This window comes from Amia ocellicauda, chromosome 8 (genome assembly GCF_036373705.1).
Source record: "Amia ocellicauda isolate fAmiCal2 chromosome 8, fAmiCal2.hap1, whole genome shotgun sequence".
Classification (NCBI taxonomy): Eukaryota; Metazoa; Chordata; class Actinopteri; order Amiiformes; family Amiidae; genus Amia; species Amia ocellicauda.
Window position 1 is genome coordinate 39135552 of NC_089857.1, and position 100955 is coordinate 39236506.

The following is a 100955-nucleotide window of genomic DNA, read 5'->3' on the forward strand; positions in this document are numbered from 1 at the left end:
AAGTCGAAGCAATAAACATATAAATTACCAAACAAGGACAACAATATCTGTTAAGTTTAGCCGATCCTTTAATTATTGATTTAAAATACACAATAGAAGGCAAATAGTACATTTGGAAATATAATGCAGAATTTTGGATTGTAAGGAGGACAACATGTCTTAAAGTATTGTAAATAGCTTTCAGTCACAAACAGTTAGTACACAAACAAAGCAAATAAATAAATAAATAATAAAAAACAAATCCAGTAATCGGAAAAGCCCATCAGAAATTAAGAATTTTTATCCCAGATCTTTGGACATTTTTGGAAGTGTCCTCACGGCCTGATTGGTTGAGGCGCCGATGACGTCACAGAGGAGCTGGACGCCTGCTTCGGGCGAGTTGCTTTTCGCCCTCCTGGACGCGGGGGTCTACAGCATCCCACTGCCGCAGCGGCTTCATTCAGGACCTGCTCCTATCTGCTCATTTTGGTAGTGTCTCCTTTGCTCCCGGTGAATATCCAAGGTTTGTGAGGATTTGTGGGCTTGAATGGGTCTCGCATCGAGCCGCTGGAGACGTTGCATCCTGTACCTGCGCACTTTGATACTTTGATTTTGTTCAAGTACTGGAGACGGGATTCATGAACCTGCAGCGGACAGCAGCATCTGCATAAACAAGGTAGGACTCCGTCATCCTCAGGATCATAGTCACCTGTTACCTCCAGATGTCATGCTTTTTATTACACGTGTTTTGTGCTACTGTTTTATTACTACTGTTGTTATTGTTGTTTATACCAAATAGACTTTAATAAATATATGTAAAGTACCAAGTGCTGCTGTTCACTTCTGACGAACACATTTCTAATGATTAGATTAGAGTATAAAGTGCAAAGTATTACATCTCGTCATCAACTGGTACGAATTCAGCATTTTATGTTCTTATGTTATTTTTTGGTTCTTCGGTTTCACGCAAAATATAACACGCTTTTACAAGATGAATATCTTCAGTTCCACAATTAAAATTAAAATAAAATTTGGATATGGATATACCATGCAGATAGACTGGCAGGAAATTTTCTAACTAAAACAAATATAATCGTCTTCTTCTTCACACAAATAACAACAGCAACACCAATTATATGACATTTAATTAAATAATAATTAAATAATTAAATAATCATTTGAATGTAGTACTCCCTTTGCCATTGCACTAAATTCATTCAATGCTTTTTATCTTTGACATCTCTGATGCTTATGTCTTAAGCTTTTTGTTTGTTTATATGTTATATACATTTGAACAGTTTAATATAAATTATTCAATCTGAGCTGTGGTATGCCTGAGAGATAAAAATAAAAATACTGAAGGCTAATAAGTTTAAAGAAAAACAACATTGTTACAAATATGTCTTCTTTCTTTCTGTTGCGCTTTCTTCCTTTTATTTCTCCCAATTTGTATGGTTAGTGTCATATCAAGGTTTTGTTTTGAACAAAGCAGGTTATTGTTTTAGTTAAAAAAAAAGTTATATATATATACAGTTTGTATCCCTACATTATAATCTGAAACGGATATGTGTGAAAACAAAGTTCTTATTGAATAAACCCAAAAAAATAGAAGAAAGTACAACATTAATTAAAATGAGCCAAAACTATAAATGCCACAGGCATCAACTATTTTAGTAAAATACATGTAGCCAGACTGACCACGGGCAGGCCTGTTTGTGTATAAGCATGCATCTCAGCCTGAAGTGACGGTCATTGAAACAGTGCAATGTTCATGTGACAGACTCACAAAGGGTCTATTACTCATGGCTGGCTTGTATCAGTGCCAAATAACTTAAAAAAAGAAGAAAAGAAAGAAAGAAAGAAAGAAAGAAAGAAAGAAAGAAAGAAAGAAAGAAAGAATGAGCTGTGTTTAATGTGGAGACTCAAAACAGGTTTAACATTTCAGAAACGTACAGATTAAGGTCACTTTTAGACAACAGGGCAAACAAGGGAAATGCAAATGCAGGAAAAAATCTTTTCTTCTCCTTCTGGAAAATGATAGCAGATAGCTTTTGATGCTGGTCTGATTTAGGATAATCTTAATGGAAACCATCAGGGATGCTTGCTCACCAGTTGTGGTTCTAACCTCTCTTGTTGAACAATTAGAGAAATAAAATCAATCATTTTTTTGTTCTTAGTTTTGTAAACCTTCCTGGACATATATTTAAAAGTATGTTTATCAGTCTTTTAGTATAGTATGCATGTCTATCTGTGTATGACATTTGTGAATTGTTTCCATAAATGGAGAAATCCTTCACTAAAATGAAATAAACAAATATATTTGTTTATATCAGGGGATCCCAAAGTGCGGCCAGGGGGCCAGATGTGGCCCTCAAGGATGTTTGGTATGGCCCCCAAAAGCCAACCTTCAACCACCCCTTTTCTGAACCTTTACTATATTTTCACAGTTTCTGAACATTTTCTATTACAAATTACACATGTAATTTGGGGAAAATAATAAAACAACAATTACAGTTCATAAATGTTCCCTAACAGAAATGTATATGAAATAAAAAAAGTATGATTTAGGACATATGTTGTTTGTTGGTGAATTTTCTATTCCTATGCAACTTCTGGAAATTGGCCCTCCATCACCAGACATTGGGAACCCCTGGTTTACATCATAGCCTACAAGCCAAACTGCACAATAGACTTGGCACTCAAATTAATTCAATCATGCAAAACGCATTTTTATATATATTGTTTGTATTTAAAAATTAAAACATAAGTTTTAAACAAAGTTTTAGTTTTAGATTAGTCTTTAGATTTTTAAGCAATAAACAAACCATCTTTAGCTGCTTGCAGTGAAACATTGGTGAAATTATGGAAAAACTAGTGAAACTGTGGAATTCATACATTTTCTGGATGTCTCTATGCATAGTTGCTAATGTCAGCAAAACAATGGGAGAGACACAACACAGGTTAAAAATAATGACAGGCCGACACAAGGTTGGCTGCTGAGGGTGAAATATTTGGGTGTTTTATGGTAGCTGAGATCCCTTCCCTTCACCCTGCTTCTGTACATGATTGCCCTGATTTATTCCTGTTTGTTTTTGGGAGTGGCAGCCATACAGCTGTGGTCAATAGATGTAGCATTATTCCTTTTGATAATTAAAGGGTTAGCAAAGGACAAGGTTTAGAAATGAGTCTGTGTGATAAAAATAAAAAAGAGGCTTGCTACAGATGGCTTTATTTAAATGCATATAAACATTTCTGAACATACACATTTATATATAATAATTTCTTTTTGTAGTTAACGCTGCCAACTTCAGCTTACTGGCAACAGAATATTGACAGGAATAGACATGTTGCTGTACAAGAATCCTTCTGTCACAATCCCGTGTTTAAAAAGGGCTACTGTATTGTGTTTATGCAATGCTACTGAGAAGGAATGGCACATTTTAATGTGCCTTGCTGTCCATATCAGTCCTTTCACATGTATACAGTGCAATAGTGCTGATTTAATGACTCATCCAATGACTACCATTGCAAAAGTAATCAGTACATAGTGGAATGCCTGAAGAAACATTCAAAAACAGGTGCTTTTCTTTTCATGCATGTTTTTTTACTAAATAAACATGACAAGATGAACTGTTCATAGGTGAATAAATTATGAACCAAAGGAGTAAAGACACAATGTTAAACAACATATATCGTTAAAAGTAAGCAGGCAGTAAGTAAATATAGAGTGCTGGGTCATTACGTTTACTGTGGCTGCAGAGACAGTGTTGTTTGATGATCACTGCTTGGCCTCTGTTGCATTTCCCCTAAATGTTGAACTCCTTTAGAGCATTCATTGTTTCAGTAAGCATTTGCAGTCTGTCCATATTTCCCTTTAGATGGTTTTCAAGGACTTTGAGCAGGCTGGTTTTATTCAAGTTAAATATGGACTGTCTGGGATGACCACTTCAACATTTTCAACATTATGATCCAAGAACCACACTGCGTTGGCAGTTGGACAGGGTGTCCCATAACAGTAAGACTGGGGCATTCGCTGAAGGATTAGTGTATGGAGAATGGACAGAAGTTTCTCCACATGTTGATTTGCATGTCTTCATGTGAGTGATCTAGATCTCTTTCAAAAAAATTGCCCAGACACCCCAAAGTGTGGTTAAAAGCAGAAGTAAAAGCATGATGGTTTAGATTGTAACAGTGAGATGGTTGGGGTCTCTGATAGTAACTAGCAGACAGTTCTAGAGAGAGAAGTAAGATAGCTGAAGGGGTGTCCTTCAAGAGTAGCTCTCTTAGGCATGGGTTATGAGTTCATGATGCTAATATAGGCTGACCAGGGAACTTTTCAACCTCTGGAGAGTTGCTTTAGGCTGCACGTGTATCGGGACTGCCATGTGTGGACTTGTTTTGCACAGAGGTTCAGAGAACGAACCTCAGCACTAATTGGGAACCCTCACAGTGGGTCTTGAAAAGAGAAGCCAGAGATCACTGGAGAGTGAAATACTGACTCATCCCCATGTGGGTGGTCCCTCCGGGGCGAGAGCGAAGCCTGCTGTGGGTGATGAAGGAAGGCCTGTCAATGCTGCAGGACCAGGTCACCGGACAGATGGAAGAGGACAGCAGCCTGATCCCCTGGAAAATCAAACAGTGAATTTACTGGCTCACACTTTCTCACGAGCCCGTTTGGTGGTCCTGTCGCATTCTGTGTTTGGAAGTTTAACAACCTGAGCAAAATCCAATTTTCTGCTGCAAGGAAGCCTTTTGTTTTGTAGTCTTAATTTCTACTACACTACTCCATACCCAGGATCCAAGGATCTCAGTGGTTGACTATCCTTAGTTTTCACTGGGATCCATGCCTACAACCTGCTCTTTGTTTTTCTCAATTTTCTCTTTGATTTCTTTTTGTAAAAGCCCTTTTCTCAATTGAAGTGCTATCAAGCTATTATCTCTCTATCCGTGCTCCCAAAGCATTATAATTGTGTATAATCCTTAGCCAACTCAGATGGCAGACACTCAACCTTTTGTTAGCTTTCCAAAAAACACAAAATCTGGCAAATGCCACTCTGTAATATTATCTCTATTGTTATATAGTTTTTTGGAGGTTCTGTTATCACTGTAGTCCTACATTTTGTTTTTGTTTTTACTTTTATAAAAGACCTTTAAATGAAGATGAATTTGCAATAATACCCCCGTGAGGATGACACTTTGAAATATCTCTTACGCTAATGATACATCGCTTCATGAATGTCCAATCTCACATGTTAAATTAAACACTGGGGTGAAGGTTTACAAAGCTAAAATCCCTAATTAAAGCCATTAAGATGTCATCTGTCATGGCTAAACAGGCAATTATATTTTGTAACCCAATTCCTGCCCTTCCTCAGCTTGGATAATCCTACTCAATAGCCAAAATGTTCACTATGGCATAAAAGCATTTGTTTTTGAATTCCAAAATGGAGAGGAATTTGACAGACTACATAATTCAGATTTGGGGGAATTTTTGCATATATCTGGGGTAAATTAAAGATTTTGGCAAGGTGTTTAAAAAGTCCTTTTAGCCCAGGTTAGCTTAAGTCTATGACCCATCCACACAATGCAATTTACAAACTTGTAACCTATCATAAGTAGTAAAAAGTTGCTTCTGACAATAAATTAAAATGTGATGGGATACAGGTTTATACATGCGATTTGTTAATATTAAGGTTGATATTTTCATTTGGTATATCCCTTAGAATTACTGAGAATTGAAATCCCATTTCTCATTATTTGCTTATTACTATGTTGATAATCAACACATGCCTACAAAGATACATAATTTGTATCTTGAAAAGCAGTGAGATGAACAGATATGAATAGGAAATGGTGCTTTTACTCGAACCTTGGGAATTTGATATGTCATTTCTCACATTTAAGATCTATATAAATATACATTGTGCTTCTTAAAACATATGTAAAGCCTTAGGAGGTACCTTTTAACATGGTTATAAAGCAGTTTCTAGACAAAGACACAATATTTATTAAATACAATTATCGTTGGTATATGTGCCAATTAAATGAAAAGGATGTAAAGATGGATGATTTGCACCATTATTATTATTATTATTATTATTATTATTATTATTTATTTTGTAGCAGACACCCATGTCCAGGGCGACTTACAAAATATTAGAGCAATGAGTAAACCATAAACACATCTGTAGTAAGTTACAAAAATATACTGTATGTATGGAACAGATCTCACTGTACAGAAATCAGTCATCATTATATAGACACCCAAGTATGGAAAGAACAGCTGTTGGTACTGAAATCATGCGTAACAAGGATGAAATAAGAATGGGCTTCAAATTTCCTTAGGCAAGCCAGGGACATACCCATTATTTAGACAAGATCAGTGAGATTACAACTCATTCCTGTCATTGAACCTGAATCAAGGTGTTTGTAGGATATCTTTGTACATTTGAGGGGTTGCTTCATTTTGTAGTGCTGTTTTATTTATATCAGTCAAAAACAATAAAATAACAGTCTCACCATCCACGTTGCTTGTGTTGTAAATGTCCTACAACACTGAAATGCTCTCCTTTTGTTACATGTGAGGGGGAAATGGCATCACGTTACATAGTTATGTATATATATCCATAGTTTATGGTCTTTACACAAGGTTGCTTGACTCTGGCTTCATGTTTACATAATTATTGTGGGCCCCCAAAGGTTTTAGTACTTCATGTTGAGCGCAGGCCTCCCGTCTCGACACATGCTGGTTAGGGAAGGTGTGAAGAAGCCGCCTGGCAGTCACAGTGTTACAGGCGCTGCTGCGGGCCCTCTGATTTCAAAGTCAATGTTTTCCTGGGCAGAGAACAGCAGAGCGATCCTGGTGAAGAACAGCTTTTCCAAGCATAGGTAACCCAAATAAGGAGTGTTGGACATGAAACTGCACATAGTAAACTGCAGTTAAACATCTATTCCTAACTTTGCTGTAAATAAAAGCAGAAAACAAAAGTAAATTGATTCTTAACTGTAAGAGCTTGCTAACAATTGTGGAACACACACCTTCCCCCAAACTGCTGAAGCCATAATTATTATACCAATGTAATGCTTGAGCAGGCTAAATCTTAAGACACAAACACATAGTGAGTATGATAAAGGGTCTTCAGTTATCCTTATGTTTGCTTAGACAGTTTTTGATTGTAAGTGACACTGTTAATATAGAAATCAGTTATGCTATGCTTAAAAACAAAGTCTATACTGGCATGCTGACCATTGGGTAAAGTAATATGCATGCATACAACAAAGCAAGCAAACACACAAACCAATGTGCTTATACCAGCATAAATACTTTAGATTAATTTAATGATCTGACAAGTAGACAGCATGTGGTACGAAATTGAAGCCCTTGGAGTCCGTTACTGTAACTTCTTCAAGTGTTTGGAGACACATCAGAGGCAGTGTCATCCAGTCTCTTGCGATGCCTGTAAACACACCCAGAGCACATTGCCTGTGGTATCAAAGGACTTTTAGCAGCGGCCTAATCCGCCCTACAGGCAGGCTCCTTGTATTTGTCTTGCAGGGGGACAGCGGCCCTCTTGTCTACACACGGAACAGTTGTTGCAAATTTGTTGTGCAGCTGTGACCCGTTAGTCCAAGGAAATGTGAGCCTTAAATCTGTCTCTCCACCCCCACCAACTCCACACAGATATTGTAAATAACAGCCCCTCTGGGTCAAGTCTACCTGGCAGTGCTCTGGCAGCAGGAGCAATGATTGTTTCATATTTAGGCACAGGATATGGAAAATTGTGCAAAATGTGTGTGTGATCCATAACGGTGTGCTCACATCCCAGCACATAAAGAGAAGAAGGTTTACCTTGGGATGCACTTTGGAGTTTCTTAAAATTAAGTATCATTTTTGCAAAAATTATTTATTTTGTGCCTTTTTGGTTTTTTGGTGAACCAACTGTTCAGATGTTTGGCAATGATATGGAGGTAAAAAATAGAATGCCTTATTGTTTTATGAATGTTAAATAGAAAAGTAAAATAAATAAATACTTGTGTGAGTGAATGAATTAATCTCCCCAGGAGTTAACTATGATCAGCTCAAGGTAAATGTGAAATATGCATTGCTGATACCAGGATTGCACGGTAAAGGTTTTTGTGACAAAAGGGCAAAAATATACATTTGTTGACGACTGAGATTGATTAAAGTGGTGGGAACAGCATGGTTCCAGGATAATGAGGCATCGGGTGGGAAAAGGTGCTTTTCAGCCGGGCCGTTGAATGGTTGCATCACAGTTCAGGATGTGATGGGACTACCAATTTCAGGGGGAGTATTGTTTAGTGTTATCAGTGAGAGAATAGGGATTTATTTAACTGCAGCACATGAGGTCTCAAAATTGAAATTAGGAAGTGAGCTTTTCATTTCCAAGACAAAACATGGTGAGGGCCGTGATGACATCAGGACCCGGCCCGGCCTCGTACAATATGGCCATTGTTGGCGAAGGTTTTGATTCCTACACTCTGCACAGTCAATCATGGCAGGGTGGGGGTGGGTAGGGACTGCTACAGATGTTAACTTTGGAAAGTAATCTTGTGTCCCGGCCTCTACATTTCATATTTTAAAACACTCACAGACACAATGTTTTATTATTTTATTATTCTTTGTTTTTCCCTTTCCTCTATACTTTCTGATTGATTTTCAAAGTGTATATGTTATTTGGCATATTGGTGTATCATGCTGGATTAATTTAAGTACATGAATTACTGTCTTCCTGCAGGGCTGTTTAAAATCTTTCAGGAGCTTGTAAATTGTAATGGCCATGAAACATACCTAGTGAGAAATATATATTTTAAATGTTTTAACAAAGTAACATAACTTTTCTTTGTTTAGGGTTTTCAGCTATTTGGAAATGTGTTTGTTTTCCTTTTTGTCTTATTATCCTCTTCAAAATAGCAATGAATACCCAGGCCAGAGGTGGTGGTTTGCAAATGCTGTTTAATAAAACTGAACACATCAAGGCAGACCTTTAAATAAGTTTAAAACAACAATCTTAGATGTGTTTTACATTTTTTGTGTTGGAGACATTATTGCAGGAGGTTTGTTTAATTATATTATTATAATGAACAGAAGACAATACCCTCTTTTACTCTCTGTGGGGGTAAAATATAGTGAAACACATTCCTAGAGATTGCTCCAGTTGGCAATGCAGTTTTTGATGCAAGCTGGAGTGTCTGTTCTTGATTCATATAACTGTTTCCATCACCCGTTATCAGTGCAATCTTATCAGATTCCTGTTTAGACAGAATGATTGTTCTTTGAATGGTTGAGGTGTCTTGTTATGAATTGCATTGAATTGCACAAGACACGTGCATTTGTTAATCATTAATGGCAGCGGGATATAAAGACCTACTGCCACTCACTGACAATATGCCTCATACCTTGCCTCTTAAATCTGCCTGTGGATTGGCACAGGTACATTTCTCACTGTCAGTTTTCAAATAATAAGAGTACTAGAGCATTCATTTACAACACTCATTGTTTTTCTGAGATTTTGTGGGCCTATTTAATGTTTTGGATAAACGATGCCCTTGATTCATAAAGACCATATTGTGCTCAGTCAGTGCCCACATTAGATGAATTTGCCCACCTCCTTCAAATTATATTTTTTCATATTTAATTTCCTGTAATAAATAACCATACTTCAATAACAGCTGAAGGTACATGTTCTCTGTATAAGCTGTGTTAATACAGTTTTTATGCCTCAATACCTACTTTGAGGTAATCTATTATAAATAGTTTTAGAGGAAGCATAATAACTTCTTACATTTACAATGTACTACAGTTCATGGTTGGCAATTCAATATTGCCTTCTTGTAGGTGCAAGTGTGCAGCCAGGCTGGGGATTTTATAATAGCACTTTGTTCTTGTGTTGAAATTTATCAGGATTAAAACTTATATAAGCAAACATTGTATGTCATGTTCCTACTTTCTCAAGAAGCTAGTAACAGCAGCATAGTTTATTGGTGTTCAAAACAACCCGTTTTCATAATTCCTGTTTCTCCCTTTAGCTACTGTGTGCTGAGGAATTCAAAAAAAGGATCCACAAAATTATTTAAATATTTTGTTAAGGAAAAACACATACTGTGGTTGCATGGAGTTCCTGTTCTGGTTAAGCAGTCATCTGGTCCTTTGCACTTTATCTTAAATATGATGCCTGTGGATAATTATGCAGCTGCTTTTTATGGTTGAAACAGCAAATATTAGCTGAATCACAAGGGACTGTGGTAAAAAACAAGTGAATCCTACTGTACCACAGCTGTGAAATATATTGATGACACTTCATAAAGATTGACCAAAATGTACTCCACAAAAATCATTGTTGGGCATTCAACAACAGCAACAAAAAGAACACACACACTAATGTAAAAATAGCAGGCTCTTGATTTTGATGCCGGATACAAAAAAGATTCTTATGAAATTGTGGCTGGAGGGTTCTGGGGAAAAATGTTTATTGTTCTGCAAAGAAAAACTCAATTGAACATAGTCTGATACTTTAATCTTCTAAGATAGCTAATTTGTTAGTGGTCATAGTTAAAGAGTCTCGGAAAAGTGGCTACAAGACCTTCAACTTCAACTAAATGAATTGCTTTAAAACATTTTTTAGCTAGTGATTTCACTAAATGTACACTTTGCTGTGTTCCTGCCATGTGTTTGGTGGAGCCTGACCAAAATGGCAAATGCTTCTTAAGGAAGGAACAAAAATAAACATCAACAGTTATGATGTAAATGTATATATATATAAAAAAACATGTTTAGAAATAGTTATACTTCTGAAAATCCAGACATGATCGGCATGCTTGGTTGTGGTAAAATGTGTGTTAATGAGAAGATGGAAATATATCCTTTAATTATATTTATAACAGAAGTTAATTTTAATCCAATACACATTGTGTATTTTATTTTAAAAAGTAGAAGGAAAATAATGGATACTCAAATGTTTTTTGTCTAGAGACTTGTGTTAATTGGCAATAACTCTGTGCCTTCAGAAAACTGCATTGTATTGTATTATTTTATTAGAAAATAGGGGACCAAACAGATATTTTCTCAAATGTATTTTTCTAATTGTATAGAAATATAAAGACATGCTTGTGCATTAGATAAGATTCATGGATTTACTTGCACTTTTTGATGTCTCAGATGGTTTAATTTATCCATGTGGTAAATCCATCTTAAGCAGTAATCGAAAACAGAATTTCACATAGACTCCTGCTGATCAGTTCAAACAAAGCTTTGAAGAATTCCAGCTTTGTATTGAAGTAGTCTTATTATTAGATTTTCCTATAGATCAATGTATGGAACTAATGAGTTGTGCAGCAATTTCCTCCCCACTAAAACACATTGAATTGTGCTGTTGCTGTAGTTGAAAAATGCAAAAAACTATTTTGTTCAATGAGATCAGCTGTATACATTTCTCTATCAGTTTTCTGTTTGATATCATATTTTTACAACAAGTTGTCACAGAGCACCTTCACAAACTCAAGACAAAACAAAGACAGTTGCAATACAGTCACAATGACCATAAAGGTCAATATAGCTATCAGTCTCTGGAGAGAAAAACTAATAACTTCCCATGACAAAAATACATCTCTGGGGGTCCAAGGCCCAATGGTTTGCCTCCCCTCCAGGTAGCTAGTTAATGTTGAGAAGAGTCATGAGAGCGGAGTGAGTGTGTCAGGTTAAAGCTGTCTTTAAAGGACAGGTTGGGTCAGTTAGCCATCAGGGAGGAGTTAATCATCTTTTGGGTCAATGTCATAATCCAGCTAATGTAGGCAAATGTTGTCCAGGATCCAGCATCTCATGTCTGTTGGGGTATGTGCTCTGGACAGTTAGGAGGACTCCAGTGTCTAGGTCTTATATGTGGTCTTCTTCTAGGTCCATTTTCATCTCTTGGGATCCATTCGATATCTTCCTTTGCCAACCATTAATCTGGTCTTCTTGCAATGTGTCCAGCAAATTGCCATTTTAACATTGTCAGTCTTTTAGTGATGTCAAATATTTTGGTTTGTTCTTGCATCCATTCATTTATTTTCCAAACATATTTTGTTATTCCAAGCATATGTCTTTTCATGCTTCTTTGTGTTGTCTGCAGTTTCTGTAACATTTTTGTATTTAGTAACCAGGTTTCAGAGCCACTTATGTACAGTACAGTACACACATTTGTTTTTTTCCTTCTCACATGGCAACCTAAAGCAGTAAAAATTTAAAAGGTTAGACAAATTTAAGAGGTGTGTTTTCAGGCTGGATTTAAAGTATGAGACAGTCCTGTCCATGGGATGGGCAGTGTGTTCCATAGTGTAGGGTACCCTGTAGCTAAATCCTTTCCTGTTACCTTTTTGTTTCGATTTCAGGGATTATAAGGTAGCAGTACAGATCTAAATTGTCCTCTGTGGAAAAATGAAAACACGCACATTGTCTGGCTTGATCACTGGTGGTTGTTTGACATCAGGAAGACGTCTTGCACGCTGGCATGATGTTGAAACACACAAGACTCCCTGATTCTGTTGATATCCTGCCTTTGTGGGAGTTGAAAAAAGAGGCAGCCTAGTGCGGAGAAGCTGAACTGAGGCGAGACACCTCCCCTCTGCCTGGGTTCGATAGCTCTTCTGGAGGGCCATCTGTAAGTGCTTGAGCACACATAATCAGCACCGATGTTTACACAGACCTCCAAGTGACTGACACTGGCAGTCTGGGGGCTCTGAGAGTATTCTGTTGGGACCATATCCTTCATCTCTTTGTCAGAGGGTCTGGCCTTGCCTCCATATTTAGGAATAATTTCATAGATTATGTAGCCTACCAGCATCTGGTTTACTATTTGCACTGCAGAGACCGTGTTGACTCGGTTTGAAGCTTCACCGTGGCGTGATTGGGGCTGCCAGGTAGCTGCATAATACAGTACCAAGGGTCTGTTTACTACTTGGTGACAGCGCCATTTTTGATGAGAAAAAACAACCTCAACGTGAGCATTTTTATATCAGATCTTCACATGTAATGTTTTTAATACATTTTCAATGCTTCTTGTTGCAGGTTTAACACCTGAAAAGATGGTCCCTTTTATACACCATCGTGGGTCGCTCTTAATTGCATTAACATGCTACTTAATGGAGGCAACATCATCACTGAACCTTGAAGATCCAAATGTTTGCAGCCACTGGGAAAGGTAAGCACTCATAAGACATAACATACTCTGGCATGTTTGATTAGGGACCCTGCTGCTTAAATAAAAGCGTTTTATTTTCAGGCTGTGGTTCGATATAAGTTAGTGGTTAAACATTTGGATGCAACCAATGAACCACACAGAGATGGGTGGTGGGGATTTGTACCTATGCACATATCTTACACTATATTTACAGTTTGAAAATTTCCTGTAAGATCATTTGTTTTATCAGTCAAGCAGTTCCTGAAACAAACATAATATAAAATAGAACGGAATAGGACAAGGCAGGGTTTGCTGAAGGCACAATATTCTGCTTGAGGCTGACACATTAAAGAAGCACACAATTCGTTTTTTTTTTTTTGGAACAGTAAATGAAAAGGAAGGGACACATGTTTAAATTCAAATTTAACAGCTGAATTTGAAGAATGACTGTGCCACATGTTGAGTTCTGCATCTGCTGAAAAATCCTCGCCCTGTTATTTTGTTCCTCGACACGGTCAGATGGAGCAGAATTGCCAAAGGGGAACAAGTGTGCTTTTTTCCCTGCAAGGTCTGTGGCACTCTTGAGGAAATCTGTTGCCTAACTGAGTGTGGATTAGTGGGCTAACGTGTATCATTGCTGTGCCTGGTGTGCGGAGAAAACAACAGCTATGTTATTAAATCCTAAAGGGCCTGACATTTTTACAACAGAGAATTGCAGTCAACTGTATGTAATCTTTAGTTTTCTCTAGGTTAGTGGTAATCAAATTCACTGAATGGCCACTTTATTAGGTACACGTTTGCTTTCCATGAAAGAGGCTAACAGGCTGACATGACTTGTGCAGAGTAACAGAGAGGCTCTACAGTCACCCAAATAACAGCTGACATGGTGCCAAGAGGCGTATCGGAACCCACAACTTGTTGTACCTTGTCACAGTAAGTAGAGTCCACTCATGTCAGCGAAAGACAAGAAACTACGTTTACAGTGAGCTAAGCAACACAAACACTGGACAATGGAGGATTTGAAAAACATCCTGCCGTGTCATGCTGATGAGAGGACCCGGATATGGTGAAACCTGCAGGAGTCCATGGATCCATCCTGCTGGCTGTCAAAAATGCAGGCTAGCGGTGGTGGCGTGATGGTGTGGGGTGTGTTTTTATGGCACACAGTGGGTCCCTTGATAGGAGTGGAGCAACGTTTGAATGCCACAGGATATCTGAACATCATTGCCCAGCAGGTACATCCCTCCATGGCAACAGTGTATCCATCTGTGAATGGGTTTTTTCAGCAGGATGATCCATGCACCAAGGCTAGGATTGTCCAGGAGTGGTTCCGGGCACCTGAAAGTGAAATCAGCTCACTGCTGTGGCCTCCCCATTCAGCAATCTCAATCCAATCCAGCATCTGTGGGATGAGATGGAACGAGTTATTCGGAGTAGAGGTGCACTACTGGACAATTTGCAACAACTATGGGAAGCAATGGAGTCAACATGGGCCAGCATCCCTCTCAACACCTTGTTGAGTCCATGCTCCGACAAATACAGGCTGTTCTGAGGGCAAAAGGGGGAGAAAATTGGTATTAGATTGGTGTACCTAATAAAGTGGCCAATCAGTGTATATCAGTGATAAATAAATATAGTTTAATGAGTAATATTTACTAAACTTAATTAATCACATAATAACGTGTGAATACTTTCAGCTACAACTTGTATATTAATACTATTCATTAATTTGTCAGACATAAATTGTGGCATTTTGAATGTTAACTTAATGAAAGGTGTTTCTGTATATTGTGAATACAACACTACAAATAACAAGGCAACTGATATGTTAAACATTGCCTGGTGCTAACAGTGCTTGGGGTTTGGTCAAAATCAAACAACATTTGACAATCTGTGCAGTACATGTGACAAAAGTAATCGCAAATAGTGTCATTAAGGCATAATTGTCATTTTCTGATACATAAATATTCCCATAGGTATTCACTCAAGTATTTTCAGTGACATTAAAGTTGTGGTGTCTTTTTTCATAAAACTCCCAATGTAACTAGTCTAAAATGTTAAAATGCCCCCTGGGACTCTTAATGACTAGTCTGGACATGGGTGAATGTCTGCAATTTCAAAAGGTGTTTGTCTCCACTGAATAAAAGCAGCTTTACAGACTGTGGTGGTAAATATTTTATTTTATTGATTTGATCCCATAAAGATTAGATTGTAGAATGTGATGCAAGTGGAAACTTATCATATCATATCATATCATATCATATCATATCATATCATAAAGCATATCAGGAATGATTAAGTTGTTATCAGATAATCTAAATCGAACCCTTGGAAAAAAAAAACTGTTTGAAAAAAGGACAACAGATTCCCATTAACAAAATAAGGAACGGCTGTGAAATCCATTAAAACAGCAGATTTAAAAGAACAAAGATAAAAGTAGGTTTTCCCAGATAGATTGTTTTCACACTGTCTGAGTTATGTGAGCAGCTGTTGCATTTTAACTCTCCATGAAAAAATAATACGAAACATTTTATTTTTACAGTTTGTTATTAAGGCTTTGCTCAGCTTAGTAAAATGTATAAAAGTCTTTCACATACCACACTCAATACAACCCTTCACCAGCAACTCAAGGATGCATCTATAAATCTTTAGTGTATATACGATATGTATGTCATCATTGTAACTGGTATGGATATATAGGGCATGTATATGATGGCAAACATACTTATTTAATAAATAATAAGTTCCTACTCCATGTTTGTATTACTTGTTTATCTTGAAAAGCTTAACAGATTCACAGTCCTGAATTGGGAAACCCACTCCACTGAATTATTCTGTCATTAAAAAGCAGTTGATCCTGTCAGGAACTGAAGAGTTGAAGAGCATTGGCTTAGATTCAGCATCCTGATAGTATTTGAAGAACCTGGGGAGCATCTCGTGTCTAAACATGAACAGCTGTTTTCACAGACTTTTGATGAGCACTAGTCTTCCAGTATCCCACCTGGAATAACATGGGGCAGTGCAAGTACTAATCTGGGTCTGTGAAACCAGGCTAACACTGAGAGAAATGGATTGTCATTAAGTATTATTAATAAGTCACTATGAAAGAAACTAATAAAAAAACAAATGCATTCAAACAGTATACAAAGCCTTGTCTATGATTCACTTGAAAAATATTTACAAAATACAAAATTCTTCACAAATTAAAATAAATCATCATACAAGAATGAATCCATGATATCAGAAAATATTTTAAAGTCAAACTCTGCATGTTTAGATTCACATGCATATGTTTTACTGTTCAGTTAAATTTTACAATTTCTATAAACTAAGGATGGTGTGGACTGATCTTGCCCAACACTCAACAGTTCAACATTGAAGAACATTCCACCAGAGCAATCAAAGCATTTGATATTCAATACCTTCTGGTGATCCTTAATGGCTTGGTGATTAAACCTCTAAATGGTCTTATCATTATATATTTATATGTATCATGATGAGTTATGAGACCACACACACTTAAATATAAATATGTTGAAGTAACTCAATATGCAATTTTCTCTACCCAGCTATTCTATTATTGTTCAAGAGTCCTACGCACACCCCTTTGATCAGATATACTATACGAGCTGCACGGACATCCTTAACTGGTTCAAATGTACAAGACACAGGTAAGAATTGGGAGAAAGTATCCGTCTGCACTGCTTTTAGTTGTAAAACATTCATATATATTTGTAGTTGGCTAGATCCAATTTGCAGAAGCATTTTTAATAACATTTTACTGAATCACTAACATACACAAATTCAGTTCAGATACATACAGTACATGATTGAGTTGAACAGTAATGTTTGCCACATCGAAATATAATAAAAATAATATCTAAACATTTCTGGAAGCAGTACAATAAATAATGTGTATAATAATTTTGACTTAGAGAAAAACAATTGGATGATGTAATTGTGATATTAAGCCAAATCACATACTTATTTTTTACATTTTGTTTAAAATGTTTGTCTTGCTTTTCTTTGAAAGAAAGCTTATTACCAAGCCAGATATATTCAGTCAGAACTAATTACTGGTTTTGCTAATTTCTCCTTTTCTCTTCTTCCAGGGTAAGCTACAGGACGGCCTACAGACGAGGGGAAAAGACAATGTACCGACGGAAATCACAGTGCTGTGCTGGTTTCTATGAAAGCAGAGAGATGTGCATCCGTAAGTACATCATACAGCACACAAGTAAAACCACACGTGCACACAGTCAGTTTTTTTAAGATAATCATGCCTAGAATATTGAAGAGTTGAAGAGATATCAGGCAAATTATTTAAAAACAGGCCTTTAAATGCCTTTAAAATACTCTACAAACTAACTGTAATACGATCAACACAGAAGGTGTGATCAGAAAGATTGTGCTCTCAGTGGTTCTGGGCTGTAATCATTTTCAAAATCAAGAAACAAACATGAATGCTCTTGCAGATTGCACATTAAATAAAAGCAGATGGATGCCCTTGTAGGTGATTATTTTCAAAGTATAAATTTAGAAGAGGAAATCAAAGTTTGAATAACATCACAAAGATAAAAATCCTCACGTTTGTAGCTCTTGTTTAAGGATGAAGGAAATTGTCTTGGGAGGCAGATGTTTACCACTACAGTTTGGTTTATTTTGGGTGCTGAGACATTTCTTTGTCGAACTGAACCTTTATAGAGGAAGCCCCTTCACAGCAGTCACCTGTGGCCCTGGGTTAAATGACCTGCTCAGCCTTTTGCTGTCACATAAGCCCTGCTGGACTTGGGAAGATCTTGCTGTAGAAAGATATTTAGATCAGCAGGATTTTGTTTCAGGCTTCTCTGACAGATATATAATGCTTAAACATACTTAGGTATTGCAGGCCAATCAATCAACTGCTTATATGCTAGTCAGTTGCTTTTATAAAGGCACATATCTAAAATCCTCCTTCTGTAGCTCATACAAGAGCTTCTTCCCTGCTTTTCATGTTTATTTGTTTCATATTTATACCCCAAAAGCTACACATTGCCTTTCTTTCTATATTAAATGTTTGCTTTGAAAGTAGACCCTCAGTGTTTAACTATCTGTATCTTGATGCCCAAGTTGAAGGAATTTACATCCGATTCAAATTAAATTGGCACATTAAAGTTATTAAACCATGCCAGGGTAAATGACCTAGCTGCAAGCCCATCAAGTCCAGCAAAATGATGAACAGTATTACTTGTGGAATTTGTAAAAAGTTAACTTCTTTCTCTTCTATTATTAACTGCACAAAAGGCAAGACCAAATGTTTTTTCGTGTTCTTTGGATGTAAGGAAACATTATTTGACCCTTAATGTCTTTAGATCTAAACATGTAAACACTGTTACATGAACTGTGGCTGGAGTTGATGTGCTATAAACCTCTCCTAACATCTTGCACATTAATCTTGGCCTCTCAGAACCTCCTTGAATTTGAAGCCTCCAGTTTTGAACAAGCTTTAGTTTTCAATCCAGCCTCCACACTATCAACCACAAAAGAAACACAGAGGATGCATGAGAACCCTGTGAAAACCACATCAGTTTTCTGAGAGCCTTTTTTGATAAATATGTGGAGTTTAGTGAGTAATGTGGGGTTTCATGCCAGTTACAAACAGATTTCCTTATGGAAAATTGAATTTCATGCTCAGTTTTAAAGACACAACTATGTATGAGGCTAAATTAGTGAGCATGATTGATCCAAATTAATTTAGAAGGATATACGCAATTGTGAACTTTTACTGCTAAATCCAGCTACCCTGAAGGTTAAGCATTAGCTTAGATACATTTTTTGATGCTACTTTTACATATGAAGAGTGAGGGAGAGGGAACCAGGACTTCACTGCCAATGACATTAGAATCACATGTTGACAGTCCCTCAGCTGGTTAAAGCCTCTACCAGGATCGCAGGTTGAATTCTGTTGTCTAGACAGGGGTGGTTTGAATCTGAATTGTGTCAGATACCCCGAGGTGCAAGATACTGCTGGAAAAGACACCAGTGAGATGCATTAGTCCTCCTCGTGATGCTATAGCTCTGTGGTTGGTGCTGTGGACTTGCAGAGTGAGTATACATGTTTCAGAGGATGCTTGTTATGTTCGCTGCTTGCTGAAAACACTCAACAAAATTCTGCTCAATTCAGCTCTAATAAAGATACACTGCTGCTCCCCTTGCATAGCGCAAGTTACCACATCCTAGCCAGCTTCTGAAGAATGTATTTTGTTGGAGAATGTGTGAAGCTGTAAATGTCACACAGAATGTATATCTATATAAATGAACACAGATGTTCAGACTAATAAGGCTGTCAGTCAGTGGGACAAAAGTGAAATCCCCCCCCCCCCCATGCAATGTGCAGTATTCTCTTGGAACAACAAAAAATGAATTGTTCAGTTCTGTAGAAGTATCTAAGATGGCAATGATCATTGGTTCAGATATCTAGATTTTTTAGATGCACTACTTGCTGTAAAAGGTCAGCTGGGATACCTCTGAGCTCTGTTCCCAATCAATCTCATTCAATTTAGACTGTAGCTCTTTTCTGCCTCCAGCCTGGTATTAATCACGAGTCAAAACCTCTGGTTGGATGAGCTACATTGATTATACTGTGCTCTCTTACTACGGAGTACAGCCAAACTATTCACAGGCACCATGTAAATCTCAGGCTAAACAATGTGACCATTAAAGTGTTAAATTGCATTGCAACATTTCTAGTTGGATAGCAATAATACACAGTAAAACAGATTTCCAGTCAATGAAAAATAAATATACAACTGAATATAAATATAGGTGAGGTAATAAGTGTTAAGATATTAAGTGAGATAATAAGATCATTATGTCTGCCTTCTTTTTTTAAGGAATAATTTTTAGCAAGTATACACTTTAAAAATGTGTAATGCATGAAAAAGAGGACACAAACAGATATTTAACTGAAAACTGTGTCCTACTAAGCGTATATGTTGGTTAATATAAAGTTGTGAGGAATATATGTTGACAAATTTATTGGAGCCAAAACAATTCAGATTCTGCATTTCACAACCCTGCTGCTCAATTGCCCATACTCAAGTAGTGATTAAAGAAAGAAGCCAGTTTATCTGGTGCAAGGAAGTTAATTCATAGTTTCTTCTAACCTGCGTAAAGTTTTTGACTTCATCCACCACTGGACCACGTGGTTTGCCTGTGTTAGTCAGGGTATCTGTGGCATGTTGGTATACCGGGCCCCTGGTGTAAATCCTGTTTTCTTTTTCAATCCTGACTCTAGAAGCTGCTATACTTGTGTGTGAAAGCATGTAATTTGACCTCACTTTCCCCTTGTTCTCTCTCTCCTCACCCCCCACCCCCACTTTTCCATGTTCCAGCTCACTGTACTGATAAATGTGTCCATGGCCGTTGTATTGCTCCCAACACCTGTCAGTGTGAGCCCGGCTGGGGTGGACCCAACTGCTCCAGTGGTAAGTCTTCACCTGCTGTTGTCTGTCTCACAGTGTGCCTACATTTCCATCCGTGCCACAGGGGCAGACTGTGGGATTAGCTAAAAGAGAGGGAAGCCACCACCGCAGTAAACACGTCTTGCTCCCCTCCCCCCGTGCTTCCAACGATGAAGTCTCCGTTGGCTTTATGAGAATTATGGGGACTTGGCAATGCGTTTGCAAGGTCTTTTCTCAAGTCTGGGGAATGTCTGTAGGCACTCATTTTTTTTAAGTGGCTCACACTTAAAAGCTGCCCTTCTTTTTTTTCACCAGCCACTCCAGATTGATCCAGCTCCTTAGCCTCTGTGCGTCGAACTACAGAGCAACATCAATATGGGCACGTTTGAGTCTTTACAATTAAATCAGCATTGCCCATCAAGGAGTGAATTGCCTATTTGGAATAATTGTCAAAGTACAGCAGTAAGAAAATTGCAAGTCACAATTAAGCACCTTGTCCGCTAGAATTTTTAACTGTGGGTTATTGGTATAAAGAAAACGTGAAAGCCCTTTGAAGAGACTAAAAAAATCAGGCCAGCTGGAAGCAGTCAAGTCTGGGCACTGTTGTCCCCTGCCGAGAATCTGACAAAATTGAGTTGTATAAGCATTGTTCTTGGATCATCAAATGGTTAAATGTGTTTTTATGGGTCATTTTACAAACACAGAAAAGTTTGTTTTACCTTTGAGATGTAGTTTTCCTAGTAGATAGTGGTGCACAGTTTCTGCATAAGCCCTCACTGGGAGTCTCATGTTACAAAGACGAATGAAAGCGTTATTGTTATGTCTGAAACTGTAAGATCTCTTGGGATTAACTAAGAGCCTGTGTTGTCTTAACAGGACAGAGTTGCCAGTTTGACCTGGTAAGATTTGTTCTGTGCTGGTCTTGTTGCTTTGCTTGGAATTAGAGAGGAATGCGATTTGTGTTCACATGCTTCTAAAGCTGAATATCAGACACTGCCTTTTGGAAGCAATCCAGCAACCTGGCATGCATAAATTAGGGAAGAAGGCACTTTGATTTAATTTCGAATTCATACCCCTCTTCTGGCTGTCTCGACGAAGGTACAGTATTGAAAGAAGTTAGGCAATTGCTAATGGCACAGTTTCTTTTTTGTTCTGTCTTTCAGCTGCGGTGAACTGTGTAACAGTATGTCATTCGCTTGATGTGTTTATCCATTTTTCATTACATGACAGTCACAGGTTGTTTTCAAAATGGTTGAGTATTTCAGTTCAACTGAAACATAAAAGCCAACATGGCATCTCTCCATCTGAAAGCTTTTGGAAGCTGTGGCTCTGAATAGAGCAGGAGGATTTATTTTCTTGACAAACAGGGAGCCCTACAAGTTTGTTGCAATAAAAACATCTATTTCAGCAATGTTTTTTCCTCAGTATAAAGAAGAAAATTATATTAATTTGTTCTGCTCTTAAGTTACTTTGAATTTTACTATTGAATCATCTTTTTCTTTCTTTACTTTGTGAGTGCTGTTGTAAACAGACATTGGTTCACCTGATAAATAGTTGAAGAAAAATGTAAATTAAATAATTTTATATCAAGTTCTACAGGCATGAGTCCCTATATTGGCTATAATAATCTGTAGTTTTGAGCTGGTAACTAGTTTAGCGAATGAGTGTATATATACAGGCCATGAAGAGTTTTGGGAAAGAAGGTTTCTGCTTTTTAAAGAGTTACAGAAAATAAAAAGTAAACGTTGACTCACTAGATTGTGGTAGTTTCTTTTGTTTCATGGTTTCTTTCTCCTCTCCATGAGGATATTTATATTACATTATAAGAGGTACAAAGTCTCATTCAACACAAGCCAGTAGAAGAAGAAAAAAACACTTTGAGCCTAAATGTCTGAGGTTGACATCCTAGTCCATTTTCTTGTGGCCTGTGCCCGAGAACTGTTCAAATCGTTCTTTATGGTAATAAATTAGTCTGTGAAACCAAAGCTTGGGTCCCTAAAGTAGCTCTCCAGGCTACACTGGTAACATGTTAATAGGTGTGGAGAAAATATTTAGACCAGAAGAAGCCTTCCTAAATGTGAAAACCCCAGCATCAGGCGTGTAATCGGCTTAAGCTCATTCAGCTGTCTCACGTCGTTCTTCCAGGTCTCAGTGTCATTAGTGTATTCTCACTTTTGGCGTCATCTCTTTTGAAATCAATTAAATAAACCAAAACTAACCTTAAAGGCAAAATGACGCTGTATCCTCCAAACAGATCGTCTTTGTAACTCGCAATTTCCCAGACACCACTGAACATTTCCTATGTTAGTGATTTGACAGGAACCTAGTTAGAGTGCGATGGACATGTAAGAATTTGATTGCTGAAATAAAGATGTATTGACAACACACCACACATAAGTCAATATGAGTTATTCACATGTAGCAGCCTAAGGCCGTTTCCTGTAGTGACTGACCTGGGGATCCTATCAGACACTGTCATTGCTACTGTGCTTGATTGCCTGGAAAGCTATAATACACCATGTAGCCAAACGAAAGACTCGGTGCAACAAAAATGGTGCAAGCTTTAGGAGGAGTGTAATGGGTTATGTTGGTTGTGCTGAAAAAGCAATGCCACACAATTTCTTTCCTCCTCCAACTAGTTGAAAAGGAGTCAGTTTTTAAGCAGAGTTGCTCGATAAACGTGTATATGTAATACCAAAATAAATTGTCTTTATGAAGTATTTATTTAATTGTTACAGATGTATAGTATATCCAGAACAAAGAACTTGTAGGTTTGCTATTTCATATCTTGTATCTTTGAAAAGATAAAATGCATCATGTAGTACTGTAACAGAAGCTACTTACTGTGCAGCTGGACACAGTGAGACCCAAAGCCTTGCAGTTCGTTTTGAGATTGGGACGTGTGCCCATTGGTTTCGGCTCAGGCCAGAGAAAAAGGCCTACTTTAGAGTGCTTGGTGCACAATTTGAATGTGAAATGCAATATGACTTTCTTTCCATCAAAAGCCTGAAAAGCCAGACCTATTGTTCCTCCCAGCACACGGGTCAAAGAACTCTGACAAAAAGATAGCTTATTGTGTGGTGTTAAAAAAAAGAAGATGAAAAATCTCTGGCCCACAGAAAAAGAGTGAACAAAAAAAAAAGAAATGTAAGAAAGCACCCCAGGGTATAGACCTCATGATTTAGAAAGCAAGCTAGTTTGTGGAAAGAGAACAAGATACTCAAATGGCAATTCACTGTCCTCAAAGAGGGGCCAAGATGGATGAATGGCTGAAATGGGTGAACCAGCACAGTACTATTTCTTCTTATGGGGCCGGGGTCTTGGATCATCATTCTAGCTTGTATATTTATTTGTTAATGACATGATGATTGTAACTCTTCAGGGTGCTAATATCACGCCCATCTAGAATTGCATCTTAAAGCAAGACTATACATTCAGGTCCATCCTTTTAAATCAACACCATGGCCAGCTGCTGAGGCTATCAATCTCTATATGAAATTGTGTCCCTTGGTCAGTAAGCAACCAAGGGTTACGTTCATGAAGTGAAAGTGTACGTGAACAAATTCGCAATTGACTGCAATATTTCTGACAAAGGTTCATATAAACTGTAAAATAAACAGAAAAAGGACTCATTCGTTGGCAGCATATTTATGTTAACCTGTATGTCCCCATAATGATGCAAGTCATACTTCATTCTTATCTTTAAAGAAGGTGGGATATTGGGAATTGCCGTTAACCCTATATGAATACAGCCCCAAGTCTGTAAATACTGACCTGAAAAACAATACTGCCCTGCAGTAGACCTCTTTAGTGTTGTGCCACTTCTTGTTTTGGGGATTTGAATTCACTTGGTTTAAAATTGCAATGGGTTGTGAACTAGTTAATGTCAGCCAAAATCGTATCTCAATATTCATCCAGGAGTCCGGAAGCATCCTGCTTTGAACTTCTGGTGCTGCGTTAGGCCGATCATGGGCAATGCATAGTGAATAAGAATTGGGAAGTACAATAGCATACAAACTCCTGGGGAAACTGCCTGGGCTTTAAATCTCTTTAATAATGTAGTCTTCTGTGCATCCCCCCGCTGTGCTGAGAGTATCAGAAACCACGGAGAAAGTCTTTCATCGGAAAGAAAGGGGAAATGAAGGAGGGAGGAGGGCAGGGGGAGAAATGTATTTGCATACAACATGCTCACTTTGTCTTACTGCTTCAGTAGTATTATGTCTATTACTTAACTCTTTCAGATCAAATTCAATCCATCTGCTGTTTCCTTTATTTATTTATTTTTGGACTTTTAAAGTGTTGCTTACACATTCTCTTTCCCTGCTCTTTTCTGTGATAGGACAATTCTGTCACTGGCACTGGGTAGCAAGCAAGAAATAAGGAACCCATCACAAGAGTCAGCAACCTGCATGAAAATGAGGCAATGCATTTTAGTAATTCTGTATATTGTCACCCAACCTTTAAATCTGTGATGCAACAAAGGTGCAATGATAATTAAGATAAGATGTTTCTTAATTCACTGGCAGTTAGATGAAATTGCAGATGCCTGGTGAGAATAATGCATGTGCTATTATTATACAAATTGTGGAGTTACTGTGGTGTAGTTTTAAATGGTCCCCAACACACTAAATATCCCTCTAAAATACTCTAACAGTGTCATATTTTAATGTGTTGTTGCTTAGTACAGCTCCAGTGAGGAAGGATGATATTAAATACATGGAGAAATATTACCTCCCTGGGTCTGGAGTAAGGGTCTGGCCAACTCTGTCAGAACAGCTGGCAGATAGAATTACTAGGGAACATGTTTTTGTGAAATAACTGACACTTTCATGTCAAGCCTTTTATGATCTTAAAACTAATAATATCAAGGATTTTTATTGGTTCACTGACTCAGCTGCCAACGTCTTTCTTTTTTTTGCTGTTGTCTATCAATTCCAGTGGAACAAGTTAACTTGGATACCTTACACTCACAAAAAATAAATTACGAAAATATCTGTCTGCCTGTCTATCTAGCTAACTATCTATCCATCGGTATAGAAACATATAAGAAGAAAAAATGTAGCCATTATATAGAAAAGAGGAGAGTATATGTTTTCTTTTTTATCAGCATACTTTGCTTCCTTTTTTCGGTTTGCCTACCATTTCTGGCTACCTTATGTTTACCATTGCTTTTTTAATTGCCTGTCCTGCACAAACCTCACAGAATTGCAATTGTAACATTTTTTAACACACAAATATATGCCGGATGCCAAATGGCAATCACAAAACCCACAGCATTGTTGTGTGTGGAATTATAAATTATAAACCAGAAAAACAGCATACATGGTGCATCTACTATAGCTTTTTTTGTGTGTTTGAATGCAATTCTAGACATTCACTTAAAAATGTCCATGATAGTTTTATTTTCTTGAATTTTATACTGCATTCTCTAGTTCCGTAGTTAAACCAAGCTGCCAGTCTGTAACCAGAGGACAGCAGTTACTTTAAAGGGTGTCCATTTTAGCAGATTAGCAGCTGCTATTCTCTGCTGGGCTTTGTCAGTCACTGTGCCAGCCAATAACGGACCCTCCATACTCTATGTTCTCCACCAGATGCATTAAGATCATCTACAGCCAAGTAAATCTGCATGACTGTGCTTCCTCAACTATGTACAGGCAGAAGTACCTGATAAATGAACTTAATTGCTTATTATATGTGGAATTTCAGGGAACATATGAAAAAAATTCTTCCCCATCTGACTTGTTCTCTTACTCATATAATTCCCCAGTGCTTTCAGGTGCATTATTTTTTAAAACACTGTCCCATCACATAGTGTGACTGTTTCTACTATAGGTTGATTGTCTAATAAAAAGGGGTAACTAAAGCAAGCACGTCCAGGCTATATCTCAAGCATAAGACATGCTCCAGGCCATATCATGACTTCATGTTATCTGGGTCATGTCAAACAAAAGGTAAAAGAAGGTCTCCACATGAATGTGAGGGTGTTTTGTTTGTGCAGACCTAGTGATTTTAACTTCCTGCCCAGATACTGACGTATAGCCTGAGGACACCTTGTAGACTTTCAGCCAAAAGAAAGTAGGCCTGTGTTCGCTGGTATTTACTCAGAAAATTAATAGTCAGAGTCTTAAGGAGAATAAAAACCTGACTCGCCATTACAAAACAGAGAAGCAATATTCTACAGTGCTGTTCTGTGGAGACAGATGTCCTCATGATCAACTCAACTGAACAGAGATTATGAACTGCCATTAGGTCTTGATGTGGTAACGGCAACAATTACTTTGTTTGGTGTGGACCAACTGGATGAGAATAGTTTAATGCAATCAGAGACAAGCTTGATTTATTCATTGAAGAAGGTTCAATGCACTTCCCACAGAGACAGGACTATTGCTGACATTTAAAAGCTACAGCATTCCCAAGCACAAGTCTCACTGTGCTGAGTAAGGTCGAATCATCGAGGAGGGCATGTTTCTGTGATCAGAGGGTTGGGGAATTGCTGACACTCAAGTGAAGTGGGACTGGGATCAAGCTGGCCAATTATCAGAACAAATATTTTGTGTGGGGCGTTCTCCATATAATATCAATGTAATGTACTGAATGTGAAATATAACATTTTTTCTTAAACAGTATGTTCACATGTGTCAGCAAAACCTATTTTGAGGAACATTCAGTGAGCTGAAATAGACTTTTTTAGTAGACAGTAACTCTGTCCTCCAGTTTCTACACCAGCATCAACAATATCTTCAGAGCCACAGCCTGTTTCTATTGCTCCACTATTCTGGGACACGCCCAGTGTGTGAGGAGAAAAACGATGAGAAATGACAGCTAAAATATTCCATTATCCCAATAAGTTTCTTGTTTTTTTCCTTTTCTCTTGTCTTTTTTATTTCCATTCATCAAAGCATGTGATAGTGACCACTGGGGCCCTCACTGCAGTAACCGCTGCCAATGCAAGAACAGGGCCTTGTGTAACCCCATCACCGGCGCGTGTATCTGCACTCCTGGATTCAGAGGCTGGCGATGCGAAGAGTTCTGTGAAGCTGGGACGTATGGGAACGGATGCCAGCAGAAATGCCAGTGCCAAAATGGAGCTGCTTGTGACTATATAACTGGAGAATGCAAATGTTCTCCAGGCTACACGGGAGCTTTGTGAGTAAACTCAGAATATGTAAAGGATTATTGGTATTTAAGGCATTGAAGACATAAACATGTCAATATCTGTGTATTCCTGTAAATTACATTTGATTATACATATCATATATTGCACAGTTTATTATTGCTTTGTAGTGTTCCTGTGTGTAAGCATCCAGAGGCAGACAAATAAACTAGATAGACTGTTAACCAACACACAATTCATTTGTACCAGGAAATGTGTGAATTTTGCATCTTTCCTCAGATGCTGCAGGCATGCTTTAATCAAAACAGTGAAATGAACACCAGTATCTAATTTGCTGACATTGGAATTCATTGGAAGATGAACATATTTGGTTCTAAACAATATTGCAGGCTTCTGTGGACATGCCATGGGTTTATTGACAATTCTCATAAATGTCACAACAAATTAAATAAATCAATAAATAAAGCAGTAGATGACAAATAGAAGTTCAGTGGTTAACTGAAGAAAGAGAACAGTCATTTGCTGGTGTTGATGGCTCTCTCTCTTTTTCTGGTGTTGAAGCTGTGAGGACCTGTGTCCTCCTGGGAAACATGGCCAGCAGTGTGAAGAGAGATGCCCCTGTCAGAACGGAGGCGTGTGCCACCATGTCACCGGAGAGTGTGCATGTCCAACAGGCTGGATGGTAAGTCTGAGCTGTGCTTTTTTGATCTTTTTACACCCTTCGAAATTCGGAATAGTTAATCAGCTCGGATCACAAGCTGGAAGAGATTAATATACATACACTTGTCCTCTGAAGCCACCTGCTTCTTCACATACTGTGAGTCCGTGGGGCAAGCATCACAGCTATAGCAGGGTGGGCAGGACAGACGCAGCTGGCACGGATAACACCCTGTTTTCACATGAGCCCAGTAAGCCACCAGGCTCATCGTTGTGCTGCAAGCTGAGGAAACCCTGGCTAATTCAACTCAACCTGGTCCTGGCAGCACTCGGACAATTGTGCAGCCCCCCATGGCGAATAATGCCGGTCACAATCATCTATGACACAGCCCAGAGATGAACCGGCAATTGGTCAGACTACAGATCTGAATTGGTTCTCAGAAAGGAGGAGGCTTTTGCCGGTCGAGACACTCAGAAGCCCCCGAAATGCAACTTTTAAGATATAGGAAATTGCTCTTAATTAAAGTTGTTTGCCTATTCTGTTTCTAATAATGTCTCAATATAATGGTCTTAAAAAAGTCTTAATACAGCAGTGATACAATTAAGAAGTCAGTTAATTAGGGATGAAGTTACAGCATGTGTTTATTTTGCAGAGAACTGGTTCATGGAGAGTACCATCTCAAACTCTTTTTACTGCATGCGGTTTGATGAAGCCATGTAGGAAGAGCTTATTTTATTCCACAAGATACTCTTTAATTAATGTCTGCAAACACAGAATGCATGCCATCACCTTGTTGTTTTTAAATGACACTTATTTATTCAGTTGAATATCTCAGACAAAAATGTATCTTCTGCACTGTTTCTCTGAGAAGGGCAGGTAAAGATTCCCACTATACTATTGTCAGTGGGCGCTATACACGATTGTTTATCATATATACAGAAGGTTTATTGGTAAAACTATAGCAAGCTGAAATGCTGACGCTGTGTGTGTGTGTGTGTGTGTGTGTGTGTGTTCTTGTCTCCCTGTACAGGGCACAGTGTGTGGCCAGCCCTGTCCAGAAGGGAGGTTTGGGAGGAACTGTTCTCAGGAGTGCCAGTGTCACAATGGAGGAACGTGTGTCTCATCTTCGGGTCACTGTCACTGCAGCCCTGGATACACCGGGGAGAGGTAGGTCTGCCCAGGTTAAGCATGGCTTCCCTCACAGATCTCTTAAAATACCTTCTCTCTTTGAAATACCTTATGTACCCTGCAGTCAGATACAGTGTAGTCTAGAAGGCTTAAAGGGTTTATTTTCTTTTTCTTGTTTTGCTAATTCCTCTTTGAGTAATGAATGATGTGTTTGTATTAGTTGACTTGTTATTTTTGTTGTTAAAAACACAAATACGTAATATATATGAAAACAGATACCTTTGTATTTTGGTGTGCATAGCGATCTAGTTTTTTGATTAGCCATTGCTGAATAATTCCCAGTTAAGTCCATTTAATCTTTTCTTTTTATACAGATGCCAACAATATACCTCATGCTGATACTCCTAGATCTTTATCGGGTTCATTGTATTATTACACTCATGCTAATTGCTCGGATTAACCAGCATTGTTGCACGCTGTACTCCACTGCGAAAAGTCAAAGTGTTTTTTTCTTGCCTATTAATTATTCTTCATTGAAACAATTAAGCTGATATATGTGCAGATAGTGCATATACAGCGAGCAAAGCGGTCTTGACCTTTGACCTACTTTCTCCCTTTGAAAATGGAGCAAAAACAAACTGTATGAAGCCGAACTGGCACACAAGTCCACCAGCTATTGATCCTCTAGAAACCAGTAACAAGGTCAGACTGAAGAGGAAAGAAAACACAACATCAATGAGGCATGCTTTTGTATTGTGAAGGGGGGATTATAAATAAGGAATAGGACACCTTTTAAAAGCTTTCCCCTTATTTGCAGTTTCTTACATTCCTCAGTTATTTTGAAAGGTTCCCTTTAGAGGAAAGTGAAATGGAGCAATAGGAAGATGTGGGGGGAAAGCACATTTTCTCAAGCAATGCCATCCTGTTTGTAAGTTTTCAACTCCATTTTGATGTTAATGGTCTTATAGACCTTTTGTAAGTAAACTTTAAATGTGAGGGATAACATTTATCCTCTCTAAGAAGATTTGAGATACTGTGTTCTTGCTTGTGGTTTTCACATTCTACAGCTTAGTTTATTTAATAATTTATGAATATGCAAATGCACGTGTGTGTCAAACAGTGAACTTCAGAATTTCTTGGATTAGGAGCTACATTACAATCATTTATTTTCTCATACCTAAGCAGTTTCTTGGAAAAGTGGCCAGAACACTTTTCTTAAGAATTTTGTGAAGGTAATAACTTCTCTGCAGATAACTCCTGAAACCTCAAGCCGAGGGGTTATTTGAGGTTTTAATTGTAAGGCTTCAAAAGCAGGAAATACAAGTGGCAGTCTGTGGAGTTGGGAGTGTCAATAGGAGAATCTCCTGAGAGTTTACCTTTTTATCTGGTCCTTTTATACATGCATCTGAACTCTAGTGGCTGTTGTGTGTAGTGTTGCGACAGTGCTCATCCTTTGATTGGCAAATAGTTTTTTTTTTTAAAGGTATTCATACAGACTTTGACCCTCATATCCCTTCATCGATCTGATTGATCACATTGATAGGGTATATAAGTTATCGATTTACTGCCATAAAATGTTGTCACAAAGAAAGTGCCTCAAAGCAGCTAAATCAGAGCTAATGTCAGCTCAATTATTGTCTTTGCTTTTAAAATATAGAAACTTAATTTGAGCTGTCCAAGTTGTATCTTGTCTCACTGACAGCATGTACATAATAGATGTAAAACTTTCAAAAGATTCTTCAGACTCTTTTAAATTATGATTGTTCAATGTGGGGAATAACTTACAAGTATTTTGCAGTTTCTTTATTGATGTTTTTTTCATAATTTAGTACTTTGCTGTAGTGCTCCTCCTTTTAAACCTAGTATACAGTCCTTTAATTTTATTTAATGTGATGCAGTCAAACCAGCATCGGTATACAGTAAACACATTTTGGGGAGGTGGCATAGTCTAAAATTAAGCTGTTCTTATATTTCTCCACATCTGTAAGCCAATTTGAGACCAAAGGCGGCCGTGTGAGTCTTTTTAAAATAAAGAATGGCCTCCAGTCAAAAAACAAAGAAAGATGTTTTGTCATATAGCTTGTCACTGAATGAGAAAATCACTAAACAATAATTAGCACACTTCAAAAACTGGATATAATTTTAATCAGAATGTGGAATAAACATTTAACCATACGCACACAATGTGTTTCAATAGAAACAAATCCCTGGACCAACCTTACATGAAATTTGATTGGGCATTTGGGAACAGACATGTTATGTTGCAAAGTACCCCAAATTGTGAAGTTGCCTTTAACAGTGTTTATTAGATGCTTATGCATTTCTGGAACATTTCGGTTGTCCTTGTGGGTAAGGTAAACGTTTGAGATTAATTGAATCTGTACCACTGCCATGTTTACTGTGATCTGCAACTGAAATAATTAGAGAGCAGGGCTGTGTTTCCCTCTGAGAGAAGAACAAACCACAACTCTGTAAATGCATGTCATACAACATGTTTAAACTCAGCAGGTTCTTTGCCAAGGACCAAATACTAATAAAACAGTGGCACTACCGTAAAAGCATATTTCTTCTCTGTATGTATGTAACTGACTAATTATTAATAAATACTCTGGGGTAGATTATGAGTTACTATAGGAAAATATGAGTTCCATATTTAGCCCATTAAGTACAACGGAATGTGAATATTGGATCTACAGCACTTTGTTTTCTGTAGCAAAATCACCTCCTCTAATTACCTACTTTTTTGCAGGTGTTTTTAATGGACACCTTGTATTTGAATGCTGTTTAACATAAAATTGATTTTTGCCTTTGGAGCAAAACATGGTCAGGGTAAGTCTTCCAAGTTGGTCCAAAAAATCCAGATGGTTTAAAGGTCTCCACTGGCAGTGACTGGAAGGATGTAACTTTGATTGTTAACCATGGTTAATGGTTGTGTGGGTGGAGAGCTGTTCAGCTTGGATCACTGCATAGCGGGTATACTGTCCTAATGGGAGACATCTAAATAGGAACTGAAGAGGTTATGAATCAAAGAAATATTCATCATTCAGCAGGCAACATAAATTGAATTATGAATCAGCGAGGGACAAAAAGTATTTTTTTAATGTTTGTATTTTTAGAAGTATTGTAAATCAAATTGTATTCTCGTTCAATTATTTGGTAAAGTGGAACAATTACAAGTCAGGTGAGGGGAACTGTTGGGGAACTAATGCAAAACTTCATATCAAAATGTAGGTAAAAGTTTGGGAAAATGTATTTGACATTAAAGTTGATTAAAAAAATAACCACATCTAAAACCTGACCTGAGTTCTATGGTTTCACACAATTTCGGCCAATAAGACGTTATGCTATGGCCATGATTAAAATAAATTAGTTCTTCTTATTAATGTATAGGCTTTAAATGATGCATTCTAGTTCAACATATACATTCTGAGAATGTTTTTATGCGAGTTTAAATTAAACATGGAATAAATGTCAACTATACATGGTTGTTTTCAGTAATGTTGAGTGTTTGGGTGAGGCCTGTGTAATTGTATATCTCACAAATGTACAACACTACAGTTAAACTTCACAGACAGAAATCTTTCTCACAGTAAGTGGAGCTGTATCTGCCATTGCATGTTGCCTATGTTATTAATGCAACATGCTTTATTATTAGTAAGTAGTAGTAGTAGTAGTACATTGATTGTATTACATTTCTTAAAGAGGTGAGGGTTTATTAAAAGAAAATCCTCATTCATATATTTGTGAATACTTGCACTACATATTTCAGCATTTTTATGACAGGAAGAGAGGTGGAGCGAGAAGCCCCCTCTTTTTTAGAAATCCTGTCTCGCACAGTTGTGTTTCTTTGTCCTTAGTGTCTGGTGTAACGAAATGAGGGTGCGATACAGCGCTGTGTGATAGATTAAGTATTAAATTGTTACCAGCTGCAAGTCTGTGTCCATTGAAGATATGGCACTCAAGTTACATCAAAGACTCCCAAGACCAGGCATCTTTTCATTCTCACCAGCATTAGACATTAAAAAGTGCCCCAGAGCACCAGGACACCCCATATTGGCGAACATGGTGCTTAAGAAGGATTCATACAAGCGATGGCTGAAACGGGACTGTTTTCCCAGTCGTCTCAAGCAACCCGGTCTCACTGGAGAACATCAAAATCCCTGACATTATAGCTGACCAAAATATGACATGTATTTCTGTTTATAGCTCTATCCTAAAAGTAAAAGGAAAAGTATGTAAATTATTTCTGTCTAACTGTGAACTCAAGGATATTGCCTATTTAGTTTTTAACTTTTCAGGAAGGATTTGGGCTCTCTCACTGGGCAGAAATGTTTTAAGCCAAACTCTACGAATACATTCTTATCTATTCCATCGACAGTGTCCAAAGCAGGCTTAAAACAAATGTAAAGAAAAAAAAAAGTGAATGGAAATTTGTTAGGGTGGTGACACTTACCACCAGACTGTGGATGACTTCCAGGCCAAACAAGTGAATACATTCTGTGTGGCTAGTGGGTTTAAAAATGTGCATCAGCCAACATGAAATGAAAACTCATCATGTGAATCTGTAGGTTTTTGGTTAAAACTGGTTTCTGAGTATCCTGGAGTTATAGCTTCCTGTTTGTAAACGTAAGCACATGAGCTCTGTATAGGATTTCTTAAGTATTATACCAGTATACCGAAAAAGCTGTGTAGATCACTTGGTACGTGAAACGAAATAGCAGATTTTTAAAATATTTTTTTTAAAAGAGAGATACTTTATATATGTTCCGGGAAAAAAGTAATACATCTTGTAAATTTGAAACCCTTGATGTTCTTACAATTGATTCCTTTAGATAGAAGCTTCACATGTTTTCCAGGCTATTCCAAACCCTTGATATTCCTCCCCAGATACCTGTGCGTGGCTCTCACGTGTGGATGGTGTCCAACTCACTTTAGCACCCGAGTCTGAGTGGAATCATTGGTTTGAACATCAAAAAGATGGGTTTAATTTTAGTAAACCTAGATGATCACAGTGTGTTTGATGTCATTCACATTGTAGAGAATCTAGATACAATATTGCTTATTAAACCTTGGAGGTGCAAAATTTCAATATTTGGGAACATTCTGTTAAACACATTATCAAACAGACCTTGGTTGTCTGCCACTGCAGGCCCACTTAGGAAGAATTATAGACAATTTAATCTGGCCTTTCCAAGCTAATAAGACACATTTTTAACAGGATGGAACATTAATATTGAATTTGTATTTTCCATTAATGTTTTGAGAATTCATACTTGGGCTGCTTATTTTAGCTTTTGAAGTATTTTAGTGCCACAAAATACACGAAAACCAAAATAATAAAACACACACAGTCCAGCTCATTATAGTTCAGCTGATTAACTGTGACAATAATGTTATTGTGACTTGTGCTTTAATTAAACAGGCTTGGGAATCTTGTGTGGCTTATCTGGTAAAAACCTTGGCTTAAAGTGCAGAATATGGCTTTTAGACTGGAGAGAGTTGGTTCACATTCAAGCTTTGCCACTGGCCAACTGTGGTCAGAAACGCACAATTATATCCGAGCTGCCAGGATTGCGTTGATTCGGGCTGGTGGGGGAATGCTTGGTTTAGCACACAACACCAGCAGCCCCGGTCACCATGGTTAGACTGCTGTTTTCCATGCACCAGGATAACTCTGCTGCTTGTGTCTGCAGATTTGTGACAATGCTTGTTTTGTCTATCTTGTCATCATCTCTTCTCATTTAGTAACATAATTATTGATGCACAAAATACAGGTACGATGTCAGATTACTTGACTTATTGGCTCATAGGAGGAGTACGCTCTTTAACACAGGGAAATGTAACTGATTTGCTCTATGCTGATGGCCTCCTTTGATTTTGGAAGGGCCTGACTTAGGCCTGACAGCAACAAACATGGTTAAAAGCAGGATGTGCATCATCAGGCTGTGGAGAAGGCATTGAGCCAGTAATTAAGAGTATCAGAAAGCAAAACCATATACTTAGTCCGCCAATAGTCCTACAGGAATAGCAACACAAGTTCATTTTTATGAGTTAATAAGGGCTTTTTTAAACCCGCACGTCAAGACAGCCTGCCGCAAACCATACATTTTTTCTTTACCACATTTTTCTTTTTCTTTGGGCTGGAAAATAGTCAAAAAAGTAAAATAAAATAAAAATCCTTTTAGAGATTAAATATTTAATATGTGACAGTAGATCTCTGGAAAGGTCAGTAGGATCAAGCTATCAGCTTGTATCTGTGCTCTGGAAGAGGCTCAGAAAACTAGTTAAGCCGAAGTGAACGTTTGGCTTTAGTGTGAGAGAAGATCAGTCTGGAGATCTTGACAGAATGCAGATCTAGGATGATCTTTTTTAACCTTTATCACCTAAAATGACAAAATATTATTATTCATAACATTACATGTTAAATATGTTTTAGTGATTAGCTGGTTCTTCTTATTAACTGTGTTACCTGTAGCTACTGAAAACCTAAACTTTTGCTACAGTTTATAGCACAACAGAGAACATTCATGCAATCACTTATTATTACTATTAATATATATTACTGTCAGTTCAGAAAATACTTCATTCTTCCTATAGCTTCAGTACATTTTTTTGGTAGCTTCCATGGTGATACATTTCTTGTGATGTCTGACACCTAAACCTGGATATAATTTAGGTCACAAACCCAGTGCTTTGAATGTGTAGTCATTATCAATAGCACATTTTAAAATAATGGTGCTTGAGCTGTAGCTTCTTCAATGACAAAATCATTGCATCATCTTGCTTGGTATTGGCAAGCAGTCTTCAAATTGTTCCAGATATATTATAATTAGTTAAGCCAGAGAGTTCATTTTTTACTATAAATAAGTAGTTTCTGGATGATCTTACATTCATATTTAATTTAAATAGGTTAAGGTAGTTTTGCAGGACTGCAGGGCAGTTTTAGTAGACTTTGTGTGACCTCACCAATACAGTTTCAATTATTCTGCATTCACATGCTAGTTTAATTTCCTTGCAGTAGTATTTAGGTCACATTTAATTAGCCAAGCAACCCCAGATACTTTTGTAGGATGATTGTGGTGCCAGTGGTGAAGTCAGAACACCACTTACAAAATAACATCTTACACACATGCAGGCAATTAAGAGATGGACAGTAATGCTGGCAATGATCCATAAACATGATTGAGCAAGTGCAAGGCCCAGTTGAAATCAGAGCTGGAAATAATGAACAGATATTGAATATAATTACTTCAGTATCTCCACAGAAATAAGTGCTGCTTAAGAGCGTGCTGTGTTCAGGGTCAACAGATACAGCTTCAGGATTTGTTTTTTGCAGACATAAAGTATAAGGAGTGCTTTTTGTCTTTCAGTTATTATTTTTATTATAGTATTAAATTGTATAATGTTACCACAATTAATGATAAATTAATACATTAATAAAAGCTACTAATGGAGAGTAACATTGAATCAGATCTCTGCTTATTTAAATTCTTTCATATCTAACATCTGAGTATTGCGAAGTATGTAGCTGCTAAACATCCTGAGCAGACAGATCAATCATACCTCTATTTTCTTGCCTACAAATGTCTTGTGTGTACAAACTTGTGGGTATATTGCAATACAAACTCAGAAATCGGGAAACATAAACTGGATCAGCTCCTTCAGGTATGATTGCTGTCAGAATTGTGAGACATGACATTTGAATCTCCAGGAAAAACGTTTCCTTCTTTTAATCTGCTCCAGCTGTGTTGCTTGGAGGAGTTCCCCTTTCTAATCATCCCTGCCTTTGTAGGAACAGATACAATATTTTTAGACCAGGAGTGTATTCCTATAAGAATGATGAGTTTTCAGTATCCTTCAATGTCCTATCAGAGACACACAATTTAGATTTTAAGGAATGTGGAAAAGTTGAGTCAAATGAGAGGGGGATGTGGGCAGGCCAGGTTCATTGCTTTTTGTTAGAGTTGGCACAGTACTGTGTATGTAACAGCTGGCCAAAAGTGTCCCTGAGTGGATTTATTTCCTTCACCATAAAATTAGATTTATTTTATAGACCTCTGGCTAATATATTTTTAAATACACTTAGTGCCTAGTATTGAACTTTCCTGTCATTTTGTATGCAATTTTCATGTTTCAGACAACAACATAATTGTTATATTTTGAACACGGAATTATTATATATTGATTAAACACAATCATAGTAGCAATGTTCACACATAGACATGTTTTTGTTTTATTTTTATGTAGTCGATTTATCCATTAAATAGAGTCAGTATTATAATGCGTTGTATGCATGAGTTACAGTCAGTTCTGAATGAAGTTAGTAAAAGCAAAATACATTTATTATGTCTTTATACTTAAGAATCTGTAGTCTGCAGTCTATTCAAGTTTTTATTTCAATGTTTTGCAAAGGTCACATTTTCAATCAAAGGGGGGTCAAATCATATTTATTCTTTAAGCTTACTTTGTGTGTCCTCTTATGCAAATAATGCATTATTATTGGTTAAGTTCTGAAAGGTAGTATGAAGTCCACCATTCAACTGGGCATTTTACACCAGGCCAATCATGCAGATAAATTTCTGTGTTAAAAGTTGACATGGTATTTATTTTGGTTCTATCTTTGAACTTCTTAATACCTCAGTTCAGCACTTTCTCAGTTTACCCTCTAGGGTACAACTCACGTATCTGACCCTGTCATTAAGCTTTTAACATGTGCCACTCGGACAACTGCAGCGGCTCCAGACTAGACCTTCAACAAGGCAATGGGCAACCCAGCACTCCTCCCAAATGGCTGTCTGGCTTCTCTCTGATCATCCATTTACTGCACACTGTGGTAGACGTTTAGCTCTGCAACGGATTTTATTACATATTTGTAATTTCGGCTCACTTTCCCTCTTTTCACATGATCACGTGATTAAATAACTTTCTGTGTGTATCCATGCATGGTATCCATGTTATATGAGAACACTGGCATCACATTTCATACGGTCTGTTTAGTCTACATTGAGGGCTCAAGCATATTTAAAACCTATCCAATGATCACTTTAAGAATGAGGTGTGAACATTTTCCAGGTGATTCATTTGGATAGGATTTCAGCATGATTACATTTGCCATTTTTGTCTGACTATCTGTCTATCTGTCTCTCAGTCATTCATATCTATGTCTTTAATGTTCGTGTCAGGTGCCAAGACGAATGCCCAGTTGGGACATTTGGCGTGAACTGTGCCCAGACGTGCCGCTGTGTGAATGGAGCAAAATGCTACCACATCAGCGGGGCCTGTCTGTGTGAGCCGGGCTACACCGGAGAACACTGTGAGATCCGATTGTGTCCGGAAGGTGTGTACGGCATCAAGTGTGACAAGAAGTGCCCATGTCACACCCACAACACACACAGGTGAGCCCGTCGCCCTTTTTATTGCGGTGTTGGCTTTTGATTAAGTATAATGTTACGATGCCCAGTCTGGAAAACTCATTTCCAGGAACAAATAAAGAGTCCTGAGTAGAATCGGTCCTGCTGTTAATCAATACGAGTCTTACATTGAAGCACCGAACACCGGTCTGTCAACCCTCTCTTTCAGGTATCTGGGGCATCTATATAACCAAGGAAGTGTGATTAAACTGTGATCAAAATGGCAAACTGTGATCACAATATGGTTAGCTTTGAGGCATTCTTTCAAAAAACAAGGACCAAGTCTAAAACAATGGGCTACAATTTTAGAAAAGCAAACCTTGAAGGTATGAGGCAGCACTTAGAAGAGTTAGACTGGAGCACACTGGATACAGATTCAGTTGAAAATGGATGGTTATATTTTAAGAATATACTACTTGAGGCTCAGGAGAAATTTGTACCAAAACTTAGCAAATTGAGGACCAAAAAACATTGGCCAAAATGGTTTAATAGAAGAATGTAAAAAAATATCAAGAGAAAGAAAATGTTGTATAGCGCATACAAAAGGGATGGAGACGAAACAAAATACAAAGAATATGTTGAGCTGCAAAGAAATCTTAAGAAAGGGATCAGGAAAGCAAAGAGGGAAATAGAAAGAAACATAGCTCTTAGAGCTAAAACTTTTTTCAATACAACAGCAAGAGGTCAATAAAGGAGGAAGTGAAACAGATAAAGGGCAAAAATTGAAGAATCTTGGAAAACATACAAGATGTGGCAAATGTTCTAAATGTTCCAGATGGGATATTTCCAACAGTACTTAAAGAAATGAGGGGAATTATTTACAGGCCGCTAACTCAATTATTCCAAATGACACTTAGAACAGGGGATGTGACAACTGACTGGAAGACAGCAAATGTCAAACCAATCCACAAGAAAGGGGACAAAACTGAGCCAGGAAATTACAGACCAATCAGTCTCACCTGCATCACTTGTAAAATTTTGGAAAAAATGATTAGACAGAAAATAGAGGAGCATCTTAATGAAAACTATATTCTTGGAGATAGTCAACATGGGTTTAGACAAGGCAGATCATGTCTTACTAATTTATTAGAATTATTTGAACATGCAACTGCAGCTGTAGATCATGTGAAAGCATATGATATGATATACTAAGATTTTCAAAAAGCTTTTGATAAGGTTCCACACCAAAGACTGATCCTCAAATTGGAAGCTGTAGGCATTCAGGGTAATGTAAGTCGATGGATTATGAACTGGTTGATGTATAGGAAACAGAGAGTGTTGATTAGAGGAGTCGCTTCTAACTGGAGTGAGTTGTTAGTGGAGTTCCACAGGGATCAGTACTAGGGCCTTTGCTTTTTCTAATCTATATTAATGATCTGGACTCTGGGATAATTAGCCGATTTATCAAATTTGCAGTTGATTCTAAAATAGGTGTCTCAGCAGATACAATCTCGGCAGCACAGGTTACTCAAAGGGACTTAGATAATATTCAGTTGTGGGCCGACACCTGGAGGATGAAATTCAATGTGGACAAGTGCAAGGTAATACATGCAGGTAACAAAAATGTCCACTATAATTACTATAATTGGGAGGAATAGAACTAGATGAAGTAACGCATGAGAAAGACCTAGGAGTTTGTGGACTCCTCACTTTCTCCATCCAAACAATTTGGGGAAGCAATAAAAAAGGCAAACACAATGCTAGGGTATATAGTCAAAAGTGTAGAATTGAGAACAAGGGCAGTGATGTTCAGACTGTACAATGCACTAGTTAGAGTTCATCTGGATACTGTGGACAGTTCTGGGCTCCACACTTCAAGAAAGATATCGCTGCTCTAGAGGCAGTTCAGAGGAGAGCAACCAGACTTTTTCCAGGTCTGAAGGGAATGTCCTACTGAGAGACTGAGGAACTGAACCTTTTCACCCTGGAACAGAATAGACTACGTGGGGACTTGATTCAAGTCTTCAAAATCATGAGAGGCATCGACCACATCAAACCAGAGGAGCTTTTCCAGATCAGCTGGGACACACGGACCCGGGGACACAAATGGAAATTGGGCTTCAAGGCATTCAAGATGGAAAACAGGAGACACTTCTTCACACAGAGAGTCATCACAAACTCCCCAGCGATGTGGTTGAAGCTGAAAATTTGGGAACATTTAAAAATACACTGGATAGGATCCTTGGATCAGTTAGTTATTAATTGACACCAAACAAGCATGATGGGTCGAATGGCCTCCCCTCGTTTGTAAACTTTCTTAAGTTCTTCTTATGTTCTTTCACTGTAATCACAATGGCAGCCACAGCAATCCTGCCAGCCATTCAACTACCTCTGTGGCAGATAAATCCTATTGCAACACCAGCTACTCTTCGTGTTGTGTCCATGATCCTGCACCAGCACACCTCAAAACCACTACCGTATTATATCAAGAAGCAAATACACAGATGTTAATATAGAGAGCTGCTTAATTACATATTGCCCGGCTGCACATTTTATCATCACATGCCAGAAGGGTCAGCCCTCTTTAAGTGCCGAATCTGACAGAGAATCATGTTTTACTCTTTCTGAGCACATGTGGTCAAACTGCTGGGCGGGACAGGGTGCACTGTGGCATTGTGGGTTAGAGGGCTCCCCTTTGAACCTGCAATGGCACCCTTAAGCAGCGCAGCGAGAAATTGATTTTTATAGCACCATAACTTGCATGGTCTCTTTTATTAATACCCTATAAACCTCCACAGCACCATTTTGATGTTGGTATAGCCCTTGCATCTAATTTTCTCTATAAATCTCTCAAAACGTCTTCATATTTCCCAGGTTTGTATACAAGATAAGCAGAAACATATTATGAATATTGCAGTTCATGGCTGCTAGCAGATGTTATTTAACATGTGCATGAAAAGGGTTTTAACCAGCTTTTGGTATACAATTGCATTAATTTTGCTATGTGGTAGGCAGAATGCTTTTGAAAGAGTCAAAGAGGAAAGACATTTGGGTGTGTGCTTTGAATCCATATGTTTATGACAAAATATAAATGCACCCTCTACCACAATAAGCAGGAAAAACTGCAGAATTCAAATGATATATTACCAGCATTAAGTAGCAAATAGAATTATACTATTTTCATTTAAAACTACCAGGAATCCCAACTAAGCACCAAAAACATTCCCTTTGGATGTAAGCAGTTGATGGGCGATTTGTGGTTTCTCTGACATTGATGTCATTCTAGCCCCGAGCAATCATGCAGTTATAAATGTACTAAAATCTGGGATAAACTAAAATATCAAATAATCCTTTAAGAACACAACCATCACACACCCACTAAATGCCATTTTTGCGGCCTTATCTGTTTTTTCATGTCCTTTATATGACAAAATTAGAGAGACAAATATACATAGTGATACTAAACATCAGGAATACTTGTATTTGTACTGTAACATGGTTATATGCTTCCATAAGGTGATCTGTCAAACATATATTGTTTTAATATTATAAGACACGCTTATATGTATGTGTGTTATCAAGTGCCTTCATGATGAACCACAGTTAATGAACCAATTTTATTATTATTATTCTATAGAGTTTAATTCTCCCTACTTCTCTCCATAAACCAGACCATCTGTTTAATTAGAGCAAGTACATCGGAAACACTTGTTGGCTGCTGTAAAATGAATGGCATGGCCGTAAACAACTGTCTAATGATACTCAGGTAACCGTGTGATGTTGTTCTGCCCTCATTGGCAACTGTGGTTATTCTTTGTTCTTCTTCTTCATGGCCTCAAGGAACTATATGGTGTTCTGCAGGGTTTTCCTGCACTTTAATAGCAGCTGACATGTGCACAGCAAGGTGCTGTAATGATCTGGCAGACCATCCCTTTCAGGTCAGAGTCTCCCTGACCCAGGGTCTGGTTCAGTCAGGGAGAAAACAACAACTGGTACAATTGCACAGTCACAACCCTGCTTTCTAAACAACAGCTTTAGACCACTGGATAGACGACAACCTTTTCAAATCGCAACGGTCTATTTCTGTTTTTAGCTGATGAGATACAAAAAGTGAGTGGGACCCCTGGCTGAGAGGTCAAAGCCTCAGCAAACATGGTGTGGGTTTCCTCTTGAGCTTGCTGTCTGTGATCATAACACACTGCGGGAGACCCTTGACCAAAGACAGTCTCCTGCAGTAAAAGATGGAGGTGGAGTGAGCCAGAGAACCACAAGCACGGCATTGTGCCTTCCCCCTGAGTGCAGATCTGCAGGCACAGCTGACGATGGCCAGTTGTTGCGCGTCTTAGCAGCTGCCTGGGCCCTCTTTCAATGGCACTGCTGTTTCAGGTAGAGACAGCTGGTATCCTTCCAGGTACTGGAGCTCACGATTGTTACACGGTCAATCAAATTCAGCCAGACTGACTCTCCCATTCCGTTTTCTAAGTGGAGATTAGAGTGCTCTAATGTTTGCCTTTAGAAACCCAGGAAAACAATTAGATTTGAAAGATGTGATTAAACATTTGTCTCTACAGATCTGATGCCAAAAGGCTTGCTGTATTTAATGTATGTCAGTGTGTTAAAGGTTTTATTATGAATTGTGTGAAGTAAACTCTTGTATCCTGTAAATCTCCCAGGATATGGGCGTCTGCCAATAAATAAATAATAATAATACATTCATAATAAACAAAATAACGATTTAAACCTGCCATAGTTTAAACTGCACATGGTGTTCCCTGTTTTCCAAAATGTAAAGTTAAACGTTTTTTTTTTTTTTAGGAAGATGCTAACACTTAAACTCCCATTTATAATGTCCCTGTGGAATTTCCAGGAATGCTTAATAATAGTAAATATATTAAATTGTTAGGTTTCAGTAATGCTCCTTTTCTAGTTATTATCTGTGTTGTAAAAAGCAGATATTGGTCTTTATCGAGTTTCTGCTTATTATTCTCGTTTCTGAACACTTTTTGTAAATGCCTCTCATAAAGCCTTACAGAGAGTAGGTATCAAGTTGCAGTAAAGCTACAGTCATTTTAATTGTGTCTATATGCTAAAGCACCCAACTACTTCCCTGGTTCGACCACCTTTTAAACTGTCATAAGGATCGTTCTACAGCGCAAACAAGGTTTCTAGAAACTTCCATTCCAGTTTCACGTTGAAATCCCTTTAACTGATACACACTACAGTGGATACATCTAAAATAATATTTTTACCAAAATATTTACCATTAATCAACTGTATGGGGGCATTGTGATTATACAGCATATATCTGTATCTAAGTATTTAATGCTACATCATATATATTTGCAAAGCTCATAACACTCTCTTAATTGATTTTATTCACTTTTCCATGTATATTTTTTTACTCAATTAATTTATTGTATATTCAGTTGATTTGAGAAGTTGCCAAAATACCCCCAAAAATGTCCAATAGCAAAACATCAACAGAAAAACAATGGGGGGGGGGAACAAAACCGCACATGCTGGATTTTGTGAAGGCAGCTTTGGCTATGGCCCTTAAGAGTAGGGCAGCAACACACTAAGCGTGTGTCCTTGCATGCTAGAACTTCATAAACCCTGATTTTTAACATCTTTCCTTGAAAAACTACTTGATATCCAACTAGCTAGCTGGATAGACTAAACAAAATATTTTACCGTTTCAAATATTCAAACACCATGACATTTCTTATAGTAATTATAGTTCAAATTCGTATTTGTTTTTAATGTTTACATTCATGCACTTTAAAGGACACACTGTTTCTGTAAACAAGATCATCTGTAAATGTTCTTTGCCTAAATTGAATGCTGGTCATCCAGGGATCCATTTTTAATTAGTTTCCACTGTGATTACTATATTTTTTCATATACATTGTGCAGCTCTTGTATTCTTGTAAACTTCAGTTTAAGTAGACAGTGTGCAGCTTCCTGCTTTCACGATTTCAGTCATCATTTTTTTTTTTTAATTATTTAGCATTTGGGGATTTTCAAAGTTTTCACCTCTTATTCTAACTGATGGATCAGAAGTGCATTCGAAATCAGAGTTTTGGAGCTTATCGTTTCAACAGGAACTTAAGTGATGCATTTGAACACATTTGAAATCAATTCGTCACACAATTCGTGTGTATGTGTGCTGCTGCGTTTTATGCGTGCTTGATTTCCAAACCTTTTCTGTGAAGGCCAAGCACTTTAAACCTATATAGTCCTCCCTGCACAAGAATCTGTACCTTCAATTATCTGCCATAGCTATCACATTTCTCTGTGACAGTAATGTTGCCTCTTATGATGATTTGTGATTATTAGACCACAAGTGTCTTTTTTAGTCCCAAACATTCAGAGCCTTTATCCTCAATCCCCAGCTGTCATCCCATGTCTGGCGAGTGTTCCTGCAAGCCTGGTTGGTCGGGGCTCTACTGCAATGAGACATGTGCTCCTGGATTTTATGGGGAATCCTGTCAACAAATCTGCAAGTGCCAGAACGGTGCTGACTGCCACAGTGTGACCGGCCAGTGCATTTGCGCCCCGGGATTTAAGGTAGGTCACTGCAGTCTGATTCACTGTGACCTCAGGGACAAAACACAGTAGGCCAGCATATGAACCGTATTGTATCATTCGCAGACACTCGTTTATTTTCTTGTTATTAAGAATCCCACAGATTTGTACAACTTTAAAATTCCCCCTACTTCCCTGCCCCCTATCCTATTTCCTTCAGTGTACAATTTTGTTGCATTTTCTCTCTCACATACAGCAGCTTTAACGCCCCTTAAGAATATCTTAACAGTAATATACTGATTGCAGAGATGAATGTGACAATGCTAGAATAAGCTGCAAAAAGCAACACACAGTACAAATCCATTGTTTATACCTTGTGGTAATAATGGTCACCACCAGTGATTATATTGCATTACAGAATTAAAAACTGTTTACTCTTAAAGCACAATGGGGTTCCTATAGTCATGCCTTTGGCTGACAAACTGGCAAACGCAGAAAAGACTGAATTAGGAAAAATGGCCGTCATACTGTGTCAATGAGTTGTACACATTTTCCAGGGCCGAGACTGCTCCACGCCCTGTCCTGAAGGAACTCACGGGGCCAACTGCTCGTCCACGTGTAACTGTAAGAACGGAGCCACGTGCTCTCCAGTGGACGGCTCGTGCTCTTGTAAAGCAGGTATGACAGGGTCTTTGCACTACGCAGGGAATCATAAAGGGGGATGAAAGGATGAAAAAGTGTTGATTACGTTTTATTGTCTCAGTATAACAGCTTAAGGTTCATTATGCCCCATGTGTTGACATGATTCATTTTAAATGAAATTAAGTGTGTATTGCATATCAAGTTTGTCAGTGTAATTCCTTGATTAATGACTTTGGGGAAGCTGAGATACATTTTATTTACATTTCAAAAAACACATTTGTGGCATGCTGGGAACTGCCACAATGGTTAAATGTCTCTGTTCTGAATGTCACACAGTCCACAGTGTCATGGACAGTGGGAGCACTGAGGAGAGGATATTATTGGTACTTTTTGTTGTAGTTTTTATGTATGTTTCTATGAAGATCAGAATCAAGCCATCAGTATCTCTTCCTTTGAATTTGAGTGCACTGCATTTAAAAAGACGTGTGATTTGTACCTCCAGGTTGGCATGGTGTTGACTGCTCTATAAATTGCCCCAGTGGCACCTGGGGTCTGGGCTGCAATGTCACCTGTATGTGTGCTAACGGGGGGGCCTGCAACGCTCTCAATGGCATGTGTACCTGTTCCCCGGGCTGGAGAGGGCAGAAATGTGAATTGCAGTGCCAGGTAATGTGCTCTTACTGAAGATCTCAATTGAAACTGAAACGCTAAGCATGGCGTCACATGATTTAAACACTTTTCTTCATCTAAATAAATAGCACTTATGGGGTGCGATTTTATATCTTATAGATATAAGACATTGGGGAGTCCCTTACTTGGGGTTGCTGATCACCACACTAAATGATTAACTAGTAAATGTCCCATACTGAGTATACACACCCTTGTTTAACAGTGATAATTTCCTATTATCCAATTCAGTAAATACTTATATCTTGTTGGCTGCTTTTTCTGCATGAAAACTGTTTCAGGAAATTGTAGATTGTGTGTGCATTTTACGAGTTTGCTTTGTTTAACCTTTTAAGTATTTTACAGTATGTTTAATCCCTATTGATTATGGCCTGATCACAGGCACATGCTAGGATTAGTGACAGCTAATATGTCTTTGATCCTCAGCTTTAGTATAATACCATTCAATTACACGTCTTCCTTGCGTTGTAGATTGAACTTCCTATAGCCAGTCTAACCTAAAGTTTACAAAAGACCCTTTGTGTTGAACTCCTATATTCTTATCACATTTCCTGTAAATGTTGTTACAAAAAAAATAAAAAGTATATTAGGAATTCTGAGGAGATTTTGAGATACTGATGAATGAACAATTTGGAATAAACAGTGAGACGGCGGCTGGCACTGGCTAACAAAAGGAGCAGTATGACATCTAATTTATCTTGCTATTTCGATTCTTGTAGAATCTGCTCTCAGGGTTATTCATTGTGGTTGTTGCCAGCTGATTGTATTCTGCAAGAAAAGCTTCTGAAAATTCAGAATCTGATGTGAGAAAGTATATACATTTCATATCACAAATCACTTCTCATCTGAGTTCGGTATTTTGCTCTAAGTTAATTGCACACTTTATAAAAGAGTCTTAAATCCCAGTTATTTAATACAAATCCACAATTTAAAAACACATTAATCTTGCTGACCATTTTGCCCCTGGGGAGTCTGCACAAACTGCACAAACTGCACAATACAACTGGAATACAAGGGAGCGGTTTGTTTTACAGTTCGTAATAGAGCACACCATGGCAGAAACTATAGCTTGACCTATCATCGTAAATATCCCCAAGAAGGTCCAACAGTCACGTACTGTGTGATTTATTGTTTGTATGATTTATGATTAATTGCCAACCTTTCACATTAGGAAATGTAACCATTTATTACCAATGCAGAGGACAGAATTGAACTTTTACCCACAATGCTGCTGCTTTAATAAGAGGTGTATCTCTGTTTCCTGTCTGTGCTCCAGGATGGGACCTATGGCATGGACTGCACTGAGCGCTGTGACTGTAGCCACGCGGATGGCTGTCACTCGGCCACAGGTTACTGCCGCTGCCTGGCAGGCTGGACTGGTGAGTGATGGGACTGGCTACATGGCTACATCATTGGTTCTGTGAAATCTCAATCTGTTCCATTTCAGATGTGATCCTTTCAGTTTGTAGTTATAGTGTCTGTTTTTCTATGGATGTCATCAGCTGTTTCTTTCTCAGTTGGAGTACTTTCTCAATAGCTAGGTCCACATACTTCAGCAGTTATTCCAGTCATACCTTAATGCAGAACACATCTGATCAAACCAAACTGAAGATTATCATGTTATATGCAAGAAAATGTCTTTTCATAAAGGATTTCAAGGGAGTAGGAAAGAACAATATTCTTTATTCTAATATTATTAAAATTCATGTCTTCTAAACTGTCTTCCAAAAAGTCAATAAAAATATATAAATCTCACCTACATCTTACCCAGGTCATATCAAACTGAATACTATGCATCTGTATTTCTGATTGAAATTAGTTAGAGTTAAGGGTTTATTAGATAAATAAATAAACTATCAAAAAGATAAATACATATTAAAGGCATATTAAATGATTTGTTTATTGTGAACCATAGTGTAAAATTACATTTATTTAGTCATATTGTATAGCCCTTGGATGTGTGGAAGATCCCTTTCACCACTGGCATTGTTAATTTATTGCAGGAATGGGTCTTTAGTTTTTTGCTTCAATACATTTTGCAAAACAGGAAATTTGTGCTGAATAAAGGCAGAGATAGGATAGATGTGAAGGCAACAATCTCTTTCTGCACTGAAAACCCTAAGGCAAGATTTTTAGTTATGAAACGAAGTTTTTATTTATTTATTTGTTATGTAAAACTCTTGATGAATTATTTGTAGATTGGAAGATGCTTCTTATGCTATGTTTCATGATTGTAAAGCTCAGTTGTTTTGGAGGTTTGTCATGTGGATATAAAGCGCAGGAGCGTTGCTGGGATGTTTACTGGCAAACAGAACAGTCTGAAACATTACGTAGGCATTCTTGTTTTTGTTAATCTTTTATTTTAACTGTGAAATAAAAAGTAGATGTCAAGATGTTCCGCAGACATTTGTTCACGGTCATTTCAGTTGTACTGTGCTTATGCTACTGTCATTCATATGTAGTCAGTTTTCAAATGATGATCCCATGAATACAGAATAAGATCCAACATTTAATGCCAAAGGGGAGAAGTGCTTTTAATGTATATTTTTTAATATCTGCCTGTCTACTGCATAAAAATAGTGAAAACTAATATTAAGATTTTTTTTAAAGAAACAATAAATACATGCTCTACCGATTTGTAATGAAAAATAGTGAAGTTGTGCTTCCCACAAAGTGGTTTGTTTGTTCATTTGTTTTTTCAAGGACAGACATTTAATTGAATGATGGCAATTTGCCCAAACATTACTCTAAATGGCCCAAATTAAACTGGTTTCACAGACCTTTGACTGCCCTACCCTAACTAACATTGAATAATCTAAAACAAGTGCTAATCTGGGTCCATGAAAACAGCTCAGATGATTCGTATTATATCAATCATGTGAACAATGAATTGCGAACAGATGTAATCATTATAAATGCTCTTTTTTCCTACATGCAGAAAAATAGGCCAGGAGAACTATGGATTTTATTGTAACTACATGTTTCTTCCAATTTCTAATTTCAATGGTGTGTAATGTGATTGCAAGTGTCTTAAATAAATAGACCTACTACCCATTGGACCCTTAAGTTCAGCAGATTCGCTTTGTTTGCTATTTCTAGAGCCCTTGTACTCCTTTATTGATAATTGGCTCTGTTGCAATCATTTATTAGATTTAAATTACCATTTTCATTTTAACCTATATCAAATCTGTGTTTGCCATGCAACACAAACATTTTATAATTGTTATTCTCAGTGCAATAATTTATGAACGCTATCACCAAATACAATTTCAACTTGAGTTTTCTGTGGGCAGGATTAAATCAAAACTTTGACCCACCCGCTAATAGCAAACCACAAACCTGTACATCATAGAGGTTACATTTATGATTAGAAGAAAGTGGCATCTTACTAAAATGCAGCTGTAACTGAGTATAGTTCTGTAGTTATCTGTTAGCGGGTAGGTCAAAGTCTTGATTTACAGTAATCCGGCACTGTTTCTTTTTCTCTGGAACAAAGGTTTTCACTTCAGAAATCTGGCTGCATTTAAACCACACATCATCTGGTTTTAAATCATGTATTAACATAATTTCTAAATGGGTCTTCTTTAACTCTGAATAGAAGGAATATAGAAGTAGGAACAAGAGAAAAAAGGAAATGTATATTTTCAATACACACGCGGAAACTGAGTGAGATTTCACAAAAAAAGTACAGTTTATGTAACCGGTAGTACGTTCTGTACATTTAGTTTGGTGTTGATCACAGTGCCAGATAAATAGCAGAATGCAGATTGTAAATTCCCAGCAAATCAGCGGGCTATGATGTCTGGACATTTTTTCCTTGCACTTCCATTTCCAGTTCAAATGCTGAATGAATTCTGATGGAGGGTGCGAGGCCCTTTGCATAATGTGCTGGGCTTTAAATACATGCATTTCTTCAGTCCTGCTTAACTGGAGTTTATCTGGACCATTGAGCCATTGCCTAGCAACTTGCAGAAGCCATCAAAGAGCTCTTTGTCCAAAGTCTTGGCACAGCTTTCCGGCATAGTCCTCCTTATCAGAATCAAAACAGCAAATACCCCAGAAAAAGAAACTAGTTAATTTTAAAGGAACGAGAAATTATAAGGTTTTATTTAATTACAGTTGATAAGCCTGAGACAGTTGCCACTTAAGTGATTGACATGCTATCTTTAAAGCTCCTCCTGTTTCTTTAGAGGAACTTAAATACTTAGAAAAAGGCTGTCTTTTTTTAAGCAGTTCCATTATGCACCGCACTTAGCCTGATGTTCGGTCCTTTTCACGGCCAAAATTAATGATTTAGCAGTGTAATGCAGACACAATACAGTCTAAGCTCCACAATGGATGTTTACTGGCATTTCTTTATAAAAAAAACCCTGAGACATTCAGTAGGTGGAGTTGGAAGAAGCCATGCTTGCTTTACACAGACAGTCTTCTTTTTCAGAGGAATAGGCAGCTATGCTTTTTAACATCTTGTGTTAGTGAGGATTAAACTGGGTTCTTCAGTAGTTTTTCCTAATTCACTCCTTAAAGGGTCAGCTTTTTACAGTTGACAACTATTTTGCATGGCTGCTTTATCCTCCTCATAGTATATTGCAAAACGGTTAGTATAGTGTCTTTTATTTCTCAGCTTTGCAATGTCCAGAAATATTATAAATGATGCAATAAGCAAATTCAATTTGTTATGGAGCACTCTTCCCAAAATGGCATTTCATATTCTATGTTCCCTCTATTCAGTTTCTCTTTTCTTTGTCAAGAGTACATTGTTTTGCTCCAAAAGCAATGATGTTACTTGCCAAAAATATGTATTTTTTAAATGTTTTAAACTTGGCATTAAACTGATATCATAACTCTATTTAAGACAAAATTATTGGGGTAATAATAATTTCCACCAAACTAAAGATTTTAAAAAACATTTAACTGAGATAAGAAAATTAATCAGAGTTACTCCTTCCTGTACATGGAGAAGTATTTTCTTGAGTATTTAAGTTGTAAATTCCAGGTATATAACCCAAGTATAGTGATACACATTTAATGTAACAACTAAACAATGACCATAATAATAATAACCATGTTTAAACAGTTGCGACAGTTACTCTGTGTTGTTGTTCCCATAACCTGTTAAGTGGGTGATGGAGACTGGGCTAGTGGACTGAACTATGGAAATGTGATTGAACTGTTTTGAATTGCCAGATTATAGCCTGATGGTTAGAGCTTAGATAACAGCAGAAGGAGATCCTGGATCCTGGAAAATGTAGCGTGCATTAGTGGACATGATTGATGAAACCTGAATGGTCAGTCAGCATGGGTTCCTTGGTGCACCTTTGTGTCCTAGTGGTGATCGCAAAGAAAGGGCAAACCGATCAAAAGCTATGCTGCCATTTGAAGACCATATCATTAAAATGGCTATTTATATTAATGTCAGGCTGTGGGCTGTGTAAATGTCTTCAGAAGTATAGATAGATTTACTGGGGTGGGGTGGGGTGTTTACTCTTACTTAACCATGCACAGATACATAGCTTCTCGCCAACTAGACAGATCCTTGAGTGGTTGTGCTCAAAGTGAAAAAGTCCTGGCAATCCCAAGCTTGAACTGAGTGCGTTATTAGTCAGCAAAGACTCATTTTAGGCATTGCTTTTTTCCCTTCACAGTTATTCTCTGTATTTAAAAAGATTTATTTATATGTTTGACAGGAATCCACTGTGACAGTGTGTGTGCCGAGGGTCGCTGGGGTCCGAACTGCTCGCTCTCCTGCACCTGTAAGAACGGGGCGTCCTGCTCCCCCGACGAGGGCACCTGCGAGTGCGCCCCGGGATTCAGAGGGACCACCTGCCAGAGGAGTGAGTATTTCCTGTCTCCCTGTCTGTAAGGAGCTGTCGTGTGTGTGAGGGGAACACAGCATGTGACATGAAATGAAACTGACTACAGTATTCTATCTATTGACATGTGACCTTTTACATTTATACTCCTACCTCATTGTTCTTGCCCTCTCTGTCTGTCGGGTCATCTTCTTACACGTATGAGTCAGTGTGATGCCAGGCTGTCAAGGCTAATACTGCCCCGTGTTGCAGAGATGCGCGTGAAGGAAATCTTACCAAGAACCTTCTGCAAACGGCACCGCAGTCCGTGTCTTTGAGATCGGGCCTTTTCTCACAGAACTGTTTTCTTAAGGTCACTGCATTGTGTTGCATAAACTGCTTCTCATGTCCGACTGTGCTTTCCAGTAATCTATACTTTGGGGGAGGGGCTGGCTAGATTTTCCCGTTCCTAAGTATTGATGAGCAAGTCAGAGGTGTTATGCAATTTGGGTAAAGGAAGTAAATCATGCCCTTGTCCTTTCAGTTTGTTCCCCTGGTTACTTTGGCCATCGCTGCAGCCAGGCCTGCCCACAGTGCGTGCACAGCAATGGGCCGTGCCACCACATGACAGGGCAGTGTGACTGCTTGCCAGGGTTCAAGGGAGCCCTCTGCAATGAAGGTGAGAATACCAGCTGCTCACTTCGGAAGTACGCTTCAACATCCAGCTGTATTGAATAATGACTTATGTCTCACAGTTTACATGATGGATTCACAGCTAACATTTTACCTTTATTACTGATGCACCGTGTTGTTGTAAGCAGTAGATAAATCTGACACAAAGCTGTCAAGATTCTTCTTCTTTTACAGTTTGCCCCAGTGGCCGGTTTGGAAAGAACTGTGCCGGTGTTTGTACCTGCACCAACAATGGGACCTGCAACCCTATCGATGGCTCATGTCAGTGTTACCCAGGGTGGATTGGCAGTGACTGCTCTCAGCGTGAGTTACAATTCCTCCAGGCACAGCTGAATTTAAACTGTTGCACATTTCAAAACTGTCCAGTGAAACATTGTTGATGTATACATTGTGTATAGATTGCATTTACAAAATTACTTGATGTTTTAGCTATTTGTCAGTGCATGTTTTTTGTTTATACATTTGTTTACATGCAATAAATCATCGGACAGCTTGCTAGCTTTGAACCTTTACAAATCATCTCAAATAGGAGTATGTCATTTGACTGCCATCTGCTGGTGATGTAGGGAATCTGTTTATCAGATTGTAAGAGGCTTTTTTTTGGTTGCCATGCAAACTGGGCATAGTGCCACTATTTTCTGTAACAAGATTTGAGATTTCCCTCTATTTAACATGCTGCATTTCAGGACAACATTTTGTCAATAATTCATCCAACATGTAGTCACATCTTTGAAAAACAATTGAAAAACAAACAAACAGCATTGTTTGTATAGTATGCTGATAACATTACATTTACGATTGCATGTATGATATGAGTGTCTAAAGTAGATGATTATTTTTTAGCCTGTCCACCTGGGCAATGGGGACCCAACTGTATTCACACCTGCAACTGCCACAACGGTGCTTTCTGCAGCGCGTACGACGGAGAGTGCAAGTGTACTCCTGGCTGGACGGGCTTGTACTGCACACAGCGTGAGTTCAACACTCCCCTGCCCCCCCATTACCGCACTGTTGTATATTGAACTAAATATGATCTTATCTGGTATCTGTATCATATCTGGTTTGGATCTTGAGTCACACAAACACATATTTTATAAATTACAGTATAGGAGCAGAGTTTATAATTCTCAAACAGCATTACATTGCTGAGTATGTTCTAAGTGCATTCTCTAAAAAGACAAATGAAATGAATTCAAACTGATCACACCAAATCTGGAATGAGTCCCGCTTTTGTTTTTTTATATAGCGCCTTGAGATCAGTTCTGATTAAATTGTACTGTATTGTCTTGCAGGCTGCCCACTGGGTTACTATGGGAAGGACTGTTCGCTGACATGTCAGTGCCAAAACGGCGCAGACTGCGACCACATATCAGGACAGTGCACCTGCCGCACAGGGTTCATGGGCAAGCATTGCGAGCAAAGTAAGTTCAGAGGAGACAGCAGCTTTCAGGGTCTACTGAGATCATGTGCTTTTGCCCACTTTTTGTATAGAAGAAGTCCAATCGATGCAATCCAACTGTTTCCTGCAGTTAGGAATACTAAAGATGAAAGGCAAAATCATTTAAAAAACTGTACAATATAGAAAAAATATCCATAAAAGGAGTGAAAAAGCTTGCAAATGCACAAGTGTCAGAGGAGGTGTGTCACCATCTCTGCCAGTGCTGTAAACGGAACCGTAAAACAATTATGTCCAAATTGAGGTATATTTAAAAGGGATTCTGATGCCCCTGTATTAAATAGAGCAATGTAGATCATGTCAATCCGCTCAGTATAATAACTGCTTCAATCTCCATCAAGTACACTCATGCACTGAAGGAAAAGTGTGGCTGTTCTATAGTTGAGGTATGGTGAACACAAGCGGTTGACATTCTTATAGATCGCAACCATATATTGCTATAAAGTCAAGCAGAGGACTGTGTAAATGTCTTTTGTAAGCGGAAGAAACAGATTTCAACTCGTGTTTCTTCCCCTACTGCCAATAGAGTGTCCTCCAGGCACCTATGGCTATGGTTGCAGGCAGGTGTGTGACTGTCTGAACAACTCCACCTGCGACCACATCACAGGAACCTGCTATTGTAGCCCGGGCTGGAAGGGAGCAAGATGTGACCAAGGTAGAGCCCTGAGAATGCCTCGCATACATTTTCCATACAGAAACGCAACCACTGGAATAAACAATCAAATATTCATTTAACAAAAGCACACATATCAAGTTTTTTTTATTTTTTATTCTTGCATAGGTTGTCTCTAGCTACAGTTATATTCTAGTTGTCCTCAGCATTGTGGGTAATAGTGCCCTCTAGTGGCTTTTGCCACTACCCAGTACCCAGGATGCAGGTTTCAAATGACCTGCATCAGAATGTTAGTTTAGAAATATATATAAATACAGATTTAGAAAGTCTATTGCGATAACGATGTAGTTATGTGAGTAATCAGACCCTAATACAAATAACACCTATTGTGAAAGTGTGACTGTGCCAGTGGTTCCTTCATTGTGTCTGCCCTCCACTCCTGCAGCTGGCATGATCATCTTGGGCGATCTGAACAGCCTGAGCCACACCAGCACCGTGGTCCCGGCCGAATCCTACCAGATAGGGGCCATCGCCGGCATCATCGTGCTGGTCCTCATTGTCCTCTTCCTCCTGGCCCTCTTCATCATCTACAGGAAGAAGCAGAAGGGCAAGGAGACCCCCATGCCTGCTGTCACGTACACACCAGCAATGAGGGCCATGAACATGGACTACACCATCACAGGTACGGCAGCTCTTCCCACTAAAGGCATTCCTCTACCACTCTCGTATCGTGTCTCCTCATCTCTGGACATGCACTTCAGTCTCTAATCATCCTCAGAATTCTGTAACCAAAGAATCGTGTACAACTTGACCTTGTCTCTCTTAAGTCATGTGAACGTGATGGCATTACTAGACGCATGACTTCAGTCTGTGGTGAAGGTCGCTTTTGAAGTTCTCGTGCTCTTGCAGAGACCCTTCCGCAGACCAACAGTGGCCATCCCAACAGCAACTACTTCTCCAACCCCAGTTACCACACCCTGACCCAGTGCTCCAGTCCGCCACATGTCAACAACATGGAGAGAGTGCCGCATGGGAAGGCAAGTCGATTAACACTGCTGTTGAATGGCATCTACGCGGTCAACTGGTGTTTTTTATTTTAGTCTAAATGATGGATTTCCTTGATGTCCACAGCAACCGAAAAACAACCAGCTCTTTGTAAATCTGAAGAACGGGGATCCCAGGAAGAGACCCCCAATGATGGACTACACTGGAACCCTACCGGCTGACTGGAAACAAGGAGGCTGCTTTAATGAACTCGGTGAGGTTAAACTTCGCTTCAGCGTAGCCAAGTTGTAGCTCCTACTGGGAATGAAAAAATAAAATATTTTGCCTTTGTCTTATTACTGTAGGTCTGTCTCACACTCCTCTTCCCATAAGCATAAAATCTCATGCAAATCAGGATTCCTTTACAGAAAAAAATTGATAGGTTTATCCACTAAGTAAATACATTCAGCTCACCCTACATTATCCAGCACTAAATGTCCTCAGTGGAACTATTGAGATAAATCTGCTTAGAATTAATAATACACCTTTAACTTCTAGAGAATGTTTTATATATATATATATATTTTTTTTTTTTCTTTTTTCTTTTTTTTTTTCTGTAGATTCATTATTACTTATCCATATATCATTTTACCATTTACTGTATTTTGGACTTAGATTAGTTTAACATAAAGTGTCACATTTTTCTGTTCCTGATATTCTGTTTATTTTTAAACTTTATAGGAGCTTTTGGAATTGACAGGGGTTACATGGGGAAATCTCTTAAAGGTAAAACTGTTTTGACAAAATATATAACAAATATATTGCATTACAAGATTTTTCATCAGTCGAGAGTAATAAAACACCTCAAAGCTCAAATAAGGACTTTGGGGGGTCTGAGTCAGGTAGATTTACAGGAGACAAGAAATAGCCTTTGAGTTTTACATTGCTTTAAGGCGATTGACAAACCTAGAAAACCCCTAGAAATAATAATTTTAAACATGTCTATATGTAGCAGACTTGTTTAATTACCACATAGCTGCTTGATTACCACAAAGAGTTGGCAAGCTAGCTTTGAACATCACTGGAGGTGATGATTGATGCACATTGAGCATTTTATCCACCAGTGTTAACCTTCCATTAAATAACTATTTTTTATCTTTTCCTATCTTTAATTTCAATAAAATGAAAAGTACTGCGCACTGCAAAGTGCTGCTGTTTCACATAGACGCTTCAAACACATGAAGAACTAGGTCCCTTATACTTCTGTAATAACAAAAAGGCTTACTCAGTCAGGATTCAAAACCTTGACTGCTATTAAACACTACATTAAATGCTTGTTAATATAGGAAGCCCTTGTCATTCCCACCTTTTCACCCATTGCCGTGCCTCGGCTTTCCCTCAGATCTTGTGAAGGGGTCGGCCTATCACTCCAGCTCCTGCTCGCTGAACAGCACAGAGAATCCCTATGCCACCATAAAGGACCCTCCCTTGCTGATGCCAAAGAACACAGAGTGCGGCTATGTGGAGATGAAGTCTCCAGCCCGCAGGGACTCCCCTTACGCAGAGATCGCCAACTCCGCCCCCACCAACAAGAACGTCTACGAAGTTGGTGAGTCATGATTTCATACCGTGAAACTGGAAAGAAAAACACACAATCATCTAACTTTCTGGGCTTCTGCTATTTTACAGATTATATAAATCATCAGTGTCAGTTTTATCAAAAGCAATCAGTACTGTTTGAGAATATCCTTTGTGGTGAATTTACGATGCTAAACTCTGGACTAAAACATTTTCCTCCTTTATCATCAACATATGGAGCCGATGGCATAAAAGCTATTCAATGTGTTTTTAATTGCGTAAACAATTTCAACTTTCTCTTATTTTCAGAACCGACCGTTAGTGTAGTCCATGGGCCTGGCAACAGTACCAGTGGGCCTTTTGGCCAAGACCCATATGACCTTCCAAAGAACAGCCACATTCCTTGTCACTACGATCTGCTGCCTGCCCGGGACAGTCCCCCCTCCCCACACAAGGAGCTCAGCAGTGAATGATGCTAGCGGGGGCCGCACTCTCAGACCGCTGTAGGAGCACAGAGACCCACCGTTCTGCCTGGCAAGGAAGCCCTGAGACACGCCCGATGTCCTGCATTGCTGCCTGCTCACCGGCAGCATCTCTCTTCTATAGGGTTTCACCATTTTGATTATTATTATTATTATTGCTATTGTTATTATTTTAATTTTGTAATCTTGCTTTTCTGAGAAGAACTCTGCAATAGTTTCCGTATCCATTACACAAGTCACAGGGACTCCACACCTCGGGGATCTTAGTTTTAACTCCATTCTCCTTCTGTTCTTTCATGAATTATAAAAAAGAAATGAATAATAGCAATCAACAGAGTAACGTGTAAGATATGGAGGAAGATGGTGATAATTCTGTTTTTTGGGGGGTTAACATTCAATAGCTTCCTTGTACATCCTGTTTTAGATGCTGCAGATGTTGTTGTACCTTGAAGTCATTCCACTCCTTAATAAAACATATCAGTCAACTGTTTCTATAGAAAACAAATGTAAAACAGAATTGAATTTATTTTTGTAACGATGAACATATACAAGGTTGTTAGCAAATAGGCTATGATAGACTGTACAAGGTTGATTGCCAGTAGAGAGGCCTTGGTTTTATTAATCTAAGGGTGGATATACTAGTACTGTAATACAGGGTTTTTATTTGTATTTTGTTTTATATTACTGCCACTTTTTGGTGTTTGTGTTGTTTACTGCTTAAATCAATGGTTTCTTCTTCTTCACACTGTCAAGTAATAATAGTGAGTCCAAAGGAATAGGTGGCCTTCTGAGGCCAGCTAGTACTTTCTATCCTACCAATAGATCTCATGCAATATTGCTAATATCACCATGTTTTAGTAGTAGGCATCCTGCTAGCAGGATTAAAGGGCTTCCGGCAGTACACAGACTGTATTCCCTGGCATTAGGAGGAATCTCTTTTATGAATTCCAGTGTAGATAAATTATGCTTAAGCTGGTCTTTTGCATTGCAATGAGCAACATATATATATATATATATATATATATATATATATATATATATATATATATATATATATATATATATATATAAAAGTATATTCACACTGATAGTCTTTTCTGTAACCTCACTTTGAAAACTATATATGCTTTTTATTAGTTTTTGTAAGCTTTGCTCAATGTGGCATTTTCATTTAGTTCTTATATGTTGGCAGCCGCTCGTCTTAAACTATTCTGAGCCAGACTTGAATCATTTGTTGTATAATAAAAAATGTATATAGCTGTAAATCACTTTACAACTTTTTAAGAAGTGATAATTGGTGACAATTGTAAACTGTACATAAACCCCTCTTTCCTTTTTGTATATTAATACAATTGTGCAGATGGTGTGGATTTAAGACTTCCACTGCACTGTACAGACTGCCTAGCTCTGTCAGCATATGTTAATTTTTGCTCTGATAATGGTGAAAAGGCTCCTTCAGATCCAGTCACCATTTTAAATAATTTAATTTCGAAAGGTATATTTTGTTACTTCTATTGTGGTAATGGAGAATTGAGTATTAATATGAACAATTATTTTGTTCATTCTTTCAGTCAGAATGTTTGTTTAAACAAACAAGACTCAATTTTGCGAGCTGTTTTTTTTTTTAATGTGATTATTAACCCTTTGTCATTCACTGCAATTGTAAAACCAGAGTTGATAATGTATTTTTGATAAAATGTTCTTGGAAAAATGCATTGTGTTCTGCTTGGGTGTGTAGTTAGAAATTAATAGCTAAAATCCTTGAAATGTAGAAGAGAAATGTATCGCCCCTTTTTAGAAAGACATTTGACTGCTTTGAAGTTTACATCAGTTGGACAGTGTATATAGACATGCAAAATTGCAGCTTTGTTTTCCCTGGTTCTTTTTTCTTCAAAAAGCTAAAAACTGAGATTGCACTTAATTCATGGTTATTTCCCAAAGATTAAATAAAAACAATGTTTTCCCTTGTACTACCACTTTTACACATGGAATTACTTTTTAATTATTTTTTTCTGTAGCTTATGTGCAAATGCTTTCCAATAAAAGAACAAAAATATGATCTGGTGTTTGTCTGGTGTGTTTGAAATATAGTACTTGTGGTTATGGTCATTTTTCTTAAATGCAGGAGAGCTTTGTGACACATGACTGTCATTATCCAGAGGTTCACAATTCTTCATTGCATCATTTGGTTTACATTAGCACTGTTCCTGAAGGGGTCTCTAATGTAAAGCATTTCCATTATTACCCTTTGTGATTCTGCCAGATATATATATGTTTTAAACCATCTGTTCTTATGCTTAAGGATATCACTTTCACAACTGTCACACTTTTTGAAGCTGCAACAGATTCAAATACAAAGTAATGTGTTTTCACAAATAACGTGCTGTAAACATTTACTGTTTAAACATATTTATTAAGAAATGTGATATACAATTGTTATTTTGTCGAAAGAATAAAGCATCGCAACCATCTGAATATGAAAACGTTCGCAACCATGCAAAATATGGTAACAATATGAAAGGTTGTAAGGTCATCTATTGTAACTATGAAAAATACTGTTTTATTAGGTAGAGTATTTTACATTTCAATAATAAAAACATTCAAAATTTTAATACTTATGATTAAAAAAAATTAAAACAATCCCTAAAATCACTTAAAAAGACAACAAATGCAACATCCAGGTACCACTGCAGTAAGTGTTACGTCACGGCCAGAGCGGCGGGTCCCGCTTTATTTACAGACGCGAAGGCCCGCCCCCTCCACGCCGCTAAGACGTGGCATTCCGTGACGTCACTAAAACGCGGCCATTTTCGACAGGATACGAACTGCCTTGTGTTTGGGTGTCGTGAAGGGATTCCCTTCGTCTTTTAAACCTAAAACTATCCTGGCGAGAAACTCTTGGTGCTATTCCTGCGTGAGATTTTCTCCAGGAGGCCGGCAGCAGTCAGGTATGGCATTGGTGCATGCAGTCCTCAGACAGAAACATGACAATACTGGGACAGTGTGGAGCGACAAACTGGTCTCTTTCTATGGTCTTGACTTTCGTAACATTGCATTTACAAACGTGTAATAACGGCACTGCATCTGGAGTGAGTGATTGGCCGGTCGGCTGATTCATTTATATCACTGCAGTGTGGGATCAGTGCGCTGCTCGGACACGACCACTGTTTCCTGGTTATCCCGAAGTTGTAATACGATTAAATCGGTGTATTTGAACGCTTACACGGTTACATTTTCACAACGGTACGATGAGTTCGATCTGTCTTTCGGAACCACTGAGTTTCCCACCGAGGGCTTCATGTTTGGGTTGGTCCATTCAGGGGATCTGACGGCTTGGAGACGTGGCAGCAGCGCCGCAGCCCGGCCCGCTGCTCCGTCTTCATTACCGGCGAGCACCAGTGCGCATGCTCCACAGTGAAAGTGATTGGAGTGTGACATGGTTTTAAACGCATATAAACACCCCAACAAATTAAACCTGTACGACACACTTTACACTCTATCCCTGCAAAAGTAATATGATTATTTAGCTGGCAGGCTGCTTTACAGCTTCTCTACAATAGATTGTATTGTTGCACCATGACTTACAAGTAGTTTTAATCGAACGAACCTGCACTTTTTCAGTGATTTGAAAATAATAGTTTATACATCTGAATCCTCATATATCGAAATGTTCTGGATACATGTGAATGTAATTGTATATTGTTTTGACTTATATGCTTTTCTGTTTATTTCCTTAATTTTAAATTCTGTGTTTTCTGTTTGTCAGTAAACCTTCCCTCTCAAAACAGCAGTTCTATATGCACGATACAAATACTAAATATATGGGGGATAGTCTTCATTACTATGTATTTCAGGGAATATTTTGTATATACATATAATGTATGTATGTATGTGTGTGGTGTTGTATTGAATTGCAGTGGTGTGAACAGAGAAGATGATGGAAGAAAGTGGAATAGAGACCACCCCCCCAACTACCCCCCCACCTCCCCCCAGTGCTGCTGTGGCAGCCAGCACTCCTGCTCTCTCCCTAGGTATAAACCTCTTTTATATTAAACACTTGCACTTTATCTATAAGAAAAAAAATGATTTTGGTACTGTAAAGAATGACATTTATATGTGTTTTCTGGGACATCAAACCTACATAGGCACTGTTTTCTGTAAACATGGTCTTGTGCACTCAGTGTGATGGTGCAGATTTATGTTACATTGTGGTTTGAGCTACAGTTTTACTGCAACCAAAGTATTTCACTCAATGACATGCCAGCAGGATTTAACATAACAAAGGCTTCAGTATGAATATCAGGAGAGTGGCTTTTTATTCTCCCATATAATTGAATGTGATTAAAAGTTGTGCTTCTGAGGGAAATGTAATGCTCAAATTGCCACAGAACCTGTCCATGAAAAATAATACAGTGACTGTGTTTTTCCCATGTGTCCTATGTTTTTAACGACAAATTATATTAAAATGTTTTTCACAAAAGAAACATGCATTTCCATTAGTGCAGAAACTACTAATAACATAATTATTCTCTCTCCTTCAGGCATGTCCAGTCCTATGACTCTTCCCAGCACACCCGCAATGTCTTCCTTTCCACTTCAAGGATTTTCAACACCTGTGCCTCCTGTCTCTACCTCTGTCCCTCCCATCCGATCCTCTGCCCCTCCGTTTGGCCACCCTGTTGGCATGATGACGTCCGCCTCTCCACTCCCACCCCCTGGTGCCGTCTCCTTCAGCAGTCCCATGCCCCCCTACTCCTCTCCCTCCATCCCTCCCCTCAGTACTGCTCCCCCACCAGGACCTGTTGTCTCGGCGCCTCCTCTTGGCCCTCCCACCACAGGATTCAGCATGAGCGCCAACTACGACATCACACGCGGGCATGCTGGCCGCACGCCGCAGACACCGTTGATGCCAAGTTTTTCCAGCCCTCAAGCGGTCACAGGTGGGAAATGTTTCTTCACTTTAGTGTATGTGAGTTAAGCTGGGCTTCAGTCTCGCTTCTGTATTGCAGGTTTGTCTTGTGTCTCTTGTCTGTAGACAAGGCCTTTACAGTTAATGTGTAGAAAAGTTCAGATTTAGAGCTCATGTAATCATAAATTATAATTATTCTTCTTAGTGAGTCATTATTATGGTCTAAGATAATTGGAAATAATGCTGGGCTTAAATGGGAGGGAAGCTCACTTGTTCACAAGCAGCAAGCAAACATCTCAGAGTTTATGTTTTGGGCATCCAGGCAACATGAGTGTCATCTGTCCTTATTTAGTTTTAAGCTTTCTTGTGGACAGCATTTACTTTTTTGTCCCCTCTACTTTCATTCAATTCAGAAACTTAATAGTGAGCCATGAGTTAAAACTAGTTGTCTTGCAGTGCTTGTGAATCAGTCATTGTTTGCGTTAACTAGTTTACATCATCCTTTGGTTTGCTATGAACCATTTCTGAACTCAAACTGAATTGATAACAAAACCTGTACGTTTACATGGAGTAATAGCACCCTGAACTGTTTTTTCTAGACAGCCTACAGATGATGTCAGACCCTGTACTTATTACCCTGGTATTTTACAGGCATTTAATTAGTGATGTCCCAACACCAAGTGCAATGATTTGGAAATAACAGTTGCATGCAAGATAATGACATTTTAAACTATATACAAAATAAAATAATCATGTAATTTCACTGCTTTCTACCAGTGTAGAGCATTCTTTAAAAGGAAAAGGCAGTATATGAGAGTTGTTGTATTCAGAGGTGTTATGCAATGAAAATTGGATTTTAAGCCCCTGAGTGAGCTGTTCCTCTCGGTGCACAAAAATAGTTCTTAAAAAAAAAACCTGCAATGAGCCGTTGTATTTTACCTTCGCCCACAGCAGGAATCAGCCACGTCTCAAAGCAACCTCATGGTTTAGCTGTGTGGAGTGGGGAGGCTGGGAGTGACTAATGGCTAAGGCCTTCCATTATGGGACTGAGGTTCCCAGTGTGAAAATCGCGCTGTTTCACTTAATCTTGGTGTGCCCAGTGTCCCCTGCCTTTCACACTGTGGGCATTCTTAAAGTTACTGTGGGAGGAAAATTGGATCTGGGCTCACTTCTAATCTCCCCTGGCTCTCTGTTTTTCTGTACCCCCAGGAGTGGTGGCGAACCCCATGGTTCAGCAGCCTGCCATGTCCATGGGCGTGGGAGCCGGGTCTTCGATCACCTTCCCTGAAGATCCCGAGGACCCCAGGCTGGTAGGGGCAAACCAGGACAACGCTGGAGGCATATGGGGCTTCATTAAGGTAGGCTATCAAATCCGAGTCTGCAAGAAAAGATTCATCATATAGTTGGCTTTAGTCAATCCTGAGATCACAGTAGCGCACTATGAAGGTGACCCTTGTATTTGTGCTTTAGGGTAACAAGTTTTATTATGAATTTATTTAGCCCTTGTATTTTGCATTATGTCTCAAAACTACTGGGAATGAACTCGACAATGACAGCCACAAAGGTATGCCAGTGTCTGAAGTGTGGCTCGGGGGTGAGGTATATCCAGCAGCAATTGTTTGCTCAGAAATGAATCTCTAGAAGCAGTTGTTACTTGCCTTGTTATGCAGCTCCTATCGTGAGGACATTCCTTTGGGTCTAGTGGAAATGACTTTATGAAGTTTTGTCTGTGGTGCATTATAATTTGTTTTAAAACAAGACTGTTCAGAAGCACTTTTACAAAGCCAGCACTTTGAGTACAGCACCGCTGAGGACTGGATGTCCTCTAAGAGCTGTTGACGGGGGGGTGATGGACAACATCATTGTTTCACATTTGGCCTAGTAGGGACTCTGGGTCATTATCAGCTCCAGCTTCAGGGCACTCAAAATGTCAGTTATGCTGACCTGCCTTAAAAGTGCTGTCTGAAACTGACAACTTTAGAGCCGAACTTGTCAGTTGCAGTAGGCCTCATATCTGACTAAAATGTAGGACTAGATATATATATATATATATATATATATATATATATATATATATATATAGTATATATTTTTTCCATTTTGTAATTGTATTTATTTATTCCTTTTATTGTTTTAATGTGCTTTGTAAGTAATGTAAATGTATAAATAGTTTTCATTGTTATTAAAATTCAGTTGATGTCCATCCTGGGAGTTTGTATTCCAGAACAGAAAATTAAAGGTTGAGACTTTTAAAACTGAAAACCCCCAGAATCGGATTCCTAGAAGAACTCGTGTTTGCCAATTTAATCATGTCTTTTGAGATTTCTGCAACTATTTATTTTTCTAGATTGCTTTACTTTGCAGATTGAGGTCATGGCCCATGGAACCATGCGTTGAACAAACTGCTTTAATGATGATATTGGTTTTCTTTCTGTAAGACCTAAGGTGCCTTTCTGATGTGTAAATAATATTTTTGAAAAACTTTGCACAGTTATTTATTTATTTATTTTTAATCTTACAAGAAATTCTAGATTTCACCACAAGAGGGTGTAGTCAGAGAAGAAATGCTGCTAGATTTAAAGAAATAAAACATTTTATTAAATAGAGTTTTTTGTTTAAGGCAATTATTTTATATGTGAACAGCTTATGTCATCTTTAAGAAGGTAATCTATGAATTGAGATGAACTGTTGAATTTTAGGAGATAGGATCAACACTCTGGATTTGTTTGATAGATCCTTTATTATTTTTTATTCTTATATATGAATAACGATCTGTATAATGTTTTTAATTAAAAAAAAGATAAACAATCATTTTTAATGAGATCATTTGATTATCAACAAAGAAACTTGCATCAGAAATACTTGTCTACATTTCTTCAGATATTTTCTTTATCTTCCCTTTATTCCCAAAAGTGTGTTTCAAATACTTAAAACGTAATAGTATTTCCAATCTTGCAGCAGAGGATGGGGTGTAATCTGCTTCTTTCATATTAAAAACAAACAAACACCGAACGACTGAAATGTAAGAATGAATAACAAAAGGTGCATTGAAGGGAATTAACGGAGCACAAAATATTATCATATTTAAACTGCACTGTAAGGAAGTATACATCTAAAGCTCTCTAACACAATATCCAGTGATATTCACATTCGCAGTGGTTTTGTGTTTGTTTCTGAGCAGATCTGTGTTGTGGCCAGCTCTTACCCGAGTGCTGTCAAGTCAAAGAGACGACAGGCCATATGTTAAATGTGCATAGGCCTACATGGTGGGCATATAAACCGATCAGCCTTAACATTATGACCACTGACAGGTGAAGTGAATAATACTGATAATCTCGTTATCATGGCACCTGTGAGTGGGTGGGATATATTAGGCAGCAAGTGAACATTTTGTCCTCAAAGTTGATGTGTTAGAAGCAGGAAAAATGGGCAAGCGTGAGAATCTGAGCGACTTTGACAAGGGCCAAATTGTGATGGCTAGACGACTGGATCAGAGCATCTCCAAAACTGCAGCGGGGTAGTGGGGGCTCATTGATGCACGTGGGGAGCAAAGGCTGGCCCGTGTAGTCTGATCCAACTGACGAGCTACTGTAGCTCAAATTGCTGAAAAAGTGAATGCTGGTTCTGATAGAAAGGTGTCAGAACACACAGTGCATCGCAGTTTGTTGCGTATGGGGCTGCGTAGCCGCAGACCAGTCAGGGTGCCCATGCTGACCCCTGTCCACTGCCAAAAGTGCCTACAATGGGCACGTGAGCATCAGAACTGGACCACGGAGCAATGGAAGAAGGTGGCCTGGTCTGATGAATCACGAGTTCAAGGTGTTGACTTGGCCTCCAAATTCCCCAGATCTCAATCCAATCGAGTATCTGTGGGATGTGCTGGACAAACAAGTCCGATCCATGGAGGCCCCACCTCACAACTTACAGGACTTAAAGGCTGCTAACGTCTTGGTGCCAGATACCACAGCACACCTTCAGAGGTCTAGTGGAGTCCATGCCTCGACGGGTCAGGGCTGTTTTGGCGGCAGAAGGGGGACCTACGCAATATTAGGCAGGTGGTCATAATGTTATAGCTGATCGGTGTATTTCTGTAGCTCACTTGCTCCAGCTTTAATTACTTCCAGGAGCTGCTAACCCATGAAGAATGTAATTAAGAATCAAATATCAGATTGCAGTGTTTTTCTTTCCATTCCTTACCAACAGGGATTTAATTAGACGGGCATTATGGCTGGTTAGCCTTCACATTTTCAGTGACAATTATCCTTAACAGCCAATTATGACTTGCCATAAATGTCTGCACTTTTTAATGAAGATGCAGCCGAAACATTTATCGGCTTCTGCGTAACGTTGTTTTTTTTGTTCACTTGTAGTTTATTATTCAGTGTGTCGAGTATACTTTCTTAGTTGTGTGACCTTCTGTTTGCAGGGTGTAGCTGGGAACCCAATGGTGAAATCGGTTCTGGATAAGACAAAACACTCTGTAGAGTCAATGATCACTACCCTGGATCCTGGAATGGCTCCATATATAAGTAAGTGTTATTTATCCATTGTGAGTTAGTGTTTCAGACCACTTCATGTTCTTAAAGTTAATCCATTAATCCCCTCAAAGTGACGGGTCCACACAACTCTTCCCATGCAAGTTTTGTAGTTTATTTTTTCCATTTCTTTTTTGGTAGCTTTATTTTTGTCTGCTCACCTCCTGAGGCGGCTTTATTGTATACCCTCGAAGTGCTATTTTATTAGTCTTGCTCTGGGAAGCTGGAAAACATGTTTCAAACCATGTTGCCGCATAGCCTGGTTCCAAAAGCATCAGTAATAGTTTCTGTGGCATTTCGGCGGTTTGTTTGGGAACTCTGTACCGTTGTTTATTGGCCACAGGGGATGCAGTAGTGGCATGTTTTGAATGCGGAGAGTTGGTAACTGAAGTTTTTATTTTACTTTATTATTTATTTATGGAAACCATACTGGTGAAAGGAAAGTTTCCCAAAGATCACAATTTGCTTGGAAATAAAAAAATGAGTGTTTTTTTTCTTTCTATTATGGTTAGTGTAATTGAAACCATGCAAGAAATGTATTCATTTCAACAGAGTTTTGATGCATAAAGTGACTAAAATAGATCTTAATACAACGATCACGCTTCTAAAACCTGCTCAGCTTTGCCTTTTATGTTAAGACATTGGTCACACTTAAACATCAATGGAATGTTCTCCCTGACAGCATTGAATGATTACCTTCTTATCTGGATGAAGCCCATTGACAATAAACGTGACGATAAAACTGGAGGAACATTTTCATGTAAACATTTGTTTTTCACATGACAATAACATAGTGTTATAGGTATGTTTTCTGTAGAAAGTGTACAAGTTAGGTTTGGAACTGCTGCACAATCTGTACTATAGACAGATCCTCCTTAAATGTCTCTCTATCTATATATAACCCTGTATTTGCTATTCCAGAGTCTGGTGGGGATCTTGACATTGTTGTGACTTCCAATAAAGAAGTGAAAGTTGCGGCAGTTCGAGATGCTTTCCAGGAGGTGTTTGGGCTGGCCATGGTGACTGGGGAGGCAGGGCAGTCGAACATTGCCCCCCAGCCAGTTGGATACGCTGCAGGGCTGAAAGTGAGTACAGGAGTGATGTATTCTTACACCACATATCTTCTCTTTTTAAGTAGTCGAGTATTACAATACTAAAATATGAATTGTATCTATGAAATAATCCATTACTGATAGTTCACCACTTCACCATAATGTTAGACTGGTCAAATCTGCATATTATTCAGTGAACATTTATCAGAGCATGCCGGTTGGGATAAAAAACTGTAGTATTTCCCTATAGGGTTTCTACGTGCATACAGTTTTAGTGAAATAACATAAATACTAAAGCAGTAGATGGACCTGAGACTGAAGATAATCATATCTTAGTAAGCATTTTAGTAAGATTATACTGCATCTTAAAGGGCATAAGAGCTAAAGATTTCATATTTCTTGAGCTTCATCAATACAGGCAAGGACAAGTGTTGACCTTTCTGTAGATGGTGTTAGTTATATCAGGAGAAAGAAGAAAGACCAAAGTGGGTCAGAGACCAGAGGAGTGACTCTAAAAGACACATTGAACCAATGTTTCCGCAGGGTGCACAGGAGCGCATCGCCAGCCTGCGCAGAGCGGGGATTATCCACGAGAAGCAGCCTGTCATCTCTGTGGAGAACTTCATTGCAGAGCTCTTTCCTGACAAGTAAGGAGGGGGAGCTTCCTTTAATCTTCCTGATTAACTTCAGCCGCCAGAACCGCATTCAATCAATATTGTCCTAGATATTACAGAGCACAGACCCCTGTGTTCAAAGAGTTTTGATTCTTTTGTTCCACTTATTAATGTGGTTCATTTACAGCAGGATGTTCCAAGGTGAGGCCAGTTGAGTTTGTTTATCTGGCGGTACTATAAACTTTCCTACCGCCTTGTGGCAGAACAGGCCGTTTATCGAGCTCGGCTCAAAATACGATTGATAGGCCCGTGTTTACCTATACATCTTGTGTTCTTTTGAATGTAATGTGAATGTGATTTTGACCTTAATGGCACAGCATGTGTCTCTTATTTTTTGCTGTGAAGAGTAATACAAGACATCTGAGTTGGAGAGGTATAGAAAAATATGGAAATTGTTATTTGCATGAAAAACTGTTGTGGAAATCCTGTAGTGCCCAATATGGACAGACACAGAATGTCCTGTTCTATATTCTGTTGTTTTTACCAGTTGAAACGTGCAGCTGAGGTCTTATTAGCCTTGTTATACTCTGTGTTTATGAGTTTGTATCCTGTCTTATTTCAGATGGTTTGACATCGGCTGCCTAATTCTTGAAGACCCCGGCCACGGGATTCACATTGAGAGCTTCACACAGGCCACCCCCGTGCCTTTGGAATACGTGCAGCAGGTCGGTGTTCTGAAACTCGCGTGTTTATCGTTCGGTATTTTTCAAATGGCACAAGTGAGTGATTAATCACTTCTGTTTAGGCAGGTATAAGTAGCCAAAAGTTACTGCGTATATTCGGAGAGAGATTTCACAGCAGTGTTTAAAAATTGCATATACACTTCTCCAACAAGTCCACTCACATGCTGTGGAGATCGATGACTGGACAGAATTTTAATGACAATGAGAAGTTTAAGAATTATAGCTGACGTTTTCCATTAAAACATTGACGTCAGGGTCCGCTTGTGTTTCTGAAAAAAAAGGAAAATCGCTCTTGTTTTTTTGAAAGGATATTCCATTCTGGAATGGAGAGATTCAGTGCAATTTTTATCACCCCCACCCCAACCCCCACCTCCATCCTTTGCTTACAGGCTGGCGTGTTTAACAAATCATTGTCACGGGAAGAAAGGGATGTGACAAACTTGTCCCCTGTTGTTCATCTCGGGGGATGAAATTCATCACGATTTGATGCATTGTTGCTAATACATTTTCTGATCATACATGCAGTTCTAACCAATTTGGTCTGCTAGATATGCGTGGGTTTAACAGACGTGGGGTGCTGTATTTTGAATTAATCGTTCGTCATGTTGTCATGCTATAGTGGAAATAACACATCCAGTTGTTAGCTGGTGCTGTTGTAGTGGGAAGCAGATAACCAAGGGTGTGAGTGTTAGTGGATTCACACTGAACAACAGATCAGATGTCCACATGGATGTTATTTCAAAACCATTCAATTGATTGGTACTGAACCTAGTCTGGTGTATCCCATGTTTAACATGATACATATTTTAAGATTTTCCTAGATGTTTCAATTGTTATTCTTCTCTCGGATGTAGGCCCAGTCCCTTACTCCCCCCGACTATAACTTGGCTTGGTCTGGCCTGCTGGTGACCGTGGGAGAGGTATTGGAGAGGAACTTGCCTCACGTCAGCAGGACTGACTGGCACGTCATGTTCACCGGCATGTCCCGAAGACAGATGATCTACAGCGCGGCCAAAGCCGTAGCAGGAATGTACAAACAACGGCTTCCTCCCCGGACCATTTAACAATCAAAACGAGAAACAAACAAACATTGTGCTCAATGGTCTCTGAAGGACTGGCTGTATTCACACATTGGGGTGTGATCAGCTTACTTTCTACATCATGAAATCGAAGTTGTGAACTTCAGTGTGCAAGCCAAGTGCGATTTGTACATTTTTTTTATTGATTTTAGAATCTCACTGAATGATTATGAGACTAAACATTCCAATTGCCTGCTTGTTCTTTTTTGTTGTTGTTAAAAAATCTTTTGTAAACTGATCAACCCTCTTGCTCTTTTAAGACATGGTGAATAGATTCGCTTATGTAAGAGAAAGGAAATGTAAACCTGTCTTCAGAATTTCGCTCGCCCCCCTTTTTGATCAGAAGGAAGTAGTGGAATTTAAATGGAGAATCTGATTTGATCTAAGATGGCATGTTTTACCAACATGTCCTTAAGCTCTTTGGCATGTGCTTTACAGGGCTTGAAGTCTTGATTTGTGAAGTCGGGAATATGATGCATAATGAAGCATATACTGGGGAAATTGAAGGCTGGGACAGTTGGAAGGGTTTTAATTAGCTCCAGGACATCCTGCAGTGGATTTTGATGGGTGAAAATAAAGACCAAAGCAATCAGGGTTCTTGTTACATGGTCAGATGAAATGCTAACAATATTAAAAGGATTCATAGGCTGAGGTTTAAAATTCTTTCAGAAATTTAAGAGTGGTGAATTCTGACTTCACTGAAATTGATTGAATGCCCATATATGTTTTACATTTGGCTAATGCATAAAAAAACTATTTCAGTTTGTCTTTTAGGCCTAGTGGTGTTTATATAATTATATATACACATTTCAGTGGAATTTATTTAATATTTTCTTGAAATACCTTCAAACTTAGTTGGTTTGTCGATGACGCTATTATCCAAGTAAAAAAAAAAAAAAAGTACTCATAAGAATATTGTTAACATCCGTTTCCAGAGTTATCCTTTTAAAACCTATTTGCAGGATGTGCGTGTTGAGTATTTTAAAGTGCCGTTTGAATCTGTCAGTACGATTTACTTCCTGGAGGCAGCCATGCCTGTTGGCCCATGAAGGTGCGTCAAGCACTGAGCTCAGCTGTGCCCTGGGCTTCCCTGTGGGGGCCGAGTTGGAGACCAGTGACTGAAACCTTTCCCTGAGGTTTCGAGCAGCACAGTTTATTGCTCACATCTTGCCCAGAACAAGAATTTAGTGGTTTATCATTTCATACTGCCCCCACCCCCTAAATGTGTTTAATTTACTTTTCTTATGTGTTTCTGATATTTACAAATGTGTTCTTGAACCTTCAATCAGCTAGCTCAGAGTGACAACAAGAAAAGGAAAGTGTCCAATTGTGAATGACCTCTGGGTTTTTGGATTGTTAGTTTGTATGAGGGCGGGATTCAAAGCGCCTTTATATTGTTTTAAAACAAACTACCTGCAATATTAATGTTCTATATAGAAGCCTTCTTCTCCAGTCTCCAAATAATATCTTATGGTGATATTATAGTTAAAAATCTCAAATGGTAAAGGAAGAGACTTTGGGATGGTGGAGGGTGTTTCGACGTAACCGGTTAAGTGTCCAGCTGAAATGACAATTATAAAAATCTAAAGATCATTAACTGCTTTGAAGCAGAACTTTTTTCTATTTTTAAGTAATATTATCAATCCTAAACTGTAATTTAAAGGAAGATTGTTCTTGTAGACTTTGCTTTTAGATTTCATTTTAGTGATTTTGAGGGGAAATAACTAATCAAATATTGTTAGAGAATGTCAGTGAAAAGATACTGTCCTGTATCCATAGCCTACATGTATTCTGTTTCAGTCAGTTTAACATTCTAGTTAACTATATTATCCCTTTAAAATGTTCTTGAATATGTGCCACTCTTTTTTCTTCTAAGAGTAAACACTTTTTATTTGCTACCCTTTTTGAGCCAAGTTGTCATTTATTTGATGGCATTGTGCTGCAGAAGTGTGAAACCCTTGAATGCAGAACTGCAAGTGTCTCCGTGTATCTTGTCTAGAGCAATGAGTTCCTCCATGGAAACCACTGCGAGACAATTTTGCGAGACAACTTTTGTGCCTATGATGGTGGCTCCTCTTGAACTGTAATTTTACTTATCTGTACATTTTGCAGGATTGGCTCACGGACGTGACTAGATGTCTAACTTGTGATTCCCTCAGTTAAACATTGTTTTTATAAAACCACTGCAAAGTGATTGTTTTATATAAAATGTTGAGTTTGATTTTTTTTTTTTTTTCCTGGGAATGTCAATTCGCTGCTGTCACTGACAATTTCATAAGCTTGTGGTATTTCTTTCATTTCTGCTTGTGTCAATATATAGTTTAACCTGTAGAAAATGATGCAACAACATCTGTCTCGGGTAGTGGTGTCCTGTATCTCCAGTGGAGTCCTGTACTGGAACAGCTGCTGTTGTCTTTGTAGGATACGTTAAGCATGTGCAACTGGTTTCAGATCAGATTTCACTGACCCATCCATCATCTTGGTTGCTTCCTGTTTAAGAAAAAACATGAAGATGCTTGGAAGAATTCATCCTAACAGGCATTATACGATCATGCGTTTGATTTCCAAGTGTCCTCTGGCCGTGGTGGGAGTGGGATGTCATTGTGCGGATTGACTTTGACACTCCCTTTCAGGTTTAAAATAACTGGATCGAATCCTCCATCTATGTCCTCTCTGTTCAAGGCCAAAGAGATTGTTCTTTTTAACTTGCCTTTCAGTCCTTGAGCACCGCTGAATGTCAGCCACGGAAAACCTGAAAGAAAATGCATATGAAACTCCTTGTAGCAGATGAACATTTGACAGAAATCAGGTAGACCATGAAGAACGAGTTCTGCTTTCCACATTGATAATGATCATCATTTCGCTCACTTTACTCTGGGAAAACTGTTATAAAAAGTATATGTCATATTAAAGATTGTTCTCTGCACTACAATTACTGGGGAGATTTGCTGAAGCTTAGCAGGAAAGGTTTGTGAACTAAAAAGCAGGTCATTATTAATCTTCAACTCGGCACTAATTGTATTCCTTGGAGGGAAAAGGCGTTCCAAGTTCTATATAGTTAAACTAATTGATTAGTACTAATTTATAAACCAAACACAGAGGACAGCAGCCATTTCTTATTTTTAATTAATAGCATAAGTAAACTTTTTGCCGAGTTAAATATGTACAGTATACATCTACTGTATTTGTATAATGCCATTTTCTCTCAATTGGGACTAGCTCTGCTATCGGTTTGTGTACAGGAATAAGTTTTAGAAGTCCTGTGCAACTCTGGAGGAGGTAAGAGATTACTGATTTTCTCAGCAGAAAGGTGAATTGGTATTTGGTGGATTTGGGTTTTGCGTCATGGAGTTGTTTGGAATAAGAAGAATGGAATAATGGAATACTTGGGACATAACTTCATAATCTGCATTGATTAAGCACGTAATATTGGAGGAATGGCTAGTTATCAAAGTCTTTCATTTACAATGTATAAAGTAACACCCTCCAACAATGGCTGCATTGACTCTTTCAGTTTCAACATCATTGGCTAATCTATAATCATGTAAATGTAGATATTTTAAAATCCATGTATTAAACCTGAGATCGTGCTTTGTATTCTGTATTATTTGTCTGTTAAATATCTAATTTATACATAGGTGCTTTGTAACATTTATATTTTTTCAGATGTGATCCTTTTCAGTGCAGTGATGTCTACAGCTAGATTGCCATGATCTACAATGACCCTGAAACCTGAACATCAGGGGTTGGGCAAGCTTGCATTTATTTATATTTTATGAAAAGTGACTTTTCAGGGTTTCAGGACATTTCGCTGGATCTGAACTTTGTGATTTCACTAGGAGACTTGTCAAATGTAGACATTGCAAAATTGCAAAAACAGCGAATAAAAAAACGTATAACATTTGTGTTTCCTGTTAAATTTAATTTACATATATAATGGGATGGAATTAGATAATGATCTTTGCTTTATATATTGCTTTGAACAGGATAAATATGTATGTATGTATGTATGTATATGTGTGTGTGTGTGTGTGTGTATATATATATATGTTTTAACGTTCTTGTTATGCATACCAAATATACAATATACAAACATGGTGTATTTTCAAAGTATAAGACTATACCCAAACTAAATCAGTTACTGAACTACAGTGGGACAAATACAGCAGCATGGAGAAGACATGAACAGTTTCTACAGGTCAAACGTATTGGACGCGTGTTTATGATATGTAAGACCTCCACTTGACATTGCCATGGAAACAAGACTAGACGGGTAGCTCAATTCGTAGAAATAGCGAGATGGATACATTAAACAGAAAAGATGCAGCAAATCAGAAATACAAACTGAGTGATGTGGAAGAGGAGGAAGCAATTTGTAGTATTAGATGTGTCCCTGTTATCTGACACAAAGTTTTTTTTTTCTTCTCTCTACATTACCAATTTATAGAAGCTTATGCTGAGTAAAGGAGCAAAAGAAACGGGAAGCAATTCATAGGATTTGCATTCAGAGGAAATATCACTGCAGGAAAATACAATTACATTTTTAAGAGTGCTCTTTAATGTATTGCTTATTTGATTATCATTGAACTGTGGGGATGAACCAGCATTCAAATGAACATTTTGTTTAAGATTTTGTTTCCACTTATAGAAGAAAGGGGAGCAACACTTTACGTTATTTTATGTGTCATTATCAGGACACACACAAATCCAGGTGTATAGCCTTTGTGGAAAGGGAATGAATGCTGTGAAAGCCTTAATACACCAAAATACTGTATTAAAGAATGTTATCTAGATAGCGAATATCTATCAATACACTTTAGAGTAAAATTTAGAATAAAATTTATGCTCAAGGATTTGTATGAGATTATTCTTCCTCCACTACTGTTACTACTAAAACTAGTGCAACATGTACTAATATTACTACTGGTTCTACAGCTTCTGCTGCTAATTATTATTGGAAGTATTTCACCCTCTCGGTATGTTTTGACTAAATGTAATGTATTCTGTGTTTATGGTATAAACCACCTAATCATTTGCAGATACCTTCTTTTAACAGCCCACTCCTGAAGCCAAGGCTGATATTAACTTTCCAAACACGAAGCACTGTGAGAATTAGTATGAATCAGACAGCTGTTTGAGTGCAGGAGACTGTGTTGCCGCGCTGATGCTGACGGGAGGATCAGTAACACAGTGGGGATCTCACATTAGACCGGCACGACCTTTTTGTGCCGCCTCCAAATTCTCAACATTAAAAGTATATATATTCTGCATACTAAACGTGTTCCAGCTCGTCATAAAAGAAAATAAATAAAGTAAAAGATAGATTCTGGGACTGCCAGCATACGTTTTTTTTTGTTTTGTTTGTTTTTTTGACATTTATAGTACGTTTGACTGCAAGGAGTAAACCCAGCAGGCATTCAGGTAGTACTGACTCATGCAGCTCACATTTGATATAAGCTGGATATATTTATAGTTTTTTCTCTCCTAGTTATGTGACAAACAATAGAGGCTTGGGGCTGGCATATTAACAATTTATACTAATTGAATGTGTAACACATTACATTTGACCAGGTAAGACAATAAGAATCATTCTAAAAAAATCCATCAAATCCAACCAAATAGGAGATCCGCACAATTAGGACTTTTTCTCAAGAAAATGCATGCAAGACGAGTATGTTCCCCGTGAGATTTCTTCTCAACGTTTCCCTGCTCCTCAAAGTTTGTTGAGGTTTATGCTGACAGAATCCAAGTTTGCCACCGGCTGTAGCCCAGATTGTGAGTCATAAAAATAAATGAAATGACATAGAAATGGATAGGAATGACATCAGAATTGTATCGATTTACTGAGTTATATTAGATATGCTGATCTTTTCTGCTTACCCACACAGACAGTTAGTTTTAAAAGCTGTGTTTTGACCTGGGGACATGTATACACAATCAAACTGGACAGACCTTAATAGTTTGTTACTTTCGAAACACCAGTCTGTCAGAGACATCTTGACTTTCGGCTGTGTAGCTTTAAATGCTTTTAATCTGCTCTCCTCTCCTCCTCCTCTATGCTTCCTCCTAGCTGCTGAGTCACTGCCAGAGGCAAACCCTGTGGTTCCTCAGTTTTCTGCCTGTGTATCGGCCGGTCGATGTTTTGAGCCATGACATCACTCTGGCCTGGGTTGTGCTTTCCATATTTAAAAGCAAAGCACAGCACGAAAATATTCTTATTCTTAATTTATGAATTATGAAGTTGTAATGTTTTATTTGGCTGTCAGATGATTACTATTGGTTATCCTTCAACATGTGTTGTCTGTATTAGACTCACAGCCATAACTTGTAGTATCCATGTTTTTAACCTTCCTGGTATGTACTGGGTCAAATAAAGCAGTCTAAGAATATCAGCAAAGGCCTCCCTGTCAGTAGGTCTTGAAAATTGCTAAATTCTTTCCAATAGTAAGGACAATGTATGCAATATTACCAGTACTACTACTACTACTTCAGACTACAACTATTACTGCTGCTACTGATTCTACTTCTAATATATGATATACCAGGATAGGCTGGATAAATGACAAAGAGACTGTGAGTTCATATATTTGTGCACAATAAACAGAATTGTGTACTTCAGTGAACCAAACAGAATTGAACTGTGATACAGAATTCTCCCTCTTCTGTGCTACAGCTGAAAGGATAACTGCAATATGTCAGACATAAAAATAAAAAAATAACTTTTGTATATTATGTATGCTTTTTGTTACATGTGTGCAGTGTATATGGATTTGATTGAGTTTTCAATGCCTCCCACTTGTCTGTCTGCCAAGAGGAGCACTTGCCTTTTCAAAATCTCTTCAGAAAGCATAAAACTGCTGACCGTTACAGGGAATTCCACCCACCCGCCTTTCATGTTCTCTAGCCATCATCTCTCATAAAGGTGAGCTTTGAAGCTCTCGTCTGAAAGAGCAGCTTATGCAACTTTAAAGTCACAGCCCTTCGGGTCTCAGTAGAGTTTTTTTCTGCATTCTTCATTTGACACTTTTTTTTGTGTGGTTTTCTTTCAGGCTGCCTCTCAAAGATTTGTTGTTAATATGTCCTGAATGTCCTTCAATAAATATTGCTTTATTTTACAAGACTTTGGCAAGGGTACCCTTATAGGGCAAAGCATCCTAATTGTAGGATATACAGCTGAGGTACTGTACATTTAGAACCGAGTATCGAGTATCCTTATCAAGAAAGATATCGCTGCTCTAGAGGCAGTTCAGAGGAGAGCAACCAGACTGATTCCACATCTGAAGGGAATGTCCTACTGAGAGACTGAGGAACTGAACCTTTTCACCCTGGAACAGAGGAGACTACGTGGGGACTTAATTCAAGTCTTAAAAATCATGAGAGGCATCGACCACATCAAACCAGAGGAGCTTTTCCAGATCAGCAGGGACACACGCACCCGGGACACAAATGGAAATTGGGCTTCAAGGCATTCAAGACAGAAAACAGGAGACACTTCTTCACACAGAGAGGCGTCACAATCTGGAACAAACTCCCCAGCGATGTGGTTGAAGCTGAAAATTTGGGAACATTTAAAAATAGACTGGATAGGATCCTTGGATCACTCAGTTATTAATGCACCCCAAACAAGCACGATGGGTTGAATGGCCTCCTCGCGTTTGTAAACTTTCTTATGTTCTTATGTTCTTACCAAGTCAGTTTCCTCCAATTTTATTTTTAGTCATTTTTGTATCTTCAAGAGAGCTTCAAGTACATTTACATTTTTGATTCCCTGTTTGACATTTTGTGGCTGTGATGTACAACACTTGTCTTTTCCTTATTCAGCTCATATTTACATATTAAAAAGATATGTAAAAAACCTGTAGCTGTAGTTCAGCTCAGTTCAGCCGTAGAAGGAATATACTCAACAATACATAATATCACAGACACTAGCGCTACTAACCTACTTACTGTTACATACTATCACTTATGAATACTACTAACCTAAATTGTACTACAACTGTTTTAACTAAGCTACAAACTTTCACAGATACTTGTATATTAACATATAAATGAAACACAAAGTGCTGACATCCACTTTATTTCCTTCATCCTGTGTTACTACCTTGTCACTGGAGAACACAGTTTGACTTATAAGTGCTCAAACCAATCACAAATTTTATAGCTATACACCCGCTAAGGCAAGACAGTTCGAACATGCGATGTTTGTGATAATAGATAATTTACTTAAGGTAAAGCAATTTTCTCTTCTACCAAACTAAACGCCACTGGAATAGCAAAAAAAAAATGATGTGCTATTAGACCTTTATTTTGTTATATGTCCATGTAATTTACACCAGATGAATAATGATTTACCTAATAATAATAAGAAAGATGCACCTATTCATTAATGTGATGTCTTGCAAATAATTAGTTGTTTGTCGTAACTTTCTATGTACAAAGCCATGTTTATTCATTATACTTTCAGATGACCTAAGTACGCATTCATCTAAACAAAGACCTACCAAGGAAGGTGTATGGAAAAAAGTGTTGTAGTGAACAAAAGTTTTGTTCAGGACAAAAATGTTGTGATCTGCAGCCTCATCTTTGACCCATATGGCATAGCTCGAAACTGGGATGTTCCTTACAGTATTTTATGGATCCTGTAATGATGTTTAATTACTGAAGATAAAAATCTACCTCAGTCTCATATAGACCTGACCAAAGGATGTTATCTTCTATTATAATTTCCAGTAGGATGTAAGTGTTACTGAAGTTTTTTATATTCTGCACAACTGATATTATGAGAATTCTTTGGATTTTGTCTTGGCCCACTCTGAATTCTTAAAATATTAGAGTGTATAAAATAAATTACAATATTGAATAAAGCCATCTCTCTAGGGAAACCCATACATTAATACAGACACATGTTGGCACATCACTTTCAAAAGTGGACAGTCAATTCCGGAGACTGACATCCCGTTTTGAAGTGCTCAGAGATATGAAGCCTGCAGAGCTTGATTAAACTGTTTCTTTTAATGTTTCATCTTTTGTAGCTTTTACACTTTGGTCTTGATCTGCTTTATGGCCCTGACATTCAGTACTATTTCCAAATTGTCAATCATTGAACCGTGTCTGACACAGCATGAAAGCAACGTGGAAAAATGTTATTAATCCTGATTCCGACTTGCACTTGCAACGTGAAGTGGAATACAATACAATGTACCAAAAAAGTATAAGAGACAGGACATTGTACTGCAGTCTAAAGGTTAAATCCAAGCTGAATAAAAATAAAAATGCAAAATGCATTCCATTATAATATGCTCCAAAACCTCTTCATAACGGGACACCCAAACCAGACGTCTTGGCTCACTGTCCCCAGACACCTCTTGTTCCACCTGTTGCCTTCTGGCACAAGACCAGGGCAACATTATAGAAACCCCTTTAACTCTGAGTAAACTCTCACTGGTCTGTACGAGAAATGTGGTTTGTCAATGCAGTGGTTACGGGGACAGATCTCAATCTGTTTGTTTGAAAGATGTGTAAGATGTGAATAGGAGAACATGGCAATAGCTTTAGCTATCTCACTGCAGTGAGAGATTAAACTAGAAGATTCTCCACAGAACCTCTTATTAAATATTAGATAGCAGAGAATGTATATAATAAAACCCTTTTATTTACAAGCATTTCCATTCCCCCACTGTATTTCAAAAATATATATTTTCACCCATTTACAGATCATTATTTGTGTCGTTACTATTGGTACTGAAAAAGATTGATACATTTATTAGAAAGTTGTCAATCACAACTTCATGTCATTTGAAACTGTACAGTGCCTTTTAACAGTGGCAACTGTTGCTTTAACTGAAAAACCATAAAGGTTTAATCCCAACATGTCTGTCCTTCTCCGTTTTCACATATAGTTTACGACTTCCTAAGAGAAATACTATATATATAAATAAAAAAGATGTATCTGGCAGAATGATGTGTTCCCTGCGTGTCATAAAGAGATCCGAAGAGCTCCAATTTATACCTGGTGTGTCTTATGATAAAGGGTTGTGCTTCCTAATCTACGTCAAGAGGACAACGGTGCTGTGTGTACTGCCTGATTCATCGCAGGGTAATGACAGTCAGAGCCCAGTGATTAGGATCCTACAGATACCTCAGCAAGTTTTGTTTGGAAATGACTACTATTAATAATATGACCTTGAGATGTCCACAAAGAAAAATGCTGTTTCCCATTGTCCCAGCTGTGCAGACAAACACATCACTTTATTATCCCTAATGCTCATGGGCTGAGAGGCTACCTGGCAATAATGTGGATGACTCAGTTATAGGAGTCTCTAATGTGTCAAAGAAGCCCTCTGAAGATGTTTTCTGTGCAGTGAAGTATTTCAATAATTCATTTTAATTTTATTGATGTATTTATTTATTTATTTTAAGCACTATTAGACTCAGAGTCTTGGCAGTCCGTTTGATAAAAGATAATTTTATCTCTGAGCCACTGGCCTGATTCTTGGCCAGCCCACATGGTAGGGAAGAGACATTACAACATGAGGGAGTCTTTGTGGTTTACTTTGCTGCAAGCACTTTACTTCTGTTGTTTGGCCTTCAACTCGCTTTTCTGCTCTTGCACTTTCCTGATTGACAGCTTCCTCCATGAGCCTGGGACAAATCAGACTGCAATCAAGACCTCCTCGCCCATGTTGTTCTTTGTCCCACAATAGGCAGGACAGCCTTTGTATCTTCACAGCCTCCACTGCTGCCCACTTGCATTGGTCCTGTGATTGTGTTTATGTAACTTCCGGTTATATTCCATTTTTACCTACAGCACGGCAATACAGATGACCTACCAGCTAAACAGAGGGTGTTGGGTGAATATTTATATTTTTGAAAAATAAAATTCATGCTACTGTGTGAAAGTAGGAATAAAAGCAAGAAAATCATCAACTTTAACATATACTTCATGTATTTGTTCTTCTTCTAGAGCTTCACATTAAAACAGTCTACCCTATTAACAAGACTCATCAAAAATTTATGTAATTCCCTAAAGAATTACAGGGAACAGGACTTTTTGCCTTTTAGTAGGCAATTAATATTACTAATAGGCTGTTGAATAATGGTGTTTTAAATGCTTTCTAATAAGATTGTAAGCACTGGCATAAAACACAATCATTTAGCATTCAGGGCTGTTTTCATCATGGAAATGCAATGCCTTTTGTTTTCTGTCTGGGAAGTGCTTAAAAAGAAAATAATAAAGTGAAAGAGCTGCTGTTGATCTTTTCGCTGTCTGAGAAACCTGAGCTTTGCAGAACCTAGGCAATGAAATAAAAAATCGAATAATTAAGCACTGCAGCAGAAAATGGCTCGGTCAACGATCAGTGAATTTTTTTTTAAAACACATCTGTTTGTAAATTGTTGACTGGGAGTAACACCTCCCAATACAATTATCAATGTTTGGCCTTCAGCTCCTGAACGATCTTCTATTCAGATCACACAGAGCTCCTTGTAATGATTATTATTATTTTTTTCATGCACTCGTTCTTGTCAGGTCAATAACAGACAAATGGAAGTTCCATCGCACTACCTTTCATTTGTGGTTTTAATAATAAATTATGGCTATGAATGAAAAGCATAAATAAAGAATTAGATGATAGAGATATTTTTTTATTTTTTATGTAGGTATTAAATGCATTTAATATCTCCTTATGAACAGAGAGAGAGAGGGAGAGCGAGAGGGAGAGGAAGAGAGTGTAAAGCACAGGGGATGTCCCTACCTGAGGGGAAAAAAAGGCACTACAGCTGTGAACCTTAGCTGAGAGACGACAGACTGACACAGGTACTCTAGATGCGGTTCTGTAGAAAATAAGTCTTCCAAATACTCTTATTTAAATTGCCCATAGATTTTCATATGGATTTAAGTCACTAAACTCATAAGCCTTAATGGGAAGAGTAAACTTGGTTCTTTACTAGCATGTGATTAAGGGCACTGAACATTATCTTCTTAGAAGGAAACTCCAGAGGGTCTGGCATTAGCACACGTTTCAGTGGAGGGCATTTTTCATAATACGTCAGTGCAGGCTTTAAAGGACACTCGACCCTCAAACAAGGATAATCTGCCAAACCCTACTGAAGACCTATAATACTTATAATACTGTTCTGCTGCCAAATCTGAGAGCAGCAAAAACAACATTATTCGAAATGCCTCCTTATAAAGACAGCGTTATATCTCCAAAAGTAAAGGACCTGTAAAATATCTATTTAATAATTGAATTACATAAATTAAACACAAGGGCCTACTGCCCTAACATGCACAGTTTTTAAATCTGGAGTTTGTATATATGGTATATATAGGGAAAAATCACATTGTTTATTGATGGACAAGAAATCTTTAAATCTAGTTTATCTGCAGGGCTGAGTGAAATAAAGGGCTTTTCCTCTGTGTGTTGTATAATATGTTAAGGATGGGATAGGATAGGGGAGCCCCAGATATGTCCTTCACCAACCACTTTCAACAAAGGGAATATTAAATGTTTGCAGATAAATATTCCTTTAAATGTACTGTAGCTGATGTTGGAAGCTTGTGCATATTCCCTCATCTTCCTTGTTTTACACCCACACGAGTGTTAAAAATGTAAAATGCATTAAAAATAAATTACAGAAGATACAGTTTCCTTCAGAAGGGATATATATTCTGTGTACTTCCTGGGTTTAGAACATACCAAACAACATACTTGGCAAAACAGCACTAACATCAAGTGAATTCAGTTTGAGTTTTTCAGTTGATATGCTCTCCTTAGAGTTTGGTGTAGGACTGCATTCATTCAAATCTTCCTGAAGTAACTTTAACAGATCAACAGGAATATAAATGCAAATCAGTCTTGTCCCATGTATGTGTTCCCTTAATAGCAGTCAGCCAACTACTTTTGTCTGTCATTATTTTGTCAATATTATGAAGTATTATTTTTAGTTTTTCATAATATTACATTTTATTTATAGATTTATTTATTTGTTATATTCCTTCCTGGTTATGGTTGTGCTTTTGAAAAGAAGTAGAAGCCAGTACTTGGTAAAATATGGCGTATTTTTTATTTATTTTCTTTGGTATTGCCTGAAACTTTGCAACAGTTAGACTGCTAATGTTAATGTTAGACTCATTATAAAAACAAAATAACATTTAAATTATGTACACATTCATTATTATAGTTGTTGTATTAGTTTTGTATCATTTTCAGGCAGTACAGAAACACCAGAACAATGCAGTAATTTCCATTCGTTTTCAGTAAAAAAACATTTTAATTTTTTTTAGAACCATGAGATGCTTGTCGCTGATGTTTTTCATTTCTTCCCTTCAGAAACGGTGCCCAAATCCAAGCATGGCTTTTGTTGTGATATAGGGAATAATTCAGCAGCAGGGTCTGAGAGCTCGGTGCTCAGGGAAATGTATATGTTACTTGTGAACAGCTTTAGTAAACATATGCCCTGAAGTAAGAATATAATTGGCGATTCCACCAGAACAAGAAGAGAATTCTCTGCCTTGATCAGAATGATACAGAATAAAATTATGAGTAAGCACTGTATAGTTTTAAAGATTACCCAAAATACGGCTATAGTTTGACCTAACAGCTCTCAAAGATGGATTGAATCTTATTTAAGAGTAGAAATTCAATAAAATATGCAGCATTTTTAATAGGTTTTAAGAATACGAATCCCTGTGGCCTCCACCTCAAACCCTGCTCTAGAAAGTGAATTTTAAATCTTAAGCTGCAGTTCTTTAGTGATGGGTGGGTTGTACATGCATTGCATACCGACCCGTTTTCCATAAGCAATTTACATTTTAAATATAACTAGGCTTACTTGAGTTCCTGCCAACCACTGTGGTATTACCATAGAATTGCCCACTGCAGATAGATGTGTATAGACCCAAGGTAACTGCCACAGGAATCACAGAGTCAGCAAGGCTTCATTTGGTGTGGTTCTCCATTTAATGATGCCTTCCACAATTTGCCTCTCTGACTTTACAAATTGGCGTTTCAAAGTCAGCTGATCCACATGCAGGGAATGTGTTGTTCAGAGGGCAATTACTGAAAGATACTTGGCTTGATATGATTCTCTAGATATTGCATTTTTATTTTCTGACCTATCAAATCAAAACAAATTAATTGAATAAACTTGGTGACGAATCGGAGGGATTATTTTTACCCTTGCATGTGAATTTAAGCAGTCCCCAAATAGTTCCCATGATTTGGGGAAACATCGATGCTGTGCTCACGTTGATGCCACAACGTGCTTCAGATCACATATCTAGTACACCCTGACTCAAACCACCAAGCCCAGTCTGCATTCACACTGCCTGTTAACATTGCACAGCATATCCAGGTCAGCAGACAGTTTTAAAGTGCACAGGCTGTTTCCAGTCACCGATTCCCTCAAGAAAGGTAAGTATTCTGCTTTTGAAAATGTTTGCAGGCAGATGCACTAAACATTCTCAGTGAATAAACTAGCCGTCTCTGCCTCACACTGTTATGAAAAACAGAGCATTTGATTGCATCCCCATCTCCTTAGCAAACACCTGAGCAGAAGCAGTTCTATTTTTGTTATTTCTTTATTTTGACATACAGTTCCCACTCCAGCTCTAAACAAACACTTACATTTGTTGGTTGCAACAATACCTTCTTCTTCAGACACATCCTGATTTTAACCTCTGAGATCAAAGGTAGAGGGCCAGTTAACATCAAAGAACCCATGCTGATAAATCATCTCCTTTAATTCAGTTACGTGTCTTAAATACACATGCCCTTTACAGTCAGCAATAAATAACTTTGGTGGGTAAAAATATTATTAAATTAAACATTACCCAGATGGGTATAATAATGATTCTATATGGGCATGTAAGATTTGTACCCTTTTTTATGAATTGTCAAAAAAACAGCAAAAGGAGATCTTGACGGCCTCTACCATCATGAAAAAGAAACGATATGTTTTATGCATGACCCTCAGGGTGCTCTTTTTATTTCTCAGACAAAATGATCAAGAGGAACTGCTTCACACAGATTGTCACAATAGCTCAACTGCTGGAGCCTGAGACTTTTTTTTATTAAATTCTTTAAGTCTAAAGACACTAATTGGATGGCTATGTCCTAGAAGCCCTTACAAGCTTCAGGAAAGTCCTAGTTTAGGAATTACTTTGAGCACTCAATGGTCTAGTTAAGTAAGGATCTGACACAAAAATGTCCAGTTGTGTCATCTATGTTCCTTACTTTAAATTTGAACATTTACAGACATAAAGAAGGTTTAGTCTTCACTATTTTCTTCACACAATTACAGAGCCGTGTGTGCTAGTCAGTGTTTTGTAGTGGGTTTCTGTTAAGCCAATATCTTTTGATGCTAAAATAGATGCCCTGCGATTCATTCTTCATTTCCATTGAATGTATTCACCTCATTTGTTTACATGGACAAAGTAATACTGTACGGAGATTTATAGAAATTGTGTGGGTACAGAATAGGAATGCTAAGAGCTGCTTTCAAACACATCTAGATATTGTAATGATTTTCTAAAACATTTAAAATATAGAACCCTTTAGCACTTCCGTGTACCCACTTGTATTATTCAAAGGATGGAACCTTTTTCTTTCTCACAGTACATCAATTAGTGATCAGACATATGGTATCTAATTCTGTGCATTTTTACATTCCCACTTGGGAAAAATGCTGCATATGGATATTATGATATATAAAGCTATGAAGGATCGATCACAGTGTGCCTACTTTTAACCCATGTAAGATTATATTGGACATTGCAACAAATGATCTATTTTAAGTATAAAAAAAATATAAAGCTTAGGAAACATTTATAATCTGCCTCGGCTATAGCTCCATTAATGCGATACGTGTAGTATTGAGGAGAAGAACCTAATTATTTTGCCTGAGAATTTCATAGATCACGTTTAATAATTTATTTGTGGTATTTAATCATTTATTACCAAGAGTTTCTGCCGCCTGGAATATATGGATTTTGCCTTTGAAGACTGTGCCATCTTTTATCTTTTTGAGTTAAAATATATTGCCAGTGAATGCAGCTATTCTCAAAAGCTTGTGCATATTAAAAGATCTCTCTGACCTTAAGATAGAGTGTCTTGCATATGTCACTAGTTCTCATTGTCTGTCTGCCTTCAAGCTTTCCATGTGTTGAAAAGCCTTATACCCAGCACATACTTCCAGGGCTGGTGATATGAGCGGGTCTTAGGGGCCTTGCCCCCCCAGGTTAGATCCAGTGCCCCCCCAGTTTGAATATCGTGTCCCTTTTTTTTGTCCATGTAGAAATGTCTTACAGCAATTTGCATTCTTGTCACAAAACTCACATGTGTTGCTGCCGTCGATACATGCTGTTATTGTTCTACCCCCCCGGACCACACTTCGCCAGAACCCCCCCACCCCCGACTGACTTGTGCCCCCCTAGTCATTTATGATGCCCCCCCACTGAGTTCATCCTGCTGCCAGGACTGCATACTTCCAACATGAACCGCTGGGAACATTAAAAGCAATGTTCACAATTAATCTTGACTGCTCTGTGGATCTGATCACGATGACTCCAGGGAGTTGCTCAAACAATTTTCTCGTTAAACATACAATATTGGATTGACTCATGGGTATCTACTATCAATGTAGAATAGAAAACAGGAGAGCCTAGCAACAACAAACTTTTACATTTTTTATTATTAGTTGAACAGTGTCCCTTAGCATTAACTAAGATATTAAGAAAAATATGAAGATATTCCTACAAAACCAGAAAGGTATTATTGTGCTGCATGTTTGTAACTCTGAGTTGACTCTTGGAGTGCTTCTATATTGTATGACATCACATGATATCACATTGAGTCAGCAGCTGCAGCTTCAATCATAAAAGGGATTATTTATTGATCACTTATTACATGATGACCATGGTTTCCACATCCTTAGCGTCATATCAGGCCATGATCATTGAATCTTTGTTAAACTTGTTCTTGTCATCTGTGTGTTATCATTGTGCAAAAACAAAACCAGAGACAGGTGGATTTTACAAGGCCTTCATGAAATAATAACAAACATGTTTTATATTTATTTTGTAGTACATTAGCTGCAATCAAAGACATTAAATACAAACGTGTATCAGTTCTAGACTGCGAATCTCCCCGTCGACTTCTTTTTTTCATGTGAAGGACAGCACTCTGTGTGCCACAGACGACCCTGTTAGGAGAGAGCACCTGATTTTCCATGTCGGCTTCTGCCACAGCTCATAAATGTGTCCCAAACTGGCATGTAGACACACATTCAGTCTGACACAGATGTGTCTCTTCAGATTAATTGTTGGTGAAAAGTAAAGCTTTTTTTGGGGGGGGGAAGGGGGGGTGGATTCCCTGATGGTTAAGAAAACTAAAGTTTATTCCCCATGATCTCAGAAGTTTCAGAATATTTTCTATTCCATCGTGGTTCCATCATTTGCTTTATATATATATATATATATATATATATATATATACACTCACCTAAAGGATTATTAGGAACACCATACTAATACTGTGTTTGACCCCCTTTCGCCTTCAGAACTGCCTTAATTCTACGTGGCATTGATTCAAAAAGGTGCTGAAAGCATTCTTTAGAAATGTTGGCCCATATTGATAGGATAGCATCTTGCAGTTGATGGAGATTTGTGGGATGCACATCCAGGGTTGGGTTGAGATCTGGTGACTGTGGGGGGGGCCAGTTTAGTACAGTGAACTCATTGTCATGTTCAAGAAACCAATTTGAAATGATTCGACCTTTGTGACATGGTGCATTATCCTGCTGGAAGTAGCCATCAGAGGATGGGTACATGGTGGTCATAAAGGGATGGACATGGTCAGAAACAATGCTCAGGTAGGCCGTGGCATTTAAACGATGCCCAATTGGCACTAAGGGGCCTAAAGTGTGCCAAGAAAACATCCCCCACACCATTACACCACCACCACCAGCCTGCACACTGGTAACAAGGCATGATGGATCCATGTTCTCATTCTGTTTACGCCAAATTCTGACTCTACCATCTGAGTGTCTCAACAGAAATCGAGACTCATCAGACCAGGCAACATTTTTCCAGTCTTCAACTGTCCAATTTTGGTGAGCTTGTGCAAATTGTAGCCTCTTTTTCCTATTTGTAGTGGAGATGAGTGGTACCCGGTGGGGTCTTCTGCTGTTGTAGCCCATCCGCCTCAAGGTTGTACGTGTTGTGGCTTCACAAATGCTTTGCTGCATACCTCGGTTGTAACGAGTGGTTATTTCAGTCAAAGTTGCTCTTCTATCAGCTTGAATCAGTCGGCCCATTCTCCTCTGACCTCTAGCACCAACAAGGCATTTTCGCCCACAGGACTGCCGCATACTGGATGTTTTTCCCTTTTCACACCATTCTTTGTAAACCCTAGAAATGGTTGTGCGTGAAAATCCCAGTAACTGAGCAGATTGTGAAATACTCAGACCGGCCCGTCTGGCACCAACAACCATGCCACGCTCAAAATTGCTTAAATCACCTTTCTTTCCCATTCAGACATTCAGTTTGGAGTTCAGGAGATTGTCTCACCTAAAGGATTATTAGGAACACCTGTTCAATTTCTCATTAATGCAATTATCTAACCAACCAATCACATGGCAGTTGCTTCAATGCATTTAGGGGTGTGGTCCTGGTCAAGACAATCTCCTGAACTCCAAACTGAATGTCTGAATGGGAAAGAAAGGTGATTTAAGCAATTTTGAGCCTGGCATGGTTGTTGGTGCCAGACGGGCCGGTCTGAGTATTTCACAATCTGCTCAGTTACTGGGATTTTCACGCACAACCATTTCTAGGGTTTACAAAGAACGGTGTGAAAAGGGAAAAACATCCAGTATGCGGCAGTCCTGTGGGCGAAAATGCCTTGTTGATGCTAGAGGTCAGAGGAGAATGGGCCGACTGATTCAAGCTGATAGAAGAGCAACTTTGACTGAAATAAGCACTCGTTACAACCGAGGTATGCAGCAAAGCATTTGTGAAGCCACAACACGTACAACCTTGAGGCGGATGGGCTACAACAGCAGAAGACCCCACCGGGTACCACTCATCTCCACTACAAATAGGAAAAAGAGGCTACAATTTGCACAAGATCACCGAAATTGGACAGTTGAAGACTGGAAAAATGTTGCCTGGTCTGATGAGTCTCGATTTCTGTTGAGACATTCAGATGGTAGAGTCAGAATTTGGCGTAAACAGAATGAGAACATGGATCCATCATGCCTTGTTACCACTGTGCAGGCTGGTGGTGGTGGTGTGGGGGATGTTTTCTTGGCACACTTTAGGCCCCTTAGTGCCAATTGGGCATCGTTTAAATGCCACGGCCTACCTGAGCATTGTTTCTGGCCATGTCCATCCCTTTATGACCACCATGTACCCATCCTCTGATGGCTACTTCCAGCAGGATAATGCACCATGTCACAAAGGTCAAATCATTTCAAATTGGTTTCTTGAACATGACAATGACTTCACTGTACTAAACTGGCCCCCACAGTCACCAGATCTCAACCCAATAGAGCATCTTTGGGATGTGGTGGAACGGGAGCTTCGTGCCCTGGATGTGCATCCCACAAATCTCCATCAACTGCAAGATGCTATCCTATCAATATGGGCCAACATTTCTAAAGAATGCTTTCAGCACCTTGTTGAATCAATGCCACGTAGAATTAAGGCAGTTCTGAAGGCAAAAGGGGGTCAAACACAGTATTAGTATGGTGTTCCTAATAATCCTTTAGGTGAGTGTATATATATATATATTTCTTTTAAGTATATACAGGAGCTAAAAAATTGTTGTCTGGTTGCGTTGTTTCCAATCTGGGGTGCCTTGTCCCGGGAATTTAACATAAAAAGAATATCTAACTGCGAAGAACCTCAGAAGGTAAAGAACAGCAACTCCCATGGAATAATCTACTTTCATATTTCAAAAGATCAGTAAACAACAATGTTGACGCGTTTCAACGGTTCATCTTCATCAGAACATTGCAAGACGAACTGTTGAAACGCATCAACATTGTTTGCTGATCTTTTGAAATATGAAAGTGCAAGAATAAAAGTATACAGATTTTGATTATTCCATGGGAGTTGCTGTTCCTTATCTTCTGTAGTTCTTCGCAGTTAGATATTATCTTTATATATACAGTGAGGGAAAAAAGTATTTGATCCCCTGCTGATTTTGTACGTTTGCCCACTGACAAAGTCTATAATTTTAATGGTAGGTGTATTTTAACAGTGAGAGACAGAATAACAACAAAAAAATCCAGAAAAACGCATTTCAAAAAAGTTATGAATTGATTTGCATGTTAATGAGGGAAATAAGTATTTGACCCCTTCGACTTAGTACTTAGTGGCAAAACCCTTGTTGGCAATCACAGAGGTCAGACGTTTCTTGTAGTTGGCCACCAGGTTTGCACACATCTCAGGAGGGATTTTGTCCCACTCCTCTTTGCAGATCCTCTCCAAGTCATTAAGGTTTCGAGGCTGACGTTTGGCAACTCGAACCTTCAGCTCCCTCCACAGATTTTCTATGGGATTAAGGTCTGGAGACTGGCTAGGCCACTCCAGGACCTTAATGTGCTTCTTCTTGAGCCACTCCTTTGTTGCCTTGGTTGTGTGTTTTGGCTCATTGTCATGCTGGAATACCCATCCACGACCCATTTTCAATGCCCTGGCTGAGGGAAGGAGGTTCTCAGCCAAGATTTGACGGTACATGGCCCCGTCCATCGTCCCTTTGATGCAGTGCAGTTGTCCTGTCCCCTTAGCAGAAAAACACCCCCAAAGCATAATGTTTCCACCTCCATGTTTGACGGTGGGGATGATGATCTTGGGGTCATTCCTCCTCCTCCAAACACGGCGAGTTGAGTTGATGCCAAAGAGCTCGATTTTGGTCAAATCTGACCACAACACTTTCACCCAGTTCTCCTCTGAATCATTCTGATGTTCATTGGCAAACTTCAGATGGGCCTGTACATGTGCTTTCTTGAGCAGGGGGACTTTGCGGGCGCTGCAGGATTTCAGTCCTTCATGGCGTAGTGTGTTACCAATTGTTTTCTTGGTGAATATGGTCCCAGCTGCCTTGAGATCATTAACAAGATCCTCCTGTGTAGTTCTGGGCTGGTTCCTCACCATTCTCATGATCATTGAAACTCCACTAGGTGAGATTTTGCATGGAGCCCCAGACTGAGGGAGACTGACAGTTATTTTGTGTTTCTTCCATTTGCGAATAATCACACCAACTGTTGTCACCTTCTCACCAAGCTGCTTGGCGATGGTCTTGTAGCCCATTCCAGCCTTGTGTAGGTCTACAATCTTGTCCCTGACATCCTTGGACAGCTCTTTGGTCTCGGCCATGGTGGAGAGTTTGGAATGTGATTGATTGATTGCTTCTGTGGACAGGTGTCTTTTATACAGGTAACGAGCTGAGATTAGGAGCACTCCCTTTAAGAGAGTGCTCCTAATCTCAGCTCGTTACCTGTATAAAAGACACCTGGGAGCCAGAAATCTTGCTGATTGATAGGGGATCAAATACTTATTTCCCTCTTTAACATGCAAATCAATGTATAACTTTTTTGAAATGCGTTTTTCTGGATTAATTTGTTGTTATTCTGTCTCTCACTGTTAAAATACACCTACCATTAAAATTATAGACTGATCATTTCTTTGTCAGTGGGCAAACGTACAAAATCAGCAGGGGATCAAATACTTTTTTCCCTCACTGTATATATTGACTTCGCAATATTTAACACTTATACATTTTAAGACATGTTATATGTTTTTTTGATACTATATATAGGAGTCATCTATTTTAAACTGCTCTTCCATAAAAACATCAGCCTTCTTGCAAAGTTGTCATTTGACACTGTGGTGGATTGGCAGGACCCAAAAGAACAGTAGAGTTGCAAAAAAACTGTTTTTCATAATAACAGAAAGCAGGAGGAGGAAGAGCCTTTGGGAGAGATATGAATTTCATTATATGAGGGATTTGTGCTTGTAGAACTGTCTTTGTTGCAGTCGCTACACCCCCCCTATCTGGCAGCAGGTTCTGGGAGACTCATCACAAATGTACTGAAAGCACAGCCTTCACACAGCACAGAGATAGGATTCTCTTGAATTAAAATCAACTCATTAGTACAGTACGTGTGCCTCTGCGGCAGCTGGAATTAAAACGGTAGTCAATGCCATGTATGAGGTTCTAACTAATAATCTACAGATCCTGAATTCAAATGAATTTATTTAATTATTTATCACCTAGAATATGAAACGGTTCTCTGCTATGTCTTTTTACTGCAGATAGACCAAGGGAGCTTCGTGGTAATCAAATTATACAGAAATATAAAGGAACTAACGGATATCCATGGATACCAATTATATTTGATAACAAACCCAGTAGCAGTGCGGAGAGAATATGTCTGGAAGAGAAAGCCTTTTAGGACATGAACACATTGTCAAATAAAGCTCTGTGTGGAAAGATGCCTAAATATAAGATGAAAAACAAGTTTCAGCTGCACATTTACTCAGTACATACATATACATACTGAAATTGGTATTTTATTAAAGTTTAATGAGGACATAACTGCATTTAAATGTGCACAATACATCCAGTTACAAAGGTGTAAGAGTGTAATTCTTTAATCAATCAGATCACTCTTATTACAATAGGTCTCCCTAGTTACAGTGTATTAACATAGTAGGTACTCAGTAACTACATGTTAGTTACTCATAAGAACAGTGTAATTATGCATTTGTTAACATGTACTTTATTTGTAAAAATTATTAATGGTATATACACCGATCAGCCATAACATTATGACCACCTGCCTAATATTGTGTAGGTCCCCCTTTTGCATCCAAAACAGCCCTGACCCATCAAGGCATGGACTCCACTAGACCTCTGAAGGTGTGCTGTGGTATCTGGCACCAAGACGTTAGCAGCAGATCCTTTAAGTCCTGTAAGTTGCGAGGTGGGGCCTCCATGGATCAGACTTGTTTGTCCAGCACATCCCACAGATGCTCGATTGGATTGAGATCTGGGGAATTTGGAGGCCAAGTCAACACCTTGAACTCGTGATTCATCAGACCAGGCCACCTTCTTCCATTGCTCCGTGGTCCAGTTCTGATGCTCACGTGCCCATTGTAGGCGCTTTCGGAAGTGGACAGGGGTCAGCATGGGCATCCTGACTGGTCTGCGGCTACGCAGCCCCATACGCAACAAACTGCGATGCACTGTGTGTTCTGACACCTTTCTATCACAACCAGCATTTGCTTTTTTAGCAATTTGAGCTACAGTAGCTCGTCTGTTGGATCGGACCACATGGGCCAGCCTTCGCTCCCCACGTGCATTAATAAGCCTTGGCCGCCCATGACCCTGTCACCGGTTCACCGCTTTTCCTTCCTTGGCGCACTTTTGATAGGTACTGACCACTGCAGACTGGGAACACCCCACAAGAGCCGCAGTTTTGGAGATGCTCTGACCCAGTCGTCTAGCCATCACAATTTGGCCCTTGTCAAAGTCGCTCAGATCCTTACTCTTGCCCATTTTTCCTGCTTCTAACACATCAACTTTGAGGACAATATATCCCACCCACTGACAGGTGTCATGATAACGAGATTATCAGTGTTATTCACTTCACCTGTCAGTGGTCATAATGTTATGGCTAAAAGGTGTATAAGTACACATTTGTCTGGTAAGGATGCCTATATCGGGCATGGCCCACTGTTTACACATGAAGTAAATGTTAACAAATGCATAATTACACTGTTCTTATGAGTAACTAACATAGTTACTGAGTACCAACTATGTTAATAGTACACTATAATTAGGGAGACCTATTGTAAAGTGCTACCAATTAAGGAGTTAGTGCACCTGGGTGCGGAAAATGTCATGCTTAGTTTAAATGTGAATGGCAATACATCTCACTCCAATCATTGCAATGACCAGATTTTGCATGCACTATCCTGTAACTGTACCGCAGATAATGTTGTGCAGATTGGGGACATCCAGCTCTCCAAAACATCCATGCTTCTCCTCCATGCATTTATATTTAAACATAATAACATGCTAAATAAAATTATAGGTATAGGGATAACCATCACCCCGTTGCATAAAATAATGAAGATGTTCATTGAAACACTGAATATTTGTGTTTCCTTTTCTGGAACAACCCATCAATAATAATGAAATAAAAGTCTCCATGTGAAAAAAGGAAGGATCACACTTCACAATAATTCCTGATGAAGTCATGTACGAATAGCACAGGAATAAACCCTGAATATTTCATGCACTCCCTCTCAGTGTTATAGACTGCAGCTGGGAGTCAAGGCTGAGATCGGCTGAATGTACCTTGCTTGATAAAGTGCTGTGTCACTATTTGATATTTTGTAGTGGGCATCAATACTACTTTACCCCTAAACAAATAACTCCCATTACTCCCAGAACCTTAAAATGTCACAATAAACATCACTTATTAGACTTAACTGCCACAACATGATTTTATATTGTGTAGTTGATAGCTGTACTTCGGTGGTCTCTGTAATTCAGGCTAGTTTTGATTTGGAAGTCCATTGTTGATGTCCAAAGTCAATGACTGTAGAAAAAGACAGTGTTGTCTAAACATTTTGGATTAGACTTCCATCAAGCCTTAACATAAAGTGTTCTCCACACAGACCGGTGCAACAGTCAAGGAAGATAACAGTTCCTGTCTTGTGTCTGCCAGGACTAATCTCTGTTTGTCAGCATTTAAAAGTTCCCAAAGAAAGTGACATCTCACTATAGTTAAACATGGGTACATCAACTTGGTTTGGTTCATTATAACCAGACAAATAAATGCTGAATTGTTTCAATCAGTGAATACTTCTAGAATACTTAGAGAATACTTGAATTAATATATACTTGATTATATATATATATATATATATATATATATATATATATATATATATATACATATATACATATATATATATAGATATATTCTCCCTTGGTTACTATGTAAATTACCTTGTGTTCCAGATTGTGTTCCAAATTTTGTTTTATGGAAAAAGATTTCAGAATATTTTGTCAACAGGTCTCGTATGTTCCTTAAATAGTTATCAAAGAACAATAGAGCCCATCAGCAGTAAAAAAAAAAATGACACTGTATTTGCAGTGTTTCTTGGAAATTGATGTTTCCTTTCATATTAAAAGGACAAAAAGATAACATCATTTCATACCCTTTTGTATCTTGTGTTTTGAACTGTTTTTAAATAATTTACTTAAATGTTAGCACTCGGGTTACAACTCTCTGGGCTGTTTTTCCTCTAGTGTTATGTAGTAGTTCCTCTAGCCTAGCTTTATAATTCCTGTGCCTTCAGGTTCTGTCTGCTCAGTCAGAATCAGAAATCTCACGGCATCTTCTGAAGATGAGTAGGCATAATCACACTGGTGCTTTGGCATGTATCCAACACAGATATTAAGTATTTTTTTAAATGGCTTAATTCCCCTTTGGCTGCTCTTAAACAGTAATGAAAAATACTGAGATTTCCTCAGTGGTGGGCAGAAAATTACAGAGGACCTGTCCTGTTGATGTATCTTCAAATACCTTTTCATTGCTGAATATGTCAGACACATTAAATGTTATGAAAACCTTGCCAGTTATTTACAGAAAGTGTAAACTGCAATTGCAGCACCAAAAAATTGGTCTTGATATTCTCAATAAGATTATTATTTAACTGTCTAGAAAGCAATACACATTGTAACAGATTGAAATGTAAAAGGAAAATTAAAGTAATTGTATTACATCTAAAAGATAAGGGACATCAAATACCTTTGACAGCAAACAACAAACCGTGCATCTGCTCCCGTCTTTAAACATAGCGATCACCACCTTTCCTTGTACTTGTTGAAAAACAGTCTTCTAAGCTGTTCCTTCAACAAAGAAGCAGAAGATAAATTGGCTAACAGTGTGAGATGAATGAGTATCCATTCCTGTTCATACAGCTGGCTTCTAGTGACATTGCATGAAAAATTGTTTGGCCAAAAAAAAAACATTGGCCTTTTCAAATTGTATTTCAATGCTGCAGGTGAACAGTAAAAGCCATTTGAGCACTATCCTGCGATTATGGGGAGACTAACCACAAACAGAATGAAAACCTCCTCTGCATATCATCTGTAGGTTAAATTGTGCCATCTATGTGACCAATTAATGATAACTAACTCATAGCCCATGTCCGTGTCACATTCAGTGTGAAAATGCAGCGTGTCATTGCATGAATTCAGTATGCCCAACACTATTCGATTAATTCTCATTTTCCTCCCCCACTGCTGTCCTTGACTATGAAATACACCAAGTGCAGTTTGTGGTCTTATGATGAATCACAAGGAATTGTGCTTGCACACTTTACTATGCACTTTATCTGTAAAAGCATGTTTACTGGCCTTGATTGTACTTCCATATTGACAAACCTTAAGCTAGTCTAACCTGTTTAGGAACATGTGGTCTGATGGTTGCAAAAATGCCCTTTTCAGCTACACCAATTTTTACATCAGAGAAGGAGGAAATTCAATTAACAACGTGCTATTTTTATCATAAAGATTAATTTCTTTGGAACTTACGTTTACAGTGAATAATACCAAGAAAGGTGTAGTGTAGGTAGTGTATCTGAGTGAACATATCTCATGAACTTAGTTGAAGTTGCAGACCAGGGTATGGACCACATTATAATGAAGACCCACCTGCCAATCACACATGATTATTCCAATACTTTTATAGGATTGACTTATATTTATTGTTTCACTACAAAATATAATTGTATACAGAATTTAAGTGAATAAAGGACAGAACAGCACCAATGATGAAAGACTAGAGAGAAGTAAGGACTCAAACCTACTATTGTGTATGCATGGCAACATATATATGACAGTATTTGTCTCTGGAGTTTCATAATCTTTTTAAACCATACACACTAGAGGAATGCAATATATTTTCAGCAGAAGCATGCAATTAATTTATTCAACCAGGATTTATTCTTGCAGGAGGCTAATATGAACTCATGAAAACATTAGTAAGTTAGCATGAAGAACCAATTACAATATATTCTGTTCATTGATTTAAGATGAATTATAATTAACTGCCTTGTCTCAATAAGAGAGACCTAATAAAAAAAGCTTCCTGCTAGATTTTATCTGCTTAGGCCAAATCCATAAGGGAGAGAGGGCGCAGATTGCTCTAAATTGTGTAGTGTGTTTTTCACTGCAGCGTAGCGAGTATCTAAAGAATTAACAAATTATTTGTTTGTGAAGATGTAATAGGATTTCTAATGTATTTCCGATTTTTGAATATAGATTGAACATGTTGCACATTTCCAGAAAACAAATAAACAAACCACATTTCAAAGAAATCCCTGTGTTGAATGAAGATGGTGTACACAAATTATACATTTGCATAAATTAGTCACAGCAGGGACTGAAGGAAACTTTTGTAGGATTCAGGCTCTTATGGCTAAGAAACCCAATATGGCATACATAGTAAAACAACAAGGAATCACAATGAAGTCAAAAAATGTGCGTCGCCCATGCATCCTAATGTAATCACATAGTTTAGCTAGCCAAAGAAAAGAGTGGGTTAACAGTTCCCCAAGGGAAGATACAGTAGCCTGCATTAATATATCATGCCTTCATCATGTCAGGGACTCAGACAGGTGGAAAGTGAAAACATTAAGCAGGGCAAAACATTGGAACCTATTTTCCGGCGATGGAGCAGTACTGGGAGACATCTGTTGGGGACACTTTTAATGAAAAATAAGAGGTCTGTGAGATTTAACCTTAACACACAAATCAGACAGTAGATCACCACGCCAAACCTCCAACAACACCCACCTTCTGTGCCCCTTCCCTGATATCAGCAGCTGAGCGTTTCAAGATTAAGAGGATAGTGTTGAAGTAAGTTTTTCAAAAAGATAAGCAGGTTTGAGGCAGGAATTCTTTTTCTTAAGAGAGAAAGTCTTGGCCTTGGCCTCTAAAAGCGCTGAGTCAAAAAACTCTTCTACTTCCATTTTGAGTTCATAGTAAACCCCACACATTTCCGGTTTCTGGCTTCTGGCTTCTGGTTCTTGGTTTGTATTTTATGTCTCCAGCATAAGAAAATTAATGTATCAGTAAAAAGTGATATTTATTTTAATCTGATTTATTTTAAAATCCTTAATCTACTCATGTATTATTTGTGTAAGAGTACACATGGAATGATAATGATACCTTGAGTTGTGGCTCAAAAAAGAAAAGAAATCTGAGTGTTTTCATTAATGTTACCTACTTTTGGAATTGAAATATAACCTCAGTTTATCATGCATGACAAGTAAGATTAAAATCAGAGAAAAACTGTTCTGTATTATCTCAGGCAGTGGAAACTTGAGTGAAATGTCATGCTTAAATGGTCTGATTTATAATAACGCTGCTGACATCTCATCTGTTTGTATCCGATTGAAAGTCTTTGATGAGCAACTGAGAAGGAACACCTTGCAAATTCAAATAGTCAGCTTCATGGAAAGTATCAAATAATGTGTTTTTTTTACAGTGATGACCCTGTTTGTGTAAGGGGCCGGGGGAGGGGGCAGTGATACCTAAGTAACATTGCTGGGGTGGTTTTGGGGGCCTCAATACATGGTGGCTCGTGATAAACAGGGCAGCAGCAGGACTAAAGATCCTCAGGCAGGAGTTCCACTCTAATATATAGGACAGGGACTCAAACAGAGCAGTGAGCCGTGGGGAAATCCACACATCATTAGGGTAGGTACCATTCATATTGTCTGTCAGAAAAAAGTGTTTATTTGTGTGACCGATGACTAACCAAGACCAATCTGCTGCTCTGCAGATTAATTCTCTGGAAAGACATTACTACAGTTTACACAAGTTGCTGCAGATGTATTTGGAAATAAATAAATGTGTTTTTTTATGCATAAATAAAATGTTTAATATAAAAAAACACATAAAATACCTTATAAATATCTGCTGTTTATGAAATTAATATAAATATTATTTCCTTTAAAATGCAACCTTGTTTTATAAAACCCATAACTACTCTGAATAATCATCTGAGTAACATTTCTAAAATGTTCCCTCCCCCTCTTTATTCAATATGCTGTGGGTGTGTTTGGAGCTTTTTAATATTTATAAACATTGTGGAAAGATCGCTGCTTGCAAATAATAAATATTTAAAAATATATTCAATTGTTCCACCTTCTGCGGTGCACGTTGATTCTAGCCATGCACTGTGCATCTCAATACCCTCTGTAGTTGTTAAAGAAATGTTAGGTACACTGTTATTTATTCTGCCCCTTGTCTTCTCAAACTGTAATCTGGAAATTGATGATGTTGGGGATATTGTGTCACCTTGGTTTCCTCACTGAAACTTTGTTTTCAAGGCACTGGATGTGGAAAACAAGGGTTTAAGAAGAAAAGTAACTCAGTTACCTAACCACTGAGTCATTGGAAAGTATTTACAATATCAATATGTGTGAGGAGTTATACATTATATGTTTAAATATAAACACATTGTTCTCAATTGTGTCTTTATTTTATATATTGAAGATCTTTCATTTCACTCATGAAGTGTTTTAGGTGAAAACAAAACCCAACATTGCATACACTCTGTATCAGTTTGATAGAAAGATTTGAATTATGCATGCAGACATATCTTGATCGAACGTGAGGAAGATATTCAGTCA

At 38.3% G+C, this 100955-nt stretch overlaps 2 protein-coding genes across 2 annotated transcripts; both read left to right on the forward strand.

Moving 5' to 3' along the window:
- Nucleotides 1-350: 350 nt before the first annotated feature.
- Nucleotides 351-60357, forward strand: megf10 (multiple EGF-like-domains 10). The gene is made up of 25 exons (XM_066711357.1): nt 351-655; nt 13043-13175; nt 16724-16825; nt 17267-17367; nt 20528-20620; nt 27496-27742; nt 28272-28392; nt 29399-29535; nt 38679-38891; nt 45239-45413; nt 45929-46049; nt 46516-46679; nt 47977-48079; nt 52388-52534; nt 53037-53171; nt 53360-53488; nt 54029-54157; nt 54478-54606; nt 55168-55296; nt 55700-55936; nt 56164-56291; nt 56386-56512; nt 56980-57024; nt 57641-57847; nt 58126-60357. The coding sequence occupies exons 2-25, from the start codon at nt 13060-13062 to the stop codon at nt 58287-58289; spliced, it is 3399 nt and encodes a 1132-aa protein (XP_066567454.1). The 5' UTR covers nt 351-655; nt 13043-13059; the 3' UTR covers nt 58290-60357.
- Nucleotides 60358-61086: 729 nt separating this feature from the next.
- On the forward strand, nt 61087-73128 carry prrc1 (proline-rich coiled-coil 1). Its single transcript, XM_066711358.1, has 9 exons — nt 61087-61246; nt 62216-62329; nt 62840-63238; nt 64417-64565; nt 67634-67736; nt 68664-68827; nt 69338-69441; nt 70031-70133; nt 71006-73128. Exons 2-9 carry the CDS (start codon nt 62233-62235, stop codon nt 71213-71215), a joined length of 1329 nt encoding a protein of 442 aa, XP_066567455.1. The 5' UTR covers nt 61087-61246; nt 62216-62232; the 3' UTR covers nt 71216-73128.
- The last annotated feature ends 27827 nt before the right edge of the window (nt 73129-100955 follow it).

Excerpts from the sequence above, each read along its gene's own strand:
- megf10 (XM_066711357.1), top strand. The coding sequence starts at position 13,060 with ATGGTCCCTTTTATACACCATCGTGGGTCGCTCTTAATTGCATTAACA. Across the intron at positions 38,892-45,238 it reads CACACCCACAACACACACAG|CTGTCATCCCATGTCTGGCG; the intron begins GTGAGCCCGTCG and ends CTCAATCCCCAG. Across the intron at positions 56,513-56,979 it reads AGGCTGCTTTAATGAACTCG|GAGCTTTTGGAATTGACAGG; the intron begins GTGAGGTTAAAC and ends TAAACTTTATAG.
- prrc1 (XM_066711358.1), top strand. The coding sequence starts at position 62,233 with ATGATGGAAGAAAGTGGAATAGAGACCACCCCCCCAACTACCCCCCCA. Across the intron at positions 67,737-68,663 it reads TGGAATGGCTCCATATATAA|AGTCTGGTGGGGATCTTGAC; the intron begins GTAAGTGTTATT and ends TTGCTATTCCAG. Across the intron at positions 70,134-71,005 it reads CTTTGGAATACGTGCAGCAG|GCCCAGTCCCTTACTCCCCC; the intron begins GTCGGTGTTCTG and ends TCTCGGATGTAG.